Source organism: Mobula birostris, chromosome 14 (assembly GCF_030028105.1).
Source record: "Mobula birostris isolate sMobBir1 chromosome 14, sMobBir1.hap1, whole genome shotgun sequence".
Classification (NCBI taxonomy): Eukaryota; Metazoa; Chordata; class Chondrichthyes; order Myliobatiformes; family Myliobatidae; genus Mobula; species Mobula birostris.
The window spans coordinates 79,080,133-79,224,311 of NC_092383.1; the positions used below are offsets into that span (position 1 = coordinate 79,080,133).

A 144,179-nucleotide genomic window follows, 5' to 3' on the forward strand; every position below is an offset into this window, starting at 1 on the left:
AAAGAGTCCACTGGAAGCTGAAGGCCCGGAGGTGGCCTGTCCTGGGACTGGAGTACTGTCCGTGTGTGTGAAGGAGGAAAAGGGGCTTGTTTTGCTGCTATTGTTGTTTTGTTGTTGTTGTTCTGTTGTTGTCGCTTGTTCTGCTGAATGTTGTGGGCATGCCATGTTGGTGCCAGAATATGTGGCCACACTTGCAAACCGGTCCCAGCCCATCCTTGGGTCATGTTGGTTGTTAACACAAACGATGCATTTCACGGTATGTTTCAAATGTACAGATAAGTGAATCTGGATCTGAACTCCCAGGTGGATCCCTTCCAACATTCCCCACCAACTCTCTACGTAGGTTTACCAGCGTATGCATATTTGAATGTGTCAGTATACGAGTGTGAAACTTTGCCAGTGAATATTCGGTAAAACTCTGATAACTGGAGTTATGGATACCATGGAAGGTAGACAAAGGATGGAGCAGGTTATAGGTAAGTTGGAAATTTCGATGGAGAAATGGCAGGTTGAATTTAACTTGAATAAGTTTAAAGTGATGAACTTTGAGAAGTCAAATTGTAAGCAGAAAATAGATAGTAAAGGACCCTTAGGAGCATTGATTTAAGAAGGATCTTTGATTGTAAGTCTATAGGCCACAGAAAGTAGCAACACAGGTAGATAAATAATAAGGAAAGATGGCTCTCTTGCCTTTGTTGGTTGGAGCACTATATGCATTGGTGTTTTCATGCTGCTGCTCCAGAAAACTTCGGTTTGGCTACATGATGCATTTCTGATCACCGCATTACAGGAAAGATGTGGAATTATTGAAGAGGGTGCAGAAGAGGCTCACCAAAAGTTGCCTGGATCAGAAGGTATTAGCTATAAGGAGAGGTTAGACAAACTTGGATATTTTGAGGTAGATTGCTGGAGACTGATAGAAGTATATAGTGTAAAATCTTGCAGTGAATAGATAGGGTAGATAGTCAGAGTCACTTTCCCAGGTTGGTGATGTTGAATACTGGAGGAGATAAGGTCAATGTCAGAGGGGAAAGTGTAAATGGAGATTTACGAGCAATTTTTCTTTTTACAAAGAGAATGATAAGTGCCAGGAGCACACCTCCTTACTCTGTCTTCTGCCCCTTCCATCCAGTCCTGAAGACAGGTCACGGCCCAAAGTGGCCAACTGTTTATTCCCCTCCAACGCTGCCTGACCTGCTGAGCTCCTCGAACAACCTGTGTGTGACCCCGGAATGCATTGCCAGGGCAAGTGGTTGGAGCCGATACAATAGCCATATTTAAAAGGCATTTTGGTGGCCACACGAACAGGCAGGGAATGGAATGAGATAGGCCAAGTGCGAACGGAAGGGATTGGTTTCATTTGGGATGAATGGCTGAAAGCAAGTATCTGTTTCTGAACCTGCCTGACGGTAGATGCGAGGAGATGGGGAGGCTCGGGTGGTGGGGATCTTTGAACCTGCCTGATGGTAGATGTGAGGAGATGGCGAGGCTCGGGTGGTGGGGATCTTTCAGGATAGATGTTGCTTTCTTGAGGCACTACCTCATCTGAATCAGAATCCGAGTCAGGTTTAATATCACTGGCATATGTCGTGAAATTTCTGTTATGCAGGAATATTGTAATATATTGAATTAACTAAATAGTGCAAATGGATACTATGAATAATAGGAGGGATATGCCCATGGTGTATTGGGCTGAGGCCACTCCCCCCTGTGGTTTCTTGCTTTGCTCTGTGTGGGCACGTGGCCAAGTGGTTAAGGCAATGGACTAGCGACCTGAAGGTCGTGAGTTCGAGCCCCAGCTGAGGGAACGTCTTGTGTCCTTGAGCAAGGCACTTAACCACACGTTGCTCTGCGACGACACTGGTGCCAAGCGGTATGGGTCCGAATGCCCTTCCCTTGGATAACATTGGTGTCGTGGAGAGGGGAGACTTGCAGCATGGGCAACTGGCGGTCTTCCATACAACCTTGCCCAGGCCTGCGGCCTGGAGAGTGAAGACTTTCCAGGCGCAGATCCATGGTCTCGCAAGACTAACGGAGGCCTTAATCTTAATCTGCATTTGAAGTTGCTCACATGCTTGAGGCATTCGTGTGCAGTATGCTTTCATGAGTGAACGCATGTAAGTGTTTACGAGAGTGTGTGTATGTCTGTGACTGATGGAGATGGTCAAGGTCGGCGAGAGTCTGTCTGCTTAGTGTTTGGGCTCCAGAGAGAAGAATGAGTAAGTGCTGGCTGATTGTGTAATTGTCAGATAGTTCGTCTCTCTTGGGAGGCAGGCAAATCAGGAAAACAAGGCAAATGAGCTGATAGATTAACATCAGCAAAGGTCGAATAAGTCCAAAATAATACAGTTGTGCTTGGGAAAATTCCTCCGAAAAATAAAGAAAAATAATGACAACCTACTCTAGCAAATTGGAGCAATGAGACAAATGGCAAAATCAGACCCTAATCTGCTGGAAAATACCAGCCATCTGGTGGTGGATGGTGACAGACAGCAGACAGCTCCCAGAGGCTGCCGTGCTCTCACTACAAGGGCTGCTTCAGATTCCGTCTGCCAAACTTAGCATCTGCTTCTCAGGGGCTTGTGCTCTTTAATTAAGCTTCATTAGAAAGACGCTGCACAATGTTACAAAATATCACCCAGAAATTCAGCTGAAACAGACAGGTGTGAAGTTGCATATCCACTCATGAAACTGTCCTCTCCCTTCTCCACCACTGCCCCAAGTGCTCGCCAATTTTAGGTCCATTTTTGCTCTGGAGCAGAGTTACCAACTCAGAGTTGCAAAGAAATACAGCCCAGAAATTCGGCCCGTCGATACTGCTCTAACCACAAACTCAGAATATAAATATCATCATCAGCATCATTATGTGCCGTGTTGTATGACGTGGGCTATCAGAATCAGATTTATTATCGCCGGTATGTGTCGTGACATTTGTTAACGCAGCAGCACTTCAATGCAAAACATAATATAGAAGAAGAAAAATAAATAAATAAATAATAATAATAATAAATAGATAAGTAAATCAAATTACAGTATGCGTATATTGAATAGATTAAAAATCGTGCAAAAACAGGAAAAATTATATATTAAAAAAGTGAGGTAGTGTTCACGGGCTCAATCTAGGAATTTAGGAATCGGATGGCAGAGGGGAAGAAGCTATTCCTGAATCGCTGAGTGTGTGCCTTCAGGCTTCTGTACCTCCTGCTTGATGGTAACAGTGAGACAAGGGCATGCCCTGGGTGCTGGAGGTCCTTAATAATGGACACTGCCTTTCTGAGACACCGCTCCCTGAAGATGTCCTGGCTACTTTGTAGGCTAGTACCCAAGATAGAGAGGATTAAATTTACAACCCTCTGCAGCTTCTTTCGGTCCTTTGCAGTAGCCCCTCCTCCCATACCAGACAGTGATGCAGCCTGTCAGAATGCTCTCCACGGTACATCTATAGAAGTCTTTGATCATGATTGTTCTTGGCAAATTTTTCTACAGAAGCGGTTTGCCACTGCCTTCTTCTAGCCGGTGTCCTTACAAGATGGACGACTCAAGCCATTATTAACACCCTTCAGAGATTGCCTGCCTGGCGTCAGTGGTCACATAGCCAAGACTTGTGATATGCACCAGCTACTCATACGACCATCCACCACCTGCAAGCATGCTTCACATGACCCTAATCGGGGGGGGGGGGGGGTCACTATGCAGGTGCTTCACCTTGCCCAAGGGTGACCTGCAAGCTGGTGGAGGGAAGAACTACCTTCCAGCTCCTTTGGCAGGGACATAACTCCACCCCACCACCTAAGGTATAAATATACTAATCCTAAATTTATATTCTCGTTAGATCCTTCCTGATTTCTATCAGTCACCTGAACACCAGGGGCAATTTACAGTGACCGATCAACCTACCTACCTACACATCCTTGCAATTTGGGAGGAAACCAGGGCAGCTGAGGGAAACCCATGTGATCACAGGGAGAACATGTGGACACAGCACATTGAGCACCAGAGATCAGGATTGTACTGGGGCCTCCGGCACTCTGAGGCAGCGGCTCTACTAGTTATACCACTATGCTGCTGGCACTGCTGCGGTCTCCAGGAGCTAAAGATTATTGCTCTAGGCAGTAAACTGAAAAACTCTCCAAGAGTCACTTTCAGATAATCAATGGCATAAAATTTCTCATTTAGTTAACAATTCATCTATCTGTGCCCGTCACTCCTGGATTCAGTTCAAGGTAGTGCACAGGGCGCATATGTCAAAAGATAAACTAGCGCATATTTTTTCTAATATAAATCCTACCTGTGATAGATGCAACACTGAGGTGGCTACCTTAATTCATATGTTTTAGTCCTGCATAAAGTTAAATAATTTTTGGAGAGGTGTTTTTAGAACGTTATCAAAAGTCATAGGTTTGTCCTACAATCTAATTCATATGTGGCAATCTTTGGGATTATTCCAACGGAAGCAGGAAACGTTCCTGCTTCCACTCAACACATGATAGCTTTCTCAACTTTATTGGCTAGGAGAGCTATTCTATTGTACTGGAAGGATCCCAATCCATCTACTGTTTTTTTCTGGCTCTCCTCCATTATGTCGTGTTTAGGTTTGGAGAAAGTTAGGAGTCGGACGTTTGATACATCTTTTAAATTTGAGCAAACTTGGCGACCTTTCATTCAATATTTTCATATGATCTAATTCTTTTTACTTTTCCAGTTAATTTTTCTTCCTCCGCGAAGTTTTAGATTTGACCAGAAGGATTTTTCCTTTTTTTTTAAAACTGTGTCCTCAAAATGGACTGCCCGGTCCCCCTTTTTTTGTTTTAGGTTAGTTTAGTGGGGGTTTTTTTCTCAATAACAGAAATTTTGAGTCTTTTTTTCTATGAACTGTTAAGAGGAGAAGTGGTTCTCTTTTTTTATACAGTATTAGCTTAATACTATATATGATTTTGACAGTGTGTATTCCTTTCTTTGTTTGTACTACAATGTTTGTATTATTGAAATATGTATTTGAGATAACCTCTCCTTTGGTTTGTATTTATCCTTATTCATTTAAATCAATAAAAAAAAGATTGAAAGTGAAAATAAACTGAACAACTACAGGACAAAACATTGCAGTTACTATTCTATAGATTTGCTGAGAATGCCTGCAGGAAAATAAATCGCAAGGTTGTATATGCTGATATATATGTACAAAGACCCCCGTTTGTACTTTGATTAGAAAATTTACTTCGAACTTTGAAAGGCATTCCATTATACTTACTTTCAGTGAAGTTGTTTGTTTATAAATGCAAGAGTATCATGAAAAAGGCATCTAAGCTGGTATGTGGGGCAAAGATGATAGGGTGAGATAGGTTATGGTAGATCCCAATTACATGCACAAGCCAAGTTAGTAACCCACGGCAGCACCAACCACTGTGGGATTGGGGTGCAGAATTGCTATTTTTCTTGTAGCTGAACTAGCCTATGTTTGCTTGTATTTTTGTGTAATCGTTTATATACATGAAATTATTCAGTGAATTTTCCAATAATAAAGGCACAGTTGCTTCCTCATTGTTGTCGAAGCTTCTTAGTTTTCAGAAGCAGGTGTCACGCTACTTGAATCTGTTAATCCTATAAGTTAATTGTTATCACTGGATTTTTTGTTTTCTTTAGCCTGAGTATGAGACAACCACGTGTGTGTTTTCCTTCTTCGTTCTCTCAGCTCTCGTTGATTTTCCACTCTTGTAACACTTAATAAAACAATTATCAGCAATAAGTTTTAGGCCTCAATCTTGACTTCAAAAGAACAGGATCCAACCAAATTTAAAGAGCTGGAAAAGGCTGATGAAAATCCAAGCCTGCAAATTAATCATAAAATGATGGGATGATACAGCATAGAACAAAGGCATTCAACCCATTATGTGTCTGCTAGCTCTTTACAGAACTCTCTGATGAGTCACATAACCATTGAAACTCTTTCATGGAGAGCATTCTCATTCACAACAGCTTAGTGGTTGTCTTCCCCCGTCACCTCCGCTTCCTTTGCTACTGGATCCAAATCTTCTTTCATTGGTGGATGACCCTTTCACAGGTGGAAAGAGACTATTGATGATTGGTGAGTTACCTTGGAGAGGTTCCTGAGATTTACTGGAAAACAGCCAGAATGAGAACCATTGGCACATTGGCTTTCATAAATTATTGAGTACAGAGGTTGGGTTGTTATGTTAATCTCTTACTAACTCTTCCTTCAGTTAGTCCTGACGAAGGGTCTCGGCCTGAAACGCCGACTGTACCTCTTCCTAGAGATGCTGCCTGGCCTGTTGCGTTCACCAGCAACTTTGATGTGTGTTGCTTGAATTTCCAGCATCTGCAGAATTCCTGTTGTTGATGAGGCCTAATTTGGACCATTGTTTGCAATTCTGGTCTACAGGAAAGATGTCAAGATTGAAAGAGGGCAGAGAAAAATTACAAGGATGTTTCTGGGACTTGAGGATCTGAGTTATAGACAAAGGTTGAATAGGACTCTATTTTCTAGAGTGTAGGAGAATGAGGGGAAATTTGATATAGGTATACAAAATTATGAGGTGTATAGACAGGGTAAATGCAAGCGGGCTTTTTCCAGAAGTTGGGTGAGACTAGCACTGGAGTCATGGTTTAAGGGTGAAAGGTAAAATGTTTAAGGGGAACACAAGGGGAACTTCTTTGCCCTGAAAGTTGTGGGAGTGTGGAAATGAATTGCCAGTGGATGTGGTAGATGCAGGTTCGACTTCAACATTTAAGAGAAACTTGGATAGGTACGTGGATGGGAGGGGTATGGAGACCTATGGTCCATGTGCAGGTCGATGGGACAAGACAGATTAATAGTTTGACATGGACGAGATGGGACAAAAAGTCTGTTTCTACGCTGTAGTGTTCTACGACTCTGTGACTCTATGAGGGCCTTCACTTAAGTCGCCAATGACTCTTTGGGCCCTTTTTACGTACCTGTCTCTGTAAATGTCCTGAATAGTGGGAAGTTCACATCTACAGATGTGCTGGGCTGTCCGCACCACTCTCTGCAGAGTCCTGCGATTGAGGGAAGTACAGTTCCCATGCCCGGCAGTGATGCCGTCAGTCAGGATGCTCCCAATTGTGCCCCTGTAGAAAGTTCTTAGGATTTGGAGATTCATGCCAAACATCTTCAATCGTCTGGGGTGAAAGAGGTGCTGTTGTGCTTTTTTCACCACACAGCTGGAATGTACTGACCACGTGAGGTCCTTGGTGATGTGTATACCAAGGAACTTAAAGCTGTTCGACCTCTCAACCCCAGGTCCATTGATGGCAATAGGGGTTAGCCTGTGTTCGTTCCTCCTGTAGCCCACAACCAGATCCTTTGTTTTGTGACATTGAGGGAGAAGTTATTTTCTTGACACCACTATGTCAGGGTGATGAGGCTGCCTTGTTATGATTTGAGTTAAGGCCAATGAATGTAGTATCATCTGTAAACTTAATTAGCAGATTGGAGTTGTGGGTGGTGGCACAGATAACCAGATGACTCCGGAAAGGTTGAGTTCAGATGTGGGTGTGAGAAGCTGAAGCACCTTCAATAACTCCAAAAGACTGAGGTTGGGTAAAATACTGAAAGGGTTTTATTCGCTGTACAATACGACCTCCATGCTGAGTGTCTGCCCCTGGACTGAGGGAGAGGGGCAAGGCGAAATCATCTTTATTCAGGGGTCTGTGGGAGAAGCCACAGGGGCAGTCAGCAGAGGGGCATGTCCAGTTAACCCAGTTACAACATATATATGGCTTACCACATTAGCCTTGATTTCAACACAGTGGGGATTGCAGAGAGCCCATCCAAAGGTGCTCTTGTCTAATCCAATCCCATTCAACTGTAATGCGGGGCACTGCTGACCAGATAAGTGCTTTCCCCAAGAGGTCTTCTTCATGTTTAGAATTCTTCATTGCCTCCACCTTCCTCACCTTCAAAACCCTTCCTGTCTTACTTATCATCTTTAGCCCTCAAGATGGGCTAAAATTGAAATGGAGATATGGGAAATTGGGACAGACCTTGGTTTGCTGGTTACCAATATCAAATACATTTAGAAATCTGAAAACTTGGGCACCCAAGGAAGGGTGCGGGAAGTTGGTTGAGGTGAGAGAATAGGAAATGGATCAAAAGCAAGAAAATGAGTTTGAGCGAGAGCTGATCGAATGCTGGGGCAGAGACAGGAACGCTCAGAGGTCTCCTGTTCCTAGCGCTTCAGCAGCAGTGTTATAGCATACTATAGAACCCGGAGCAAGACGACCCAACAGGAATGTGCATCGTGGCTTTAACAGAGCTATACACTTTGCTGGAGCATTATCAAAATCTGAGTAAGTGAGATTAGGGCCAAAAGAGTGGTCAGAGAGGTAAGTTCTACAATGCAACTTAAAGGAAGAGAGTGCAAGGTAGAAAGGTTTAGGGAGGGAATTCCGGGGGTTATTGCTGAGCCAGCTGAAGGTACAGCTGCTTTAGCGGAACAAAGAAAACCAGGCGTCTGCAAAAGGCCAAAACTAGAGGAATGCAGAGAATTTAGAGAGTGGTAGGACTGGAACAGATAACAGAAAGATCATAAATAGACAGATGAAAGGGAAAGTTTATGGAATGAGGCCATGAACAAAGGATATGTTGGTCCTATAATTTCATGCGGGATTTCATCTTCACAAAGGAGGATAAAGCTGCTTCCCGTAATGTCACTGTCACTTAAAGTTGAAGCCAGATACAATTACACAGATCTGCATAATTCATGGAGCTCGAACCAGAAATCAGACAATTGACTATTACTTGGAATAAATGTTGGATTCTGCTGAGGCTGGGCAGCACAGAGTCACGGTCAGCAGAGCTGCTGGCTCACAGTTCTGAGTGCACTCCTGACCTCCACGTATGGTCTGTCTGGACTTTCACCCTGCGACTGTAATGGCTTTCACTGGGTGCACGTTCTCTTCCACATCTGAAAGAATTAATTTGCCACTGTAAATTAACTCCCACATGACTGCTACAATCTGAGAGGTGTTGTGGAGCAAATAAAGTATGCTTCATGTTGGATTTGTGTCGAACAATGCTCGATGGTTAGTACAGACTTAGCGGGCCAGACGGCTCTGTTTGTGTGCTGTAAGAAGCTATGACTTTAACATTTGGACATGTGCTGTGACAATTGTGTTTTATAGGGCACTCCTCCACAAAATGCTGGAGGAACTCAGCAGATCAGGCAGCAGGTATGGAGAGGAGTTAACGGTCAAAGTTTCAGGCCGAGACCCTTCATTAGGAGTGGAAAGGAAGGGAGAAGAAGCCAGAATAAGCAAGTGGGGGTGAGGGGAAGGAACACAAGCTGGCAGGTGAGAGGTGAAGCCAGGTGAGGGGGAAGGTGGGTGGAGGAGTGATGATGAAGTGAGAGGCTGGGAGATGATTTTCTCTCTCGCTACACTATAAAATTCTTTAAATGTTCTAGATAAATTAGTTTATTTAGATTAGCCAGTAATCTTCTATAAAAGGATTACAACTCCAGTCTATAAAGCTTATGTTTGCAGTTTAACCCTTTTAGTACCAGTATGATTTTGGTGAACTTACCAGCACCTCCAGTACGAAATTTACTTCCTGAGGTGGGGAACACAGAACTGAATACTGTTACTCCAGATATATCTTAACCTTTGATTTATAGCATAACATTACAGTGTGTAGAGTTACACAAGCCCAGTGAAAGTGAGGGCTTCTGCTAATCGGTGAAGATTTTCTTTCTGTGATGTTAACATTTTAATCTTGCACTGTAGACAGCATATTTGACCATATTGTTTCTTTCTGTTTTTAACTGGCTTTTTGATCTGTACAGATGCTCTTGGGACAAATGTTTTTTTTTTCTAATCATTAGCTTGTCTGATTTGCTGCTGGGACAATTACTCAGTCTCCTCCCACCTGCTGCAGCCTGTCTAGTTTCCTCTCTACCCCTTGCAGTGACAATCTCCACATTACCTCATTCCCAACCCAACATTTTAGCTGATAAAGCCATTGTCAAGGTCAAAGTCAGGGCTACCGTTATATGCAACACACATAAAAATTGCTGGTGAACGCAGCAGGCCAGGCAGCATCTATGGGAAGAGGGACAGTCGATGTTTCGGGCCGGGACCCTTCGTCCTGACAAAGGGTCTCATCAGTTAGTCCTGACAAAGGGTCTCGGCCCGAAACGTCGACTGTACCTCTTCCTATAGACGCTGTCTGGCCTGCTGCGTTCACCAGCAATTTTAATGTGTGTTGTTTGAAATTCCAGCATCTGCAGATTTCCTTGTGTTATCGTTATATGCACAGTACACATTATTCGAGGCGCTGTGAAAAACTTACTTGCAATAGCATCATAGGCATATTGTGTCGGGTATATGCTCAGTGGCCACTTTATTAATTCAACTCAATACATAAAAGCATGCAAGAATGATCGAGAGGTTCAGTTGTTGTTCAGACCAAACATCAGGGCCAGGAAGAAGTGTGTTGTAAGTGACATCATCCGTGGAATGATAACTGGTGCCAGAAGGGGTGGTTTGAGCATCTCAGAATCTGTTCATCACCTGGGATTTTCACACACAACAGTCTCTAGAGTTTACAGAGAACGGTGTGAAAAACAAAAAAAAAACATCCAGTGAGCAGCCATTCTGTGGGCAAAACCGCCCTGTTAATGAGAGAGGTCAAAGGAGAAGGGTCAGACTGGTTCAAGCTGACCGAAGGGCAACAGTAACTCATATAACCACATGTTACAACAGTGGTGTGCAGTAGAGAATATCTGAATACACAATATGTTGAACCTTGAAGTGGATGGGCTACAGCAGCAGAAGACCGCAGACATACACTCAGTGGCCACTTTATTAGGTACCTTCATGCCTAATAAAATGGTCAGAGTCCACATCATTCAGAAGAAGAAAAAAACATAAATTATACAAAATTATACAAGACAGAACACAATTAGAACAAAAGGTCTTTTGTAGTGTGAAGTGATCAAAATGGTCATTGTGCTGCTGAACTGAGGTAGTGATTAAGGTTGTGCTGGTTGGTGCTGAAACTAAATGGCTGAAGAGTAGTAACTGTTCTTGAACATGATAGTGTGTAACTTCAGGATTCCATATCTCCTGCCCGATTGGACAGAGAGGAGATTGCACGGCATTGGCAGTGGAGATATTTTATGATAGATGTTGCCCTCCTGAGGTAGACCCTCCTGTAGGTACTGCAGACTGTGGAGAGAGATATGCCCATGAGGTACTGGGCTGAGTTCACTGCTCACTGCAGCTTCTGACATTCCTGTGCACTGAGATTGCTCTACCAGACTACGATGCAACCAGTCAGGGTACATCTGTAGAAGACTGGGAGTGTTTGGTGACATGTTGAACCTCCCCATCCTCCTAGGTAAGTAAAGATATTGCCACACCCATGCGCTGGACAGAAGGCAACTCATCCAACATGTCAAGTAGATTGCTGTCCTGTTAAGGATTTGTCTGCTAAATCTGGCAAAGTATGAAAGGGATAGGCATTTCCTATTTCAGAGGGGGCAAGGGAGAAGGATTCTCCCCTTCAGCCCACACTGTGGGCCAAAAATCTCCACCCTGACTCTTGTAGAAGGTTTCAAGGAACTTCTAGCAATAAGGAAGCACTCTATAACAAAATTACGAAGCATGTCTAATGCAGGGAGCACAGCCTCAGAATAGAAGAGCATCCTTTTAGAACAGAGATGAGGAGGATTTCTTTTAGCTAGAGGGTGGTGAATCTGTGGAATTCATTGCACAGACGACTGTGGAGACCAAATTCTTGCACATATTCAGAGTGGAGGTTGATAGGTTCTTGATTAGTCAGGGTATCAAAAGTTATGGGAGACGTCAGGAGAATGAGGTTGAGAGGAACAATATATCAGTCATGGTAGAATGGAGGAGAAGACTTGATGGGCCAAATGGTCATTTGAAATACAGAGTACATTATCACTTCAGTTTGTTGTTGCACTACTTCAGTTTGCACTGTTATCTTTTAACCATTCTGATTTTTTGCTTTTATTATATTTATTGTTGTATTTATTATTGACAAGTATGTTGTTTACTCTCTGAGCTTTTTCTAAATAAGATATTTAATTGCATCATGGTGCATATGGTAATAATCTGATCTAATTAATCTCATTATCAGAGGTCTTTTAGATCTGTTGCCATTAATGTAAAATCCAGCATTGGAATCCAATTCTCCTTGTTCCAAAGCCATTCTAATTTAGATTCTCTGGTAGCCTGGAGTTCCTGACATTCTTGGATGATTCTACATGACTAGGGGCTCTGTCTGTCTAAAGAACTTGAGAATGATGAAGGACCACTTGCCCTCTAGTTACGAACACAAAACCTCCCAAAACAATTTATGAGCGATAAAGTACAATTACTGTTACTAGGTAGGAAATCACTTCGGCCAGTTGTGCACAGACAGCAATGAGACCAATGATTGGATAATGACGGGTGAGGATTAAAGGGTTCAAATACCGAGAAGAGCTCACTGCTCTTCTTTAATTGTGACCCACCATCTTTAGCAGCAAAGCGGGTCTGGGTGATTGTGGGCCAGGCTTCATCCGAAGGATGAATCTGTGAGAAGTTCTGAGACATTTTTGTTTCATTTTTTCCCCTTGTTGTTACACCATTGATCCTTAAATTAGCTGGTCTCTGCTTGTGGCTATGGTTCACGGCCACATACCTGACAAAGGTGGCCTGACATCTATCAACTTATCTTATAACCATCAAAGCTAGTGAATAAGTAGAGGAATATACTCCAGTTGAAGACTTCCTCAAGTGGTGGAGCTTTCTAAATGGTCCCAAACCCAATCAAGTTCATAGGCAATAAGACATTACAGCACAATAGAGGCTCTTTGGCCCACAACATTGTGCCAACCATTTAACCTATTTAACCCTACCCTCCTACATAGCCCTCCATTTATCTATCATCTGTGTGTCTATCCAAGAGTTTCTTTAATGCCCCTAACGTGTCTGCCTCTAACATCACCCCTAACAGGGTGTTCCACACATAGGAGCAGAATTTGCTGCACCATTCCATCATGGCTGATTTATTATCCCTCTCAACCCCAATCTCTTGTCTTTACTCTGTTACCTTTGATACCCTTACTCATCAAGAATCTATCAACCTCCACGTTAAGCGTCCACAGTCGGCTGTGGCAATGAACACTGAAGGTTCACTACCCTCTGGCTGAGGAAATTTCTTCTGTTCTAAGTAGATGTCCTTTTATTCTGAGGCTGTACCCTTGGTCCCAGACTCCCCCACTACAGGAAACATCCTTACTGTCTAAGCCTTTCAATATTCGATAGGTTTCAATGAGTTCCCCCCTCTCATTTCTTCTAAACTCTAATGAGTACAGGCCCAGCACCATCAAATGCTCTTCATACATTAACCCTTTCATTCCTGGGATCACCCTTGTGAACCTCCTCTGGACCGTCTTCAATTCCCGAACATCTGTTTATAGATAAGGGACCCAAAACAGCTCACAATACTCCAAGTGCAATTTGACCAATATTTAATAAAGCCTCAGCATTACATCCTTGCTTTTATTTTCTATTCCTCTCAAAATTAATGTTAACATCGCATTTGTCTTCCTTACCACCAACTCAACTTGCAAAGTTAATCTTTAGGGAATCCTGCAGGAGGACTCCCAAGTCCCTTTGCGCCTCTGATCTTTGAATTCTCTCCACATTTAGAAAATGGTCTGTCTTTACTCCTTCGATCAAAGTGCATGACCATGCACTTCCCTACACTATATTCCATCTGCCACTTCTTAACCCATTCTCCTATTCTGACTAAGTCCTTCCGCACACCCCAACTTCCCCTGCACCCACCAATCTCTGTGTAAAAAAGAACTGCCTCTGACATCCCTTCCCACCAATGCTTTACTCCTTGATTCAATCAGGTCAAATCCAGATGAAAGTTCTCAGCCTGAAATGCCAAATATCCATATCTCTCCTCACCCACTGACTTCCTCTTGATTGTTGCACAAATCCACTTGGATATTTGACTGCTACTCTACAGTCGGGGAGTCAAGCACCTCAGAAATAGTCCCTTCAGTGCACCATGTCTATGCTGGGTATTAAATACCCACCTATACTAATACCACTTTCAAAAATCCCATTTATGAACACTTGTTCAGTGTACTAATCTGCCAGCAAAACTTCTACTCGTTTCTAACATTCTGATGAAAGACATCGGCCTGAAATTTTGACTGAGTTTCTTGCTTCATTGGGTATTTCTTTCTCTTACTTCAGAAGCACTCCATTTCATATAAAATGGAACAATAACCCAAAAACAAAATGGGTCTCTTTTATTTCGGAGCAGATAAAAGGAGTCCAAAGAGTAGGGTGTAGATGATTGGTGTAAGAGCCAAAGGAGACATGAGGGAAGCGTTGTTACCCGGTTTGTATGTAGTGTCTAGGATGTGTTGCCTGAGGTGGCATTGGAGGCAGATTTAAGTGGAGCACTAAATATAAAGCAAGATCTGTCTTGGTGTTAGGGGATTCTGTATGTGCGTGGTTGGGAGGAAGAAACAGGGCTTGCTTTGCTGTTGTTGCCTTGTTGCTTCCCCTGTTCCGTTTTGCTGTGTTCTGTGTTGTTCAACCAAGCACGGTGGGCAGGCTCTACCGGAACATCCGGTGACACTTGCCGGCTGCCCACAGCACATCCTTGGTGGCGTTGCTTGTTAATGCAAACAGTGCATTTCACTGTATGTTTCAATGTAAACATGATAAGTAACCTTGAAAGTTGAGTCAACGGTATGATCTGTAAGCAGAACCTGGACTAATTTAGATTGCTTTCTGTGGAGCATCAGAGGCTGACGGGAGACCTGATCAAAGTTTATAAGATTATGAGGGACATAGGTAAGGAAGACTGTCAGAATCATTTTCCCAGTGTAGAAATGTTAGACTTTAGAGGACATGTACTTAAGTTGAGAGGGAGAAAGTTTAAGGGGGATTTGGGATGGGGTGGGGGGGGTAATTGTTTTTTAGATGCCCAGAATGGATTGCCAGGGTACCGGAGGATGCAAAGTTTAAAGCAAATATTACATCAAAGTACATATATGTCACCATATACAACCCTGAGATTCATGTTCCTGCAGGCATATTCAGCAAATCTATAGAATAGTAACTATAACAGGATCAATGAAAGATCCTGTTTCAGAGTGCAGAAGACACCAAATTGTGTAAACACAAATATAAATAAATAGCAATAAATAATGAGAACATGAGATAATGAGATAAAGATTCCTTTAAGTGAGATCATTGGTTGTGGGAGCATCTCACTGGATGGGCAGGTGAGTGTAGTTATCCCTGTTTGTTCAAGAGCCTGATGGTTGATGGGTGGTAACTTTTCTCGAACCCGGTGGTGAGAGTCCTGATGGCAGCAGTGAGAAAAGAGCATGACCTGAGTGGTGGGGATCTCTGATGATGCATGCTGCTTTCCTATGGCAACGGTTCATGTAAGTGTGCTCTATGGTGGGGAGGGATTTACCTGTGATGTACTAGGCTGAATCCACTACTTTTTGTAGGATTTTCCATTCAAAGGCATTGGTGTTTCCATACCAAGCCGTGATGCAGATGCAATAGTTGGGTTTAAGAGCCTTTTAGACAGTCACATGAACGTACAAGGAATGAAGGGAACTGGATCTGTGCAGGCAAATGAGATTTAGTTCAATTTGGCATTGTGCTTGACATAGACGCCATGGGCCAAAGAGCCTTTCTCTTGCAGTACTGCTCTACAATCTGTGTAAAATTCAGATCAGAAAGGAAAGAATTTGCAGGGCCATGGAGAGCGGGTTGGGCGTGAGTCTGGCAGGATTCCTATAAATAGACGGGTATGGATTCATGAGCTGAATAGACCCCTTTCATGCTGTAAGCATTCCGTAGTTTTGTGAATTCCACATAGATAACTCTAATTAATTCATTCATTAATTGCGAGATAGGGCCCTTTTAGCACAATGAGCCCGTGCTGTCCAATTACAAACATGTGCCCAATTAACCTACTAACCTGTATGTCTTTGCAATGCGGGAGGAGTCTGTACATTCTCCCCGTGACCGTGTGGGTTTCCTTCCACAGTCCAAAGATGTACTGGCTGGTAGGTTAATTGGACTTTGTAAATTGTCCCGTGATTGGGCTCAGATTAAATTGGGGATTGCTGGGCAGTGTGGCTCGAAGGGCTGGGAGGGCCTATTCTGCGCTAAATCCCAATAAATAAAAATTAACTAAAAACCGAAGCACCCACACACTCACAGGGAGAACGTACAAACATAAAGTCCACTGAATGAACAGAAAGTTCACTGAACAAGCGGCATGTTCAGCAAGCATTAGGGATTGATAGGGTTAACAGAGTCGGGAGTGGAGACTGAAGTGAGTGTGATTGTGGGAAACGAGTCATTTTCAGCTCTTGTGTTAATGGACAAATGATTCTTCAGCAGTCTGCACGCAGGAAAAGGCTTGGCACAGCGCCTGGGTGATTTGAAAGTGTCAATTACTTTGCAGCTGCTCTTTCGAAAGGCTGATTCTGCCGGGAAAGCACTCGGTATCAACAGAAGCCAAAGAGGGGCAGCTGCAGCACCCATCCCCTGCGGAGACTTCAAGCACACCCCCTGCTGCTGGCAGCCTGCCTCACCCAAGACACCTTCCTCTCTTACTCCTCAAGGGGTTCCCCTATGTGCTGCTCCCAACTTCCGGCCACTTCAATTTCCTGCACAATTTCTCTCACAGGCCCACCCCCCGCCCCCCATCAGGGGATACCGCCACAAGATGTTAACAGCTCTTCATTCGGGTGCTTTGTTCCTCTTAGGCAGTGAGAGGCATGAAGATATTCCACTGCAGTGGCATCACAGCCAAGTCCTTAATCGGTGCTGCAATTGATACCCAAAACACTGAAGTTGCTGAAAATCTGAAATAAAATCTGAAGGTGCAAAAAACACACAGCAGGTCAGGCAGTGGCTGTAGGAAGATTAAGTTCAGAAGTTCAAAGTAAAAGTTACTATCTGAGTACATACATGTCACCACATACAACCCTGAGATTATTTTTCTGTGGGCATACTTAGCAAATTTATAGAACAGTAACTGTAAACAGGATCTGTAAACTGTAAACATCGGGAACTATAAGCTGGAAACAAGCAAATGCAGATAATAAATAAATAGCAATAATTAATGAGCATGAAATAACAAGATAAAGGAGTCCTTAAATGAGTGTAGTCATCCCTTTTGTTCAAGAACCTGATGGTTGAGGAGTAGTTGCTGACTTGAACCTGAGGTAAAAATGACATAACAATTTGGAGGAGGTGGTTGTGGCAGGTACAAAGTTTAAAGTAATTTATCACTTTCTCACTACAAGATAACAACACTTAAAAGATACTTGGACAGGTGCATGGATAGGAAAGGTTGGGAGGCACTGTAACGTACTGGTTACTGTAATGCTATCACAGCACCAGCTGTAAGGTGGGGGTTCAATCTCCACTGCCGGCTGTAAGGATTTTGTACGTTTCCCCTTGGCCGCGCGGGTCTCTTCCGCGTGCTCAGGCTCCCTCCCACATTCGAAAGTTATGGTTCACAAGTCGTGGATGTGCTATGTGGGGTGCCAGAAGCGCGGTGACACCTGGGCCGCGCAGCAAATGGCACATTCCCCTCTACGCTTGGATGTACGGGTGACAAACAATGCTAATCTCTTTACCTTCGGAGGGATATGGGCCAATAATTGACAGTGGGACGTGTTTCGGTGGGCATCCTGAGGAATTGGGATGAATGGCTTTTAAGACTCTGATTAATTCAAGTTGAGCACACTTGGTCAGATACTGTATGATAAAGGACCGTTGATCAGAAGCATTAACTATTTTTTCTCTTTCTACAGATACTGCTTGTCTTGCAAAATATTTGCAGTTTTTAAAAAAGTCCTTGACTGACAGCATTGCCTAATAACTCTCAGCTCATTGGCAATAAGGACAGAAGCTCCGTTCTGCAGCTCATTGCCACTCCACTGTTGTATTACCCCTGTTGTGTCCCTTGCTGTGTTTCACTACTTTAAAGGAACAACATACACTCAGTGGCCACTTTATTAGGCACAGGAGTGGAACCCGGTCTGGTCTCCTGCTACTGTGGAGCCCATCCACTTCAAGGTTTGACATACTGTGCATTCCGAGACGTTTATCTGCACTCCAATGTTGTAATGCAAGGCTACTTGAGTTACTGGTATCTTCCTGTCAGCTTGAATTGGACTTGATATACTCACAGAAGCATAAAACAAGTAAATTTTTCAATGCATCTGCACATACATATACTTGTGCTTAGGACAATAATCTTAACTTTGAATGTGATGTTGAAGATCTAATCCTGCACTAACATTCATGGATCAAATGAGCAGCTGTGGTTCCTGTCTTCCTGTACACTTCAACTAGAATCAGCATCTCAACGTGCTGGGGAAGTACACTCAACTCTGGCTGCACAAAATCTTCCAAGTCTGCTGCTGGGTGAAGTAAACCGGCTTTTCCAAGACAACATTCCCACCACAGAGAAATCTACTCAGTCTGCTCTAATGGGCGAGCCAAATTGTTCTGACTCTGGATACCAGACTCCTGAAACTGACGCACTGCCATGGCAGGAGAATGTCCAACATTCCCAGCAGCCATTGGGAAATCCCTGGCCAAAGGGCATTCAAAAAGGAAAAAGGAATATTTGAGATGACTGAAAATCCAACGTCTATTCAATTGGATTGCTCAGAAACCCAACAAAAATGGCAGAAGGAACTTACCACTACCCCAACTAGCGAACAGTCAGATCCATCAGCACCCTCTGTCTGACCTGTGGCTGACTGTGGGGAACCCACCTTAACCTCATTGGGGCAGGAAAAAGTCATACAGCCCTCCAAGCCCAAGGTGCCAGTCCTCAAGATCACGGCTTCTACCTATGCTCCATTTTCCTGCATTATTCTATATCCACTGATTCCCTTAATATTTTTGCCTTGAATTTACTTAGTAATTGAGCGTTTTCAGCTCTTTTGAGTACAAAAATTCAAAGTAAATTTTTTATCAAAGTACAATACTTTATACGTCACCATATACTTCCTTGAGGTTCATTTTCTTGCAGGTATTTACAGGAAAAAAGAGAAATACAATAGAATTTACGAAAAAAAACCAAACACTGACGAACAGCCAATGTGCAAAAGAAGACAAATCGTGTAAATAATAAAAGAAATTACAAGAACATGATACGCAGATTCCTTGAAGACACTCACAATGTTAGTCAAAGTGCACGCACAGCAAGCTCCCACATTGTTATAATGCTCTATCGATCTGTTCTTCGTGTTGAAAGTTGAAAGACAAATGTTGGCCAGAACTCCCGTGCTTTGTCTTTTGATGAATGGACTCTGGAGATAGGGCATGGATGTGGGATTAATTGATGGGTCCACCAAAGAGCTGTCACAGGCACATTGAACAAAATTGCCTCCTGCAGTGTGCTGTTTCTTTCGGTAACCCTTTAATCCTCAATGGACATGTTCTGAGGGTATTTGAAAAATAAGTAAGATATTTTTTGTGATGATAATAAAATGCCAATGATGAAGAGTATCATTCCGAAACATCAACTGTTCATTTCCTTCTATAGCTGCCTCCTAACCTATTGAGATCCTCCAGCATTTTGTGCATATTGATGGCAATGAACCTATTTATTGATGAGGGAACTACGTTATATGACATCACTGTTCATATAACCTATGAATAAATCATTGCCTGCTAATGTCTTTTAATACATCATTTTAAAGGATTCATTCAACATGCTATTCTTCACTGTGGTGTAAGATTATCAATCTCCCTTTGATTACGCAAAGGTCAAAGGAACATATTAATTATTTCATATAGTCTGCACTCAAATGTATATACCATTCCACAGAAAGCTTAATGGATCACTGGGAATTGGGGATGTCTTGGGCGCTCTGTGTGGAATAGTCAAGTGCAAGTGGTCTCAGGAATTTACAACACGTTGAGACAATATTGACTTTTAGAAAGAGCTATCCAATTACTCTGGCTCCTTTACTTTCCCCATGGAAATACTAAGCCTGTTGAAGTGTATCTCTAATTCTTTCTTAAATTTACGGCTGAATTTTCTTACACTTCCCTTTCAGAGAGTGCAATCCAGAACTGTATCTTCTGGATTATAAAGACTTGCTACTGAAAAAAAATTCCCCCTGTAACCTCCTGATTCATAAGCCCTTTAACCCATCTATTCAGTGTTGAACTGTTATTCTGCCTAGTCCCATTGACTTACACTTTCACCATAGCCCTCCATGCCCCTCCATCTCTGTATCTACTCAACCTTCTCATAAGTGTTCCAAACAAAGCTGCATCCATTACTTGTGCTGGAAGCTCATGCCACACTCACTACCCTCTGAGTGATGAAGTTCTCCCTCAGGTTCACCTTAAACATTTCAACTTTCACCCTTAACCACCAAATCTTAACCTCAATGGTTTAGTCTCACCCAACCTCAGAGGTAAAAGCCTGTTTGCATTAGCCCTATCTACACGCCTCACAGGCTTGGTCCATGTCAGTTTAACAGAAGCACCTTAAAGGTTGGAGAGGTTGTGGGGTGGAGAGATGCAGGGAGCTGTTTTGTGCAAGTACACCTTTGCCAGGAAACAACCCGTCCCAATCCCCTTTCTGATACCATTAAAGTCGGTCTTTCTCCAATTTAATATTTCAACCTACGGACCAGCTCTATCTTTTTCCATATTTACTTTGAAACTAATGGCATTGTGATCTCTAGATGCAAAGGGTTTCCCTACACAAACTTCTGTCACCCGCCCTGTCCCATTCCCTAATAGCAGATCAAGTATCGCACTCTCCCTCACTGGGACTTCCATGTACTGATTAAGGAAACTTTCCTGAAAGGGCTCTATCCCATCTAGTCCTTTTACAGTATGGGAGTCTCAGTCAGTATGTGGAAGGTTCACTACTGTTCATGGTTGAGATGGAGCAGGAATTCTAATTCCCAAAGAACAGGAATAGATGGGAGCACTAACTGACAATGGGAAAGTAAAGATGTCACCAGAATTTAAGATCACTGGCTGTCCACTGTAGCCCAACTCTATGTTGAAGCAGACAACAAAGGCAACAGGAGCCAGAGAAGTATCTTGCTCACTTTCCAGGCTCAAAACATTATGATGATAATTCATCATATGCCTTTCTTCTGGGAGAGTCGGCTGACCAGATCAGCAGTAATGGCAACCAATTGACTCAATTAGTGTGCATCGACTCACTTGTCCACACAATTAAAAAGTGTTGATATGCTAGCCACCCTCCTGGACAATGAGCTTGTTTAGGCAGCTTTCTTGCCACTGTTGTCGAGATATTAAGCTGTGTCAGCCATGTCCTATTGGTCAGCTCCTAATTTTTAGCTTGGGGGGTTGGGGGTATAAAAGGTTGGGAACATGTATAGAAACTCCACTATGTTTGGTCTCAAGCCCAGCTGCGAAAAGAGAAGGGTTGGACATGACGCTAGCAACCTCATTCCATCAAAACCCAGAGCTACAGAAATGCCAACAGAAGCACCCAACACTCCATCCCTGGGATAGGAAGAATACCAAGACAATGGGCTACATCTGGGACGAACTTCAAAGACTGGCCCAGGACAGGGAACTATGGTGAGCTGCTGTCAGCGGCTTATGCCCTAGAAAGAGTGATGGGTTTAAGTAAATAAGAATGTGTTTAGAACAGGTGTGGGTGGGAAGTAGAGGTGAATGAAAGGGAGAAAGATTCCATAGGAAGCTTCATCACCTCTGAAATGCAAAATAAGTTTTAAAAACAGAGAAATTCCAGAGCAAAGTAGAAAAGCTGACTCCCTGTACAGACCTCGTTTCAACTTAAGTCTTGTAGAGGTGGCTCACTTGTTTTGACTGTCACTGATTTTGGATTCTCGATAAATAACTTAAGCAACAAGCCTTCCATCTTCCTCATTTCCTGTAAGCTGCATTCTCAATAAACTAATCCCGTTCCTCTTTGCCTACCACCCACTGACATCTTCTAAATATTGAATAAATTATTTTGATGAATCAATGGGGAATATACAATTGAAGGTTTCATGCTAAGAGATCATTAATTCTGAGTGTGACAAGGACTTCTTTTTCAATTAATAGTGTCTACTTAACCTGGGGGAGAATGATAAGCTCGCCCAACCACCTAATGCAATCCTCGACATGAAGCATCAAATCAAAGTCTTGCCTGTGTATTCAAGTACATGGCAATCATCCCAAAGAAATCCTGGGAATCTCTCCCTGGGGAGATATTTCATCATTCATCTTTCAATCTACACTTCAGTCCTTTTTTACAACGCTACACTTTGTAACTGCTCCATTGAACTTGGGCACCCTGGCACTACATAAATGCAAGTCTTTAGTCATAGAACACTACAATAGAGAAGCTGGCCCTTCAGCCCATACAGTCTGTGCAGAACTATTATTCGGCCTAGTTCCATCACACAGCACTTAGAACTTAGCCCTCTATGCCTCTCCCATCCATGTACCTATTCAAATTACTCTTAAACATTGAAATCAAACCCACTGGCATCATGTATTTTACTTACTTAGAGATAGAGCGCAGACAGCCTCTTCCAGCCGAACGAGCCACACCACCCAGCAACCCACCTGTTTAACCCTAGCCTAATCACAGGACGGTTTACAATGACCAATTAACCTACCACCTACTACGTCTTTGGACTGTGGGAGGAAACCAGAGCACCTGGAGGAAACCCACATGGAGAACATACAAATTCCTTACAGACGGTGCCGGAATTGAACTCGAACTCTGGAGCACTCTGGGCTGTAATAGTGTCGTGCTAACCGCTAAGCTATCGTGACACTTGTTCCATACATTTGCTTTCTTCCTTTAACACTGACAAAAACAGATGGGAATCACAGAATGATTGCAGATAAGAGGGAAAGCATTTGGCTAATCGAGTTCACAGCAGCTTTAGACAATAGCTGTCACTCTCCAATCCACTCCCCACACGCTTCATATTCTTTTCTTATTGCTCTTCCCACAAATAAATTTGCCTCTGGTGCTACCTCTGTCACTGTGTCCCAGACTTTAACTCTCTTTACATAAGACAGGTTTTCCTTAGTTCACCAGAACAGTCCATGAATCCATGAACGCTGCCTCATTACACTTCCTTTGCACTATTTATTTATTTTGTACTATTTAGTTTGCTCTTTCTCTCTCTTTGATGGAGAGTGACAGCCAGTCCTTGAGGCAGGGGGCTTGGAGAAGTGACATGAAAAATTGTAATGTCGGAGCAGTGAGCTGCTGGTCTCTGCTCTCGCTGTTGCAGGAGCGACCTCTTTCACCCTCGCTGTAGAGCGAGAGAGCATGCCTGAGATACCGACCTGCTGCGTTATAGACTATAGTTTCAATGGACTCTGGATCAAGGTCTCTTTGAGGACTTTTGCTGTTGCTTGCATGGTGGGGAGAGGACGTGGGGGGAGATGTGGAGGGTCGTTGCTTTTGCTGACATGAGCGGTGGGGGAGGGGGATTGAAGCTTTTGCTGCTGCTGCTGCAAATGGTGGGGGGAGGAGGATTTTTCGGGCTTCGATGTTCTATCATTCACTCTATGGGGTCTCCTGGTTAGTGGGTGTCTGTGAAGAGTATGAATTGCAGGTTGTATACCGTATACATTCTCTGATATGAAAGGAACCTAAATCTAAATCAAAATCTATAACTTATCATAATGTGTATGTCTTTGCACTGTACTGCTGCCACCAAACAACAATTGTCATAATGTGTTAGTGATAGCAAATATGATTCTGATCCCTCCTTGAACCCCTTGTCTAAGAGAACTGTTTCTTTCTATTTAGTGTGTCTAAGACTTTCTTACTTGTAAACATCTCTATAATATTCCTTGCAGCCTGCTTTGTTCCAAGAGAAACAAACTTGGCTTCTCCATTTTGTCCATATAACTGAACTCTCTTATGCCTGGAATCACTTTAATAAGTCCCTCAGACACTCAATCTGAAGTCATTACGTCCTCCTATTCCCTTATAAACTATAAGCTATATGCTTATAAAGCACAGGATCTCATATTTTTAAAAATTATTTTCGCAGTCTACATACCTCTGCTCTTTATCTTTCTAGCTTATGTTGCCAATTTTCTTGTCTTCCTACTAAAATGTAACACTCCACAAGTCCCATATTAAAGTTCATCGCCCAGTTATCTGCCCATTCCACCAGCTTATCTATATATAAATGCACTGCATTTGAGAATTTATTCCTCCAGCCTTTTTTGAACAAGAGTGTATATTTTGCAGTATTTAGCCCTCACCGCTCTGACTCTATAAATATTTGAAAGATTATGAATGAGGCCTCGACATTTTCCCCTTTTATATCCAAATCCCATTTATTTTATCGTGGGTGACATGATGTGCAGTGATGGGCCAAGTGCAGAGGGAGAGACACTGAAGCAGAATGAACAATTCTCTGAATATTAATAAGAACAAAATCTGACGCTGACACGGCGGCTCGGAAGCAGTAACCTAATTCTAAGTTAAGACCGCTTCTTTACAGTGTCAATCTAAATTGTAGTCTTCGTTCCCAGAATGTGAACTAAGTTAAGCAGGGAGCCTTCTCGTCGTTGTGCTTCAGTCAGGACTTGACAAGACTGAAATGAAAAGAAGGAAGTTAAATACAACCACAAAGAAACCCTAATTGGCTGGAGTGTGCATTCTCGCAATTGTGATTACCAACCCCTTGCAGCTGTCCGCCTGTAAGGGTGCCCAGACTCTGTGTAACAGAACCTATAATTTTTTTTTTACAGCTGCATGGACCAACCATTGGTCTGAGCAGGAAATTTTTACATGGCCTGAAAACTGCATGGCACATTAAATGTTTTTTTTCGTATAATGTGCATGCCATGAATATTTAGAATGAAAATTGAAAAATCACATAGTTTTGATCTTATTTATTAATTGAAGGGTATAAAGAAATATAGTACAATAAACAAAAATTTTACTTTGCGTAAACTTTTCTCGTCTGGATTTATTCCAGCTGCGTGGCAACAAAGGCTATGTGCACGGGAGCATTTCAGATACTGCGCGGCCACACACCCACGCAGCTCAAAGGGAACAGTGCTCCACGGTGGTTGTGACAATAGGATCTTGTCTGTACAGGTTGGCTGCCTCTTAACACTGACTATGCTTTAAAAGTGCTTTATTGATTAAAGGTATCCAGCAGGCGTAGATGGGTCTACATGAAGGTAGTCTCCTTCTGAGACCATCAATGATAGTGATAATACCGTCGATGTACGGTATGGTGATGGTAGTAGGGAGGTGTCATGGTAGCATGGTGGTTAGCGTAACACTCTACAGGCCGTCGATCAGAGATTCCCGCTGCTGTCTGCAAGAAATTTGTACGTTCTCCCCATGACCATGTGGCTTTCCTCTGGGTTTCCACTCACGTTCCAAAGAAACATACGGGTTAGGGTTAGTAAGTTGTGGTGTACTATGTGGATGCTAGAAACATTTGCAGGCTTTCCCCCAGCGCATCGTTGCACTGGTTTGGTTGCTAGTACAAATGACACATTGCACGGTATTTTTTGATGTACATGTGACAAATGGCTAATCTTTCATCTTTAACAGATCTTTAATCTTTAGTGCTTTTTCCTTCAGAACCAGATTATTGTTCAAGGCCCTCGCTAGAAACTTAAGCACAGAACACCAGGACCATACCATATGTGAACTGGACGCTTCAGAGTGTTGTCTTTTGAAGAGATTAAATCTTGTACTTTCTCACTGATGGAGCTAAAGATCATATTACAATTACCGAGAAGCAGAACAGGGGAACTGTCCAATATGTGTTCTATAACCAATATCACAGAAACGTTCGTCCTTTTTCTTCTTTATCTCAGATTTCCAGCATCAACAAATATATTGGAAATCTGAGACAAGGAAGAAAAAGCTAGAAGCATTCAGCAGTTCACGTAGCGTCAGTGGGGTGAGAACAGATTAAATGTTTCAGGACTTGCAAAGTGCTGGTGGTTCTCAGCGGGTCAGGCAACATCTATGGAAATGAATAAACAGGTGACGTTTCGGGCCAACACCCTCCTTCAGGACTGAAAAGGAAGGGAAAGGACACCAAAATAAGAAAGGTGGGGCATCTGCCCGCTCCCTTTTTCAGTCCTGAAGAAGGGTTTCAGCCCAAAATGTCGATTGCTTAATCATTTCCATAGGTTCTGTCTGACCTACTGAGTTCCTCCAGAATTTAGTGTGTAATGCTTTGGATTTCCAGCACCTGCAGATTTTCTTGTGATTAGGAATACTTCAGGAGCTCGTCGTTAATCTGACGACTTCACATTGACTTGAAATGTTAACTCTGCCCCTCTCTCTGTAGATGCTGCCTGGCCTGCTGAGTGTTTCTGCTTCTTAACTATTTCTCTTTAACAAAAATTCAGCAATCTTCACAGTGCTGCTTGTGGAAGCCTGCTGCTTGCAAAGCAACAGCAGTGCTTCCAGAATGGTCTCAGTAACTAAATGTATGACAAGACTGAAACGAAGGGTATGACATTGTACAAAGATACGGGATTGTGTATGAAGCTCTGCAAACACCATAAGATGAAAATTGCATGGTAACATGCTTCTGTTACTACCTACATCAAACAATCATCTCTGGGTCAGTGACTGCCCAAATTCTTAAAACAGCACTGGCAGATCAATGTCTACTATAGAATATCAATAGCAGTCTATGACAGAATTGACCTCTTGATTTCCCATTGGGTATGGCAGTTGACTAAACCCAATCTTTGTGCTGACATTTGAAAATAGGATATTGGAGATTAGAAACGATTTACAGTGCAGTGGAATAACACAAGCTCGACCAGCTTCTAGTTATCACGGGGTGGGGGGGGGGGGACACAGTAATGGCAACATGTAATTGTTAAATCACTGGTGACATCTCCAGAATCCCAAACAATAAAAAATAGAATTTCACTACAGGTAATTAGGACTGATATTCCAAACTATGCCCTGTGAATATACTTGGGTGGGTGCATCCGAGCGCTAAGAGCTGAGACCATCATGAATGCTTTTGCTTCAATAATTTTGAGAAATACAAGTTCAAAGGTTAGTGCTTTAATAAGGGTTGACATAGCATTATTTTAATCAGCAGCCTTTGTGTCCCCTTGCTTGCCTTCACATTGCCCAGGTTACTGCCCTTTGGGGAAACCCCCTTCTGATTCTGCCACTCATTCCATTAAAAGCCAGTAATTACCATGGTGTCACTGTAATATTAATTGGGTGGTTAATGCCTGGGCTTTGGCAGCTCAGAAATATCAGGCTGCACGATCTAAGGAGCTCTGTCTCTCCTTTGTAACAAATGCACAGTTGATTATATTAACCTCCCGCAGTTACTCAAGCAGAAACTCAGGAGATCTCCCTGAACAGATGACAAAGGCTCACGTTACATTTTTTACTAATAAATACACATCATGTTACATCGAGAGCAAGGGACCCTTCAGAAGAGAGAAACGTCTGCTTACACTAGGTTCAAACGACAGTACCGTGGCTTTTAAACTGTCCTTAGCTTTTGGACAAAGGACCTAAAGCAATGGACGGGCCAAGTCCTGATCATGTCACATTATTTTATATTAGGGATTACCCAGAGCAATGGACACAACCCAACAGGTCAGGCAGCATCTACAGAAATGAATAAACAGTCGACGTTTCGGGCCACGGCCCTTCACCGGGACCGGAAAGGAAAGAGGAAGGTGCTAGAATAAAAAGGTGGTAGGGGGAGGGGAAGGAGGACAAGTAAGAAAGCCCTAAGAGAAACCAGGTGGGTAGGAAAGGTAAAGGGCTGGAGAAAAAAGGAATCTGATAGGAGAGGAGAATGGACCAAGGGAGAAAGGGAAGAAGGAGGGACACCAGAGGAAGTGATAGGCAGGTGAAGGGAAGAGGTAAGAGGCTGGAGTGGGGAATGGAAAAGGTGGGAGAAAGTAAAGAGAGAGAGAAAAAAAACAGAAAAAAGGTTAGTGGAAGGAGAAATCAATGTTCATGCCATCAGGTTGGAGTCTATTTGGACAGAGTATAGGTGTTGCTCCCCCACTCTGAGAGTGGCCTCATCATGGCAAAAGAGGAGGCCATGGACCGACATGTCCGAACAGGAATGGGAATAGGAATTAAAATGGTTGGCTACTGGGAAATTTTGCTCTTGATTGATGGTGAGGTGGTGCTCAACAAAACGGTCCCCAATTTATGTCAGGTCTAACTAATATAGAAGAGGCTGCATCGAAAGCACCGGAAACAGTAGATGACCCCAACAGATTCGTGAAGTGACGTGTTGCCTCACCTGGAAGGACTTCTGGGTGTCTGGTTGGAAGTAAAGGAGGAGGGTGAATGGGCAAGTGTAGCATTTCTGTTGCTTACAGCGCTACGTGCCAAGAGGGAGATTAGTGGGGAGGCACGGATGTGGAAATCAGAGAGTGGGGGGTGAGCAGGGAGGTAAGGATGTGTTTTGTAGTAGCATCTCATTGAAGATGGCAGAAATTGCGGGTAATGACGTGTTGGATGTGGAGGCTCATGGGGTGGTCGATGAGGACAAGAAGAACTCTATCCCTGTTAATGCATGATGGGGTGAGTGTAGATGTCTGGGAAATGGAGGAGATGCGGGTGAGGGTAGCATCAATGGCGGAGGAAAGGAAAACCCATCCTTTGAAGAAGGAAGGCACCTCTGGTGTCCTGGAAAGGAAAGCCTCATCCTTGGAACAGATAAAGGAACTGAGAAAAGGGAATAGCATTTTTACAGGAGACAGAGTGGTAAGAGGTATAGTCAAGATAGGCGTGGGAATCGGTAGGTTTATAAAATCGGTCGACAGTTTGTCTCTGGTGATGGAGGCAGGAAGGTTGAGAAAGGGAAAGAGATGCCAGAAATGGACCAAGTGAATTTAAGGGTAGGGTGGAAATTGGAGGCAAAGTTGATGAAATTTCCAACCTCAGCATGGGTGCATGAAGGGATAATCTAGTCATTGGAACGAAGGAATATAAATAGATTGAGAAGTTATGAATTCTCAGAATTGATGAATGCATTTGTTCTGAACTGAGACCAGATATTGAGCTATTTGTGCTCCCTGCTTTTATACCAGAATATATCAATTTAATTTTAATCAAGTTTTACCGCCTCTTGCCTCACAACAATCTCCAAATTTGTTATAGCCTTACATTTCGATTCCCCTCCCACACTGTGCACCCCCCATGAATGATGGGAGGAGACCCCGCATCAGGCTTTGTCATGGTCTACTGGGTACAGAGCTATTTTGGAGAAGCTTATGGTCCGGATAGTTTCTTCCAGCCTGTTGGTTTTGTAAAGTTTAAAAGTCTGTGTGTTTGTTCACAATCGGATCAGCTCAGGGACTTCTAGAGTCATCAGTTTATTGGATAATGAAGGCCAATTCCCACTGCTGTCTGTAAGGAGTTTGTACACCATCCCCATGTCCGTATAGGTTTCCTCCGGGTGCTCCAGTTTCATTCTAAAGATGTGCCGGTTGCTAGGTTAATTGGTCACATGAACTGAGTGGGCTTGGGTTCAATGGGCCAGAAGAGCCTGTTACCGTGCTGTATCTCCAAATAATAAAAATAAAGTAAAATAAATTCCAGCTGAAGGGCCAGTCTCATGCTTCGTCAATGCTTGTGCACTCACATGCCCCCTTCAGCAGGTCTCTAGGATTGTGAAGGAGACCCTTATAAACATGATTTTTTACATATTTACTTGGAACGTGAGAAAGGAAAACTTTAAGTTATAAAGTTTCTTTGACAACTCAGATACCCTAGAGTGCTTCACAGCCAAACTAGTATTTTTTTTTAGATGTAGTCACTGTTGTAATGCAGGAACTAAGGCTGCCATTTTGTGCGCAGAAAGCTCCCAGGGCCGCAATGTGATCCTGAACAGATAGTCTGGTTCCTGTTGCTGTTAGGTACAGGATAAATATGGGGCTGGGTGTGGGATGGATACTGTGTGAAATGTGGAGCAAAGCAGCGATGTCAGCCAGCTGGTAGCATTCTTACTTCCAAGATTAGGTTTCCAAGGAAAGGACCTGGTTTGTTTCCCAACTCAAGTGTTACTAAAACTGGGAAGTGAGCCATGAGGTGAACAGCTGGGACCTAAAGGATCAGATTGATAAACTCTAAACCTTCGAGTCCGCCAGCCAGTCCATTCAATACACTTACTGTCAAGTATATCATGTGCAGTTGCTTTATAACTTGCCCATCAACATTGAATAGATAATGTTTGCATGTGTGTTATGGTTTATTGTATTGGACTCTTCTCGGAATCCTGCTCCTACATCTTTATGCAAGCAGTGGCAGACGGGAAAGGCTCTTGAATGGACCTGTAGACTGGATGGGAAGAACCTTAAAAGAATTCTCCAGGAATGTGTTAGTCCAGAATTGGCCCCCCTTGGCACAGCCTTCCCACTCTCTGCTGAACAGGTTCAGACTTAGCTGCAAGTTTTCACAGTGTGGTGAAGAGATGAACCAGATGGTGAGTATGTGAAAGACTGGGCTCATCAGAAACTTGAATTATGTTAACAGCTGTGCCCCAGAGACTAACATAGAAACAGACTGCTAGGATCTGAGTTTTACAACTACAATAGGTTTTAATGGCCTATTTTGAACCATGTTTATATTTCTCAATTTATTTCTTCATGAAGGAGAGAGAGGTATTTCGGCCAATGCCAGCTGGCAGAGTATTCCTAAAAGCCCCTACTAATTTCATTATGATCTCACACAAAATGCTGGTGGAATGCAGCAGGCCAGGTAGCATCTACCGGAAGAAGTACAGTTGACGTTTCGGGCCAAGATCCTTCGTCAGGACTAACTGCAAGAAGAGGTAGTAAGAGATTTGAAAGTAGGAGGGGGAAGGGGAGATCCGAAATGATAGGAGAAGACAGGAGGGGGAGGGATGGAGCTAAGAGCTGGAAAGTTGATTGGCAAAAGGGATACTAGGCTGGAGAAAGGAGAGGATCATGGGACAAGAGGCCTAGGGAGAAAGAAAGGGGGAGGGCAGAGGAAGATTTAGGTCTTTATTCTTTGGAGCATAGAAGGTTGAGGGGGAACTTGATAGAGGTATTTAAAATTATGAGGGGGATAGATAGAGTTGACATGGATAGGCTTTTTCCGTTGAGAGTGGGGGAGATTCAAACAAGAGGACATGAGTTGAGAGTTAAAGGGCAAAAGTTTAGGGGTAACACGAGGGGGAGCTTCTTTACTCAGAGAGTGGTAGCTGTGTGGAACGAGCTTCCAGCAAAAGTGTTTGAGCCAGGTTTGATGTTGTCATTTAAAGTAAAATTGGACGGCTATATGGACAGGAAAGGAATGGAGGGTTATGGGCTGAGTGCAGGTCGGTGGAACTAGGTGAGAGTAAGAGTTCGGCACGGACTAGAAGGGCCAAGATGGCCTGTTTCCGTGCTGTAATTGTTATATGGTTATATGGTTGTTAAATATAGTGAGAGGGACAGAGGGAGAAAAAAGAGAGAGAAAGAAAGGGGAATAAATAAATAAATATATAAATAAATAAATAAGGGATGGGGTACGAAGGGGAGGTGGGGCATTAACAGAAGTTAGAGAAGTCAATGTTCATGCCATCAGGTTGGAGGTTGGAATACAAGGTGTTGTTCCTCCAGCCTGAGTGTGGCTTCATCTTGACGGTAGAGGAGGCCATGGATGGACATATCAGAATGGGAATGGGACGTGGGAATAAAATGTGTAGCCACTGGGAGATCCTGCTTTCTCTGGCGGCCAGAGCGTAGGTGTTCAGTGAATTCCAGAATCCTATTCTTACATCTGGTGATTTAAAGCATTGCAGTAACTGCTTGGCTACCGTATCACCCTATCCAAGTATGTGACTAATTCCTTGCAGAAAAATAATTATTAACCTCTCCAAAAACAGTTTATTCCTATCTCTCAATACCCTTCAGTTCTCAGCACCTACGTTATATCTCCACTGTGCTCCAAAAATAATACGAGTTTTTCAATCTTTCCACCATGCACAGATTTGGCTTGTGGGTATACTAAAAATCTCCCACTGCACTGACTCCTGTGTGACCAATAATCCTAGAAATAACTTCAGAATCAAACTCATCTCTTGCTCAATGAGATATATGGATTATTTATTTACAGGCTTTAAGTGAAGTACGAGTGGATTTTCATTTCCTGTCATTTCCAGTGTCGAGTGGGTTAGAACCAGCAGAACAAAAGGATCAGTGAGCACTGTCAGATTTCCAGTATAACTATCTCTTATATTTACTTAATGTCTTCAACACTTCAAAGTGTCTCAAGAGCATTTCCAGCCTAAAACATCAGAGGAATCATTAGGATATGTTAGTAATGCAGTGGCTGGAGATTTTTTAAGAAGCATTGTACATAGGACATAGAACAGTACAGCACAAAACAGGCCCTATGGCTCACATAGTCCCCGTGCTGAACACAATGCCAAATTAGTAAAGAGGGAGAGGCAACATGGTTTAGGAGGGAATTCGAGAAACTAATTCGGGCTTCAATCCCTGCTGCTGTCTGTAAGTTTGTACGTTCTCCCTGTGACCACCTGGGTTCTCTCCGGGTGCTCCAGTTTCTTCCCACAGTCCAAAGGCGTACAGGTTAGGGTTAGCGTTAGTGTGTGGTGGGCATGCTTTTTAGTGCCCGAAGCATGGCGACGTTTGCAGGTTGCGCGCTGCAAAATCCTGTGTTGGTCATTGACGTAAAATGGCACATTTAACTGTATCCATTACAAATGCACGTGTTACAAATAAAGCTGATTTTTTAAAAGCTGCAGATAATCTTTAAGCTAGGGTTGAGGCTGTCAGTGGGGAGATCTGGATGAAAGTGTCCTGGTAGCGTAGGGATGGCACGGTAGTTTAGAAGTTAGCGTAACACTATTACCGTGCCAGCAGCACACGTTCATTTCCCTCTGCTCTCTATAAGGAGTTGTATGTTTTACCCACAACTGCGTGGGTTTCCTCCAACTTCTCCCGTTTCCTCCCACATTCCAAAGAAATATGGGTTAGAAGGTTAATTGCTCACATGGGTGAAATTGGGCGGTGTGGGCTTGTTGGACTGGAAGGGCCTATTACCCTGCTGTATCTCTAAATAAAGTAAAACTAAATGTGTGTAAGAATTAGGGGAGTGCAAGTTGAAGGGGGTTTCAGAGGAAGGGATTGAGAAGGCCATGGAGGCATTCCAACATGAGAAATGCATTTTTATAGTCAGAGAATACTGAATCAGAGGCCAGAGGGATTCATTGACTGATGGCCCTCTGTAGGTTAGGGTTGACCATGGGCGTCGTGTCATAGTTGTCAAAATTGAAACGCAATACAGTAACGTAAGCCATGGCAGTACGAGATGGAGAGTGAGCTATTGCCCATGCAGTGGTGGGGGGGACCTTACGCAGCTGATGAATCCAAAGGAACGGCAGAGACCATTACAGTTTGGCATCAGAGGTGCCACAGGAATTGCCAGACAGCTTTGAACTCAATGTGGGATTGCCTTAGGGACTCTAGCTCTGGATTTTTCCTTGGGGTTTACTACCAAAGTTGGTATAGCTGCAAGACAGATCAGAGATTTCCTTCTCCTGGATGAGCTGTCAACTATAGCTGATGAGCCTGATTTTAAGATGCAAGTAACCCACCTTTGCCCATTCTCCGTTCCGTAGTATGGTTCCACTGGGCTTAGTGGCTGAGCCATACGTGAAGGCCAGGAGATGGACTTGGTTGTCAGAGGCTATGCGAGACACACACCACTGTGAACATTTAATAGGTAGTAGGAGCTTATCTTCAGTACCCCCAGCCCCACCAGCTATAACAGCCTTAAGGAACAAGAGTGAATAAGCTCCAAAAAAAAGAACAAGAATAGGCAAGGCATATTACCCTCTGTAACTGATTCTCAATAGCACTGAAAAGATCAATCAGCCTTGTTTAAACATGGGGGCACAATCAACATTTATTAGATCATCTAGCTCTGTGTCCCCATGGAGAACACACTCAACCAAAAGCCAAGATATTACTTGGCATAACACCTCACATTACACACTACATCCAGATATAAACAGTCAAATCAGTTCTAAGTAAAAGCCAAAATCTAATGCTTCATCTCACTCGTTCACGGGCTACAGAATACTCACACTCGTCGGATGAAGCAGTCACACCACCATGTGACATTGAGAACGTGTCCACTGGTTTTGTTAAACAGGACTAAGCCGTCAAATGGGAATTGGCAGGAATAGCAAGAGGAGAGCCTCAAAGTCACCACGCAGGTTGAGAGGATTGTTAAGAAGGTGTATGGTGTGTTGACATTCATTAGTAAGGAGACTCGCTTCGAGAACTGCGAGGTAGTGTAGCAGAACACACTTAAGTTCAGTTCTGGTTGCCTCATTATAGGGAGGAAATGGAAGCTTTAGAGAGAGCAGAAATTTACCAGGATGTTGCCTCCACTAAAGAGCATATCTTATAAAGATAGGCTGAGCGAGCTAGGGCTTTTTTCTTTCTACCGAAGGAGGAAGAGAGGTGACTTGATAGAGGTATATGAGACGATAAGAGACATAGATCAAGGGAATAGCCCGAGACTTTTCCCAGGGTGGAAATGGCTGATGGAAGGGGGCATAATTTTAAGGTGATTAGAGGAAAGTCAGAGGTAAGTTCTTTACACAGAGAGTGGTGGGTTCTTGGTACGCTCTACCAGGGGTGCTGATAGAGGCAGATACATTAGGAATATTTAAGAAACTCTTAGATAGGCACATGGATGATAGAAAAATGGAGCACTATGTAGGAGGGAAGGGTTAGATTGATCTTACAGTAGGATAAAAGGTTGTCACAATATCATGGGCCGAAGGGCCTGAACTGTGCTGTAATGTTCCATGAAAGCTTTGTTGCAGACAAAGTGTGGCGGTCGAAAATCCCATGTGTTACTGGGTTATTCCCTCATTGGCACCATAGAGATTTTGTGGTCCCATTTCTGCTCTGGATTCAGCAACCCTGAGATGGGCGACTAAGGGAGGACTCAAGTTCAACCCAATGCTGCAAGCTCAGGGCCTCTCATCAGATGGAATGGATCAAAACATGGGACACTCATAAGCCCTTGGGTCTCTGTGAGCCCAATTAGCCTGTGCACCTGTCTGCTGCTAACTGGTGAATAGTATCTGACTCAGAAGGACATAAAGGTTGCAGAGGTGGGCTGAGAAGTGGCAGATGGAGTTCAACCTGGAGAAGTGTGAGGTGGTACACTTTGGAAGGACAAACTCCAAGGTAGAGTACAAAGTAAATGGCAGGATACTTGGTAACGTGGAGGAGCAGAGGGATCTGGGGGTACATGTTCACAGATCCCTGAAAGTTGCCTCACAGGTCGATAGGGTAGTTAAGAAAGCTTATGGGGTGTTAGCCTTCATAAGTCGAGGGATAGAATTTAAGAGTTGTGAGGTAATAAGGCAGCTCTATAAAACTCTGGTTAGGCCACAATTGGAGTACTGTGTCCAGTTCTGGTCGCCTCACTATAGGAAGGATGTGGAAGCATTGGAAAGGGTACAGAGGAAATTTACTAGGATGCTGCCTGGTTTAGAGAGTATGGATTATGATCAGAGATTAAGGGAGCTAGGGCTTTACTCTTTGGAGAGAAGGAGGATGAGAGGAGACATGATAGAGGTATACAAGATATTAAGAGGAATAGATAGAGTGGACAGCCAGCGCCTCTTCCGCAAGGCACCACTGCTCAATACAAAGGGACATGTCTTTAAGGTTAGGGGTGGTAAGTTCAAGGGGGATATTAGAGGAAAGTTTTTTACTCGGAGAGTAGTTGGTGCGTGGAATACAATGCCTGAGTCAGTGGTGGAGGCAGATACACTAGTGAAATTTAAGAGACTACTAGACAGGTATGTGGAGGAATTTAAGGTGGGGGGTTAAATGGGAGGCAGGGTTTGAGGGTCGGCACAACAATGTGGGCCGAAGGGCCTGTAATGTGCTGTACTACTCTATGTTCTATGTTCTAAAGGACCTATTACATGATAGTGCACCCGATGTCCCTGTGGATGATGTGATGGAAGGTTCCATAACCTTAAGGCTGAGTTACCAGATGAGATATCACAGTTCAGGTATAAATCTTCCAACAAACGTAAAAAGTATCAAGTGTGAACACATTTCATCCACCAATGACCTATTAAATAGTCTTGATACAATTCAATCTGGACACTCAACCATTCAAACAACAAAAAAAATTTTGATAAAAATGTACTGTAAACAGTTGGGAGAGGGAGCTGTGAAACGTGGCAGAGAAATTAAGTGCAAATTCGTTCATTTGTGTCGCCAGGAACTGGATTCAGACCCAAACCACTGTGTTGTAGTCAAATTGAGAGTGTTTGCCCGTCACAGGCTGGACCAGCTTCCTGGTGCAAGTGTGGGCGCGGTGATTGTGTTCCTCTGGTATGATGGTGCCACTCCCAGCGCCGTCCAGGGGCCGACTGGCTGGCGTGCCATTGCCTCGCAATGCAAAGTAAAATGTCACCTTTTGCTTAGACGCCTTGCTGGATCGCTTAGTGATGGATTCCGATGGGTTCGCGGCCATCGCCTGGGCTCGTTTGCCCTTGTCTGGCCGCACGCTCCTCAGCAGCTTCTTGAAGATATTGGCCGTGAGCGTTAACTTCTTCTGGAATTCCTGAGACTTGCTGATAATGGGGACGTGGTCTTGTCGACCCCTACCCTCCACAGGGGCGGCCTGCGATATCTTCTCCAGCTCGGGCAAGTCCAACCAGTTGCCCACCAAGTCTGCGAAGACATTGTCCCCTAGAATGAGGGGCTGCCTGTTCCTGCTCTGAGAGAGCAGAGATGAGGTCCAATCGTTGGAGCCCTCGCTGGCTTGGGTTGTCTCACCGACCGTCTTGCTGGCCGCTGAAAGCCGGCGTTTCTCTGTTGATGGAACCGCTTGTTGACCGAGGTCAACTCTGGGCGATGCCGGTCCGTCCCTCAAACAGTCTAAAGCCACGGAGGACGTCGCCGACCTCGGCACCTCTCGACGAGATGCCTCCTTCAGGTAACCCCCTGACCAGCTGCTCACAGGCTTATCGGCCGGCCTGGATAAGGAGACGTCGCTCGCTGGCGGGACGGCACCACTGCCGCCGGGGTTGCCAGGTTTCTCCTCCAGCCTGGTGCCCTGCAGGCACTGCCTGATCTTGGCGTCCTCTCTCCCATTCCTCGGCCGTGGCTGGCGGGGGATGATGGATGGCGGTTGGCTCCGCAGTCCCGAAATCTCCAGCTGTTCCAGAGCTGTCTGCACTTGGAGAATTTTCAGTTCCTGAAGAGCGCCCATCATACAATTCATCTGATCCTGGAGCCCATCTCCGGCCTCCTTCATGGACTGCTGTCAAAGCACATTCACACCATTAGCACCGCACTGTTATATCATCAGACACACCAAGAGCATCAATATCATCAATATCATCATCCCCATTAACTCATGAACCGTAAGAGGAATCCACTTCCTTACGCCCTAACTCCCAGTTTATTTCCCCTTCTCACGCGCTTACAGGAAGAACGTGCTCATTTTCTGTTCAACCTACGCAAGGCTCTCTCAAACATTGTGTGCTTACCATTTGCAATGCAGGGCAAAACTGTTCCCCGGCCAGGCGCAATTTCCCAAAAGCAAAAGGAAACGAATAGAGAGATCGCACTTTTAGGATTTTTTTTGTGTGAGGGAGAAGTGGGCTCGTGTTCTGTTTTGACCACAGCAGCAGACCTCACGCGAGTTCCCTACAGTATGAGTGTCACCAAACTCGTTTCAATAAATTGCTTTGAAACGTAATTCGGAGTTGATGGGTGTAATCTGCCCTCCGGACCTGTAAACAAAGCATTTCGGTACAACCCCTCCATCGTTAGAAATACAAATGCACCCTCCCCCCCCCCCCAATTGAGAGCTATATAAAAAAGTACTGTCGAGACCCTTCCCCCAAAGGGGGAATATTTCAAATGACCCTCTCGCTGAAACACATGCCCGTCTATATATAACGTATTACAGCACTTGCCCTCCATTTGACTGTCACTAATACATTCTTACATACAACGCACAGCACTGGGAACGGTATTATCTTGCACATAGACTCATTCTGTCTATTGAACAGGCTTAAACAGCCCCAGAACAAAGCCGCACTCTTTCATTACCCTGCCCCTTATTTAATTGAATATAGGGTGTCCAGTTTAATACACTACCTTTCCCCGCACAGGCACAGACCCGCTACTCAGTGGGACGAGCAAAGACCCTTTCAAAAGAACCGTGTTTTATTAATAAGAGAATGTTGATTGACAAGGAGCCCGGCCACAAAGACAAGCCCATCAAAGGGAGGGCCATGTGTTGGATGGGTGTCGCTTGGTTAATCCAGCTATTCAGCACCTCAAGGCGTGATCGCTTTTTAAGAAGGAACTTAACATGTCTACTAACAAAGCATTATCCAACGTTCATATTCCACAGAGACTCGCTCGCCTCCATCTCAAATAAACTATATATTTTTGTTTTGTTTATTGAATTCCCCGTAAAAGACTGTGCCTCCACGTTAAACTTGAGGGAGCTGCTGATGTGCCATAGTCATAGAGTACTACAGCACAGAAACAAGTTCTTCGGCCCATCTAGTCCGTACCGAAATATTAATCTATCTAGTCTCATCGACCTGCACCCGATCCATAGCCTTCCTTACCTCTCCCATCCATGGACCTATCCAAATTCTCTTAAATGCTGAAATCGAACCAGCATCCACCACTTCTTCCGGCAACTCAATCCACACTATCAACACTCTGTGAAGGAAGAATTTCCCCCCTCGGGTTCCCTTTAAACATTCCACCTTTCGCTCTTAGCCCATGACTTCTAGTCTCACCCAACTTCAGTGGAAGAAGACTGCGTGCACTTTACCCCTCATAATCTTGTATCATTCGTTCTGTACGTTGTCGTGGTCATGTTATCTCCACGGCCATGATTGTTCTTGGCATTTTTTTCCTACCGAAGTGGTTTGCCATTGCTTTCTTCTAGGCAGTGTCTTTATAAGGCGGGTGACCGCTGCTCTTCAGAGATTGTCTGTCAGGCGCCAATGGTCGCATAACCAGGACCACGACAATTCACCACCTGCCCCCATGGCTTCACGTGACCCTGATCACGGTGGGGGGGGGGAGGTGAGGGCGTAAGCAGGTGCTACACCTTGCCCAGGGGTGAGCTACAGGCCTTATTACTTCCTTTGGTAGGGACGTATCTCCACCCCATCATCCAATACCTCCATCAAATCTTCCCTCATTCTCCTACGCTCCAAGGAATAACAACCCAACGTATTGAACCTTGCACTATAAATCCTGGGATACATTGACCGAACACTTTATTTAGACCACAAGACCGTAAGTCATAGGAGCAGAATTTGACTATTCGGCCCATCGAGTCTGTTCTTTCATTTCATCATATTATCCCTCTCAACCCCAATCTCCCGCCTTCTCCCCGTAAACTGACGCCCTTACTAATCAAGAACCTATTAATCTCCGCTTTGAGAGGCCTCCACAGCCCAATGACTTAGCCTCCACAGACATCCGTGGCAATGAATTCCACAGTTTCCCCACCCTCTTGTTGAAGAAATTTCTCCTCATCTCTGTTCTAAATGGATGCCCCTCTATTCTGAAGCCGTGCCTTCTGGTCCTAGACTCCACCCACTATTAGAAACATACTCTCCACATCCACTCTAAGCTTTTCAAATTTCGATAGGTTTCAGTGAGAAAGTTTGAAAGTTTTCTACATTGTCTAAACAGCTGAAATTTCTCCGCACTGTCAAATTAAAACGGGATCAATATTGGGAGGATTAGAAATGAATCTTCTTTAAAAAATTGAGTCGGGATGAGTTTCTATGCGTGCCTATGTAAGTGTGATTTGAACGTAGTAATAATCACAAAAGACAATGCAAACAGAGCAAAGACGGGGTGGTGGGGGGAGGTGTCGGAATATTGAAATGTTCACACACTCTCGTTGCCAGTGCACATTCCGTTGAAAGTGAGCCACGGAAAGTGAAAATTAGAATCTGTTTTAAATGGGACTGCATCTTTTTTTTTGAAGAATACCATGTTTTTTTTCAAAGGAGCCCGTTGGTGAGTACGCGGAATCCCGGACAACAGAGAGGAAATTGGATTTCTCGCTTGAAGCTGTTCCGAGGAGTTTGATCAATGTCCAGTCTCCCAAATTTGCAAAGAGGTTCGCTTAGAATTCAACTGCAGCCACCCCGCGCCCCGGCCCTTCCACATCTCCCCACTCAGAAAGGTTAATTATTGTCGCTTGGGTCCCTAACATTCAGCTCCTGCTTTTTGGATGGTCTTTTAGCTGCCGACACGTCACCTCCTTTGACCTTGTAAATGTGGACACCGGCGAGAGTGGGCAGACGTGGAGGGAGAGGGGGGCACAGCTGGGGGGGGGGGAGTCTTGCTTTAGTAGAGGGGTGGGGAGTTTACCGTAAATCCCACCCTTCAAACTAATAAAGCACAACGCACACAACAAAATTAACACGGAATCCTATAGTGTTAGTTTATACATGATAGAAATCACGCCTTCTCTCAAAAAGGACAAGTGTTAACGAGCTAAGTGCATTGATTTCCATTTTAACTCAATAATTCTGAAAATGACTTACGCTTGCAGAGCCGCATTAGAATTCATGTTCATTTGCAGTTTAATCCGGGGACAGATGGAATGGTTTTAACACCTCTCCTCACAATCTATTATCCCGAAAGTAATTAACTGAAGGAGACGGGGAGTCAATGTTTGATTATAAATAGGCACTCATTTTATTCTCGCCACTGCACACGATGAATAACTTCACAGCAACCATCCACGTTACAAAACAAAAACAAAACTCTTTTAAAGACAGTAATCCACCTTACCAATTCTTGCTTCAAACGATGTAGACTGTTGTCCATATTCCCCTTTACGGTAGGAGGCTGACGGTTAACAGTGAGGGAAAGGAAGTTTTTTTTAAAAAAACTGTTAAAAATCAGCGCCCGAAAGAATTTAATATGCTCCACGTGTCCATTAGGAAGAGAGTGCAGTCTGTACTGTACTGTCTGCCAGCGAGGCTGGGTAAGACAAAATAGGAGGGACGGCTGCTGTGGAACTGAGAGGTTGTCTTGTGTATGTTCCGTCGAATCTGTACACTGTAAGTGTTTGGTGTCACATTACAGTAACCTACTCTCAGCACTGACCTATTGATCACTTCCTTAGCTTTTCCCTCTATTATTTTCTCCCTCTGACTTGGCAAGCATTTTAGTTTCTAATTATTTAGTTATGCAGAATCAGTCCCCAGTTGAACCCCCATAAAAACCCCCGCCCCCATTCAACCCACCTCTTGTCCCAATAGAAGCTCTACTACGTTCTCGTCCTGTTTCTCCCCTCCCTAGCTAAAAGTCACTCAGTCACACAAAGAATATTTGTACATCTATAACACAGTGAGAAAAAAAGATGTTGATGCTATGGGAGACAATGTTAAGCTAAGACTGGTACATGTTTGTCGTTTGCCAGAACATTAATACTCAAGGTACAGATTACGCAGGGTCTGATAGACTAACAAAATAAGCCTGAAGGGAAATTGTCTTCTTTCTGTTCCGACAGCTATCGCAGCATCACAGGTGAATCCTTGTCAGCCAAGTGAAGCCTAGGCAACACACATAGACAATGCTGGAGGAACTCAGCAGGCTTTTCAGCAGCTCTGGAGCGGGATGAAAGAGCAGGCAGTTCTGGCCGAAACATCGGCTCTTAAATTCCTCTCCATCATTGCTCCCTGACCTGCTGTGTTCCTCCAGCATTTTGTGTGTGTTACTCTGGATTTCCAGCACCTGCAGATTCTCTTGTGTTTATGAAGCCGAGGCAATGAGGTTTACAAATTAATTGATGCGAGGTTCCCCTTAGAGTGGGTGTTCCCAGCTTTTTTTTTATGCCATTAAAGGAGGTGGTTGGAAACCTCTGCCTTAGAGGCATGAACCAAGTGCGTAAATGCTCAAAATATTATGTGGCAGAGACGTACCATGGTGGTGAAAGTGGAAAAAGAGGCCAGTACCTCTGCCGTCGTCTATTGCTGGCGAATTCTCAACGTGTGCAGCGTCATTTGTGGGCAGCACCTTGCGTGTCAAGTGGGCAGCTTCATACTGACAGGAGCTAGACATTTTTTTTGACTCATCCTTGTATTTCTGGTTCACATTGGGAAACATGCAGTATTCTGAGCAGAAGATTTTTCCTCATCCATTAACCCCCTAAACCTCTTCGCTATGGAATTCCAAGCATCTGCGTCAAACATAGCTAAAACTGGGTTGGGTTCACTCAAGTATCATCACCATTAATTTTATTATTCATTTATTCAGAGATACAGCTTGGAATGGACTATTCTGGCCTGATGAGCCACACTGCCATCAACCCACCCATTTAACATTAGCTTAATCACAGGACAATTTACAGTGGGCAGCTAACCTACGAACTAGTGTGTCTTTGGACTGTGGGAGGGAATCAGAGCATTAGGTGGAAACCTATGTGAAGAACGTCAAACTCCTTATGGGATGGCATTGGAAATGAATCCCGAACTCTGGAATGCCCCAAGTTGTTATTGCGATAACCACCACACTACTGTAACAGTGGAAGGGCCCTTTCTCACAATATCACAAGGGACTTCTCAGTCTCTGGCATGACAGCAGTCACTCATCATTATTGTGCAAGTGCCCGTTTAGATATTGCCCACATCAATGTGCTGAGACTTGAAGCCACAAGTTACCCTCAGCACTGACCTATTGATCATTTCCTCAGCCTTTTCAGCTATTATTTTCTCCTTCTGACTTGGCAAGCATTTTAGTTTCTAATTATTTCATAATGCAGAATCAGTCCCCCGTTTCACCTCCATAACAACCTCCTGCCACCCCATTCAACCCACCTCTTGTTCCAGAGGAAGTTCTAATCTTTTGGTAGTCCTGTTTCACCTTTCCTTTGCTGAAGAACACTCAGTCACCCAAAGGTTATTGTATATTTATCAACCAGGGAAAAAAAAATGTTGCTACTGTGGAAGCCAATGTTAAGCTAAGACTTGTAGATAGCTGTTGTGAGACTGAACATTAATAACTCACCCACCAACAGAGTTGCAATTCACACCAGGGTGGGTTACCAGAGGGTGATATTCCAACTTAGCTTGGGGACTAAAATGGATGTTTGTTGTTTACACTGTCATCACTCTATAATCCAGGCATCTTTGATGACCTGATTTTGGCATCAGATTTGAGTTATACTGGTTCCTTCCTGAGTTCCTACTCAGAAAGATTGAAGGTCACCAGATCCATCCTTCTCCCAGTGCTCATGTGCCTGCTATCTTTGTTCCTTCAGATATCATGTGTTTAGTGTAGTTGTCAAATATATAATGAGAAGTTATTGTAGCGCATCTTCTGGGACACACTATAGTCAAAGGTTAGGGGTGTGGTTAAGGTTAGGATGACAATTAAGAGGATGTTATGGTCCGGTCTGTGAAGTCTGCATTCCGGTTCACAGTCCGGTCCGTGGACTCAGGACTCCGGGTCTTCCAGCTGTCCCTCGTTTGGTTGAGTTAATCATAGGCACCTGATTCCCATCTTGAGGCTTGGAATATAAGTAGCCTTGGGGTTGAGTGTGGGCTGCTGGTTTGTATTGTCAGTTCCCTTTGGAGCAACCTGCTGATGGAAGACTAGGGAAACCATTTGTGATCTCTAGGCCTGGTTGGAGGACACTGCTTCATGGAGCCTTGTTGCCACTTGTTGGAGCAGTCATTGTGGTATGGATTTGGCTGTTTCTGTAGCCAGCCAAGGTTGCAGGCTGCCCTGAGACTCAGAGCCACCCTGGATTGAGCTTCTTTCCTGTCCTTGCCTCTGTTGGGTAAGTCAGGCTGATTGCTGTTACTCTGTGGTTGGTTCTGTCCCTTCCTGCCCCTTGCCTCTGTTGGGTAAGCAGGCTGTTTGCTGTTACCCTGTGGTTGGGTCTGTCCCTCCCTGTCCTTGCTTCTGTGGGGTGGAGTTCTGCATCCTGCCCAGGAGTTCCTGCAAGAACACAAGCCTTGAAGATCCTGTAGCCAAGCCCTAAGAACCCACACCTTGAAGATCCTGCAGCCAAGCTCAGGTCTCTAGACCCCAGCCATGTCCTGTCCTGAAGCCATGTCATGTCCTTGCCTGGTTCTGGGGTCCAAGCCTGAGGCAAGACCCAGGTTCTGGGTCCTTGTCTAGTCACGGGCTCAGAGTCAAAGTCTTGTCTCCTAGTCCATGGTTTCTAGTCCTGGTCCTGCTTTCCCTAGCCCATATCTGTGTTCTTGTCCCTGCTCTTTGCCTGAATCCTGTCATATCCTTACTCTAGTCAAGTCCTGTTCCTTGTACTTCAGTGTCTGTGTCCTGCATTTGGGTCTGTTCCCAGCACCCCACTGTGACAGAGGATCATTTTGTTCCGAATGCTATTAACCTTCATGTGTGCGGTTACAATATTTCACAGATAGGCATGGGAAGAAAACTTCATTACAATCCAAATGCATCTCTTAGATGGTGAAATGGTCTTGGGGAGTCTGAATATGAAGTCCATAAGCCTATAAGCCATTCAGCCTGCCCAGTCTGCTCCATTTCATCATGGCAGATCCATTTCCCCCTCAACCCCATTCTCCTGTTTTCTCCCTGTAATCTTTCACTCCTTGACCAATCAAGAACCTATCTCCTTCTGCCTTAAGTACACTCAATGACTAGACCTCCACAGTCACCTGTGGCAATGAATTCCACAGATCCACCAACCTCTGGTTAAAGAAATTCCTCCTAACCTTCATCTCAAATGGATGTCCTTCCATTCTGAGGCTGTGCCCTCTAGTACTAGACTCCCCAACAATAGGAAGCATCCTCTCCACATCCACTCTATGCAGGCCTTTCAACAGTTGATAGGTTTTGATGAGATTCCCCCCCCTTCATTCTTCTAAATTCCACTGAGTAAAGGCCCAGAGTTGTTCTTGATAAGATAGTTTTTCATTCCTGGAATCATTTTTGTGAACCCCCTTTGAACCCTCTCCAATGTCAGCTTGTTCTTTCTCATGTAAGGGCTCCAAATCTGCACACAGGCCTCCAAGTGAGGCCTTACTAGTGCCTTATGAAGCCTCAGCATTACATCCTTGCTTTTGTATTCAAGTCTCTCAGAGCAGGATAGTCCATCAGTTCTTTAGTAATGATATGTCTGATCAACTAAATCTCTGATCAGCAGTAACCCCCTTGCCTGACCCCACTCCACCAAGCCCCCAAGGTATTGATGGTGGATACCTTTTTGGGGATTTCATTAAATATAAAAATACTGTGGGAAAGTTGAGTCCCAGACTAGCCATCAGTTACGGCAGGGCTTGCATGCTGTAACAGACTACAAAACAAAGTCAGGCATCATCAACAATAATTTGCTAAGGAATTTAATCCATTCTATGCAAGGTTTGAACAGAAGAGGATTGCTATGTCAACATCCACCACTCAACCTCCAATGCACTGGAACCCACTGTCACTGTTGCAGAATCGTCCCGAGGGTGAGCCTCTGGAAAGGAGCTGGTCCAGATGCTGTGTCTGACTGTGCTCTTAGATTCTGCACAAATCTGCTAGTGGCAGAATTTTCAGGCAATTTTAACCTCTCCCTGCTTTAAGCTGTGGTTCCCACTTGCTTTAAGAAGGCCACTGTCAACCCAGTACTGCCAATTGCTCTGACATTCACCATAACCAAGTGCTTCGAGAAGCACTCATAGGCTGCATCAACTCCAGCTTCCCAGATACAATGCATGACTGCAGTTCACCTACTGCTGGAGTAGGTCTATGGGAGACACATTGCCCTGTCACTACACTGATCTCTGGAACATCTGGACATTATTAAGCACTATTGCTTATTGACTACAGCTCTGCCTTCAAAGCGGGAGGAGAGGGAAGCAGCATGCCGTGTGTGCGCAGCCCTCCGGTGAAAAATGATATTGTATCTGTTAAATAGGGGCCGTGGACAATTCTGATTTGATGGAGATGGACATGAAAGCACAGAGGAACATCTGGAGAAATTTCTGAAACGCCATTTTGCTGCTGTTGTTACTGCGCGGTCGAGGATCTTCTGGAGAGAAGGCCTCAAAATTCCTGGCTTTGCCCGCTGCTGGCGACCGAGATTGAGGTCGAATCGTTTGGACAGAGATGGTGCTCAGTACTCAGTGTTGGAGAGCTGATTGGAGGCTCGAAGCTTTCAGGTGACTCAGAGTCGGACCGTGGTCGGCATAGCAGGGAGAGTTTTTCTTCCTTCTCCTGTCTGCGTGAGATGTGGGAGATTTGAGAGACTTTGAACTTTTACTGTGCTCATGGACTTCTTCATCAAGTAATGGTATTGTTGCATTGTTGTAACTATATGTTATAATTATGTGGTTTTGTTGTTTCAGTCTTGGTCTGTCCTGTGTTTTGTGATATCACACCGGAGGAAATATTGTATCATTTCTTAATGCATGCATTACTAATTGACAATAAAAGAGGACTGTGTGTCTTCATAATCTAATCTAAATTATAATTCAAAGTAAACTCATCACCAGACTCTGTTGGAAATCAACAGCTCCCTTTGTAACTGGATCCTCAACATCCTGACCAATAGACCATAATTAGTAAGGATAGGCATTAAAACCTCCACCACCATTATTCTGAAATTGGATGCTTCATGAAGTTGCATCCTCAATCCTCTACTTTGCTCCCTGTATACTTATAACTGTATGGCCAAATTCTGCTCCAACTCCTTCTGTAAGTTTAAAGATGATACCACCATAGCGGTCAATAACGATGTGTTGGAGTACAGGAAAAAGGTAGGGTGCATAGTCACATGGTGCCATGACAACAACCTTTCCCTCAATGTCAACAAAATGGAAGTGCTGGTCATTACCTTCAGGAAAAAGGGTGATACACACACCCCTGATTTAACCAATGGTGCTGAGGTTGAGAGGATTGAGAGCTTTGCGTTCCTCGGAGTGAACATCACCAATAGCATCCTGGTCCAAACATGCAGATGCCACAGCTACAACAGTTCACCAACACCTCAACTTCCCCAGGAGGTAAAGAAATTTGGCACATTCCTGTCAATGCTTAACAACTTTTGTTGATGCATGATAGGAAACATCTTTTCCAGGTGCATCACAGCTTGGTATGCTGACTGCTCTGCTCATGACTGACAAACTTCAGAGAGTTGTGGACATTGCTCAGCATATCATGGAATCCAGCCTTCCCTCCATGGATCCTGCCTATATTTCCCATTGCCTCAGTAAAACAGCCAGCATAATCAAAGACTCCACCTACTCTTCCATTGTGAAAGCACGTACTGACAGCCTCAACTTCTCCATTGGATTAAGACTATTGAATGGTTCCCTAGCATGATAAGATGGATTCTTGACCTCACAGTCTACCTCATTATAATCTTGCACTTTATCATCTATCTACACTGCACTTCCTTCTGCAGCATGCACAAAATGTTGGAGGAACTCAACAGACAGTATCTATGGAAAAGAGTAAACAGTTGATGCCTTAGGCCAAGACTCTTCATCAGGACTGGGGAAAAAAAGAGATGAGAAGTCAGAGTAAGAAGATGGGGGCAGGGAAGGAGGAAGTACAAGGTGGTAGGTGAGATCGGGAGCAGGGGAGGGGGTGAAGGAAAATGCTGGGAAATTGATTGGTGAAAAGAGATAAAGGGCTGGAGATGGAAGCTACTTCACTTCTATTTCCCATTCCCATTCTGACATGTCATTCCATGGCCGCCTCTTCTGCCGCAGTGAAGCCACACTCAGGTTGGAGGAGCAACATCTTATATTCGGTTTGGGTTGCATCCAATCTGATGGCATGAACATTGATTTCTAAATCTTCTGGTAGTTGCCCAACCCTTCATCATTCCCCATTCCCATCTCCCTCTCTCACATGCCCATCACCTCCCTCTGGTGCTCCTCCCCTTTCCCTTTCTTCCATAGTCTTCTATCCTCTCCAATCAGATTCCCACTTCTTCAGCCCAATCAATGTCCCAGCTCTTTACTTCACCCCATCCCCTGCTCCCAGTTTCACTTTTCACCTACCACTTTGTACTTCTTCCTCCCCTCCCCCCACCTTCTTATTCTGACATCCTCTTTTTCTTTCCAGTCCTAATGAAGGGGTTGGGCCAAAACTTTGACTGTTTGCTCTTTTCCATAAATACCACCTGGCCTGCTGAGTTCCTCCAGCATTTTGTGTGTGTCACTTGTATTTCCAGTATCTGCAGATTTTCTTGTGTTTGTGCATTTTATTATGCATTCTGTTATTGTTTTAACTTCTGCTACCTCAATGCACTGTAGTGATTTGATCTGTATGAAGAGTACGCAAGACAAGATTTTCACTGTACTTTGGTACATGTGACAATAATAAACTTAACAAGAAACTAAATTCCACAGGGAAGTATTTTGCCCATCTCTTGTTGGAAATGGTCATTCCCTGTGTGTGGCATGAACAGTTTTCATCACGTCATCCTAACTTGGAAAGCTGTCCAGGACTTGCTGTTTACAGGAATAGGATCTTTCTTTATCTGAAGAGCTGCAAAGGGATTAGATAATGAATATGGTTGAGGAGCCGGATGGTCATTCTGCTCCTTTGTAGTCAGGGACAAAATTATCTGGAGTAAAGAGATACTATACTCCTTACTCAGCAATTATGGGAAACTGTGTCACTAGGATCAGAGGTGATACAATCATTATTTTGCTTCAAACCATCCTTGCAAATTGCATGGGGGCTGTACATTTCACATTTCATTTCACAGTGAATGGAACATTAATTTTTGACAACTGCTGTCAGTGTAACTGAACGTATTTTAATAATGAATGAGCCCTGTTAGCACAGTGACTTCTTATGATCTCTTCGCAAGCAGCTCCTCTTGTCTGTAAGTCCGAACCACAGCTTTGCAAGTCCAGACTTTCTGATCTGAGGCAGTATTAAGGCCATCGCCCATGGCTTCATATTAAATCAGGAACTGGACATGTCTTCAAATAACATTGGTGCCCAACGGCTATCAGCTACAATAATCTCTGAATGTGCCTGAAATTAAACACCTCCCCTTGACCCTTGCTGAACTCCAATCAATATTTTGCCAGTCACACTTGAGCAAGTACTTAGCCAGACTGTAACAGAAGCACTGCAGTTGCTGGAGCAGGTATTTTGTGACAGGTAGCTCAGCTCCTGTCTCTTGCTGTGCCCTCTTAACATGGCATGGGCCAGGGTGTCAATGCCTCAAGATCTATCCTCAGCTCAACATATAGATGCAATTATGAAGAAGAAACTCCAGTGGCTAATTTCATTAGGAGTTTGAGGAGATTTAATATGTCACCAAAGATTCTAGCAAATTTCTACAAATGTACCCCGCAGAGCATTCTGACTGGTTGCATCATTATCTGGTATGGAAGTGCCAATGCACGGGATCGGAAAAAGCTGCAGAGGGTTGCAAACTCAAGCGGCTCGATCATGGGTACTAGCGGGACGTCAAAAGGAGATGCCTCAGAAAGGCAGTATCTACTGCTAAGGACCCCTACTACCCAGGGACATGCCCTCTTCTCATTGCTATCAGGGGGAGGAGGTACAGGAGCCTGAAGGCACACAATGTTTCAGGAACAGCTTCTTCCGCTCTGCCATCAGATTTCTGAACAGACCATGAACCCATGGACACTTGCTCCCTATTCTTATTGTAATTTATAGGCTCTTTCACGTATTGCACTGGAGAGGAATAAACAGTCGATGTTTCAGGCTGAGACTCAAGATGCTACCTGACCTGCTGAGTTCCTCCAGCATTTTGTGTGTGTTTTTCTGGATTTTCAGCATCTGCAGAATCCCTTGTGATTGCTAATTTAATTTGTTTGACACAACATTGTGGGCCGAAGTGCTTGTTCCTATACTGGTCTATCATATTCTATGCTGGTGGGAGCTTACTGTGCACAGATTGTGTGCTGCTCTCCTTGCATTATAACAGTAATTGCTCATTTAGATATTAGACCATAAGAGATAGAAGCAGAATTAGGCCATTCGGCCCATTGTGTCTACACTATTCAATCATAACTGATTTAGTATCTCTCTCAACCCAGTTCTCCTGCCTTCTCCCTATAACCTTTAACACCCTAAATAATCAAGAACCTATCAACCTCTCTTTTAAATGTACGCAATGACTTGACCTCCGCAGCCATCCGTGGCAATGAATTCCACAGATTCATCACCCTCTGGCTAAATAAATTCCTCTCTCCTCTGGTGTAAAGGGACGTCTTTCATTGATGAGTTCGTGCCCTCTGGTCCTAGGCTCCCCCATTATTGGAAACATCCTCTCCACGTCCAATTTAATATCCTGAGATTGAAAGGCAAACCATTTTTGTATTTATCACTCTAGTTCTGTAAGGGTTAAGCTTTTTACTTGTGCATTAAGTTTAAACAATCTGGCCACTGGGCAGGAGCAACATTAGCCTATATTTTCTGTTTACATTACAGTCTTCATACTTTTACAAAATACTGCCTGATAATCCTTAAGCGGACTGTGCATGCATCAGAAACAAGTTATGAATTCCAACAATTTAATGAATGGTTTTGCTTCAACTTGCATCTGGTTTTTGACTTTCATTCTAACATCTTTTTGTGTTTTGCTGCCATCAGTTCATTGAGAGAGGCATTGATTGTTTTGGTGCTAAATATTAATCTTGGCCTAGCACTTTTCCAGTCAAAACTTTGCCTGTGTGTGAATAAGTTGCCAGCTCTCTATGATGCCCTTGAGCAATTAAAAAGAAACAAACTTCTAACAAACAACCTATGGGAAAAAAAAATTGCTTTAAAAAATAGATAATAGTTTTTTGTTTTCATTTTAAGCAGTAAGAAGATTCACACTAGACAGAATGAGGCCATTTGGCTTATTTTTGTGCTGCCATTCAAGTGCATCCCAGTTATTCCCTCTCTCCCATTCAATGCCCACAGCCATATATAAAAAAAATCTCCTTCATCCATTTATCCATCATCTTATGAAAGGAACCATTGAATGTGCTTCCACCAGCTCCTCAGGCTGTGACTTCCAATCATTGGTAAAAATGATGTGCCAGATTTCTCCCTGGCATTTTTGTCCATTAAATTATATTTCTGTCTTCTGATTACTGACCCACCAGTGGAAACCATTTCACCTGTCACAATTTTGATCAATTCTAGTGAATCTCCACTTAACCTTTTCTGCTATTAGGACAACAATCCAGGTTACTCCAGTCTCTTTTACACAATTGCATAACTGAAAATTTGCTTTTATTTCCTGTCATGCTGTCGCAAAAAGCCAATTTTCATGCCATTTATAACCTGCGTGTCTATGCCTATGATGCCAATAAAATTGGAATTGTCCATTTGAATAAATATTGGAGAAAGAGGCATTTTTTTAGATGGAGAACAGAGTTTATCGGCTTACATACAAGCGAGGGAATGCAGTGCTCCGGGTGGGCAGACCAGCTTGATGCCCCATGGATGGAGTGAAGAGAATGGATGGAGTGAGGAGAATGCAGAACTTGGTGAGGACAAACCTGCCTGATACCTAGTAGTTGGAGTGAGGAGAAAAGCTCAGGGGGTGTAGTGCCAGGTGATGAAGCCTCCTGAAATTCAGCTAGCCTCAGTTAACACCTCCTGTTGTCAACACAACATGAGACAGAGCTTCGAAGATCCCTGTGGTGAATATACAGCTGACACTTGCAGGGCAGATTCAAGGAGGTAGTGACCTTATGATATCCTGCTGAGATGCAATTACCATTAGGAAATAGGGAAGGACATGAAAAACTGATTCTCCTCTGGATAATAAATGTCTGTAGACTGTTCTATTATGTTAAGTGTTTTTATAATAAAGTACACAATTATTATAAAGATTTGTGTGTACAGCGTCACAGATAACCACAGAATGAGGATATTCAACCCCAATCAGTTCCAGTTCTTTCAAAGGTCAATGCAATTAGTCCTATTCTCCCTTCCCTCCTTTTCTCATGTCCCTGCAATTATTTCATTTTCAAGCATGGTAGCAGAGTGGTTAGCACAACGCTTTACAGCACCAACGACTGGGGTTCAATTCTTTACACTGCCTGTAAGGAGTTTGTGTGCTTTCCCCGTGACCGCGTGAGTTTCCTCCGGGTGCTCTGGTTTCCTCGCACAGTCCAAAGATGTACTGGTTGGTAGGTTAATTAGTCATTGTAAATTGACCTGTGATTAGGCTAGGGTTAAATTGGGGGACTACTGGGCTGCGTGGCTCAAAGGGCTGATTCTGTGCGGTATCCCAATACATAAAAAATATAACTTATTCCATTGAATACACATCTTTGACCTATCAGCCAGTATGTGACGAACCATAATAATAAAAAACATTGTTTAGGCATACAAGTCTTTTGTCAATCACTTTGAATCTGTTACCACCAAATAAATTGCATCGCTTAATGCAGTGAAGTATCAGATCAACACCTCCCACACTAACCCACCCCTCGACCACCACTTCATTATTTCCTGCTGGTCACCTTATGTACAGACACTCCTGTGCCCAGCAGCACCTAATGGACACACAATCAATCTAAGTATATAAGCTATTCTGATGAAGGGTCTTGGTCCAAAACATCGACTGTTTATCCATTTCCATGATTTCAGCTGCCTGATTTGCTGAATTCCTCCAGCATTTTGTATGTGTTGCTTTGAATTTCCAGCATCTACAGAATTTCACATGTTTATGTAAGCTATTTATTGTTTTGTTAAAATTATTGTGTTCTTTATCTCATATTTCTTATTTGTGCTGCATTGGATCTGGAGTGACATTAATTTGTTCTCTTTTACACTTTTGTGCTGGTAAAGACGTTAGGCAATTTTGAAGCTGTGGGAATGGGATAATGTTAGTTCTGTCAGTGAGCTGGCACAGGAAGGATGGGATGAATAGTTGTCTTGTGTTGTATGAAAGGAGTGAATTTTGTATGAAAGGAGAGGAGGTTCGCACTCCCCTTGATAAGTATGGAAGGGTCCCTAGTGGTCTTATGATACTCAGTGTTTAAAACTTCATCTACATAGTGGCATCTAACTATGTTTTTTGAGGGGCAGCACAGTAGCATAGAGGTTAGTGCCATCACTTTGCAGAGCTGGCAATCACCATCCGGATTTGATTCTTGCCGCTGTTTGTAAGGAGTTTGGATGTTCTCCCCATGACCACAGGGGGGTTTCTCAGGGTGCTCTGGTTTCCCCACACATGCCGCAAGTACGGTTAGAGTTAGGGCTGGTGAGTTATGGGCGTGCTACGTTGGTGCCAGAAATGTGGCTGTGCTTGTGGGCTGTCCCCACACAATCCTCATACTGAAGTACTTTGCTGTATTGTGCAATGTACGTGTGACAAAGTGAATCTTTTACCTTTATCTTGTTGCTGTATAATTTTGTGAGGAAAAGTGGAGTGAGTTCGGGCTTTTCCCTTTGGAGTGTGAGAGGTTTGTTAGATGTGTACAGGAATATGTGAGGCATAGATACAGTGGGCAGCCAGCACCTTGTTCCCAGGATGGCAATTGCCAATACTAGGGATCATCTGTTTAAACTCAGTGGAAGTTTAGGGAATGAGGTTTAATATCACTGGCATATGTGGTGAAATTTGTTGTTATGCAGCAGCAGTACAATGCAATACATAATAATAATGATGGTAAGTTACTGTGTGTGTATGTGTGTGTATATGTGTGTGTGTATGTATATATATATATATATATATATATATATATATAATATATATATATATATATTTTGATATGATGAAGTTAAATTAAAGGAGTAGTGCAAAAAGATTGAGGACACTCAATCCTCATTTAGATTGAGGACACACAGTCCTTGTTTATTGTCATTTAGTAATGCATGCATTAAGAAATGATACAATGTTCCTCCAGTATGATATTACAGAAACACAAAACAGACCAAGACTAAAACTGACAAAAACCACAATTATAAGAGGGAACAAAAACTAGTGAATTGGTGCTCATGGGTTCAATTTCCATTCAGAAATCAGATGGTGGAGAGGAAGAAGCTGTTCCTGAATCGTTGAGTGTGTGCCTTCAGACTTCTGTACCTCCTTCCTGATGGTAGCAATGGGGGCAAGGCATGACCTGGGTTACGGGGGTGTGGCCTTTTTGAGGCATCACTCCCGGAAGATGTCCTGGATGTTGTGCGAACTGATGCCTGTAATGGAGTTGACTGAGTTCATAACTTTCTGCAGCTTATTTCAAACCCGTGCAGAGTTCCACCTCCCATACCAAAGAGTGGGGAAGATGTCAGAGGCAGATTTTTAACAAAGGGTGTGGTAGGTGGCTGGAATGCACTTCTAGGGGTGGTGGTAGAGGCTGATACAATAGGGACATTTAAGAAAATCTTTACCGGGCACACGGATGTAAAAAAGATGGAGGGTTATGGGCTGTGTAGGAGAGGAGGGGTAGATTGATGGTGGAGTAGGTTTTTATAGGTCAATATAACATCATAGGCAAAAGAGCCCATACAGTGTTGTACTGTTCTACGTCTATGCACTGTGACGAGAATACAAATTAAGATGTTTGCTGGCCTGGGCTAGCATCAGTGGCATCAGCAGTTGTTCTGCCACCTGTCCTCAGGGGAAGGAGAGATAAGGAACAATGAAGCAGCATCTGGAGATGTGTAATGAAGGGACGGGAGAGAGAGCTGTCTAGAGCGGCTCCCCCTTTGAACCCTGAACTGTTTGAAGTGATGGACAGGCGATACCCCAGCAGGGGGATAAAAAGGGACAGGTTCGCTAAGGCAGGACACACACGACACTCGAGGTAACGAGACCCTGGAAGCGGTGCGCCCCTCACGAGTCGGTGGGAAGCTCTTGGACAGCTGATCGGGGGATCAACCTTAAACGCACAGGGTGGAAAGGTACGATCAGCGGGAACCCGATGTGTGTCCACCCTTGCTTGGGTGCCGGGTTCACTGCAGAGGATCAACCGCATCTGGAGGAGGGGTCACAGTTGGTGACCTCAGGTGACATCACAAAGGACCCGCCCGAAAGCTGCTTATGAGCAATATCACAGGTCTGTGAGTGGAAGCTGTTCTGAATGATCAGTCATTCTCGTTCTCTCTCTCCCTCCCCCCACGTTGTCCATCGCCATGGCAACGATCACTGTGAACTGAACTAAATTGGACTGAACTTTGTGTCACTTTGAAATTGGTCATTTACCTCTAGACAACGATAGAGCTTGATTGATGCTGTTATCTTAATTCTGTGCACATGTGTGTTTATCATTGCTGAACTGTTGCATTTATTATCCTTTCGATTACTGTGTTGCTTGTTTCTTTAATAAAACTTTCTTAGTTCTAGTAATCCAGACTTCAACTGAGTGATCCATTTCTGCTGGTTTGGCAACCTGGTTACGGGGTACGTAACAGTACTGGCATACAAAAAATTATAGAACAGAGTTAAAGAACTTAGAACGTAGAACATAGAACAATACAATATAGGAACAAGCTCATGATGCTTGAGATAAACATAATGCTGAATTAAACAAATTTTCTTCTGCCTGTACACGATCCATATCCCTCTGTTCCCTGTGTATTCATATCCTCATAGTGAATGCCACTCATATCTGCTTCCACCAATCCCCCCCACACTCCCCCCACCCCCCAGCTCATTCTGCTGGTTATCACCCTCAAAGAGTTAATATTGTAAAAATATTAGAAAGTCAAAAGCAAAAAGGATTAAGTTACATAATTCCATTAACAACATCTAAACGTCACCAAAAGACTTTTCAGCCAATGATGTATAGTCACTGCTGTCATAAACCTGGCACCATAGTTACACAAGGCAGGACACTGAACAACAAAGTGATTGAGGAGAGCATACTGCAGCAACCCTGCTCTTCGGTGTAATATCTCACACTCATGGACATCTGCTTCAGAGGGAGACATGAGGGGCTCATCAAAGAGACGGTACCTCTGACCTTGCAGCACAGTGTATCACTGTCTGGTAAGGGGGGGGCACTGCACAGGGACGAGGTAAGCTGCAGAAAGTTGTAAAATTAGTCAGCTCCATCATGGGTACTAGCCTCCGTAGTATCCATGAAATCTTCAAGGAGCAGTGCCTCAGAAAAGCTACTTCCACCATCAAGGATCCCCACTACCCAAGACATTGCCCTTCTCATTGTTACCATCAGGAAGGAAATACAGAAGCTAGAAGGCACACACTCAGTGATTCAGGAACAGCTTCTTCCCCTCTGCCATCCGATTCCTATATAGACATTGAACCCATGAACGCTACCTCACTACTTTTTAAAAAAATTTCTGTTTTTGCACTACTTATCTTTATTAACTATTTAATATACATATATATTTATTGTAATTCATTTTTTCTATATTTATGTATTATATTGTACTGCTGCCACAAAGTTAACAAATTTCATGACATATGCCGGAGATAGTAAACCTGATTCTGATTCTGCAAGCAGAATTTTGTAAGAAGTCCTTGAACTGGGACTAGAACCCAGAAATGACTGCCACAGAGGTGAGAATGCTGTCCAGTAATCATGAGACATGAATTTGAGACTTAAAGCTCTGAAGGTGTGTTTGAAGTAGAAAATCAGTGAGAACTCAGCAGGATGCAGATAACAGCCAAGCACAATTTGATTCCTCATAAAGACATAGTGAGCCCTGTCTTTAATTTACATGATTAAAATGCCATCTAATTCTATCATTAATAAATTAGAAAAAAACCTATGCCACAGAAAGACTATTTAGTAATGAACTGTATGTCAGATAGGATGGTAATTGATTGTGGTGTTTGCATAATAACAGACAAGTTGCCAGCTTATGGATGAATTCTTTGTTCAAAGATGAAGTGATGTGAACCGGAAAATTGTACAATAAATCATCCCAATCATGAGCTAATGATATTGTGGCATCGCTTAGGCACCCTGTTATTTCACTCATCACCTCTCATTGACCTTTGACCTGCATTGTAATCGATGTTGAGCACACGAGAGGGTTTGACAAGACGAACTGCCTGGAATTCCTGTGTTCTGTAACCAGAAATACTGGGCAGTGTCTTGGTATGTTTAACACTTCAGTTCCTTACAATGTTATGAGGTGGATGAGACAGAAAGAAGTTGGTGGTGAAAAAGAGATTTGTGTGTGTGAGGGAGAGTAAATGTGCAGGAGAAAATAAGAACACAAAGAAAAGGGGAATGAAAAGGCCTTTAGGCCTTTCAAGCCTGCCTCACGAGTATGATCATGGCTGATCGATGCTGGCCTTGGCTCCACAATGTCAATTCCCCACAGTCTTCAATTCCTAGATACTTGAGATGTATATCTACCTCATTGAAGATCAGAATCAGGTTTAATACCTCTGGCATATTTTGGGAAATTCATTGTCTTTACGGCAGCAGTACAATGCAATTATATAATTTGACTGACACACACACACACACACACACACACACACACACACACACACACACACACACACACACACACACACACACACACACACACACTGATAAGTTCGTGGCCTAAGGCAGAAGGAGTCAATTTTAGAATACCTAGCACATTTATTTTTCAACATAGTCGCCTCCTACATTTACACACTTAGTCCAGCGGTCATGGAGCATACGGATCTTGGACCTTCAGAAAGTGCCCACAGCAGGGGTGACTGATAAGTTTGTGGCCTAAGGTAGAAGGAGATGAGCTATTAACTATGAAGCAGCGTGTTGTGTCCTTGAGCAAGGTACTTAACCACACATTGCCCTGCGACGACACTGGTGCCAAGCTGTATTGGCCCTTGCCCTTCCCTTGGACAACATCGGTGTTGTGGAGAGGGGAGACTTGCAGCATGGGTAACTGCCAGTCTTCCATACAACCTCGCCCAGGCCTGCGCCCTGGAGAGTGAAGACTTTCCAGGCGCAGATCCATGGTCTCGCAAGACTAACGGATATATATATATATATTAGTTAAATCAAATAAGTTGTGCAAAAACAGAAATAATAAGGTAATGAGGTAGTGTTCATGGGTTCAATAACCAGTCTGAAATCAGATGGTAGAGGAGAAAAAGCAGTTTGTGAATCATTGAGTGTGTGCCTTCAGGGTTCTGTACCCCCTTCCTAATGGTAGCAATGAGAATAAGGCACGACCTGGGTGATAGGTGATTATTTCTAACAATCCAGCCTCCAACACTCTTAGGCGCAGAGAATTTCAGAGATTCACTACCATCTGAGGGTAGAAATTGCTATGCACCTTAGGTTTTAATGACCACTCTCTTTTTTTGTATCAAAGTCTCCTTGTCTGTGATTTTTCCATTGGTGAGAATATCTTGAGTTCTACCCCATTAAGGCCCCTTAGGATTTTATATGTTTGAATAAAGTCTCTCTTCATTCTTCTGAAGCTCAGGGAAAGCAGACCTAAAGTGTCACGCTTCTCCTGAGAGGTTAACCCTTCCATCCCAGGAATTAGCCTGGCAAATGTCCTTTGGACTACTTCCAATGTACAGTCACAGAAAGTGGGATGGGGTGGGAGAGATGTAAACAATTGGAGAGAGAGAAATGAGACTGGAAAGAGCAGTGGAGGGATGGAAAGAGAAAAGAGTGGAGGGGATTAGCAGAAGGAGGAAAAGGAAGAGGATAGAGAGTTCCTGAAATAATGGGTAGTAATGTTGAGAATGCGATGAAGTTGTTACTGGCCAATCGCATTACAGAGCTGGAGCTGTGGGCTGAACTACTGTGAAGCAACCATGATGCTGAAATATACATGGACAACACATTTTTTGAGGGGTTTTGCACTGTGGGTAATGAATGGACAGACATGAGGGAATGAACGACTGCCTAGGAGAGAAGATAAGTGGTGTTATTACTGCTTTCTGACTGATGTTCAACCCTAGATTCCAAAGGGGAGAAACTTCCCAGCAGAAGACAACAAGAGCCAAGTTTACGGTGACTCGCAGTGGAGGAGAAGAGGAATTGGAGATAGTTTTGGTTTATTATTACCACATGTACCAAGGTACAATGAAAAGCTTGTCTTGCATATTGTTCATATGGACCAGATCATTACACGGTGCATTGAGGTAGGACAAGGTAAAACATTAACAATGCAGAATAAAGTGTAACAGCTGCAGAGAAATTGCATGCGGGTAGGTGCAAGATCATAATGCGATAGAGTTTGAGGTCTAGAGTCCAATTTATCACACTAGGGAATTATTTAATAATGAGTAGAGGCTGTCTTTGAGTCTGGTGATAAATGTTTTCAGACTTTTGTACCTTCAGCCTGATGGGAGAGGAGAGAAGAGAGAATGACCATGGTGGGGTGGGGGGGTCTTTGATTATTCTGGCTGCTTTACTGATGCAATGAGAAGTATAGTCAATGAAGGGGAGAAGGGCTGGGCAGTTTGTAGTAGTAGGGCATTCAATTTATGGTGCTACCAATGAGACTACAGGATGGGGGGGGGGGTTGCCTCTTTGGGCGCCGGGTCAGACATGTCAAGAGTTGCTGCAGGGCAGCACAAGGACAAGGCCTTTGGCTAACCATATTGGAGAGAGAAAGCCACGGGCGATCAGAATTATTATCACTGACCTATGTCATGAAATTTGTTGCTTTGTGACAGTAGTACAGCGCAGTACAGAAAATAGACTATAAATTACAATGGGCTCATAGTCCGTTCAGAAAGCTGATGTCGGAGGGGAAGATGCTGTTTCGAAAACACCGAATGTGCGTCTGAAGACATTAATGGTGGATTCTGTGCTTTTCTTCACTCTGTTTTCCACGTTAGTTTTCCCGTCACAAACCAGAGGCAATGAAATGTTTGTTGTTCGTCTTTCATAGACCTGTTAAGTCTTTCCAGCATTTTCTGTTTTTTATTTTTAAGCTCAAGCTGAATATTAGAATGGAATCTTCACTGAGTACGTTTGACCTGACATCGTTATGATCTTGTGTCTTATTGTCTACCTACACTGCATTTTCTCTGCAGCTGTCACACTTTATTCCGCATTCTTGTTAGTTTTACCTTGTGTAAATCTGATCTGTATGAACAGTACGCAAGACACGCTTTTTACTGTACACGTGACAATTCCCAAAACACCAGCCCTGTTAAATGCATTGCTTTTTATTGTGAACTACATCAATATCAAACACAACACCATCCACCCAGCATTTTCCTAAATTCTGAATGAATGGGGACGAGGTGATTGATACTTGGAGCAGGCGGGCCTTGAGACTATCGTGAGATTTCTCGTGATTTCAGCTCCGGGAGGGCGAGGATCTCGCGAGATTTAGCTGTGAGCGCGGCGTTTGTGCTGCAGCGGTGCCCGGTTCTGAGCTGACATGGCGCTGGCCGGGGGCCGTGCGGCTCATCGCATCGATCAGCGGTCGCGCACCGGGGACGTCTTGTTGGCCGAGGGCGAGCGGGTGGACTTTGAAGCTCTGCTCTTGACCCAGCCCGTGCTGGAGGGGCTGAAGGAAGCCGGCTTCGAGCGGCCTTCTCCCATCCAGCTGAAAGCCATCCCGCTGGGGCGATGTGGGCTCGGTGAGAGAGATGGGAGGGGAACCGGGTGAAGGTGGGCTGGGGGAGGGAGAGAAGGTGCATAGGGGAACTGGGGTTGGGGAAGATAAAGGGGGGTTAGGGGAACCAGGGTGGTGGGAGGAACTGGAATCGGGAGAGAGAAATAATTGGGGGAGGGTGGGGTTGAGAAGAAGGGTTGTGTGTGTGGGGGGGGGAGGAAAGGAAGGAGGAGATATAGGATGGAAGAGGCAGACTGGGAACTGGATCGTGGGCTGAGGGGGGGGGTTGGATTGAGGACTGTCATGTGGGACGGGGAGGTGGGGACTGTGATCTTAGGGGGTATGTTCAGTGGTGGAGTTAAGAGGTTGGCTTGCTGTGGTTGAAGAGTTGATGTGGTGGGGGTGGGGTTTAGTTGAGAGAATGGATGCTCTGGGAGTGGATGTTTGAAGAAAAGGTTGTTGGTGGGAGGGAGGAAATAATGCCTGGGGTGGTTGTGCGAAGGGACTGGGTGGTGAGGTTATGATTAGGGAGAGAAAGCAGGAAGAGAGAGAGTACAGACGATTTGGGTTTATGCTGCAGCAAGATTGGTAAAGGTGTTTATTTGCAAAGTAGATTACAAATATGGACGTAATTAGCATTTTTAAACTGGTGTAGCAGCATGGAGGGAGTATTGATTAAAGGAAATCAGTAGTTTTGAAGGGTTTTTCTGACTGTAGAAAAGAGGAATGGCTTTTATGAGTGGCCCATGTTTCATCTTATGACTTAGAAGGAGCCCATTTGTCTGTATTTGTGCTGGTTCACAGGACAGTCCCATCTCCCCACTAAATTTCCCTGCAAAGTACTCTTCCCACAATACTACCACCAATACTACTACATCATGAGACAAGGAACCAGAGCATGAAGGGGAGATCCAAGGTGTCACGGGGAGAATGCACAAACTGCACAGACACTGCTGGAGGTCAGGATCAAGCATTGGTCGCTGGTACTGTGGCTCGCAGCTTGGGTGATGTGGGTTTGATCCTCTCCTCTAAATCTACCTGTATGGAGTTTGTGCATTCTCTGTGACTCTGTGCTCCATTTGCTTTAAGATGTGTGTGTTGATCGGCTACAGTTGTATAGGTTACACTGTAATTTACCCTGGGTGTGCAGAGAACCCTTGGGCCCGTGGGGGGAGAAGAGTTGATGGGAAATGGGGGAGAATAAAATAGGCTAGAGGTTAATTGGTATTAAAATTCTGTACTGGCTGATCAGCAAGGACTCAATGCTGAGGACCTGTGTTCAGACTATCTGAATAACTGACTAAAAGTGAATAGCATGGATGGTACATCCTCACTTGGGTGGGGGGGGGGGTTAAATTTGCACAGGATAATTTTTGTCATTTTCTGGCTTGTGAAAGGAGTCCTTGGGATGTTATGTTGAAATTGTATAAGATGTTCCTTTTTTCATGCATTGGGCGACATTTTTTGCCGCTTCCTTAGCATTTGGCTTTTTTAAACGGAGGCCGAGTTGCTAGCTCAACGCTCAACCTAGCACGGATGGAAAGCGTGCAGGGGCCTGCCGGATTCTAACCCGGGCCTATTTGCCTCAAAGTCCGGTGCTGATGCCATTACACCGCTGATAAGCTACGTGTAAGACATTGCTGAGGCCTCATTTGGAGTACTGTGTACAGTTTTGGTCACCTACCCACAGAAAAGATGTAAATAAGGTTGAAGTAGTACAGAAAAAATTTACAAGGATATTGTTGGGTCTGGAGGACCTGACTTGTAAGGAAAGATTAAATAGATTAGGACTTTATTCTTTGGGACATAGAAGACTGAGGTAAAATTTGATAAAGATATACAAAATTATGAGGGGTATGATAGGGTAAATGTAAGTGGGCTTTTTCCACTGAGGTTAGGTGGGACTACAACTAGAGGTCATAGGTTAACAGTGAAAGGTGAAAAGTTTACAGGGAACATGAGGAGAAACTTTTTCACCCAGAGTAGTGAGTGTGTGGAATGAGCTGCCAGTGCAAGTAGTGCATGCGAGCTTGATTTCAACGTTTAACAGAAGTTTTGATAGGTACGTGGATGGTGGGGGTATGGTTCGGGTGCATGGGAATATGAAGTTTAAATGGTTTGGCATGGACTAGATGGGCTGAAGGGCTTATTTCTGTGCTGTACTTTTCTATGACTCTAACGATGATGTCCTGGATATTGCTGGTTTGGGCTTGTTGACAGTAGTGGGAGCAATAGGATATTGAGTATTATAGAGCATTCAGTCATATTGCAATCAATGAAATTTGATTTGATACCGATATTTTGAAAGGGTTGTGAGATCAAATGTACCTGCTGTTGAACTTTTTGAGTGAGTGTGTAGTGGTTTATACTTTGGGGCAATTCTGTGCAAGGCAGTTCTGTTATTTGTGCTTTATCTCTTTCAGATCTGATTGTGCAAGCCAAGTCTGGAACAGGGAAAACCTGTGTATTTTCCACTATTGCACTGGACTCCCTAATCCTGGAGAATCCAGCAACACAGGTTGGTGTTTGCCAAAAATGTGCAGAGACTAACATTTGTATATTTCAGACAATGGTGAGAATAATAAGGATTGTGTGACTACAAAATTACCACAAAAGTAACTGCAATATTGCCTCAAAGGTTTGCTTGGTATTGGGAGTTGGGCAGTAGGCAAAACCATTTTCTATGGAGTAACATGATAATCATAGATAGAAATTTACAGTTAGAAGGTATCTTGCCCAGAAAGAGCTATTTTGATTATTCCCAGCTTCCTATACAGAACATTTCAGCTTATGACTCTTCAAATGGGTCTTGGGTAACTTTTAAGTGTTTTCGCCTTCATTACCTTCTCACGTAGCCTCAGGGTGAAAACATTTTTCCTCTTTCTGGTCCTCAATCAGTTAACTCAAGTCTCTACTTTCTGATTATTGACCTGTCTGTACAAATTCTATTAGGCCTTTTTATTCTGGCTTCTTCCCCTCTCCTTTGCAATCCTGATGAAGGGTCTTGGCGCAAAATGTTGACTGTTTATTAATTTCCATAGATGCTTCTGGACCAGCTGAGTTCCTTCAGCATTTTGTGTGTGTTGCTCTGGATCTCCAGCATCTGTAGAATCTCTTGTGCTTGTATTAGGTTTAAAAATAATTATATCTCTTTTTGGATATCTTTTAGTTCACCTAAGAGTGATGGAGGTCATGGGTTTAAGGAGTCATCTAAATGCTGGAAGCTTTAATAAGCAAGGCGTGAATTGCTTTCCTGCTTTTCTGGATTCTGGATCTACATATTTGTATTTACTTTCTTTTAGCCTTTTTGATTCTTGGTAGTTTAATTTCTTTCCCATTTTCTGTTGCTTGCAGGTCCTTGTTCTGGCACCCACAAGGGAAATTGCTGTGCAGATCCATTCAGTCATTACAGCTATTGGCATTAAAATGGAGGGTCTAGAATGCCACGTTTTCATCGGAGGGACTCCACTGAACCTAGACAAAGTTCGTCTTAAAAAATGCCACATTGCAGTTGGATCTCCAGGTGAGCGGAATCTTGCAGAACTGAGAACAGATCAGCAAGGATACTTTAAAATGAGGAAAAGTAAAAGTTTCACACATAAAAATGCTGGTGAACGCAGTAGGCCAGGCAGCATCTCTGGAAGAGGTACAGTCGGCGTTTCAGGCTGAGACCCTTCGTCAGGACTAACTGAAAAAAGAGCAAGTAAGAGATTTGAGAGAGGGAGGGGGAGATCCAAAATGGTAGGAGAAGACAGGAGTGGGAGGGACGGAGCCAAGAGCTGGACAGGTGATTGGCAAAAGGGATATGAGAGGATCATGGGACGGGAGGCCTAGGGAGAAAGAAAGGGGGAGCAGAGAAGCCCAGAGGATGGGCAAGGAGTATAGTGAGAGGGACAGAGGGAGGAAAAAGGAGAGAAAGAGAGAGAGAGAGAGAAATATATATATAATAAATAAATAACGGATGGGGTACGAGGGGGGAGGTGGGGCATTAACGGAAGTTAGAGAAGTCAATGTTCATGCCATCAGGTTGGAGGCTACCCGGATGGAATATAAAATGTTGTTCCTCCAACCTGAGTGTGGCTTCATCTTGACAGTAGAGGAGGCCGTGGATAGACATATCAGAATGGGAATTGACTTCTCTAACCTCCAACCTGATGGCATGAACATTGACTTCTCTGACTTCCGTTAATGCCCCACCTCCCCCTTGTACCCCATCCGTTATTTATTTATTATATATATATTTCTCTCTCTCTCCTTTTTCTCCCTCTGTCCCTCTCACTATACTCCTTGCCCATCCTCTGGGCTTCTCCCCTCCCCCTTTCTCCCTAGGCCTCCTGTCCCATGATCCTCTCATATCCCTTTTGCCAATCAACTGTCCAGCTCTTGGCTCTATCCCTCCCCCTCCTGTCTTCTCCTATCATTTTGGATCTCCCCCTCCCACTTCCAAATCTCTTACTAACTCTTCCTTCAGTTAGTCCAGACGAAGGGTCTCGGCCCGAAGCGTCAACTGTACCTCTTCCTAGAGATGCTGCCTGGCCTGCTGCATCCACCAGCAACTTTTGTGTTGCTTGAAATTCCAGCATCTGCAGATTTCCTCGTGTTTGCGTTTTTAAAAAGCTTATTTAAAAATCAAGTAAAAGCTTATTTGATTTTTCCACAAAGTGTGGATTCTGAGCCTTGTAGGCCAAGTCAAGTCATTGTGCAATATTAGAGTAATAGTGCCCTTTATGAACTCATGACTCATTACCTTTTTTAAAAGAAAGCTTTGTGACATTGAAAAATTTTATTGTCACTTTTTGTGTTGCCTGTTTATATATCATTTTGCATTCAACAGAGTATGATGGTTGCAATATTATTGAAGCATTGTGTTCATGACCGTAGGAAAAGTCGCTCATCTTAGAGGGTAGTTCTGGCCTCAGTTTAACATTTTTATCCCCAAAGGTGGCACTCTGACAGTACCCTCAGTACTGCACTGGGAGTGTCAGCCTGTGATGCTAAAATCTTTACAGTGGAATGTGCACTGTGCCCTTGAAGATAATTGGAACAGCTGATGTGTGATAGCAGCTCAGTCTGAATATTTGGATGCTCTAGTGTCTAAGGGAGTAGCAGCAGAAGGTTACTTGAACTACCTCATCGATTCACTCAGATTATGAATGCTCTGTTTTCACTACTTTTACTTGACTCAGTTATTTCCTAATGGGAAGGTGGGAAGTGGGTTTTGTTTCTAACATGTTATAACACTTGCAAGCAGCTTCCAATTTGGAGTGATCCCCATATTTACAGGTGAATTACTTTCCTTGATGCAGGTCGCATTAAGCAGCTGATTGAGATTGGCTTTCTGCCAACAGCCAGTATACGCCTGTTTGTGCTGGATGAAGCAGATAAGTTGTTAGAGGAGGGCAGCTTCCAGGAACAAATCAAGTGAGTTGGTACTGCCTCTCTGAGGTTACAAATATTCTTAAAGTTTTTGCTTTTGAAGTCAGTGGTTTAATTGATACTGATGAAGTTGGCAATTCATCCTGTAGATGATTGGTCACCTTTGGTCACAACACCAAAAACAACCTTACACCACCTTTGATGCTGCCTTTGCCTGTATCTCCATTTCCTGGACAGCGTTCCTCTTGTCCTCATCTACCACCCCAAGAGCCTTCACATCCAATGCATCATTCTCTACAGCTTCTGTTGTCTTCAGTGGGATCCTACCACCAAAAACATCTTTCCACCCCTCCCCACTCTCCACTTTCCACAGGGATCTCTCCCTCCATGATTCCCTTTCCATTTGTCCCTCCCCACTGACCTCCCTCTTAGTACGTATCCCTGCAAGCGACAGAAATGCTACACCTGCCCATTCACCTCCATTCAGGACCACAAACAAGCCTTCCAGGTGAGGCAACACTTTACCCGTGAATCTTTTGGGCTTGTCTGTTGTATCCAGTGCTCCTGTGCAGTGTCCTCTGTATTGGAGAAACCCATTATAAATTGAGAGATCACTTTGTTGAGAACGTCCGCTTTGTCCCCCAAAAGCCAAATTGCAGCATTTCCCGGGGGCCAACTATTTTAATTCCTATCCCTGTTCCCAGCTGTCATTCTATGGCCTTCTCTGCTATGATGACGCCACTCTCAGGTCGGAGGAGCATCACCTTATATACCGTATAGGTAACCTCTAACCTGATGGCATGGATATTGATTTCTTTTGATGAGTTTTATTCCCTCACCTTTCCTCCTTCTATTCCCCACTCTGGCCTCTTACTTCCCACTTTTCTCCTTGCCTGCTATCACCTCCCTCAGGTGCCGCTCTTTTCCTTTCTCCACTTTCCTTTCCTATCAGATTCCTTCTTATCTTTCTTTCCTACCCACCAGGCTTCATCTATCACTCTCTAGCTTGTCCTCCTTACCCTCTCCCCAACTCCCCCTCCCCGCCCATCTTTTATTCTGGCATCTTTCCCCTTCCTTTCCGGTCCTGATGGAGGGTTTCCACCCGAAACGTCGTGTTTATTCATTTCCGTAAATGCTGCCTGATCTGCTGAGTTCCTCCAGCATTTTGTGTTCATCTGAACTTCCAGCATCTGCAGAATCTTGTGTTTTTGAGAAGTGTTTTGCTTTTAAGCATACATAACTGAATAAAAATGGTGCAAAAGAACTCTTCTTAGTAGCAAATGGAACGTATGTCCATTGCTTTAAAAAAAAAATGGAAGAGGAAAATAAGGACATGGCGTGAATCGGGTAGAGTCATTGACAGAAGGGAATAATTCAACACATTGTGTTTCAAAAAGATGCTAATTCCACCTTTCAGCTTGTAGACCTGCAGCAAATCACAATTCTTACTGCACACATTGGACAATTTAAAATGCTACCAATTTAACATTGCTTAGGTTCTGTCTCCTCAGGGACTTCCGGTCACCTTCTATCTTCGAGGTAATTCTCCCCCTTTAAGTTTGTCATGTTGCATTGTGGTATACAAAATTGAGGGGTGTAGATAGGGTTAATACAGGCTTTTTCCACTGAGATTGAGTGTGACTATGATCAGAGGTCATGCGTTAAGGGTGAAAGGTCAGAAGTTTAAGGGGAACATGAGGGGAAACTTGTTCACTCAGAGGCTGTGAGAGTGTGGAATGAGCTGTCAGCACAAGTAGTGCATGCAAGCTCGGTTTCAACATTTAAGAGAAGTTTGGATAGGTACATGGATAGTAGGGATATGGAGGGCTCTGGTTCCTGTGCGATTCGATGGGACTAGGTGGTTTAAGGTTTCAGCATGAACTCGAAGGGTCTGTTTCTGTGCTGTGCTATTCTGACTCTAAACAGACCCTTTTGGCCCATTTTGTCCACAAGTACATATTTGTACCGGTCCCATTTATCAGCATTCAGTCCATAGCTTCTGTACCTTAGTGATTCAGCTACTCATCATGGTACTTGAATGTTGCGAGTGGGTCTACTTTTCCACTCTTTCAGGTGGGAGAGGTGTCTTAGGGGAGACTTCATCTTCCCTCCAATTTACCTAAATCAACTGCATTGTTTTCGGCAAGTAAATTGGGAATTTATCAAAAATAAAGTCAGAATCGAGGGACAAACATTGAAATCACAATGTAGAACACCGTTCAGAAAGTTAGCATGGCAGCTGAGCATTCTTCTGCTGAATCAGATGACCAGTTCCCACAAACTAGCAATCCTCTTCATAAACAAGAGGGATTCTGCAGATGCTGGAAATCTAAAGCAATACACAAAATGCTGGAGGAGCTCAGCAGATCAGGCAGCATCTATGGAAATGAAATGAACAAGCAGTCGACATTTTGGGCTGGTTAGGACTGGAAAGGAAGAAGATGATGACGGAATAAAAAGATGTGGGAAGGGGTAGGAGGATATCTAGAAGGTGATGGATAGAAGGGTAAGAAGAGATGAGGCCAGAGTGGGGAATAGAGGGGGGGGGGGAGATTTTTTTTAACTGGAACAGGATTGTAAATCGGAATTAAAGTGTTTGGCCACTGGGAAGTTCTGCTTTTGGCAGATGGAGTGGAGACGTTCAATGTAGCATCCCCCAATTTATGATGGCTCTCACCAATGTAGAGGAGGCCCCATCGTGAGCACTGGACACAGCCTTCTTCAAATGTGTGCCATGGCATCTTGTACCCATCCCAGTGGCTAACAGCTTGCAACCCATTTAAGCGGCATTGCAGACAAATTCAACTACCACTAGCTGATTGTTGTGCAGAGTTTTGTACTGGTATCTTTTTAGTGGGATTCAAACCCAGAAGCTCTACCTTTGAGGCAAGAATGCTACAAACAAGGCACCACAAACCTCCCGTGAAAGATTTTCTCCTCCAGCAATTCACCATTTGACCAGTTCTGTTCTATGAGCATCAGCCCAGGCTCTTGTGCTTATTTTCCTGGGATGGGAATTGTACCCCTGGTCTTGTAATTCAGGAGTAAGAACTCTGCAGAAATTATTTCTCCCCCTTGTGCCTTGACCAAATGACCATGGTGATTGTGGACTTCATATGCAGGATGTACAACAGTGATACCTATGCACTAGGTCTGGCCATCCAATCTGTTGTACCTATACTACTGTTGACAGAGCAACACACACAAAATGTTGGAGGAACTCCACAGGCCAGACAGCATCTGTGGAAGAGAGTAAACAGTCGATGTTTCTGACCGAAACCCTTCATCAGGACTATTGACAGACCAGTGTTTTGTAGCTTGCCTCCATTTTTCTATTGTATCCTTCAATGCCATTATCCAACAGAAATCCTTTGACCTCTTAATTAAAATATTTGTTTCTAGCCTTGAGAGAAGGGGTCCTAACCCAGGAACCATGGACACCTTGTTTAATGGTATTGGTCCAGGGCATAAAAAAAGGTTGGGAACCTCTGCTCTAAAGTATCCTGGAGGTCCAGGTTCTAATTTTTTTTATGTGGTGGGAAGGGGAAGAAAAGTTAACCTGTTTTCCTAACTCCAAAGTAATTTTTCTGATTTTCTACTGATGTTCTTTTTATGTGACAGAAAATGCCATGTGTGTTACTCTTTCAAATCTTTTCTAAGATACTTTAAATTTTTTTACCTGCTGGAATGCTGCACTGATTTTTAAACACTTGTACTGTACCAATGAATGTCAGGTCTGCTTGGATTTCACAAACAATTCCTGTGTGACTATTTCTTCGTCTTGCACTATCATTGTGTTTATGATGCTCTGTCCTAAAGATTTATTCAAAAATAATTTTCAAAAGATCTCATGAGCACGTGAAACATAGCATGGGTAGAGAGGAATGTGGAAGGACTAACTGGACAACTCTTTCATGGTTCAGTTCAGGAATTGGCCATGGACCTGTTGGGTTCTGTGCCAGCCATCAGTGAGTACATTCTCTTGTGTCTCCAAGACTTGGTTTCTGTCCTCTTATAGAAGCTAATGCCTTTAGTTTGAGCGCCAATACATTTGTCAGTTCTTAGCTAGAAAGTAGTCTGAATTAATTGGATTAAAATCTAGCAGATTTTCACATTCAACTAGTCAGAGCAGCTGTTCTGTTTCAGTCATGCCCTGGTGCTCCATCAAATCCATTAATTACAGTTCTCCAGACTATTCCCAGCTTCTGCCTCCAGCATTGGTTTATTGGGGTTGCTACTGTTATCAGCTGTGTTGTCTCGAAGCCACGGAAACTACACGTCTCTTTTTACACACACATACTTGTTTACACAGGTTGGTTGCTGCTTGATTAGACTTAAGTGAATGTTTGAGAAAAAGCTGTTTAACTTCAACAGTGGAGATTCTCTACAAATGAAGCCAAATGTCCTAAGCACACATGCTTTACTTTACTGAAGAGTGACAGTGCTGGTGATGACATTTCTGAAGGCTTATAACCTGAATAAGTGGTTCTACATCAACTGCCACTGGAGCATTCCTGTGTTTTTAGCTCTAATATTAATTCAAATATTTGAGCATGCATGCTGATGAACAGCCTGGGATTTATACAGGTGACAGTTGTATTTGTCTACTGGATGTGTAAAGTCTGGTCTTTGTCCCAGGCATTCCTACATTATGGTTTCCTGATCACCACTGCCACTTCAGGAAGCTAGTTTTAGACGTGCTTCAAAATTACCAGCCAGAGGCCAACTCTAGGACTGCTGATAGAAGCCTCGGGATCATCCACTTGCCTGGGCAATTAGGGCCGATGAAGAGAATGGTGGGAACAGGTTGGGAGAGGGAGGAGGCATGCATATCAGGGCAAGTTTGACTAAGCTAAATTTTTATCTTGTTCATTGGTGAGGCATATTGCTGCATACTTCCCTCACCTTGGGATTTAGATCACCTGCCAGGTATGCACTTGCAATGTCTGCAGGTTTCATGATGAAGGGTCTTGGCCTGAAATGTCGACTGTTTACTCTTTTTCATAGATGCTGCCTGGCCTGCTGAGCTCCTCTAGCATTTTGTGTGTTGCTTAGATTCTACCTTCTGCAGATTTTCTTGATAAAATAATATTAAACTCCTTTTAATATGCATAATGAAATATAATTTGAATTACTTCTTGACTGCCAGTACACTCCTACAGCATAAGTTTAAATGTTATTCACTTCTCAGTTAAGGTTTAATTTTATTGAGATAACTGTCAATGTGCCTAAGTTGCAAGCCATACCCATCATAGTATTATTCTGGGCTGGGGGTGGAGGATGGAGTGCATTGAGTTATGGCTCTACGTCAGAAAGGTCGTTGAGCATTTTGTTTCTGTTTCTGTTTCTGTGCAGTTGGATTTATTCCTCACTGCCACCAAACAAACAGATGTTGGCATTGTCTGCAACTTACCCAGAGTCACTGGCCAAACACTTGATGAGGTACATGAGGGATCCCAGTTTCGTCAGACTGAATCCCACAGATCCAGCTCTCATCGGTGAGTTTTCTTTGTTTTTTTAAATGGCTTGAGGTGTAATGAATTCAGTAGAAAGCAACCGGTGTGAAGTTTGGAATTCCAAGCTTAATACAAGGGAAAATAGCTCAGTGATGGATCAGCATCCTGCTGTGGCATTTCTTCTCGTTCTCTCCAGCTCCCTGTTGTTGGAATGAATACAGCACTTCTGCCTTTTACTTACTCCAGTCCTGGGTGGCAGTTTAGATTCAACTCAACAGTTTCTGAAATGGCAAATTCATGCCAGCAAATTTTCTTGGCTACAGAATGAATTGAGACATCATACAAATATTAAAATGTTTAAAGGGTGTTGAACCAGTGTAACTTTACTCAGCATCTTTCGCGCTGATTGCCCTTAGCATTAATTCTTGGGGTGGGAGGATATTGATGCACAAGCTGAGCAGCAGAGAAATCACTGCTCATCTGAAGTGTGTATATGCTCAGACTGTTAACCTTTGAGCTAGTTCCATCGAATCATTTCATCTGTTTTTTCAAAATTCCATTTATCTGGTTTGGTTTCATCAGGGACCATGAATGGAGAGAAGCCATAACTGCAGGGGAGTATCCAAAGACTTTCATTGGCTATCTGTCATGATGTATTAGGTCTGAAAGCCAGAGTGGTAGGGTGCTTAAAGGACCTAACAGATTCTTAGCATTTGACATATGGGGTGATGATTTTTAAGTCCCATGTTACTGAGTTGGTGGAAAATGAACCTTTCCAAATTGAATTTATTCATCACATTACCATATCGCTGAATTGACATTTCGCTGCCTAATGAATTATTTTGTGAATTTCGTGAATGCCTCTAATTTAGTGTATATAACAGACTTTCCACAAAAGGAATGCAGTGTTAATTGCCGTTCCTATTTTAGTTGTCGTGGTGGAATGTAGGCTGTGATAGGGAACAAACTCCCACCTCTGCTCTGATTAATGCCATGAGATTATTAGCAGCAACTGCAGCAGATAAGAAGGACATGTCTTTAATGTCTCTCTTCTGAGAATGCAGTAATCAGTCCAACACCGCACCAAAATATCAGCCCACTTGAAAGTGATGGAAAAGTTACATTTTTCATTTTCATATTCTTTAGCCTTGTACTCTTGCCTATGTTACCGGAAGCTGCCTACTTTGAGTGTAGTTTTTGTGGAAGGGGATAGGAGACCAGATGAAGCAGATTAAAGAGCCTTTTGCAGAACAGTCCCTCATTTCATGGGTAACATTTAAATGTAATTTGTCACAAGTCAAATTGTTGGACTTTCCACTTGTATGACAAAAGCATTGCAAGTGTGTTTCTTAATCTCTTACCCATTGTTTTCCTATAGTCTGATGACAGGTTTGTGTCCTGAAGTAGTTCTATGAGTCCCTCTAGTTGCCAATAGTTAATTCACAAAATTGTTTTTCTCAACTTTAGTTACCCTTTGGCAGGGTTTCTGGAAGGTGTCGCGTGCTGCTAAATTCCAAAACTGAAATAATTGATCCACTTCTTTCTGCAAGTGCCAATTACCCAACACCAAGGTCTCCTGCAGTGTTTGTATCTGATGCTATTAAATTATTATTCCAGCCATTAAATAATTACTCCATTTATAATGCCATGTTATTTCATTCATAGGTTAACTAAGTGATACCTACGTTGGGCACGATGTTAAAGGAGTGGCTCTAAGCATTTGTCATTTCTTTTGTATTTCACTCTAACTCAAGAGCACACTGGAAGAAAATTACTTGCGTACTGATGTAGTTTAGTCTTATCTGAAGTCTTTTTCAGTCTCTTAATATTTTGCCCTTCTGAGATTGGGTTTTGGCAGAGCAAAGCATTTGGAGCTGTAAAACACTGGGGTCAGTGCTGGTGCTTAGAGATAAGTGAGCAGAGCACATTGAAGCGATGAATTAAGAATACTTCAGACAATTGTACATCAATCATTCTTGTTTATTTAAGTTTAACTTGTATTTTTGCTAATGCTCTGGATCCAGTCACTTTTTTTATGTGGCCACATTGAAGTAAGATGGCATTTGCTTTAATCCTGAATAATATTTCTATCCCAACAGGGTTGAAGCAGTTTTATAAGGTTGTAAACTTCTACCCGCTTCCACACAAGATATTTGAGGAAAAAGTACAACATTTGCTAGATTTGTTCAGCAAGGTTCCCTTCAATCAGGCCCTTGTCTTCTCGAATCTTCACAGTAGGTAAGTGAATGTGTTTGATCATCCTCTTTGTGTGGTACTGTCATGTATATAAATGGACTATTCCTTCATTATTCATTCTTCTGTGTGATCCTACTGAATGGCGGAGCAGACTCTATAACCCTTTTTTCTCCTCCCACATTACTGAGTGGGAGATACAAATTTGTGTCAGGTTGTTTAAGTAAGTCAGATGTTCTTTGATAATTTTTTTTTACTTAAGTTTGAATTAAAATAACTTTTGGTATAGTAAAACCTCAGTAATCCAAAATTTAACACTTTATTAATGCTGAACTAGGAGATTTTCTAGACTATTCTAGACTCCACACATTTTTAAATTTGTTTAAATTTCACATTGGATTAGGTAAGTTTTAAAGGTATCACAAGATACAGAGCTCTTACCGTTTTACAAGGTGCGTGAGGAAGTGGGGTTTGCTGTGTTGCAAGTAAACATGGAAGCTGTAGTCTGAGTGATTGAAGCTGTAGTCTGAGTGATTGAAAGAGAAAAAACACGAAACCAGAGACCCTGATGAAAGGGAACAGCAGTATGGGAGCAGGTGCTGAGGTGAGTGAAAGGGGGAAGGGAGTGTTAGAGCCAAGGCCCTGCTGAGTAGGACTACAGCAAACATTACTTCATGAGCTTGGTGTAGAACCAACAGATTTATGAATTGTTGGATTGCAGATCATTGGAGTTTTGCTGTGGCCAGATTTGGATGTTTGGCTAACATTCAAGGCTTGGTATGTAGCTGAGAAGTAGGTTATATGAAAGGATATTGCAGATTGTGCTTTAAGGGAGAATGTTTTGTGGGAGAGGAATCTGTAACCATATTTGAATGGGAACATCCATGCTCTGTGGGATCTACATTAAGTTTTATTCTGTCCTGTTGCTTTTCATACCCCATCCAATGTGTTTATATATATTTTTTTTGATGTAATTCGCAGTTTTGCCTTAGTTTTCATTGTGCTTTCAGAATTAAAACTATTTGTACAATCAGTCTTATAGTACTTCTGTGCCTTAATTCAGATATTACTACAAGATCTTTTTAAACATGTTAATGATTTTTTTTTTTGTTTTCATGTTTGAATAGAGCCCAGCGTCTTGCAGACATTCTCACCTTAAGAGGGCTTCCTGCAGTCTGTATTTCAGGTGGGTGAGCTGTGGTGTAAGTATATGTAATTAGTTTATTCCAAAATTTGCCAGTTGGAAAATGAATCAAAATTCAAAGCCCCCATCTGATTTGCTGTTCCTGAAATTTTGGCAACTTCAAGAGGAAAGGAGGGAGTATTCTGGTACAATGGAAAATTATGTTAAGGATCATTAACCGTTTAAAGCTATGTTCATTGGTGGGTAAAATCATAGTTTGAATTGGAGCACGTCCTTGCCCTGTGCCCATGTGTTTTTCACCAGGGAGTTAATATCCAGGATGGGATATTCCTCATTGATACTGAAATATGATGTCACCTGCTCTGTATGTGCTGTTCAGACTAATGTAAGTTAATACTGTGTATAGCTTGGTCGAATTATTGAATTTTAGTTAATCTGATTGACATGCATTTATTGGAAGGGCATAATAAGAATGCAGGTAAGTTGTAATGCTGTAAATGTATTGATAAATACAATTCATTGATCCACAGCTCAATGCTACTTTGCATTCATCCAGTTTTTATTTTGCTTTTATTAGGTAGTATGAACCAGAACCAGCGCCTTGAAGCAATGTCCAAACTAAAGCAGTTTAAATGTCGGGTCCTCATTTCAACTGACCTGGTGAGTTTTCTAGATTATCAAGAAGCTAGGCTTGTGACAGGGACACGTCCTACTACCAGTGACTGAGTCTCACTAAATTAGCACTTATTATTCTAAAGGCTATTAGATTAATTTAACTGATTAAACTATGAGCAGCTCGGCTGTGGTCTGCTTAGTAGCTGCTGTGTTCACTCTGTTACAGTCCCAAGGTATTGGGGAGTTAGGTTGAATGTGGAAGTTCGAACCAGAGTGAACAAGTAGTGTTTCTCATAATCCTCTCTAGAGTAATATAGCACAAAAATGGGCCTTCTGCCCAACTTGACCTAGATGTCAATCTGAACTATTGCATTTGCTTTTCATCCATATCCCTTATCCCACGTACCTGTTGAAGTGTCTTTTAAATGCTATCATTGTACCTGCTTCTGGTAACCTGTTCCATATATACACCACTTTCAGCATCAAACTTGTTCCTTTGGTTCTTTTTAAATCTGCTCTCACCTTAAACCAATGCCCTCTCATTTTTGGTTCCCTTTTCTTGGGAAAAAAAACTGCCTTCATACTATCTATGCCCCTTATGATTTTAAAAACCTCTGAGGTGACCCATCAGTCTCCTATTCTCCAAGAAGTCCTAGCCTGCCTGAATTCTCAGGAGCTTTTTCTGCTATTTCTTTCAGGAAATAGTGCACACTTGCAAAGCCAAAACTAGTATAAAGTTCTCACTGGCATAGATATAATTAAGAATAAACCTCTTTGTGCCTGTTTTTGCACTGAGGCATATTCTGAATCTGATATCCATTTACATATCATTGTTGGTCATTCTGCTTTCTTTAGGTATTAATCCTACAAATGCATTGTCTTGGCTACCTGTTGGAATGTTAACCAGAACTTTGTTAACTTGTATTAGAAGTATTATTCTTTCCCTGCATGTATCAAGTATTACTCCTAGATTTATCACTTGTTGCCACACAACTTAGGACTGAAAATGCTCTCTGTATTGTGCATTTTACTGTCTTGGGGAGTTCTTTTATGATGTATAGTCAGTTCTCTATTAAGAAATATGGCAGTCAATTTCTGTTCAGAGAGGTCTCAAATTTTTGTAGTGGCCATATTATTGTTGACTGAGGGACAGGTATTGGTGATTTCCCAGTTCCTCTGGAATTAATGTAATTAATTTTTTTTAAATGTCCATCTTGGCACAGAATTCTTTACATTGTTTTATGTTGAACATCAGAAAATGATTTGCACTCCAAACAAAAACAATACGCTGATTGTTGAGGCCTGCAGGTATTTTGGTCAAGGGTGAACTTTGAATATGAACTTGGTAGCAGGACTCAGCAGGTCAAACTGTTTATTAGTTGTGGAACACAAACTGGCTTCTCTCATTGAACCATGTTTACAAAGCTCATGAACATCCTCTAGTGGTGGCTAGTGGTTACACTAGTATTTATTGCACTAAAAATCATTTTATTCTTTTCGGCTGTTTCGGCAGAAGAATTTTGTGGGTGGAAGGGAAGAAGCTTATGTGAGAGAACTGCTCCATGAAACTTATGACATTTTGGGCACAGCTGGCTTCAAATAAACTACTATTTCAGAAAGTTGACCTTGTCTAACTCTCCTCCCTGCCCCCGGATCCTAGTACTACCATCTTTAAATGCTCATTTGTTCCAGCACTGGTACAACAAAGCCTTCAAGATCAGGGTCAGGGGGTGTATGTGAACAGCACTACCAAGATGCATCTGATCTTTGTTAGATGTTTGTTCATTTATTGTTGGTGGGTTAAAATCCTGGAAGTTCCTACCCATAGTAATCCTTGAAAGAGTGCCTTCATATCCTGGATACCAGAGATTAAAATGCATAAGGAACAAAAATGACCTCCTCTATTTTGTAAAGTTTTTTATCTAATTCTGAAATTCACTCTCCTACTTGATCCTAATGTCCCTTGATTTTTTTTCTCTCCAAAAGTCTGCCTTTAAAGTACTCAGTCCTTTCTCAGAAGTTGCACAAAATGCTGCAGAAGGTTCAGAACTGGTATGTGCATAGGAGACAGGGTAGTGGTTGAAGGGATTATTCATGCTTGAGGTCTGTAATTAGTGGTGTTCGACAGGAATCTGTGCTGGGACCTCTACTGTTTGGGTAGTATATAAGTGACTTGGATGAAAATGTAGATGGGTGGGTTAGTAAATTTGTGGATGATACCAAGATTGGTAGAGTTGTGAATAGTGTAGAAGACTGACAGAGAATACAGAACGATATAGATCAGTTTCAGATATGGGCAGACAAATGGCAAGTGGAGTTTAATCCAGATAAATGTGAGGTGTTGCACCTTGCTAGAGCAAATACAAGGAGTAAGTACACTGTTAAGGGTAAGACCCTTAACAATGTTGCTGAGCAGACAGATCTTGGGATCTAAGTTCATAGCTCCATTAAAGTAGCTACACAGGTCAATAGGGTGGTTAAGGAGGCCTGTGGAATGCTTGCTTTTAGTTGAGGCATTGAGTTTAAAAGTCAAGAGGTTATGTTGCAAAACTCTGGTTAGGTCACATTTGGAGTATTTCATACTGGCTATAGGAAGGATGTTAAGGCTTTGGAGAGGGTGCAGAAGAGGTTTACCAGGATGCTGCTTGATTTTTGAGGGCATGTGCTATCCTGAGAGGCTGGACAAACTTTGGCTGTTTTCTTTGGAGCGGCAGAGGCTGAGGGGAGATCTGATAGTTGTTTATATGTGAGGCATAGGTAAAGTAGACAGGGAGTATCTTTTTCCCAGGGTTGAAATGCCTGATACCAGAGGGCATGCACTGAAGGTAAGAGGGGGTAGGTTCAAAGGAGATGTGAAGAGGAAGTTTTTTACTCGAGTGGTGGATGCCTGAAATATGCTGTGGTAGAGGCAAATACATTAAGCGAGTTTTAGATAGGACCATGAATGTGAGGAAGATTTTTCTATGTTGCTCCAGATTTCCAGCATTTGCATGCTGTTTCTTGTCTTTTTTAGAGGCTGTAAGGTTCTTAATAATGTAAGTTTTATTATCAAAGTACATGTATGTTATCACATAGATCATTAAGGTTCACTTTCTTGCAGGCATTTCGAGGAAAATAAAGAAATAGAACAGAATTTACAATAAATCTATACATAGACTAATAACCAATGTGCAAAAAAACTCCAAATTGTTCAATTAAGTAAAAAAAGATAATACTGAACATGAACTGTAAGGATGCTGGGGGGGGGGGGGGGAGGTTATTAACACCATCCTTTCTGGAAATGCCCTTGTCATATGAATGTCATCTGACTTACTGAGTATGGGTTTTTTAATTTTATAGCACCAAACAGTATTTTACAAATGTATTAATGTTTCCTTATTGTACTTTTTCCAGACATCCAGAGGAATTGATGCAGAAAAAGTAAATTTAGTTGTTAACCTTGATATTCCTCAAGACTGGGAGACATATATGCATCGAATTGGAAGAGCTGGCCGGTTTGGTATGATTTACCCCAGCTGGGTTATACACTAGTTTTAACGCAAGTAGTAGAACTGTCTGCATGCCTTTCTATTGATGTTTGTTTGTATTTTTCACTTTTTCACGTAGATGAGCTGTAACTTTCTGAAATTGCAAAATTGGGGTGGATCATGAAAATCTAGCTGTAAACTGGCTTAGGGTCTTCTGAAATGATGAATTAAGGGGACATTCTGATTACTAGTTTTAAAGCCAAAAAAAAAAGTCTGCAAACACAATGCTGGTGGAGCTCAGTAGGCCAGGCAACATCTATGGAAGGGTCACCTGCTGAAGGGTCTTGGTCCAAAATGTTGACTGTGCTCTTTTTTTTGTAGATGCTGCCTGGTTTGCTGAGTTCTTCCAGCATTTTGTGTATGTGTTGCTTGGATTTCCAGCATTTATAGATTTTCTCTTGTTTGAAAAAAGTCTGTGCTCCTGGTATCTCCCTTGCTGTAGTTTATACTCAAAGGTGTCTAGTACAGATAGCAAGCAAAAAAGTTGAAAACATTTTATTTAAAATAAAGAAAATAGGGTTTGGGGAATGGGCAGCATGATTAGTGCATTGCCCCTTCTACTGTATGCTTTTCAAGTTCCTCCCATATATAAAGGTGTGTTAATAGATGAATTGCCTACTGTCCAGTATAGCTTAGTTATAGAAGTTTATGGCACAGAAATGGACCCTTTGTCTTGTATCCCTTCCGAACCGTTCCTCATGATTTTATATATCTATAAAATCACCCCTTAAATTCCTACCCTTGAGGTGGAAAACAAAATCCCAACCCATCGAACCTCTTCTAACTCAAGCCCTCTGGTGACACACTTGTGAATCTTTTTTGCACCCTTTTCACTTTAATGACATCCTCCCAATAGCTGTACAACCACAACTGCACACTGTGAAGATATGTGGCAAAAGAACCAAAGGGGTTAATATATATGTGATAATTGCAGGATTGCAGAGAAATGAGGAAGGAGGAATGCGAGTGCGATGACTTTGCTGGAAGCTGGCGTGGGGTTAGTCAAGTAGTCATAAATATTGAGTAAATTGTAGTCATTAAAATACTGCTGACTTGGGGGCATGTTGGGAAGTAACATTTTAAGCTATCTCAATAGCTATCTTGCTCAAATATCACAGGTGGTGTTGGATTATGGTTTCCCTGTATGTAAAAGAACAGTAACCCGAGGAGAGAACCTGAGGCAAATCCCTAAATAGAAAATGGAGCTTTAGGTTTTTTACCTGACTTTCTGCACCTGGAGATTGGTTTTCATCATAAAAACTTACTACATTTTATGATATGCAGGTGCTAACTTACTGTACTTCAGGTATATGAATCATGCCTGTGAAAATACTGTATGGAACCAGTCTGACTTGCGCACAAAAGATATGCATTTTCTTCATACCTGAACTGAACCTGTCACATAGTTGAGTCCTCTCAGACTTGAGTCAGGTAACCATGCTCTGCAGGGAAGTGCCTGGTGGGGAATGTGTGCTGTAGGTATTGAACTAAAATTTGAAGCCTTTCCATTTGCATGATCTTGTACTTCACGTTTACAAATGGCGCTATGATTACAAACAGGCTACTCGACACCAGTTAATTTTATCATGTATCCTTATCTATTCCTTTTGGAAAAATGGAAGCAAAAATTATGAGGCGAAATTGCATTTAATGAAAACACCAGGAGAAACTCTTCAATTTTAATTTTTTCTTTTGATGTTTATTCAGGCACTCAGGGTATAGCTGTGACATACTGTTGTCGTGGTGAAGAGGAGAATGAGTTGGGATTGATAGCACAGCGTTGTAATCTTCAGCTTTTGCCTCTTCCTGGTAAGTGAAGATCCTGTTTTGATGTCCATTTGATTATTCATGTCTGTACAGGTTTCCCCCGCCATCCGAAGGTAGAGCGTTCCTGTGAAATGGTTCCTAAGCCGGAATGTCGTAAAGTGAAGAAGCAATTACCATTTATTTATATGGGAAAAATTTGTGAGCGTTCGCAACCCAAAAAATAACCTACCAAATCATGCCAAATAACACATAAAACCTAAAATAACAGTAACATATAGTAAAAGCAGTAATGATATGATAAATACACAGTCTGTATAAAGTAGAAATACTTTTCTACAATCATTGCTGCACTGTCCACTGTATTGAAAATCTCATGCAAACGCTCTCGGCAGAAACACTCTCTCCAGTAACCTTTAAGCTATGAAGCTGCCAAACCATACCAAATAACGCATAAAAATACACAGCCTGTATAAAGTGGAAATAATGTATGTACAGTGTAGTATCACTTTCCGGAATCGGGAAGACAGCGCCGAGCACACTGATGATGGTGTGTTAGGCTGAGTTGTCGGAGGTTGGGGTAGTGCAGTGGTCCCTGACCTCCGGGCCGTGGACCGATACCGATCCGCGAAGCATACAGTGGTGCAGCGGTAGCCGGGACGCACCCAGCACACCTTTAAGAAAAAAGCGGAAATAAACAAGCTAATTAATTAGGTGCTGCCCGGCACGTAAATGGCGGCCCAGGTCAGAGGTGATGCAATCTGTTGGTGAAAACAGGTAACTAATGTAGGTCTTTCGTAACAGCGAGGTGTCGTAAAGCAAACGTTCGAAAAGCGGGGGACACCTGTACTAACATTTTCTGTTAAGCAGACTGTGCTTCTGATTTCAGTTGCATGAGAATTCCTCAAAAAAACTACTGTACGTTCACACACTATTAATCTATACATGAACCTTAAATTGTGAATTTTTGTCATCTTGCCACTTTAAATAACGTTTTACATCGCAATGCTTTAGTACTGTTTCACCTTAAAATAATATAAAATGCTGCAAAAACTATAGCACCAAATCTTCAGAGAATTTTGCTGCAAATCAGACAACTTCACTACGCTTGTATATAAATGTAAATGAGCATCTTTCAGTTACTTTGCGGAATTGAAATAAGATCTACAGAATATTTTATGACAGTGTGGATTGATGGAAAAATACAGTACACCTTATGGAATACATTTGGACCCAGTCATTGCTTAAAAACACAAGGGACTGAGGGGGGGGCTGCCTTGCTGAAGGCTGATGGGAGACAACCTATGAATAAAATTGCATTGGACTCCACCACAGCAAATACATTTGAGTTTGAAAAATTCTTATGAAATTGCATAATATTCTTAGAAATGCTTGCCAGTTGCATGAGATTTCTGGATGCATAAATAAGGGATAAACCAAAGTTTATAAACTGATCTCTTGGAATATTACTCAGAGTAACTTAATTTTGTTTTACAAATACCAAGAATTGATACCTTGTGCGGTTCTGAAAGCTACTTTTAAGTAATAACTTCTATCTATTAATTAGATGTTAATATACTAATGTAGGTGAAATCCATTTATGGTCCCTTGCGCACACCTGAATTTGTGGCTCCTCGTGACCAGTATCACTTAGTTATGCTTCCAGTCCTTTTGAGTAGCCTGGAAGCCTTCTCTGGAAATGTGTAGATAAGGCTACCACCTTCTACCGTCAATACTTTAAAACCCCTTTCATTATATAAAGGGCTCTGTCTGATCACTCTTGGGTTTCTAGGTGAGGGCCCTAGAATATGAATTTTTCCATAATTTATGGCACAGAAGTAGTCCATTCAACTCAGACTATGCAAATCTCATTCTCCCACTGAATTTTTTTTTTCCCTATAATCTATTCTCCACATTCCCATTGCACACCTTCTACAGTCCACACTACCACCCTAGTTGTGCGAGTTTCTGGCATTCTGATTCAATCGCAATTTTCTACAAATTTAACATCTGCTTTTCAGTTGTACTTTACAGATGGGGACAATGCACTTTACCTTGACTAATTGGTCTGCTCCCTTCGCCCCATTTCATCACCCCCCACCACCACCATCCTCTCGTGTGCTGTGAGGCTTCCTTTCCCAAAGAAAACATTGCATTGCTTCCCCAGTTTTCTTCTATTTGTACCGTACCTTGATACCTTGTATGGGTATTTGTTACCTTTTTTATTTTATCACCATTGGGTTGCATCGTCCAACTCCCTACCAATATATGTGAATAGAATTTATCCCAAAGTTAACCTTATGTAAATAGAATTCCATCCCATGTTAATTGGTGGAATTGAGTTAACTGAAATTAATCCGTTTCCACCAGTTCACCTGGGATATCATGCATATTAACATTCTACTGAAATTCAGCATTATTTCCTTTTGATGATTGTGTGGACGTTGTATAATTGGACTCCACTACTATATTTGCTGAGCACTCTGCTCCCCATGATGAAGCTTCCGGAACACAAGCCTTGGGTATTTACCAGGGCAATGCAAAATCTTGACAATTTTTTGGTTTTTTTAAAACAGATCCGATTCCATCAGGATTACTGGAAGAGCCGATTGACTGGGACATGAATGATAAGGCGCAAGAGGCTGAGAATTCAACCCTTGAAACCACAACACCATCTTTAAAAGTAGAGCCTTCAGTCACTGCAGAGCATCAGGCCATGGACCCAGATCCCTCGCCACTGTCCACAGTTGAACTTACTGGAAAGAAGCTCGCAAGCAGAAAGGTTCAGAAATCAAAAAAGATTCCAACTGAGAAAGAACATCAGCATCTACTCAGGACTCCAGAAGTCAGCAGTGGTTATGTACCTGACAAGGACATCAAAGCGAAAGTGCAGTCAAATCTCTGTGACACTCTGTCCTGTGAGGGGCTCCAGTCATTAACTAAAACGCCCAGCATCACACTTCAAGAAAAGAAGGTTTTACAAGAATCACTTCCAAAAATCGCACCCTTAACGTTGTTTAAAAGAAGAGTGAAGCGTGAGAAGAGGTTGTTGAGTTTCTTAGAAATTGTGAAAGGCTATGAGAGCTTTCTCACTGAGCGGAATGAGAACCCAGTAGAAATAGTACGACAGTGGATGGGTTTCCCTGGTGTTCTGAAGGAGAAATCGCTCAACGAAGGTGAAGAGTTGGAAGGCCCTGAGCTGTTGTCCACGGTACAGATGTCTCGTGAGCAGAACAGTAAGCTGTTTTTAAGTAAGAAGGATATGTTAAATTTGCATAACTCTCAAAAGTGGACTGAGTCATCTGTGTTGGATAGGCACGAGCTCAGTGATTCCAATTCCAGTCGAAGCCCCTCCACAAGAAGCAGGACCAGCAGCAGGGAATCGTCCACTGAGGCTGAGGTGCCTGTGGTTGCACAAGTCTCACAGGAAGACCGGAGCCCCATGACACTGAAGTCTCTCCACCCAAACCAGAAGAGCGTTCCATCTTTCCAACCATATGGTGGGCAAGATGGGTTTCCAGATCGTGTATGTTCTGATTCATTCTCCAACATACCTTCCAAGAAGCAGCTTAAATGTGATAGAGGATTGGGACATAAAGGCACCAGCCCTGGAGGTTGGTCCCTGAAGGGTGATATGAAAAAATCGAAAGGTGAATCCGAGTTTGGACCAACCAGAACAGCCAAAGTGCCTAATGTCACAGAGGCGAGTACCAAGGACACATCATTCCCTTACAGTGAAAGTGGACACTTGTGGTCTGCTGATTCTGAACATTCATATGATTACTGGAAGGCTTATTACCATTCCTGGCAGAGCTACTATGCTGCAATTGGCTATCCTTACTATGGAAGCTCGGACAGAAATTCTGATTGGCTGAAAGCTTACCAGATGAACTCTGTGTATCTTAAGGAACTGTTCAAACCATAAATTTTAAGTTTTGTTTGCAAAACTTTTTTTGTACTGCAGCTGAACTACTACAATAAAGGTTTTGCCTTCATCTGTTTTGGTATCTGCCTTACCTGAGACAACACTGGTTTTCAGTAAGAAAATATAAAGTTGGTGGGCAGTTTTTGGAAAAAAACAAACAAACTTCTAGGGTTCAACAAACCTCAGCATTTGGAGAAAGTAGAATTTCTACATGACGTGTGGTACCAGAGAATTGGAAGATAAGTCAATGTTGTTCCACTGTTTAAGAAAAGCTCTTAAAAATAAACCAGACCGATGAGCCTGACATCAGTAGAGCGAAAGTTGTTGGAAGGTATTCTAAGGGATTGGATATATATTTAGATAGACATGGACTGATTAAGGCTAGTCAGCATGGTTTCATGCCTGGTAGGTCATGTTTAATCAATTTTTTTGAGGAAGTTAACAGGAAAGTGGATGAAGACAAGGCAGTGGATGTTGTCTACGTGCACTTTTGCAAGGCATTTGACAAGGTCTCGCATGGGAGATTGTTCAGGAAGGTTCAGTCACTTGGCTTTCAAGATGAGGTAGTAAATTGGATTAGACATTGACTTTGTGGGTGAAGCCAGAAAGTAGCAGTAGATGGTTGCCTGTCTGACTGGAGGCCTGTGACTAGTGGAATGCCGCAGGGATTGGTGCTGGGTCCATTGTTTGTCATCTACATCCTCCAGATGATACATGTGATTAACTAGTTCAGAAAATTTGTAGATGACACCAAGTTGGGGGTGTAGTGGACAGGGAGGAAGCCTATCATGGCTTGCAGCAGGATCTGGACCAGCTGGAAAATGAGCTGATAAATGGCAGATTGAATTTAGTGCAGACAAGCGAAGTAGGACCAACCGTGGTAGGTCTTGCACAGTGAACGGTAGGGCACTGAGGAGTAAGGTAGAACGAAGGCATCTGGGAATACAGGTGCATAATTCATTGAAAGTGATGTCATAAGTAGATAGGATCATAAATAAAGCTTTTGTCACTTATTTAAATCCCTATACAGAAGATGGGATGTTATGTTGAGTTTGTATAAGACTTGCCTCAAGTCTAATTTGGAGTACAGTGAACAGTTTTGGTCACCTACCTGCAGGAAAGATGTAAATAAGGTTGAAAGAGTACAGAGAAAATTTATAAGAATTTTATTCCTTGGAACATAGAAGATTGAGAGGAGATTTTACAGAGGTATACAAAATTGAGGAGTAGAGAGAGCGGGGTAAATGCAAGCAGTCATTTTTCCACTGAGGTTGGGTGGGACTACAACCAGAAGTCATGGATTATAGGTGAAAGGTGAAAAGTTCAAGGGGAACCTGACTGGAACTTTTTTCACTCCAGAGGGTCTGAGAGTTCAAGGTTTAAGAAGTTTGGATAGGTAACTGGATGGTAGGGGTATGGAGGGCAATGGTTCCAGTGCAGGTTGATGGCAGAAGGCAGTTTAAATGATATGTCATGGATGAGATGGGCCAAAGAGCCTGTTTTTGTGCTGTACTTTTCTATAACTCTATGATCCTATCAGATAAGTTGAACTTGTTCAGGTAATCGTTATCCAGAAAATGTACCATGGATTAGTCAAATATAGGAAGTTTAAATCTTTCATGAAATGGTTTGTGTCAGGATCATAATATCAATTTGAGGGGCATGAGAGCTACTACAATTCTGACCACACCAATGAATTAACATCTAGGCCGTGTTCATGTTGAAAATCTGCTTCTTGCAAAATACTGGAAGTATATTGATCAAGTCCTATTAGTGTGTAACCATTGTGTGGCATGGTTATGTGGATGGTTAGGGGTGTGTGTTCTCTGGGTTAACAATGGGTTCTCATGTTGTCTTGAAGCATATTTTGAGAGATTTCCTCACTGTGATTGTTTGCAGTGAGAGGGTTTGTTAGCACTGCCACCACAGGCCACATTAATCGTGAAGGCACTTAATATTTACAACACAGGCTGTTTGCCTATTGAATCCACATCAGCTTTATCTAAAAATTATCTGACTGCATTAGTAGTAATCGTTCAAGAATCACTGGATTCTGGCATGGTTCTGGAGAACAGGAAAATTTCTAATGTCATTCCAATCCACAAGAAGCAAAGGAAGGAAATTGTAGGCTAGTTAGTCTGTCCTCAGTGGTAGGAAAGGTGTTGGAGTCGATTGTTACAGATATGGTTTCAGGGTACTTGGAGCACATCATAAAATAGGCCATGGTCAGCATGGTTTCCTTGAGGGGAAAATCTTGCCTGACAAATCTATTGGAATTCTTTGAAGAAATAATAAGCAGGAGAGACAAAGGAGAATTGGTGGATGTTGGGTACTTTGATTTTCAGAAGGCCTTTGACAAGGTGCCACACAAGGTGGTTTAACAAGTTAAAAGACCATGTTATTACAGTAAAGGTGCTAGGATAGAGCATTGGCTAATTGGTAGGAGGCAAAAAGCCATCTCGTAGGCATTCTACAAATTCTTGGGATTCAGTATCAACATGATTTTCCCAATCTACCTCCACATTGAAATCCTCCGTAACTATCATAACATGTTCTTATGAATTTAATGTATTTAAAATCTCCCATTGTAGTTTGTAGACCTCATATTTACCACTGTTTGGAGGTCTGTTTATTACTCCCATCAGGGTCTTTATACCCTCGCAGTTTCCTAGCTCTACCTAAAACAATTTTACACCTTCTGATCCTATGTCATCTAATGATTTGATTTCATTTTTTTTACCAACAGAGCTACCCCATCCCCTTGGCCTACCTGTGTGTCCTTTTGATACAATGTGTATCCTTAGATGTTAAGCTCCCAGCTGTAATCTTTCAGCCATGTTTCAGTGATGCTCACAACATCACACATGCCACTCTACCAAATGCTACAAATTCATGTTTTATTCCTGATACTGCATGCATTCAAGTATAACACCTTCTGTCTTGTATTCACCCATGTTGACTTTGTCCCCCTTTTTACATTGTAACTCACCCTGTTGACTGCAATTTTGCCCTGTCATCAGCCTCTCCTTGCTAGCAGTCTCACTACACATTGCTTCTGTTTGTAAAGCAGCTATGCCATCCTCAGCCCTATCACTCTGGTTCCCATCTCCCTGTCACATTAAATGCTCCTGAACAACTCAAGCCAATCTGCTTGCAAGGATATTGGTCCCACCCAGGTTCAGATGCAACCCGACCCTTTCGTACAAGTAGTACCTTCCTCAGAGGAGGTTCCAATTATCCAGAATTCTGAAGCCCTGCACCAGTTCCTCAGCCACATATACATCTGAAAAATCATCCTGTTCTTGCCCTCATTGACATGGGGACACAGGCAGCAATCCAGAGATTACTGCCCTGGAGGTCCTGCTTTTCAGCTTTCTACCAAGCTCCCTAAAATTGAATCTTCCTCTAATTTCCATCTCTGATAGTGAATACCATTCTGGATCTATTTGCCGAAAAAAAAAAAAAAATTCTTTCTTGTGGTTTCTGTGCCTACTACCTTTGTTCTATGTATTTCTCGTTCTTGACCCCCTCCAATGGGACCAGCTTCTTTGTGTTTAAATGCTTGTGATAGAGACTTCTATCAGATCTCCACAACCTCCTCGAAGTAGGGAACCAACTTTTTAACTTGGCTATTTTAAGGGCAAACAAAAATTCCAATCGAGGCTAGAGATGGAATCCAATGCATGATGGCTCTGGCAGGGTTTGTAGGCCATTACTTCCTACAAAGCGAAACCAAACATGAATGGCTCCAAACTGTCCTTCCAGGTGAGGTGACACTTCACCTAGAGTCTGTTGGGGTCATACACTGTGTCCAGTGCTCCCAGTGTGGCCTCCTGAATATCAGTGAGACCTGATGTAGATTAGGAGACCATTTCGCTGAGCACGTACGCCCCATCCACCAGAAAAAGTGGGATCTCCCAGTGGCCACCCGTTTTAATTCCACTTCCCATTCCCATTCCAATATGTCCATCCATGGCCTTCTCCACTGTCATTGATGAGGCCACACTCAGGTTAGAGGACCAACACCTGGGTAGCCTCCAACCTGATGGCACGAACATCGATTTCTCGAAATTCCAGTAATGTCTGCGGCTCCCCTCCCCTTTTCCTTCTCTCACCTTAAATCCTTGCCTGCCCATTGCCACCCTCTGGTGCTCCTCCCCCTCTTTCTTTCATGGCCTTCTGTCCTCTCCTATTAGACTCTCCCTCTCCAGCCCTGTATCTCTTTCACAGTCAACTTTCCAGCTGCTTACTTCACCCCTCCCGCTCCCAGTTTCACCTATCACCTTGTGTTTCTCCCTCCCCCTTCCTTTTAACTCTGCTCCTCACCCTTTTCTCTTCAGTCCTGCTGAAGGGGTTTGACTCGAAACATTGACTGTACTCTTTTCCATAGGTGCTGCCTGGCCTGCTGAATTCCTCCAGCATTTTGTTGTGTATTGTTTGGATTTCCAGCATCTGCAGATGTCCTCTTGTTTCTGAATGAATGAATGGCTGTGATGCTTCAGTCCCAGATGAGCTCAATTCTGATGCACACTGTGAACGGGAGAATATAACTATATCTGTGCGAATCTCCGTGAAATATCTTGAAGGCTGACATCAGACCATCTTTCATGAGGGTGAACCCTCGCAAGGGGCCAGGCCTTATGGTGTACCTGTGCTAACCAACTAGTGACAGTTTGGTAGGAATTACCACTCAGTGTTGAAGTCAATATTGGATTTCTGTAAGGGACTCCAGTTCTAGAAATGTCCTCAAGGATTCAAGAGTTCATTTTGTTGTCAAAGTATGCATGTATAATACAACATTTGTCTACTCCAGATAGCCATTAAATACAGAAAGACCATGGGTGTTGATGAAAGAAAAGACATCAACTCTCCTTCAACTGGCATGAAAAAAAGAAACAAAATTTAGACACCAAATTCCCCCACCCACAGCAGAAAAAATCCACAAAAACAATCAAAGATCTTCTACATGTAACAATCCCCGACCCCCTCACTGATAGAAAAGAACAGTGACAGTTTCTCGAGGTTTACTCCTTAAGTCTTCCCCAGGAGGCAGTGGAAGTTTGAGATCAGTTTTCCTCCTAGATGAGCTGCCAACCATGGAAGGTGATTTCGCTGGGTTTGGTACAGAGCTAAGCCACACATGAGGGCCAGGAGCTGGACACGGTTGTCAATGCTATTTGAGACATACAGCAGTGGGAGCATTTAGTAGGGAGTGGGAGCTTATCCCCATTTCCTGAGGTTATGACAACCTTTAAATATTATGGTAATTTATAGTTTTATTATTGCAATGTACTGTTGCTGCAAAACAAAAAAATTCATGACATGGCAGTGATGTTAAAGCTGATGCTGCCGTCTATCCACAAAACCAAATTCCTTTGTCCCTAAAATTAGAAAATCTTTCTGCTCCTCTGCACCAAAACCTTCACAACTTTTCTAAAGTGTGATGCTGAGCACTTGACACATTACTCCAGTTGTTTTAATGAAGTGTTAATCTTCATATTTCACACTATAAAGACTGGCATAATATTTGCACTGTTTAACTACATTCTCAACCTGTCCTACCACTGTATATGAACTATGTGTTTATAGCCTCAGATCTGTTTTCTGTTTTCTTTTTGCATTGTGCCTGCTATCTTGTGTTATCTTTTTCTGCCAAAATGTAATTTGTTAATTGTAATTAACATTTTTTTTTAGAATTCGGAATCACCTGCCAGCTATCCACCAATTCCACCATTTATTACTATTCTCACAGTTCAAAGTTTTAGCTGAAGATTGGCAGGCGACAGAGCGTTGGAATAAAGGACCTAATTCTGCTCCCATGTCTTATGACCGTATTTGGAAATATGAAAATTGTGGCTTGTACGCACCAGTCAAAATAATCATTATTTATTTTAAAAAATCAATGGTCCTTCTACCAACTCTTGAAGAATTCCACTTTAAATTACTCTAGAGAAACAATGTTTCACTACTATTGATTCCTCATCCACGGCGTATATTCTAACTATACAGAGAGAGATCCTTGTATATACCATGGGCGTCAGGCCTGATGGCAAACATATCATGTGGCACCTATATAATATGTTTTGGAAGTCGAAATATACATAAAATAAATTTTCCTCATTAACTCTTAGTTACTACAAAAATATCTACAAAGAGTTGCATTTAGCCAGGGAAAACTCTGATTTTAAACCTCCGCTGCCTTGCGGCCAGACCCACCCGCGGGAAAGGCTTCGGAAGTAAACCCCGAGGAAGAAATCCGGAGCCGGGTTCCCTAAGGCAGTTTGATGTCTGCAACTTCACTCTGGCAGCCTCTGCGACGACATTGCTGTCAAGCTCTATCAGCGCTTGCCCTTCCCTTGGACTACATCAGTGACGCGGAGAGGGGCGACCCACTGCATAGGCAACAGCCGGTTCTTCAAACCTTCCCGCCCAGGCTTGTGCCCTGGATAGGACGTAGTCCACCAGAGGCGCAAACCCATGATCCCCCCAGGATCGACGGCAGCCTACTACAGCTGCAACATTTGTTCAAGTGACTGGCCATGCTGGTTCTGATACTGTTTACGGGAATGTGTCCATCTTTTTTGAACAATGGTGCAAATTTTCTACTGGACAGCCAACATTCCCGAATCTATGGATGCCCGGAAGATTACTGCCGGGTTTAACGTAATTTCCTCCTTTCTGCAGCAACCTAGGATACATCCCATCAGAACAAGTGCAGCTTGTTATGTATAGTATATATGTTTATATGTATAGTACCTCAATTTTCAAGGCACATTCTGAATCACCGCCATCCAGCACAGTACTTTATTTAACGGAAAAGTAAATGCAAATGTTTGTGGTGTATTTTGACCTTCTCCTTGCCAGCTTTCACATCCAGTCTTTGCTTTTCCTGGAAGTGCAGAGAAGTAAAACCATCTATTGTTCTCAATTTTGTTTACTACCTAACGTGTGGTTTGCTTTGTTTTAATGTTGTATTTTACTCTATTCACTCTTCCTTAGAATTCTGGCTATAATTTCCCAGTGGAAGTGAACACATATTCCACCCGGTCGACACAAGAGATGGCCGGGATGAAATCTGGTTCAACAATCTGCTGAAGAAATCGATGGATCGAGCAGCATCTGTGGGGGGGGGGGGGGGGAGGCAAAGGAATTGGCAACCCTGCATCAATGAACTATTCCTTCCCCCTTGAAGATGCTGAGCCCCTGCAGCAGATCGTTCGTTGCACGTGAATCAATACATCCACCTTAACGTGCAGCGGGAGACTAATTTAGAACAACTCCCTGAAATCTGGCTCTCCCCTCAGTGCAGTGTGCACCGCTTCGGAATGTCGACCCAGTTTGTTCTCAGGCTCTGCAGAGGGTCATGCACAACGATAACTGTTCAGTCAAAGCCAGGGTCTTAGCTTTTGCACTAGTTTTAGGAAGAAAGCGAGAAGAACAACTTCTGATTAGCTGAAGGGACATATAATATGTACTTGCACGGTGGGAGGGAAAAGGGACTGATTGTGCAGCTCACAGAACAGGCTCAGTCCTTATGCTGTCATTCTGGTCGTCTCGGTACGATTACCGACGAACTAACGCTACTGCGATGATTTTAGACTGCTCGCAAAAAAACACACGGGATCTAACCGCTTTTGGAGAAAAGTTAGTTTGGGAGATGAAAACTGGGCTATCTCGAGTAAGAACATCTCACTCTCCGCCACTCGTCTAAAAGACTTCGACTTCTAACTACTGCTGGAGAATCCCAGCGGCCCTTCTTGCTTGGGTTATTGTAAAATAAAGGGCAGGTGTTGGCGTGGGCTCGGACAGGAGCGAATTGGAGATTATCGGGAAAGATATAACGATAACGAATTGGAGTTGATCCCGAAAGATACTATTATAATAATTGCCGTCCGTCAGAATCGAAGAGAAACTGCGGCGTGATGAGGCGATGGTTGGCTTCTTGCAGCGCGGGAGTGAGTGTTTAGTTTACGTATAGCCATTAGTGGGTAATATCTGGACACTGGCTTTCAAAGCAAACTCGTCAGGAAGTTGTAGACTTTATAGAAGGAGTGATGCCGGTTGCTCTGTCTGCAAGATGCAACGAGACCAGCTGTGGCGTTTATATTCCACTCCACTCCGTTCCCCTGGCGGCCAGCTCTTTCATCCTGGGCTGTACGTGCCTTATCGGGGTGCTGGGGAACGGGCTAGCCTGCCGCCTGGTTTACACCGACAGGTCTCAGCGCACACCGACCAACGCGCTTCTGTTCAATTTAGCGGCCAACGACTTCGTTAAGTGCGTGCTGGACATCCCCGCGCTCCTGGCGGTCACTGTCTGGGGCAACAGCCGCGCCGACCTGGGCGAGACGCCGTGTCTCCTGCAGCCTTTCACCTACTCTCTGAGCGGCTGTGTGCAGCTGGCTACTCTCGTGGTCATCAGCGTTGAACGCTACCGGGCCATCGCCAATCCATTGCAGATAGCCAAGAGGAAGGTTAGGATCCAGCTGTGGGTCCCAATCATTTGGTCCATGGGCCTTATTGTATCAGTTTTCACCATCACCTTGTTCAAGGACACCCCTGTGTATGTGAGATGCAGGCATCAACTTATAGACCCCCAGAAATACTTGGACCCTTTTGGTACCTATATCCTGGTTCCTTGGTGGACTGTCAGCTTGTCCGTGATAATCAGCCACTACTTGAGAATATTTGTGCTGGTGAGGCAGCACAATAAAAGGGTCTTTGACAGGGGGTTGATGCCCACCTCTTCAAAAGGGCATGACCAACACCTGCCAGGACTAGAAGGGCAGAGCATGCAACGGAAGACAACCATCAAGGTGCCAACAACAGTGGAAGCCCCATGTTCACAAGCTAAGCTCAGCCCCGGTCTTCAGTTGGCGACGGCGTCCTGTGCCATTCAGTGCCAAGCTATTTCGATGAATGATTGTGTATCCTCATCCCTCAACGCTGATGCCCCCAACATAATGGGAGCGGTGTGCCTCTTCACCGGCAAATCCAGGGAGCCTGCCAAGAAAAAGATGGAAGGCAAACTTGCCAAGCGCTTTGGTTATATCATGTTAACCTTTCTGGTGTGCTGGATGCCTTTAGTTACTGTTTTGCTGCTGAGCATGTTTTTGCGAAGTTCGGTAAGTGATTATGGACTTTAAACAATGGCAAAGGCATGGGGAAAAGGTAGGGAGGTGGGATGATTGGGCAAGGTCTTTCAGAGAGCTTGTGTGTGTGTATTGGGTCAATGATGCCCTTCAGTCATGTATGATCAGAACATTATAGTACAGAACTGGTGCAGGCCCTTCAACCCATCATGTCTGTGCCAACCATGATGCCAATCTAACTAGTCCCATCTGCCTGACCATGGTCTACAGTACTGTGTAAAAGTCTTAGGCACACATATATAAACTGAGCTTTTGCACATGACTGTATTCGACAATGTGGAACGAGAGCGAGTTTGTAAATCTGGTGGGAGCAAAAGATGGGAATGGCATGGGTGGAGCGCTGTGGGACAGGTGGCAGAGAAGGAGTGCCTGGGACATGCGGGGAGGGGGTGGTCGTGGGGAGGAGACACTGGTGCAGAGTCACCAAGCAAGGTCATTTGATTCCAAACAGTTGGTTTATTGATCATTACAGAATGTCTCGCTGATGCTTCCCGCTCCCTCTCCTCTCCCTTCCCCTTGTCCCAACCATGATTCCCCTCTCCCTGCCCCCTTCCCACTCTCAGTCCAAATAGAGACCCATATCAGAATCGAGGTTATCATCAATCACATATGTTATGAAAATTGTCTTTTTTTGCAGCAGCAGCAGTAAAATGCAATACACAAAACTACAGCAGTACTGTGCAAAAGTCTTAGGCACCCTAGCTATATACACCTAAGACTTTTGCACTGTATTGTAACTCCCTTCTTTCCCTGTCTGGGGTGGCATAGTAGCATAGAGGCTGCAAGTTTGGGGTTCAATTCCCGCCACTGCCTGTAAGGAGTTTATACGTTCTCCCATGACCGTGCAGGTTTCTCTCAGGCCCTCCCACATTCCTGGTTAAGTTTAGTGAATTGTTGGTGCCAGAAACATGGTGACACTTGCTGGGCTGCCCAGCACAATCCTCACTGATTTGATTTGATACAAAATGATGTATTACACTGAATGATTCAATGTATATGTGACAAATCAATAATATTTGCATGTTTCTAAATGCCTGAAACGTTGGTATCAATTCTGCTTTCACCACCTCTCCTGGAAACGCACATCACCCTCTGTGTAAAATAAAAAAAATCCCCCTCTCACATTAAGCCCATGCCCTCTTGTTTTTGACAACCTTTATCACAGGGGAAAAAATCTGTCTGCCCTGCTTATGCTTCCCATAATTTTCTATACAGTACTTATATCAAGTTGCTCCTCAACTTCTGACACTTCAGTAGAAATGATCTAAGTTTGTCCAACTGGAATCTTTTCCATAGGTGCTGCCTGGCCTGCCGAGTTCCTCCAGCATTTTGCTTGTGTTGCTTGGATTTCCAGCGTCTGCAGATTTTCTCTTGTCTTTAAGTTTGTCCAGCCTCTCCTTACGGTCAATACTCTCCAATCCTGGCAATATCCTGGTCAACCTTCCCTGGACCCTCCCCAGGGCCTTCCTGCAGTGTGATGACCAGAACTCTGAAGTCATTAGCTCAGGTGTAAAGAAATGCAGCTAACAGCTACGATAATAAAGACATTATTTGTAAAATCTGGCTCTGCCCCCTCTACAGTGGTATGTGATTGCTGTTTTTGTTTGGCTTGCTTTGGTAATCATGTGAAATTTCTGGTGTTAAAATGGAGTTAATGCAGTTGATTTTTGGGAAGATTGAACTGCTATATTGGGGTTAAACAGTATCTACTCAACAGGCTCCAATTACGTTCTTTCCTTCAATATCTAGGCTGTCAAATTTATTACATCCAGACATTTCACACCATACATAATTTAAATAAATAGCAGATACATATTTGTTCACACTTCAATTAATTAGCTTAACCAACTCAATACCTGAGTTCCAGTTTCCACCAAAATCATTGTGGTTTGATTGTAAACACATACCTAGACATTTTATGCAATTTAAATTCATATCAATTAAGGATGAAGACTCATAATTTAAGACTGCAAATAATGAAGCATACAAGCACATACTGAGTCTTAGTGCTTAGTTGAACCAAGCTACACTTATTAAAAGCATACTGGAAATCTGAAATAAAAACAAAATCAGCTGCTAGAAGCATCAGCAAGTTAGGCAATGAAAGGTAATTATAATTAAAGGTTATTATAATCAGAGTTAATATTTCAAGTCCAAGATTCCTTGTCAATAGCAGGCAAGTGAGGAAGCAATTTAGTTTTAAGTTGCTGAGAGTTGGGATCAGAGGGAATGAGGATCCTGAAATGTCAACTGTTTACTCTTTTCCGCAGATGCTGCCTGGCCTGTTGAGTTCCTGTAGCATTCTGCGTATGTGTGTTGCTCTAATATTAACTCAGTTTCTTCTCACTACAGTCACTGCCTAATGCACCGGCTATTTTCAACCACGTGCCGCCTTCCCTAATCTCAGCCTATTAATGCATCAAATTCGTTTTCCACCATGTTACTCTAACTTTTATCTTAAATGGTCCAAACTTGATTTTAAGTTCCACAATCTCTAAATACAATCTAACTAAAGTTATTACTCCTAATTTCTTAGCGTGTTTAATGATTGTTTTCAAATCCCCACTCCCTCCCTCCCTTTTTCCTTTACTTATAGCCACCTTACTTGTTACACTTGTGACCAGAATTTGCTTACCCATAACTTCAAAGATACTAACTGACCTCGTGGTTAGTTTCATGTATTACTTTGAAACTGACTTTAGATTTTGGGGAAATGTAGAATCCATAATAAAGGAAGTGATATCAAGACATTTAGAAAATAATGATATGATTGAGCAGAACCAACGTGGACTTATGAAAGATAAATCATCTTTGATTAACCCATTGGGGTCTTTCTGAGGATTTATGAGTGTGCTCCAGTAGACGTGATGGATTTAGATTTTCAGAAGATCTTCAATGAGGTCTCTCATAGAAATTTCTGAACAAGTTAGAGAAAATGAACTGAGCTTTATACATAGTGTAAGTTGGGAGATGGTTAACAGATAAAAATTGAAGTATAAATAAATAGCTGTTTGGTTATCAGACAGTGACCAATGGGTTACCATAGGGGTTAATGCTTGGGCTACATTTATTCATAATCTCTAACGATTATTTGTCTAGCACACTGAATATAATATTTTCAAGTTTGACCATGAGGCCATAGACATAGGAGCAGAATTAGGCCATTTGGCCCATCAAGTCTAGTCTGCGATTCCATAATGCCTGATTTATCAACCTTCTCACCCCTATTCTTCTGTTTTCTCCCAGTAACGTTTGACATCCTTACTAATCAAGAACCTAGGGCAGATCGTGTCTAACAAGCCTGATAGAATTCTTTGAGGAGGTGACCAGGCATATACATGAGGGTATTGCAGTGGATGTGATCTATATGGATTTTAGTAAGGCATTTGACAAGGTTCCACACGGTAGGCTTATTCAGAAAGTCAGAAGGCATGGGATCCAGGGAAGTCTGGCCAGGTGGATTCAGAATTGGCTCGCCTGCAGAAGGCAGAGGGTGGTGGTGGAGGGAGTACATTCAGATTGGAGGATTGTGACTAGTGGTGTCCCACAAGGATCTGTTCTGGGACCTCTACTTTTTGTGATTTTTATTAACGACCTGGATGTGGGGGTAGAAGGGTGGGTTGGCAAGTTTGCAGACGACACAAAGGTTGGTGGTGCTGTAGATAGTGTAGAGGATTGTCAAAGATTGGAGAGAGACATTGATAGGATGCTGAAGTGGGCTGAGAAGTGGCAGATGGAGTTCAACCCGGAGAAGTATGAGGTGGTACACTTTGGAAGGACAAACTCCAAGGCAGAGTACAAAGTAAATGGCAGGATACTTGGTAGTGTGGAGGAGCAGAGGGATCTGGGGGTACACGTCCACAGATCCCTGAAAGTTGCCTCACAGGTGGATAGGGTAGTTAAGAAAGCTTATGGGGTGTTAGCTTTCATAAGTTGAGGGATAGAGTTTAAGAGTTGCGATGTAATGATGCAGCTCTACAAAACTCTGGTTAGGCCACACTTGGAGTACTGTGTCCAGTTCTGGTCGTCTCACTATAGGAAGGATGTGGAAGCATTGGAAAGGGTACAGAGGAGATTTACCAGGATGCTGCCTGGTTTAGAGAGTATGCATTATGATCAGAGATTAAGGGAGCTAGGGCTTTACTCTTTGGAGAGAAGGAGAATGAGAGGAGACACGATAGAGGTGTACAAGATAATAAGAGGAATAGATAGAGTGGATAGCCAGCACCTCTTTCCCAGGGCACCACTGCTCAATACAAGAGGACATGGCTTTAAGGTAAGGGGTGGGAAGTTCAAGGGGGATATTAGAGGAAGGTTTTTTACTCAGAGAGTGGTTGGTGCGTGGAATGCACTGCCTGAATCAGTGGTGGAGGCAGATACACTAGTGAAGTTTAAGAGACTACTAGACAGGTATATGGAGGAATTTAAGGCAGGGGCTTATGTGGGAGGCAGGGTTTGAGGGTCGGCACAACATTGTGGGCCGAAGGGCCTGTACTGTGCTGTACTATTCTATGTTCTATGTTCTATCAACCTTCACTTTACAAATACCCAATGACTTATCCTCCATAGCTGCCTGTGACAATGAATTCCACAGGTTCACCACCCTCTGGATAAAGAAATTCCTCCTCCTCTTCTCTGTTTTAAAGGGATGTCCCTCTATTCAGAGGTTATGCCCTCTGGTCCCAGACTCCCCCCACTACAGGAAATATCCTTTTTCCATCCACTCTTCATTATTCAATAGGTTTCAATGAGATCTCTCCTCATACTTCTAAGCTCCAGCGAGTACAGGCACAGAGCCATCAAATGCTCCTCGTACGTTAACCCTTTGATTTCTGGAATTATTCTCGTGAACCTCTTCTGGAGCCTCTCCAATGCCAGCATATATTTTCATAGATAAGGGGACTCAAAACTGCTCACAATAGTCCAAGTGTGGTCTGACCAATGCTTTATAAAGCCTCAGCATCACATCATTGCTTTTATGTGTAGTCCTCTGATAATACAGAACAATGTGAGAACGCGAGTTGGTATGAGGATGCAAAGAAACTTCAGGAAGGTATATGGAAGCTGAATGAAGGGATGATCACCTGGAGAATGGAGGAAAACATAGAATAATGTGACATCATCGACTTTGCTGGGAACAGAAGTATTCACTATTTTTGAAGTGGTGAGTCAAAAGGACAAGCAACACACACAAAATGCTGGTGGAACGCAGCAGGCCAGGCAGCATCTATAGGAAGAAGTACAGTTGACGTTTCGGGCAGAGACCCTTCGTCAGCACTAACTGAAAGAAGAAATGGTAAGAGATTTGAAAGTGGGAGGGGGAAGGGGAGATCGGAAATGATAGGAGAAGACAGGGGGGTGGGGGTGGTGGGTGATGAAGCTAAGAGCTGGAAAGTTGATTGGCAAAAGGGATACGAGGCTGGAGAAGAGAGAGGATCATGGAACGGGAGGCCTAGGGAGAAAGAAAGGGGGAGGGGAGCAGTGTGGCTTCATCTTGACTGTGGAGGAGGCATGGATAGACATATCAGAATGGGAATGAGATGTGGAATTAAAATGTATGGCCACTGGGAGATCTTGCTTTCTCTGGTGGACAGAGCGTAGGTGTTCAGCGAAACAGTTTTCCAGTCTGCGTCGAAAGGACATTGGTGCCGCTAAAAGCCAACATACAGATGATGCAAATGGTAGCATATTTCCATAAAATATGTATATGATTCATCTTAGTCATGAGGCTTGATTGACTGGAGGATTGTCCAATTATCCCCACTCTGGCTGGCGGTAGCATCCGTCACCACATGTGGTCTTTGAATAGAGGCAAATGCTTCCAGAAGCTGGTATGGGGGAAAGCAATAACAAGTAGCTGTGAATCTAACCACGTTCGCTCTACTATTTCTTTACAGATGCCATTGCTGCTGGAGATCCAGACACCTGCCATGGCTTTGTCCTGCATTCCTGCTGCTGTGAACCCCTTCATTTACACCAAGTTGAATCAACATTTTCACTCTGAAATCCTGCGAGCAGTCACCAGATTTAGGGGTAGACGCAAGTGTCTGGCTGTTAGAACATAAAAACATCCCTCCCACCCCCTCCCCTCTTTCTCCTTCCTCACCCTCCACTCTTTTTCCATTCCCCATTCCCCTTCTGGTTTCCTTCTTACCTCTTCTCTTCTCCTCACCTGCCATCACCTTGCTGTGGCACCTCTCCTCCTTCTCTTTCTCCTCTCCTATCAGATTCCTCCTTCTTCATCCCTTTACCTTTCCCACCTATCACCTCCCGGCTTCTCACTTCATTCGCCACCCCTCCCCCCTCACTTCTCCTATCAGCTGACAGCCTGTATTCCTTCCCCTATTCCCACCATCTTATTCTGGCTTCTTTCTCCTCCCTTTCCAGTCCTAATGAAGGGGCTCGACCTGAGACGTCGACTGCTAATTCCCCTCCATAGATGCTGCCCAACCTGCAGAGTTCCTCCAGCATTTTGTGTGTGTGTTTGTGTGTGTGTGTGTTGTCCCAGAACTTAACAGCCTGCGCTTTCCCCTTCATCTGAGTTTCTCTGTAATTTGTCTAAGCAGGACAAGCCATTTCTGTATTCCTTTTATTAATCTGTTTTTTAAAAAAAAGTGTCTGAAAGGGAACCACACCAATCTGAGCAATGTTGGTCTGGCCTCCTTCATGTTCAACAAGACATTGGTCAGTCTTTGGGTTGTGGACTCTGATCTGGTCCATTGCTAAACATCTACAGAGTAAATAAAAAAAAAAGTACTTTTAAGGTAAATAACTTAAAAGCTCGATTTTCTATTTTCTTGAATGTTCGGTGGAAAAGAAAGGGAAGCATTGATGTTTACTATAAATCCTAAATAATATGTTATTATTAAGGAAATGCTTTAACTTCAAAGACAGCCCTCTATGTTGTTAACTAGCTTGAAGGATGTGTCACTGGTGACATTTTACGTCCGTGTTGAAATGGACTCAAACTGAATGGCAATCTCAACCTTTAGCACTTCTAACAGTGCCACAGCCGCTCAGATCTGGCACCAGGTATGCTGGTCTGACTCAGGTCTAGTTCCCTGGGATGAGAACTTTGCCCGTTAGTACTCTTCAATGCATAAAGACAGATACTCCTGCCACAGCAAGGACCTGGACCCATTGCAATTTGCCCATCACCACAATAGGTCAATGGCAGATGCAATCTCAATGGTTCTCCACACGGCTTTAGACCACCTAGACCACACAAAAGGCTACGTCAGGATGCTGTTCATCGACATGAGCTCAGCATTTAATACCATTATTCTCACAATCCTGATTGAGAAGTTGCAGAACTTGGGCCCCTGTACCTCCCTATGCAATTGGAACCTCGACTTCCTAACCGGACAACCACAGTCTGTGCGGATTGGTGATAGCATATCCTCCTCGCTGACAATCAACACTGGTGCACCTCAGGGGTGTGTGCTTAGCCCACTGCTCTACTTTCTATATACATGACTGTGTGGCTAGGTATAGCTCAAGTACCATCTATAAATTTACTGACGATTTAACCACTGTTGGTAGAGCCTCAGGTGGTGATGAGAGGGCGTACAGGAGTCTGGCATTTAACGTCAGTAAGACGAAAGAGCTGATTGTGGACTTCAGGAAGGGTAAGACAAAGGAACACATACCAATCCTCATAGAGGGATCAGAAGTGGAGAGAGTGAGCAGCTTCAAGTTCCTGAATGTCAAGATCTCTGAGAATCTAACCTGGTCCTAACATATCAATGTAGTTATATAGAAGGCAAGACACCGGCTACACCTTATTAGGAGTTTGAAGAGAATTGGCACATCAACAAATACACTCGTGGAGAGCATTCTGACAGGCTGCATCACTGTCTGGTATGGAGGGGCTACTGCACAGGACTGAAAGAAGCTGCAGAGGGTTGTAAATCTAGTCAGCTCCATCTTGGGCACTAGCTTACAAAGTACCCAGGACAGCTTTAGGGAGCAGTGTCTCAGAAAGGCAGCGTCCATTAATAAGGACCTCCAGCACCCAAGGCATGTCCTTTTTTCACTGTTACCATCAGGTAGGAGGTACAGAAGCCTGAAGGCACACACTCAGTGATTCAGGAACAGCTTCTTCCCCTCTGCCATCCGATTTGTAAATGGACGTTGAAGTTTTGGACACTACCTCACTTTTTTTTTAATATACAGTATTTCTGTTTTTGCAGGTTTTAAAAAAAATCTTTTCAATATATGTAATTGATATACTTGTTTATTTATTATTCTTATGTTTTATTTGATTTATTATTATTTTTATTCTCTCTCCTAGATTATGTATTGCATTGAACTGCCACTGCTAAGTTAACACATTTCACATCACATGCCGGTGATAATAAACCTGATTTTGATTCTGATATCAGCAAGTGTATCATGCCATCTTTAAAGACACATAAACATTGGTAAAATAAGACAAATGTTTAAAACTTATGCAGTAGATAGTGTATATACTGTTTCTATGATGGATCAAGGTAGTATTTTACAGAATATCAGGGCACCTTAACATACTTTACAACCAATTACCTTTTGAAGTGCGATCTCTGTTGTAAGCTAGGAAATGCCCCAGCAAATTAGCGTACAGAAAACATGCAGAAGTAAGGAGGTAAAAGATCAGTCCAGGCACATTATTTTTCTGACCTTGGTGGAGTCATACAGCATAGGAAGAGGTTCTTTGGCCCACGGTGTCTGTACTGACTACAACGCCTGTCTATACTAATGCCTCCTGCCTGTATTAATTCCATATCCATTTCTATCTCCCTCATGCTGGTACCTGCCTAGACCAAGTGACAATAAAGAAACGAAAGTTGGTCAAAGGCCAAATATGGTGACAGTGCTACAGCCAGCCAGATTGAGGATGATTGGACAACTATCCTGTCAATAGACAATAGACAATAGGTGCAGGAGTAGGCCACTTGGCTCTTCGAGCCAGCGTCGCCATTCACTGTGATCATAGCTGATCATCCACAATCAGTATCCAGTTCCTGCCTTATTCCCATAACCTTTGATTCCGCTATCTTTAAAAGCTCTATCCATCTCTTTCCTGAAGGCATCCAGAGACTTGGCCTCCACAGCCTTCTGGGGCAGAGCATTCCACACATCTACCACTCTCTGGGTGAAAAAGTTTTTCCTCGACTCCGTTCTAAATGGCCTACCCCTTATTCTTAAACTGTGGCTTCTGGTTCTGGACTCACCCATCAGTGGGAGCATGCTTCCTGCCTCCAGCGTGTCCAATCCCTTAATAATCTTATACGTTTCATTCTGAAATTCGTGAAATTCTGACCACTGACCCTATCTGTACTCTGTGAAATTCTGAATGCAGACCCTATCTGTACCCGGTGAAACTCTGACCACTGACCCTATCTGTACCCTGTGAAATTATGACCACTGACCCTATCAGTACCCTGTGAAATTCTGACAACTGACCCTATCTGCACCATGTGAAATTCTGACCACTGACCCTATCTGTACCTTGTGAAATTATGACCACTGACCCTATCAGTACCCTGTGAAATTCTGAATGCAGACCCTATCTGTACCCTGTGAAACTCTGAATGCTGACAATATCTGTACCCTGTGAAATTATGACCACTGACCCTATCTGTACCCTGTGGAATTCTGACCACTGACCCTATCTGTACCCTGTGAAATTCTGACAACTGACCCTATCTGTACCCTGTGGAATTCTGACCACTGACCCTATCCATACCCTGTGAAATTCTGACAACTGACCCTATCTGCACCATGTGAAATTCTGACCACTGACCCTATCTGTACCCTGTGAAACTCTGAATGCTGACAATATCTGTACCCTGTGAAATTCTGATCAATTGACAGAAATTCAGAGTTTCACAGGGTACAGATAGGGTCAGTGGTCCGAATTTCACAGGGTACAGATAGGGTCAATATCAATATTACTGATATTGTCAATCAACTGTCAATCAAGCTTCACGACACACTGCTGTAAGAGCAACTGCAATTCGTCTCATTTACCTTCAGAAATTGCCATGGGATTTTTAGCGTAGCACGCACAAAGTGCTGGAGGAACTTGGCATGTTGGGTAGTTCCATTAGGTTCTCAGCCTGAAACATCAGCTGTTTATTCCTCTCCATAGATGCTGCCTGACCTGCTAAGCTCCTCCAGCGTTTCATCAGTGTTACTCTGGACTTGCAGTATATGTAGAATATCTTGTGTTGATGAGATTTCTTAGTTTCACCCTAGAGGTCCACTGGTGTCCATCAAAACAGTTAGATACCTGAAAGGGAAAAGGTATTAATGGACTGTGAAGGTCTGGCTTGGGAACAACAGGGTTGTTCTTTGAAAGAATTGGTGTATTTGCAGTGGACCAAACAGCTTTCTCATCTTAAACACAAAATAATCTGCAGATGCTGTGATCAAAGCAACACTTTCAGTACGCTGGATGAACTCAGCAGGTCGGGCAGCAACAGTTAGAAACGTTGACTGATCGTTTCTAACTGATGCTGCCCGACCTGCTGAGTTCATCCAGCATACTGAAAGTGTAGCTTTCTTATCTCCTGTACTATTTCATGATTGTATGATTCTAAGCAAATTTAAGTTACTGATAATACACGGAGACACATTCCCCCCCTCCCCAATATAATTTACAACAGTGGAAATGATGTGATTGTGAGGTGCCATATAGAATGGGCGGTCTGTATGAACCCTGAATACTGTCTAGCCATGTTCAGTGATAGTTATAATAATTCTTGTCAAAATGTGTCAGATTTGCCATTTTGGATGGAGATTAAAAGGGCACTTTAAATATCGGAGTGTTTTGTGACTAAATTACCTCTTTTCTTCAAGGAATATTCAGCATTGTGTTGAATTATACATTAATGCCATCTTGGGAGGACTGACGTGACTGTCATCTGCAGACCCTGCATAGCAGCAGGGGGCCATTTGAGTGACAATGCAGGAAGTATCAGAATAAATTGGTATCAATAAACAGTTCAAGTCTCTAGTGAGCCCACATGCCTCTCATCACCATCTGTTTTTGGTCTGAACACAGACAGTGGATTCAGGATTCTGAGGTGTACCTCGCCTTGCTTATGTTTCCAAAATGTGGTTAACCATGTAGGTAATCTGGGTCACATCTACCATGTAGATTTGGGTCAAACCATCGGTCTACTTATAGTCAAGTTTGGGACCTGCCACATTCATCGCTCCTCTCTAATTACCCTTGAGACGATGGCAAATTGCCTTCTTGAACCACTAAATTCCTTATGGTGGGGGTACTCCCACAATGTTCTTTGGCACTTAGACTCAGTAATGAAGAACTAGCAATGCACTTCTAAGTCAGGATAGTCGATGATTTGTAGGGGAGCCTGTAGAAGGTGGTGTTCCTATGCAGCTGCCGACCTTGTTCTTCTTGGAGGAGGAGAGGCTGGTCTGGAAGTGCTTCTTTAGTTGCCTGAGTTAATATGGAACTGTTCCTGCAGTGTTTGGATCATGGGTGACCTCATCGTAAGAAGGAGTACTTTTATCTTAGTCACCCTTCAAGCACACTTAATTTTTGGTATCAGGGATCACCAGCAAGGAAGGGATTTGATTCAGATTCAGATTTACTTATCCCATGTACATCGAAACAAACAGTGAAATGTGTTGCTGGTGGTGCCTAATCTCTGTAGTCCTTCTAATGAAGGTGCTATTACAATATGATTGGGGAGAGTATTTCAAGATTTAAGTCCAATGAGAATGAGGGAATGAATGGGGGTTTATGTATATGAATGATCTGTCTGGATGCCACACAAAGAAAAAAATTTCACTGTGTCTCAATACATGTAAAAGATAATAAACCAATTACCAGTGCTCCCAAGTCAGGACTTCATGATTTCTCAAACATAGACTAGGTCATCACCTAGTCCATATATGAGAACATCACCTGGTCTTGAACATCACCAAGTCTGTGTATGAGAACGTCACCTAGTCCAAGTATGAGAACATCACCTAGTCTTGAACATCACCTAGTCCGTGTATGAGAGCGTCACCTAGTCTTGAACATCACCTAGTCTGTGTATGAAAACATCATCTAGTCCATGTATGAGAACATCACCTAATCTTAAACATCACCTAGTCTCATACACAGACTAGGTGACATTCTCATACATGGAGTAAGTGATGTTCAAGACTAGGTGATGTTCTCATACATGGACTAGATGATGTTCAAGACTAGGTGATGTTCTCACACATGGACTAGGTGATGTTCAAGACTAGATGATGTTCTCATACTTGGACTAGGTGATGTTCAAGACTAGATGATGTTCTCATACTTGGACTAGGTGATGATCAAGACTAGGTGACGTTCTCATACATGGACTAGGTGATGTTCTCATACATGGACTAGGTGATATTCTCATTTGTGGACTAGGTGATATTCAAGACCAAGTGATGTTCTCATGCATGGACTAGGTGATGTTCAAGACTAAGTGATGTTCTCATACATGGACTAGGTGATGTCCTCATACATGGACTAGATGATGATCTCATACGTGGACTAGGTGATGATCAGGACTAGGTGATGTTCTCATACACAGACTAGGTGACATTCTCATCCATGGACTAGGTGATGTTCCCACACATGATTCACACGTTGACAATGCAGAGAATATTAAAGATTATTTTCTGTTCAGCTGAAATAATTGATGTTAATAGTGACAAAAAATTTGTAGAAAGGGCCCCCACAGACAATGTGATAATAACCAGAAGATCTCTTTAATATGTGAATGAGAAATTAATGTCAGTCAGTTGGACTCTTGTCAAACTCTGGTCTTTTTCAAATATTACCTATGGGTTATATTACATTCAGCCGGAAGACAAATTCGGTTCAATTTTGCATTCAAAGTCAATGCCACATCCCTTAAGCCCTACATTGGAGTGTCATCCTGGCTTTTGCCACCAAGTCTGTGGCATCAGATCTGAACCCAGAACCTTCAGAGAAAGAAATCGACATGGGACAGATGCACTAAGAATACCTGAGGACATGCCTCTGTGCTGTAGCGTAACAGAGCTGTTGCTTGGCAACCACTGACACCATTTAACCAACAGGTTGCTGCTTAGATAGAAGATGGGCATCCACCCAATAGAGTGGAAAATTGTCCAGGAATGTCCTGGTCATAAAAGCAAGATCATTCTAACTCAGCCAATTTCCATTCTGTCAAACTACAGCTAGTGACATTGTTAACCATGTCAGTGTACTTTACTTACCAGTCCTCTGACTTGGAGATCTGCTTGGGTTCAAATTAAAATGTGACCAGAATTAATCAGGTCAGAGTCATTCAAGTTGGATTTTTTTGTCATTCAACCATACACAAGTATTCACTCACATTTCAGATATGTCAGTCTGTGGCCTCCTCTACTGCTGCAATGACACCACACTCAGGTTGGAGGAGAAAAACCTTCTATTCCGTCTGGGTAGCCTCCAACCAGATGGCATGAACATCGATTTCTTGAACATCTGGTAATTGCCCCATCACCTATCCTTCACTATTCCCATTCCCGTTTCCCTCTCTCCTTACCTGCCCATCACCTCCCTCTGGTGCTCCTCCCCCTTTCCTTTCTTCCATGGCTTTTTGACCTCTATCAGTTTCCCCTTTCTCCAGCCCTTTATCTCCTTCACCAGTTGACTTCCCAGCTCCTTACTTCACCTCTCTCGCCCTCCTCCCGGTTTCACCCACCACCTACCACCTTGTACTTCTTCCACGTGACCCGTGGACCAGTGCTGCTGGGACACAAGCCAGGGCCTGAATGACCCTGGCCGGGTCACCTGAGCGAGGGTGAAAGGCCTGAAACACCTGACGACCCCAGGTGATATCACTGATGATGCGTCCCAGCGCATCCTAGGATGAATCTCTGCATCAGTATCACATGTAGTGATATACGTCAGGAAAACTGTCTTGCAGGGCATTCATACTGATCACTTCCTTGCATCAGTACAGGTATTGTTCACGGTGGCCACGGTGCACAAGAAAGATTTTAAAGTGCCACAGGGGGTGCACCATCCCCCGTAGCACTATCTTCACCATGATGAGGTAAATCCCGGTGACAAGGGTGATCCCAGGACAACCGGTCCCACATCTTGGCTGCAGGAGGCTGCCGGGTCCTTAGTCTATTAAGGTCTGCCTATTGCGCGCCGCCAGCGCGTTGCTTTTCTGTCAGGGTGTGCTCCTTTAGCCTTGTCTCAACAGACTTACCACAAGGCAGTGGGGCTATTTGCCCAAAGCTGGGACAGTGGTAGACGGGCGCCAGGGCGTGTCCACACAGTGGTGGGCCTGCACGCCACGTCTCTGGGGCCCACTGCTACTCCGAGATCCCCTGTAGTTTAGCCTGGGACCGTAAGGTACCCAGTTTCCGTGTGTAGCCCCGAGGAGACACTGCAGGAGTTTTGGTGGTGGAGAGGCTCTGTACTGGCAGGAGGAGGCTTACACACTCGGCTCCTCTTTTCAAACTCTATTAAGAAGGCTAGCCCGCGGCAATAGCTGTAAGCAGGAAATAGCAAGCAGAGAGCATTATGCGGCATACGGCATGCAGCATGCACTAACTACAAGCACTACTACACTACTGCGCTAGATGCTTCACACATCCTGTGAGCAAATACCCCCACCCACACATCAGTACAACGAGATAGTACAAGGGACAAGCAGTGACAGAATACAGAAAAGTGTTACAGTGGAAGTTCGGTGAGCGCTGGCAATAAAGTTACTGCGTAAAAAGGAGAGTGGAGAGCGAGATGTGGAACACAGGTTGCAGGAATGTTTTACTCTTTGATGAGGCCCCTCACACAAGAACGTGGTATCAGCACTCAATGAAGCTCAGAAGTGCTTAGCCCTGGATGAGATGTTACAGTATAGATCAGTTCCTGTGGTTCACAGATACTGGCGAGAATTAGCAATGTCCATGGAAAAAGATGGTAGAAATTTTTAAACAGAAGTGGGATTTATTTAATTATTAACTTACAGTGTGGAATAGATCCTTCCGGCCCTTTGAGTCGCACGGTTCAGTAACCCCCAATTTAATCCTAGCCTAATCACGGGACAATTTACATTGACTATTTAACCTGCCAACCGGTACGCCTTTGGACTTTGGGAGGAAACCGGAGCACCTGGAGGAAACCCACATGGTCACGGGGAGAACATACAAACTCCTTACAGGCAGCAGTTGGAACTGTAATGCATTGTGCTAACCACTACGCTACAGTGTTTCCCCACTCTGTTACCGTGCTGCCCCAACATGGGGTAAATTCTCCAAAATGTACAGAAAATGGGAAAGAAATGAGGATCTTTATTAAAGTGAGGAACCGCTTGAATCTGTCAACTTTAGTCAAGTCAAGTCACTTTTTAATTGTCATTTCGACTATAACTGCCAGTACAGTACACAGTAAAAATGAGATAACGTTTTTCAGGACCATGGTGGGTGCTACATGAACAATACAAAAACTACATTGAACTACGTAAAACAGCACAAAACTACACTAGACTACAGACCTACCCAGGACTACATAAAGTGCACAAAACAGTGCAGGCATTACAATAAATAATAAACAATGCGATATGCACAGTAGAGGGAGGTAGGTTGGTGTCAGTCCAGGCTCCGGGTATTGAGGAGTCTGATGACTTGGGGGTAGAAACTGTTACATAGTCTGGTTGTGAGAGCCCGAATACTTCGGTGCCTTTTGCCAGATGGCAGGAGGGAGAAGAGTTTATATGAGAGGTGCGTGGGGTCCTTCATAATGCTGTTTGCTTTGCGGATGCAGTGTGTGGAGGGTGTGAGAGGGTCATGTCAGAGGGTGTGAGGAGCATTTAGGACTGTAGGTGAATGGTAAATTTTTCAGCATTCTTTACTGCTAATTGTGTTGTTTGTTAAAGCCCACATGGCAGATTCCTCTCTATTTCCAATCTCTTCACATCTCCACACTCTGTGTTTTAATGAAAAAGTGGGGAGGTTTGTCAGTTCAAGGGTCTGAAATTAAGCAGAAAATTCACTGCCTCTCACTCCTTGAGTGGGAGTTTAGAGTTTAAACTTGCTGGAGTCTAGAAAAATGAGGGGTGTGGGGTGCGGATCGCATTGAAATATTGAATATTGAAAGGCCCAGATAGAGTGGATGCGGAAAAGAAGTTTCCATTTAGCGGTGGAATCTAGGACCAGAGGGCACAGCCTCAGAGCTGAAGGGCAACCATTTAGAACAGAGATGAGGAAGAATCTCTTTAGCTAGAGAGAGGTGCATCTGCGGAATTCATTGCTATAGATAGTTGTGGAGACCAGGTCATTGGGTATATTTAAAGAGGAAGTTGATAGGTTCTTGATTAGTCAGGGAAACAAAGGTTATGGTGAGAAGGCAGGAGAACGGGGTTGAGAGGGATCATAATTTAGCCGTGATGAAATGTCAGAGCAGACCCGATGTACCGAGCAAAGAGGGGAGTTGGCATGCTCCCCCCCACCGAAAAACACCCTGGAACAGGTAGGAATTCAGAACCAATCAGACTGGCCCAGGGTCCAGATAAAGCAATAAACCCCAAAGGCAACAACTACTACACAAGACATTGAAAATCCCGAGCTAATTTAATTATCCCAAATCGAATAAAAGTGATAAATACAAAGAGAGCTTAATAATCCCCATAATACCGAATGAGACACCTGCAAAACAAAGTGAGAAACCAGAGTGAGTCCAAAGACAAACAATTAGACATTATAGGTAAACAATCCAAGAAATGCTGCATATCAGGGAAAATACGATCCGCATGCTAACTGAAAAAAAAATCTTTTTTTCAAAAGGGCCCCTGGTTGTGACATGAAGTCACACAATAACCAGGTTCAGGAACAGCCACTTTCCTACCACCATCACGTTCTTCAGCTGCCTGCACAAACCTAACCATATCTCATCAATGGAGTGCCATGGGCCACCACTTGCATGAGACCAGGCCGTCCAGCTCACCAAATCCACACCGACAGCAAACACCCATTTTCGTTTTGCTCTAATCTGACACTAACCCATTTTATTCTCCCCACATTCCCATCAACTACCGTCTTGATCAGGGGTTCCCAACATTTTTTATGCCATGGACCGAAGGGGTCTGTGGACTGCAGGTTGGGATTCCCTGATCTAGAAGCTACCTCTCACTTACAGTCATAGAGCTGGACACCAGGGAAACAGGCTTTTTGGCCCAGCTCATCTGAAATGACTAAGGTGCTTGAGCTTGGCCCACTTGCCTGTGTACGGCCCATATCCACACTGTGGACAATTTTCAATGGTCAATTAAATGCTTTTAGATGCGGGAAGAAACCTATTAGATCATAGGAGATACCTTACCATCTCCATACAGATAGCACAAAGGTCAGGATTGACTCCAGGCTTCTGATGCTACGAGGCAGCAGCTCTACTTGTCGTATTGGGACTTCTGTGATAAACTTTCCAATATGACCTAGCTTTTGGCAACACGTCTTAGTATTTTCTTTTGTGACTGTGCATAAAATGATGATAGTAACTCCTTGGGATTTTAATGTTGAGATGTAAATACATGTTGTTGTTTAGGTATTTGAATTAAATACGCGTCATAGGTGTGCAAAGGCAGGGCAGGTCAAACTAAGGAATAGTTTGGGATGAGAGTTGGAGGGGGAATGGATTAGGGTGATGGGTATGAGCGAGATGATGGTGGAAGGGCAGGTGAAAGGCATAGGATGGAAGGAGCGATGCCTCCAAAAAGTGGCATCCATCATTAGGACCCTGCCACCCAAAGGAATGCCCTCTTCTCATAGCTGCCATTAAGAAAGGGGGTACAGAAGTCTGAAGGCACACACTCAGTGATTCTGGAACAGCTTCTTCCCCTCTGTCATCTGACTTCTAAATGGACATTAAACCCATGAACATTAACTCACCACTTTTTTCTCTGTTTTTGCACTACTTATTTAATTTAAATATTATATATATATATATTTACCGTAATTCAGTTTTTTCTCTCTATTTTTCATGTATTATATTGTTGCTGCAAGGTTATCAAATTTCATGACCTATGCCGGAGATATTAAACCTGATTCTGATGTGAGGAAAGCCTGGAGAAGCAGATGGAGGTGGAAAGGGAAGAAGAAGTAGGTGAAGGGGGTCACGATAACACGAGGTGCAGTGCGAAGGGGAGCGGGGCAAGGAAGCTGAGAGGGATAGGGTGAGGAGAGCCATAGTGAGAGAGAACAAACTGGACAGAAGAGGAGGTTTTGTGGGAGAAGCCATATTGGAGAAGAAGGAGCAGACTGGAGACAGTGTGAGGGAGGACTGGGAACAGATGGAAGAGAAGCGCATGTGGATAGGCAATGCTACTCTTGAGATGCTGGAGTTTCATTGTCAAATCCCTTCATCCCTACACCACTTTTTAACCGGCTCGAGGATCTTTTGTTCTGCTTTCCCTCAGCACTTCAAAGGAGACGTCAAAAGTGCAGCAGTGTTGCTTAGTTATTGCTGTTCTGAAACATTAATCTACTGAATAGAGATATATATTTATTATATACACATAATACATTGTATTATTAATTTAACATGTTCTTAATTAGTTCATTAAATTTCCAAGTTAATAAATCATTTTATTAATTCATTACATTTAAATGAGCGTTCAGTCAGTGGAAGTCATATCTGTATTCTTTAAGCTTTGACCCAGGAACTGAGCACATTATCTGGGTCATGTTGTCCATTATCTTAGCTGCAAGCTGCATCTGCCAAATAGTGAATCTACACTCAGAGCCACTTTATTAAGTACACCTGTATGTCTGTATATCTGCTCGCTAATGCAAACATCTAATCAGCCAATCGTGTGGCAACAGCTCAGTGCGTAAATACATGCAGACCTGTTCAAGGGTGCAGTCGTTGTTCAGACCAAACATCTGAATGGGGAAGAAATCTAAGTGACTTTGATCATGGAATGATAGTTGGTGCCAGACAGGGTGGTTTGAGTATCTCAGAAACTGTGGATCTCCTGTTTTTTTTTCCACACGCAACAGTTACTAGAGTTTACAGAGAATGGTGTGAGAAACAAAAAAAAAAGGAACATCCAGTGAGGGTCAGTTCTGTGGACGAAAATGCCGTGTTAATGACAGAAGCCGGGGGAGAATGGTGGGCCTAGTTCAAGCTGACAGGAAGGTGACAGCAACTCAAATAACCACACATTGCAGCAGTGGTGTGCAGGAGAGCACATCTGAACACACAATGCTTTGAACCTGGAAGTGGATGGGCTACAGCAGCAAGAAAACCACAATCATATACCCAGTGGCCGCTTTATTAGGTACAGGAGGTACAAATGGCCACTGAGGCTAGATGTGGCTAATTGCATATCATAGAATCAAAGCCATTTGATCTTAGCATGTCCCTGTCTGCCAAAAAAAGAGGAGAGATGAATTAGCTTCACTCAATGGGAGTTAAATTGGTTAATTATTGTCACATGTACTGAGGTATAATGGAAGACTACATTTTGTGTGCAATTCATACAGATCACTTCAATGGTGAATTTAGATAATACAGGAGAAAACTAATACATAGCAATATTGAGGATAACAATAATAGAATACTCTTAGGATCAGAGAATTTAGATTTAAAAGAGTAGAATTATTACGATAGAAGTCATGAGTAGATCAGCAAAGAACAGTTTGCAATAAATCGTCATGTATGTGTGGGTTTGTTGCCTTGATTTTGACCCTAGCTGCGTGAGCTAGATTTGATAATGTGTTACCCCTCGTCCCATGGCTTGACATGTCTTCAGCTGCAGAGGATGCACTTTACTGGCAAATAATCAGACTGGAGAGGTCAATCAGCTGCACAATGCTTTTAAGATTACATCAGCACCGATGTGATTAGGATTGTCTGTACATCTGCATTAAGGATCACAAGAGTTACTAATCAGGAATTAATGGATTGAAGTGCATCTTCAACCAGAAAGGTTTGCTTAAATGTCATTATTTGCATAATTTACCAAACACATGCAGCGGTGACAGAGGTGCTATCGTACACGTTTTGTTAACCCTTGCTAAACATGATTCTTTTGTTCATATTGATTGAAGGCTGTCATGAATCAGAAGGAGGGTCCTTCTATCTAGGCAGGAGGAGAAGATGGCGGTGCGATGGCAGCGCGCGCGGCCTCTCTGGTGAATGAATGATATCTGTTATCTGTCAAGTAGAGGACCGTGTACAATTCTGATTTGACAGAGCCAGACGTGAGAGTACGTAGGAATATTTGGAAAACTTCTGAAATGTCTGCTTCGCTGCCGCTGCTACTGTGTGGTAACCGGAATCTCCAGAGCAGGAGGCCCCGAAATCCTCGGCTTTGCGTGTTTCAGCGGCTGGGGTGAGGTCGAACGTGCTCAGCAGATGATGGCGCTCGGGAGGCTGTATCGGAGCGGCTGGTCGGAGGGTCGAAGTTTTTGGACGGACGGACTCAGTGTCGGCTGGGGTCGGCTGCTTCCAAGGCATCGGCAAGATGACGGTGTCTGGAGGTTTAAAGCAGGGAACTTCTCCCTTTTGCCCCCTGCTATCGGGGACTCGGGGACTTTGAGACTATTTTTACCGTGCCCGTGGTTTGTTCTTCATCAAATTATGGTATTGTTTTGCACTGCTGTAACTATATGTTATAATTATGTGGTTCTGTCAGTGTTAGTCTTTGGTTTGTCCTGTTTTCTGTGATATCACTCTGGAGAAACATTGTATCATTTCTTAATGCATGTATGCATTTCTAAATGACAATAAAAGAGGACTGAGTGTTCTCATAATCTAATCTACTTAGCTTCCAATATATTGGAGCTCTCTTCATAATAATACAGCATTAGTGGAGACCACTTGACCATTCAGACCATCCTGCATCTTTGAAAGAACCATCCAATTGGTCCTAACCTGATCCAATGCGACTATCCTGTTTCTTTACAGAAACGATTAGTTTATTTGTTTCTATTATCTTTCCAAACGAGTAATTCTGGACTGTAACAGGACTCTTCCTCCTCACCCTGCCCCCACAGGGACACTTGCAAACTTCACAATTCGCTGCAGGCTGCCAGTTTTCATGTATGAATGGGCTGTTAACTTAAAACTACGGTTCAGAATCAGAATCAGGTTTAATATCACAGGCATGTCATGAAATTCTGTTGTTATGTGGCTGCAGTACCTTGCAATACATAATAATATAAACTGTAAATTACAGTAAGTATATATACATTTAAAAAGTTATATTAAGTAAGTAGACCAAAAAGAGAAAAAAATGGTAGTATTTATGAGTTCAATATTCATTCAGAAATCTGCTGGCTGAGGGGAAGATGCTATTAATGAATTACTGTGTGTGTGCTTTCAGGCTCCTGTACCTCCTCCCTGATGGTAGCAATGAGAAGAGGGCATGTCCTGGGTGATGGAGGTCTTTAATGATGGATGCCACCTTCTTAAGGCATCACTCCTTGATGATCCATTATATCCTGACCTAACCTTCAAACTAATTTCATACAGCTGGAAAACTATCAGTGAAAGTAAATCTATAAAGGTTGTGCACGTACTCATAACACTGACCATTGCTGATTTTCATTCTCATTAGCTAAAGGACAAATTAAATTACCCCACCATATTTGTCCCAGTTAACATTAGCCATAAATAATCCAGGTTATGTGAAATACCAATGTCGTGTGCTGTTTGACTCCCCACAGTGTGTACTCTTTAATGTAGCTTCAGTGACTCAAAAGCCCATTGGAGCATCCCATGTTCTGAATTCACTTTAATAAACATTTTTTTTTCATCCATTTGGGAGCAGCTAACTTGACAGGGAACAGGCTTTGAACCTTAAACATCTGAGCTAATTGCACTATTCAACCTCTGCCATTCAATAAATGTTCTCTACTAGATGTGGGAAGAGCTAAGGGATTGAATCTTCTCTCACTTGCATACAAGAGTAATTAGAATTCCTTTGAAATTATATCAACTTGTATTATACAATTCTCTAGTTCTGACAAAGGTTTTCAGACTTGTTGGATCTCCGCTTAATTTCTGATCCTTAAGTTCTTCCCTAAGGATCAGTTTATTAATAAATTTCAGTTTATTTTAGTGTGCGAACGAACATACAAATACCAAGCAAACTAAATAAAGAACTGAGAAGTGATGCTCAGAGGGAATTAATTTTAAAGGGTGTAAGACAAAGGAATAAAAAAGAAAGTCATGATGGCGCTTCTGAAAAATCTCTCACTTTTATAGATTAGATAAAAGAAATTCCTGAGAGAAGAATTAATTAATTAATAGGCTACGTAATTAAAGCAATTACACCATGTGGGTAATGTGCTGATACTTAACCAATGAAAAATGAGAAAGGTGATAAACCGTTAGTTTAGATGCTATACCACTTTCTGCCAATGAGTGAAAAATACATGAGTTTGTTAAAAAGTACAAATCTTATAAAAAATATTATTAAAAAAGGACAATGGTTTCCAACACACCTGAAAACTCTTTTCACCTGCTCAGTTTTTCCAACATTTTCTGTTTTTGTTTCAGATTTCAGGCATCTGCAGTTTTTCTGATTTCTGTTACCTGATGTAATCTGTGAATCATTCATTGTTTCTTCATCAACGTTCCACATTACAGCTAACTCAGTGGCCAGTTTATTGGGTACACCTGTACATCAGCTCATTAATGCAAATATCTAATCAGCTAATCGTGTGGCAGTGCATGAACGCATGCAGACATGGTCAAGACATTCAGTTGTTCAGACCAAACCTCAGAATGGGGAAGAGATGTGATTGAAGTGACTTGGACTGTGGAATGATTATTGATGCCAATCAGGGTAGTTTAGGTATCTCAGAAACTGCTGATGCAGCTCGCAGCGGCCACTCTAGTGAATGAGTCTGTTATCTGTCAAGTAGGGTGCTCTGCACAATCCTGATTTAATGGAGACAGACATGAGAGCACGGAGGAGCATCTGGTGAAACTTCTGAAATGCTTGCTTCGCTACCGCTGTTACTGTGTGATCCAGAATCTCCGGAGGGGAAGGTCCCGAGTCCTCGGCTTTGCTTGTTGCTCGGTGTCCGGGGCAGGGCCAAAGCGCTTGGCAGAGGATGGTGCTTGGTGTCAGAGGGCTGGTTGGTGGCTCGAAGTTTTCGGATGGACTCAGGGTCCGCTACGGTCGGGTGCTTCCAATGGTGCTGCATCGGCAAGTTTGCGGAACTTGGAGGTTCATGGCAGGAAGAGTTTATCCCGTCTACCGTCTGTGTGAGATGATGGAGCTATCGGGACTTGAGACTTTTTTTTTACCGTACCCATGGTCTGCTCTTTATCAAATTACGGTATTGCTTTGCACTGTTGTAACTATATGTTATAATTATGTGGTTTTGTCAGTTTTAGTCTTGGTTTGTCCTGTGTTTCTGTGATATCTTTCTGGAGGAAAATTGTATCATTTTTTAATGCATGCATTTCTAAATGACAATAAATGAGGACTGAGTGTCCTCATAATCTAATCTAATCTAGTCTTCTGGGGTTTTCACAACAATCTCTAGAGTTTACAGAGAATGGTGCAAAAAACAAACAAAGAAATCTAGTGAGTGGCAGTTTTATGGGTGAAAATGGGTTGTAAAAGACGGAGGCCAGAGGAAAATGGCTAGACAAGTTCAAGTTACAACAGAGGCATGCTGAAGAGAATCTATGAATGGACAACATCTTGAGTCTTGAAGTGGATGGGCTACAGCAGCAGAAAACCAAGAATTTACACTCAATGGCCACTTTATAAGGTACAGGAGATACCTAATAGGGTGGCCGCTGAGCGTATGATACAAAGCCTTGGCGTTGACATGAAAATGATACACTGGTGCTAACTAGGTCTAGAAAATTGGTTACAAGCAGTAAGTAATACAGGGTAGAGTCTCTCTGAGCCAAAATGGAAGCTCAATGTTAGGCTGTCATACTCATCCATAATTTTCATATGATTTTTTGCTTATCACAGATTTGCAATTATCTCTTAATGCCTTCAATTTGGTACAAAACGTCAATAGAAGCTATAAAAAGGATTGTGATATGGAAGTGTTCAATATATCAGAATCAGCTTTACTATCACAGACGTGTCAGGAAATTTATTGTTTTGCAGCAGCAGTACATTGCAATATATTTAAAAATACTGTGTCACAATAAGAAAATTAAAAAAAACCAAATTAGTACAAAAACAGAGCAAAATATTGACTAGTGTTTGGTAAAGGGGAAGAAGCTATTCCTAAAGTGTTGAGAGTGTATATTCAGACTCCTGTAACCTATCCCTGGTGGTAGTAATGAGAAGAAGGCATATCCTAGATAGTGAGGATCCTTAATGATGGGCGCTGCCTTCTTGAGGCATCACCACCTTTTGAAGATGTCCTTGATGCTGGGGAGGTTAGCGCCCATGATGGAGCTGGCTGAGTTTACAAACTTCTAAAGCATTCTCCAATCCTATGCATTGGTCCCTCTGTACCAGATGGTACATCTGTGGAAATTTGTTATCGTCCCTGTATTTGATGTTACTCGGAATTGAGACTGTGAGGTTTGAGCAGAATGGAAAGTTTATCCAGTTAGCTCGGTATCCATGAATTGGTTGGAAAGGTGTGATAAACACAGAGGGTCAAAGAAGTACATAACTAGCCAAGCTCCAAATACAGGACTCTTTATAAAGGAATTGCTCGTTGAATTTGTCAGCAGTTACTCTAGGAAATGTGCCAAATGAACGTGGTTGGGTTAGACCCAGCAAATGAGCAATAATTCCTTTCTTTTGAATGTATGTGAACAGTCACAAGGGTGAATTATAAATTATCATTGTGAAATATATTTGTTTCCTTACATGGTTTAGAAGTAATTTAAAGTGATTTTTTATTACTAAACCATACATTGTAACTTCTAAAAATTGTTTGAATGATTTTTAATAGTTTTTGAGTGCTTATGAATTTCAGGAGTATTCCAAGTTGTAACTAATGTTAACAGCTGGCAAAGCATATTGTGGTGGCGTATCCAGCTGTCAATATGTTACTTGGCTCTTTCATGTTTCTACTCTTCTCAAGTGTAGGAATTATAACATGGAATTACCTTGTCATTTTGGATCAAGTTCAGCATGTAACAACTAGTCATGAGGGAATGTGGAGAAAGATTAAGTTTGTACTTTCTCTATATTACCAAAACTAGGATTCATAATTTGCCCATGGTAGCAAACCTCTGGCTGGAAGATACAAACCAGAAACAGCTATTTCTGCAAAATCTGTTCTATACTATCTTGTTCATTAGAAAATGTCACCATATAATCATTTAATTTCCATGTCCCTTTGTCCAGTTCCAGCTTTAATCTGGGCAATGAATTCTATTATCTAAAGCACTGAGAAGAAATCACTTCTTTGTTTTGGTCCAACTTTCTTAGTCCATTCGTATCTATCCTGTCCTACTCTTCCACCACTTTAAATAGCCCTGTTGTTTAGCCACAAAACCAATGTTGTTTGAACAAATAAATGACTTGCTTACATTTCCCTTTCCTTGTTCTGGGCAGCATGCTTGTCAGTCTGTGATGAATTCATTCTTCCAAGGAATTTTTAAATCAAACCATGCCATTACATTTGCCTGTAATTGCTCCTGCCTGTGAGATGAGCTAGTACACTAGTTCAACATTCTGAGGATCTGTAGCCATAAAATTATTTGCTTTTCCAAAAAAGATACTCAACATACTCAGTGTGGAATTATGCTCCTATTTTATATGTTTTATTTTATTTTATTTAGAAATACAAAACGGTAACAGTCCACACTGCCCAATTACATCTATCTGCCAAATTAACTTACACCTTTGAAATGTGTGAGGAAACCCATGCGGTCTTGGGGAGGATGTACAAAGCCCTTACGGACAGCGGTGGAGTTGAACCCTGGTCACACACATTGTAATTGTGTTGTGCTAATCACCACACTCAAATCAATCACACCTTACTGACCAATATTGCCCACTTTTTAAACAAATTCTTAACTCCCCTCAATACATTTTTACAGGCCTATTAGCCTAAATGGACAAAAAATACATTTTCAGCTTGGATATGATCTTCAAATTTTGGCACTATTTTATGGTGGCCTGTATCCAGATTGACTCTACTCAGCTGTTCTCTCAGGAAAATGTTTTAGAAATGGTCAAATTGACCCAAGTTAACAGAAGAGGCCTCCACTTAACACATGCACATAGATGCAATCACAAGGAAGACATACCAGTCTCTTAACTTTCTTAGGAGGTTAATGAGATTTGATTCGTCCCTAAACTTCTACCAATGTTCTGCTGAAAAGTTGCACGATGTTCTGGTATGACAATTCAAATGATCAGAAACACGAGGCTGCAGAGAAAACCAGATGCAGCCTAATTACGGGCTCATCCCTCTTAACCATTGGTAGTATCTACAGGAGGCACGGCTCCAAGCAGGCCACATCTATCATCATCAAAGATCCCCACCATCTGGACCATACTGTCTTTTCCTAGCTGCCATTGGGCAGGAGATACAGAAACTTGAAGTTCCACACCACCGGGTTCAAGAACAGCTACTTCCCTTCAAACGCCTGGTTCTTAAACCAACCAGCACAACCTAATCACAGTATAGCAACTTTGCACTGAACTTGACTTATTTTTGTTTTACTTGTGTTCTTTCTTGTAAAAGTTGTATATAATTATTTATTTTTAATTTTTTCTTGTGAATGCTGCTTACATGATCTTAAATGCCTGGGATGCTTCTGCAAATACGTTTGCTCAAACATGCACTTACACATATGACAATAAAAATCAATTTTGACTTTGAGAGAACAGTTCCCACAGCACAGAACTGTAATAACTAGGATGCAGGAAATCTGAAATACTCTGTGGGACATCAGTCACTCATGAAGACCATTAAACCATAAGACTATAAGATGCAGAAGCAGAATTAGGCCATTCAGCCCATTGAGTCTGCTCCGCCATTCCATCATGGCTGCCTTATTATCCCTCTCAACCTCATTCTCCTACCTTCTTCCTCCAACCTTTGATGTCCTGATCAATCAAGAACCTATCAACCTCTGCCTTAAATATATCAAGTGACTTGGGCTGCATAGCCGCCTGTGGTAATGAACTCCTCAAATTCACCACTGCTTGGCTAAAGAAATTTCCCTTCATGCCATTTCTAAATAGATGTCCCTCTATTCTGAGGTAGTTCCCTCTGGTCCTAAATTCCCCCATAGTAGGAACCACCCTCTCGATATCCACTCTGTCTGGGCGTTTCAATGAGCTTCCCCCCCACCTCCTTCTTTTAAACTTCAGGGTGTACAGAGCCATCAAAAATGTCTGAAAAAATTAACCCTTTCATTCCTGGGATCGTTCTCATTAACCTCCTCTGGGCTCTCCAAGGCCAGCACATTTTTTTTTAGGTAGGGGGCAAAAACTGCTTCCAACACTCCAAGTGCTGTCTGACCAATGCCTTATAAAGGTTCAGCATTACATCCTTACTTTTGCATTCTGGTCCTCTCGAAATGAATGCTAACGTCGCATTTCTCTTTCTGACCACCGACTCAACCTGCAAGTTAACCCTTTAGGGAATCCTGCAACGAGGGGTCCCAAGCTCCTGTGCACCTCCAATTTTTGAATGTTCTCCCCATTCAGAAATTAGTCCATGCCTATATTCCTTCTACCAAAGTGCATGATCATGTAATTCCCTGCACTATATTCCATCTACCACTTCTTTGCCCACTCTCCTAATCTGTTTAAGCCCTTCTGCTTACACTCTGCTTCCTCAACACTACCTGCCCCTCCACCCGACTTTGTATCATCCGCAAACTTGGCCACAAAGCCATCAATTGCTGCAGCCAAATCATTGACATATGACATGAAAAGAAGCAGTCCCAACACCAACCCCTGTCACCGGCAGCCAGTCAGAAAAGGCTCCCTTTATTCCCACCCTTTGCCTCATTTCAGTCAGCCAATCTTCTATCCATGCTCGTTTCTTTCCTGTAATACCGTGGGCTCCTAACCTGTTCAGCAGCTTCATGTGCGGCAAAACAGGATGAACGTTTCAGGTTGATGAATTTACACCTGACTCGGAACCTTATTTTGAGAATACAGTGCACCATTCGCACTCAGCTAGGATCACCACCTGGAATTTGTGCTTAATTCTCTGGAGGGGAGCTGAAATCCCTCCCCACCCTCCCCCACCGCCCAAGCATACTGTGTTGGTCGTTGATGCAAATGATACATTTCACTGTACGGTTTGATGTTTTAATGTACATATAGAGTTAATCTTTAGGAACTATCACTAAAGCATGCACAAGGGGCAAGTTTCAGTGGCTGATTAGTAACCTGCACGTCAGGGAGATCGTGCAAACACCAGTCTGCACTGACACCACACCTCGGCTGCTGCAAGGCAGGGGCTCTATTTGCTCTGCTGTTGTGCCGCCCATCCAGTACCTGATCCCGTTGACCCTCCATAGTCTCCATCTTCCTACCCACTGATTTGCGCCTCCTTTGTCTACCAAAGTAAATTTTCAACTCCCCCTTTGTGTCAGGGAAAGGATTAGCTCCTTTCAGGACAATGTTCAAACATAGGGATTATATGCAAATGGCAACAGGCAATCAGGTTTAGCCTTTGTTGGATTGTACTGTATAATTGTGATTTTCCTTGTATTTAACTTTCTTATGCTTGCTTGTGTTCTTATACAATCACCTACATAAATGTAATTGTTCAATGTGTTTTCTCTCTCCCCCCTCGCTCTCTCCCCCTTCTTTCCCTCTCTCTCCCCCTCTATCTCCTTTTCTCTCTCTCTCCCTCCCTCCCCCTCTCTCTCTTCTCCCTCTCTCTCTATCTCCCTTCCCCCTCTCTCTCTCCTCCCTCTCTCTCTATCTCCCTTCCCCCCCTCTCCCTTTCTCTCTCTCCTCCCCCTCTCTATCTCTATCTCTCCTCTCTCTCTCTCTGTCTGTCTCTCCCCCATGCTTCTTCTCTCTTCGTCTCCTTTGTTCTTGCAACGATGGCAAGCAACAAGGTCCATGCCTCATTCTCGCCTTCCGAAGAACCTTGGATCAAAAGCGCTAGGATCCGACACCTTCAAGTTCATTAAAAGTAGCTACCTTGAAAGACACGGGATTCACAGTTACATTTCATCTTGAGCGTCCCTGAATGCAGCCGCAGGAGGTAGCTTAGGCATCGCATTTTCCCAGGGATTGTGTTTGATGATAGTGTCATATTTCTCTAGGTGGAGAGGCATGGGTGGGAAAGCGTCATCAGGAGTGAGACGCTGCTTCCTGGTCAAAGGCATGATTTGACGAGCTGAGTGTTTGTTAAGTTCCATCTTCACAAGGCATTTCTGATCAAAGGGAAGGATCCGAAGGGTATTTCTTGCATGTGTTTCTATCATATTACCAAGCAAAGTCAGTGAAAAGAGAGAAATTAAAGAGAGCGACAGTTGCCCGACATTCTTTCTGAAAGGACTCCTATCCTTTGACTATTCACGTTTTCTGTTGAATATTGGATGGTTACAATTTTTGCGACCTTCTGTCTCTCTTGCTTCCTGCCTTTGCATAATGCACACGCCCAGGTTTAACTGCCGATGTCCCAGCATTATACTGGGTGCAACCTTGCCAGTATACTTGCCGTGGTCTTTGCACTGACTGGAAGCGTTAGGAAGTATTCAAAGTTTCAGCAGCTTAAGATAATGTGTTGTATTTCATTTGCAGAAAATAAGACAAAGGACAGCAGCTTAGACTGATACATAAACAGTTATTTATGAAATATTTTACATTACTAATTCATGTCAACATCTGAAACTGCCCCAAAAATAAACCCCAAAATGGAAGTACTACAGATACTGGAAAACTGAAGCCAGAAACACTCAGCAGGTCAGGCAGCATCTGTGGAGCTGCTGCTTTCAATTTGATGGGGCAGCAATTTCTTTTTGCATTTATACGCCATGATATTTGAGTGTTCAGCCTAATTCTTTCAGCAAGAAGAACTTGACCATGCAGCTGTCTAACGCACAGGGGTTCCGAATGGTGTTGACAAGAGGGGGGATAGATTCTATTCCAGGGAGGGTAGATTAAGCTCCTGATCAATAATTTTTTTTCCCTCTCTTCCTATCAGCAAGCAAATAGCTGCCTTTTCATTGGATTTCTGTTTGTGGGATAACACCTTGTGGAAATTGTGCTTCTGCGCTTACCAGCAGTGATGGCACCTCACACTTAATTCATTGGCTGTGAAGTACATTGGGACATTCTGCATAATGTGTAAGTTGTTATATAAATACAAAGTGTTCTTTTCTCCATTTGGAAAATTGCTGCTTTTTAAACTACTGAGGCGCATGTTTCACAATCTGTTATCAGTTGTCAAAACTCTGATTTGGGGCACTTTACATTCACTGGGTAACCTAACTCTTTGAGAAAAATTGAAAAGGAATATCATGTGTTCACCACAAGGGGGCTCATTGTTCCGCGGGAATGAAGAGCAGCTTTCACCCGAGGAAGGTGATCTACCTTCCGATCATTGTTATAGTTTTTAAGAGACCGGTCACTCCATTATAGGAAGGATGTGGAGGTTTTGGAGAGAGTGCAGGAGAGGCTTGCAAGGATACTGCTCGGATTAGAGCGCAGATACCAAAGATGAAGTTGGACAGACTGTTTTATTTTTTTGCGATACAGCACGGTGGCAGGCTTTTCTGGCCCAATGAACTCTGCCATCCAATATGACCAATTAACCTACCGACCCATACAACTCTGGAATGTGTGAGGAAACTAGAACGCCCAGAGGCAGCCCACTCGGTCACGGGGAGAATGTACAAACTCCTTACAGATAGTGAAAGAATCGAAACTGGGTCAATGGCGTTACGTGAGAATCGAATGGAATAGAATAGGTGGCACTATCGTACTCTTGAGTGGCAGATGCTGAGGGAAGGCCTGAAGTGTTTTTGTTAAATTATGAGAAGCATAGATAAAGTACACAACTGATATTTCTTCCCCCTCTAATTCTAGAGGGCACACATTTAAGGTGAGGGAGGGTAAATTCAAAGGAGATGTGTGGGGCATTTTTTTTATACAGAAAATGGTGGGTGCCTGGAATGCAGTGACAGGGGTGGTGGAGGAGACAGGTATGACAGAGTTGTTTAAGAGGCTCTTAGATAGGGACATGATTATGCAAAGGGAAAAAGGGTATGGGCCAAGTATTGTAAGAGGGATCCAGTGTAATTAGGCCACATGAGCTTAAATAATTCAGCACAGCATTATGGGCCGAAGGGCTGTTCCTGTGCTGTACTGTTTGATGTTCTATCTTTTATATCATTCATTTTGTAATTTATCCATCTATTTATTTATTTATCTATCTATCTATTTATCTATCTTCTTCTTTGTATATTATGTATTGTATTGAGCTGCTAAGTTAACAAATTTCATGACACATGCCAGGGATAATAAACCTGATTGTTCTAGGCATTTGGTTGGTGGTACATTTCATCCTCTTTGGAAGCCGAACTTTCTTCAGTAGGAACTTTCTTCCCTGTTTCTTCCCTGGGTGCCAATGAAGCACTGATGTCTGCAGAGCTATAACTTTCTGTGCCAGTGCCCTGGTGGCAGAGTGTCCCACAATAAATAAATGTTTTTGGCTAAAGATCCCACTGGGAAATTGTTTGGAGTTGCCAATGCTTTAGCTTCATGGCTCTGCTGAAAGACATTTATCTGCCAATTACTAAGCTGGCAACTCAGTGATAAAATTCATTGCTATGCAAGCAGCCTGTTCTTGTTTCATGGCAAGTACAGAGCATCTGCTTTTTTTTTGTGCCTGACCCATGCTTTTTTGTACCTTTTGAGCTTGAGGATTGCAGATTGAAGGCTCCTGAGACCAGAGTACAAACGTTGACTGTGGGATTGCAACTTTATGGTAGGAGCTGTCCTTTGGATGAGATATTAAACAAAGGCTCTTGTCTCTCATATAAAAATTCCTGTTTGAAGGAAGAGCAGGGAAGTTTATCCTGGTTAACATTTGTCTCTCAAACAACACCACTAAGAGTGATTATCTTCCCAATATCGTAATGTTATCCTTGGAGTTTTCTGTGGGTGAATTGGCTGCAACAGTTCCTACATTAGCATAGTGGTTAGTGCTTTATAGTGCCAGCAATCAGGTTCAATTCCCATCACTGCCTGTAAGAAGCTTGCATCTTCTCCCCACAGTCATGTGGGTTTCCTCTGGGTGATTGTTTGCTCCCATTCCCCAAAGATGTATAGATTAGGGTTGGTATGTTTTGGGCATTAGTACGTCACTGTAAATGTATATGTGACAAATAAAGCTAATTCTACAAAAAGAGATGCGAAGTTCTTTATTGGCTGAAATTCCAGTAGGATATTCCGAGGATGTGTAGGGATTAGGGTAAATGCAAGTCCTTGTACAATCATAAGTTTAAGCTTTTCCGTGAAGGTGGGGGTCCTACAAGGTGATAACACGTTAAAAATCATTCCTTTTGTGTATTTATCTGTGGTAATCTGGCACTGTTTTATTATCCATCCATCAATGCATTGAAAATAAAACATTTTACCAAGGGTTTCTAATCCTCCATCTGTGCAAAACATGGTTTATTAATCAACAAAAATCTAGGACATTGTTTTGACATACCTTGCAAAATATATTTAATTGCTTCATTGGTGTCCTTGTACCAGATTCTTCGGTATATTTAATAAGATTTTGATCTGAATACATGAAAAGCAATGGAACTTCGATTCTAGTCTGAGCTGTGGAGTCCTAATTTCTTGAGGAGATCTGATAGAAATTCTTTAAGATCATGAAACTGGTCAATAGGGATGATCTGAATAAGCAATTCCACTTAAGTAGATGAGCCCAGGGTTTTATGAAAGACAATAGGGAGCGGATCACATCACGGGAATATTATTAAAAGTCCTGACGATTAGGACATTTTGGAATTGGCAAAGGAGGAGAAAGCATTGATAAGGAAAGGGAAAGTCGGATTTGGGACATTAAGACATGAAAACATCCTAGAAGTAGCGAAGAACAACAAGTTCTGGAGTGAATGTAGATGTGAATGAAATTTTGAAGATATTAATGGGACTGAAAACTAATAAATCGCCAAGATTTGATGAACTGCATCCCAGGGTAAAGTAGATGAAGGGGAGCACCTTCGCTCTGTTCTCCACAAAAGGAAGAATCTCCCAGTGACTACCCATTTCAATTCAACTTCCCATTCCCGTTCTTACATGTTGGTCCATGGCCTCCTCTCAGGCTGGAGGAGCCACACATCATATTCCGTCTGGGCAGCCTCCAAGCCGACGGCATAGACATTGATTTCTACGACAAGCAAGAGAAAATCTGCCGATGCTGGAAATCCGAGCAACACACACAAAATGCTGGAGGAGCTCAGCAGGCTGGGCAGCAGCAATGGAAAAGAGCACAGTCGGCGTTTCGGACCGAGACCCTTCAGCAGGACTGGAGAAGAAATGATGAGGAGGTAGAAGGTGGGGGCTGGTCAGGGGTGGGGAAGAAACACAACGTGGTGGGTGACACCTCCCTCCCCTTTCTCAATCTGTCTCTATCTCTGGGGGAAGTTTATTCACTGATGTCTATTACAAACCCACTAACTCTCGCAGCTACCTGGACTAAACCTCTTCCCACCCTGTTACTTGTAAAAATGCCATCCCCTTCTCTCAATTCCTCCATCTCTGCCTCATCTGCTCTTAGGATAAGGCTTTTCACTCCAGAACAAAGGAGATGTCCTCTTTCCACAAAGAAAGGGGATTCCCTTCCTCCACCATCAACGCTGCCCTCAACTGCATCTCTTCCATTTCACGCACATCTTTCTTCACCCTATCCTCCCACCACCCCACCAGGGATAGGGTTCCCCTTGTCCTCACCTGCCACCCTACCCACCCCACCAGGGATAGGGTTCCCCTTGTCCTCACCTGTCACCCTACCCACCCCACCAGGGATAGGGTTCCCCTTGTCCCCACCTGCCACCCTACCCACCCCACCAGGGATAGGGTTCCCCTTGTCCTCACCTACCACCCTACCAGTCTCCGTGTTCGGCACGTAATTCTCCGTAACTTCCACTATCTCCAACGGGATCCCACCACCAAGCATATCTTTCCCTCCACCCCCCCCTCCACTTTCTGCTTTGCGCAGGGATCGCTCCCTATGCGACTCCCTGGTCCACTTGTCCCTCCCCACTGATCTCCGTCCTGGCACTTATTCTTATAAGTGGAACAAGTGCTACACCTGCTCCTACACCTCCTCCCTCAGTGCCATTCAGGGCCCCAGAAAATCCTTCCAGGTGAGGTGATACTTCACCTGTGAGTTTGTTCGGGTCATACACTGTGTCTGGTTCTCCTGGTGTGGCTTCCTGCATATCGGCGAGACTCGACAGGGATTTGGAGACTGCTTCATCGAGCACCTACACTCCGTACGCCAGAAAAAGTGGGATCTTCCGGTGGCCACCCGATTTAATTCCACTTCCCGTTCCCATTCAGATATGTCCACCCATGACCTCCTCTACTACTGTGATGAGGCCACACACTAGTTGGAGGAACAACACCTTATATTCTGTCTGGGTAGCCTCCAACCTGATGGCACGAACATTGATTTCTTGAACTTCGGGTAATGTCTGCCCCCACCCCCTTTCTCTATTCCCCATCCCTTTTTCCCTCTCTCATCTTATCTCCTTGCTTGCCCATTGCCTCCGTCTGGTGCTCCTCCCCCTTTTTCTTTCTTCCATGGCCTTCTGTCCTCTCCTATCAGATTCCCCCATCTCCAGCCCTGTATCTCTTTCACGAATCAACTTCCCAGCTCCTTACTTTACCCCTCCCCCACTTCCTGATTTCACCTTTCACCTTGTGTTTCTTCCTCCCCTCCCCCTCACCTTCTAACCCTGACTCCTCATCTTTTTCCCTCCAGTCCTGATGAAGGGTCTCGGCCAGAAACATCGACTGTACTCTTTTCTGTGGATGCTTCCTGGCCTGCTGAGTTCCTCCAGCATTTTGTGTGTGTTACATTGATTTCTACAAATCTCCTGTAACTAATAAAGTGGCCTCTAAATGTATATTCATAGTCTTTGCTGCTGTAGCCCATTTACTTCAAGGTTCAATGTGCTGTGCATTCAGAGATGCTCTTCTGCACACCACTGTTGTCACACGTGGTTATTTGAGTTACTGTCGCCTTCCTGTCAGCTTGAACCCGTCTGGCCATTCTCCCCTGACCTCTCTCATTAACAAGGTGTTTTCACCCACAGATCTGCTGCTCACTGGATTTTTTTTGTTTTTTTGCACCACTCTCTGTAAACTCTGGAGAGTGCTGTGCATGAAAATCCCAGCTGATCAGCAATTTCTGAGATACTCAAACCACCCTATCTGGCACCAACATCATTCCACAGTCAACACCACTTAGATCACATTTATTCTCCATTCTGATGTTTGGTCTGAGCAACAACTGAACCTCTTGACCATGTCTGCATGCTTTTATGCATTGAGTTGCTGCCACGTGATCGGCTGTTTAGATATTTACATTGGCGAGCTGTCGTACAGACGTACCTAATAAAGTGGCCACTGAGTGTGTGCTGGTGTGGCTCAATAATTGGTTAACAGGCAGATAACAGAGAGCAGGAATAAGCAGGTCAGATTCAGCTGGGGATTGATGGTGGGGCCTCAGCTGTTCAAAGTCTATATCAGGCACTTGGGTGAAGGTGGCAGGTGAAATTTCTGCATTTCTTTGCTGTTAGATTTGAGACCTATCCAAGTCTGCTAATGATGCACAGTTCGACCGTGTCTTGAGTAGTGAGGAGGATGCAGAAAGGGGACTGTAGACATGATAAATGCTTGAACAAAGTCGAGGCAGATTGAATATAACCTGAGGCCATCCATTTTGAGAGAAAAGTAAAATATTTTTAAAATGGTGAGGGGCTGAAAAGTGCTGATGTTCAGAGGAAACTGAGTATCATTGTACACAGGTCATAGAACGCAGAACAGTTACAGTACAGGCCTTTTGGCCCACAAGGTGGTGTCACTCTACATAAACTTACCCCATGATCAATCTAAGCCCTCCCTCCTACACAGCTCATAACCCTCCCTTTTCATATATCCGCAAGCTTATCTAAGAATCTCTAATGTGTTAGCCTCAACTACTAATCCCAACAGTGCTTTCTAGTTACTTACTGTTCTCTGTTTAAAAAAAAACGACCTCAGTCATGTCACAATCAGAATCAGAATCAGCTTTATTATCACTGACACGTGACGTGAGATTTGTTAACTTAGCAGCAGCAGTTCAATGCAGTACATAATCTAGAAGAAAAATATAAAAATAATAAGTAAATAAGAAATCAATTACAGTATATTTATATATTGAATAGATTAAAAATTATGCAAAAACAGAAATAATACACATTAAAAAAGAGAGTTAGTGTTCATGGATTCATGTCCATTTACGAATCAGATAGCAGAGGGGAAGAGGCAGTTCCTGAATCGCTGAGTGTGTGCCTTTAGGCTTCTGAATCTCCTACCTGATGGTAACAGTGAGAAAAGGGCATGCCCTGGGTGCTGGAGGTCCTTAATAATGGACACTACCTTTCTGAGACATCGCTCCTTGAAGATGTCCTGGGTACTTTACAGGCTAGTACCCAAGATGGAGCCGACTAAATTTACAACCTTCTGCAGCTTCTTTCGGTCCTGAACAGTAGCTGCACCCCCCACCCCCATTCCAGACAGTGATGCAGCCTGTCAGAATGCTCTCCATGGTACATCTTTAGAAGTTTTCCAAATCTCTTTAAACTCCTAATGAAGTATAGTTGCTGTCTTACCTTCTTTAGAACTGCATCGATATATTGGGACCAGGTTAGGTCCTCAGAGATCTTGACATCCAGGAACTTGAAGCTGCTCACTCTTTCCACTTCTGATCTCTCTATGAGGATTGGTATGTGTTCCCTTGTCTTACCCTTCCTGAAGTCCACAATCAGCTCTTTCATCTTACTGACGTTGAGTGCCAGGTTGTTGCTGCGATACCGTTCCACGAGTTGGCATATCTCGCTCCTGTACGCCCTCTCATCTCCATCTGAGATTCTACCAACAATGGTTGTATCATCAGCAAATTTATAGATAATATTTGAGCTACGACTAGCCACACAGTCATGGGTGTAGGAAGAGTAGAGCAGTGGGATAAGCACACACCCCTGAGGTGCAACAGTGTTGATCGTCAGCGAGGAGGAGATGTCACCAATCCACACAGGTTGTGGTCTTCTGGTTAGGATCCAATTGCAGAGGGAGGCCCTGGTTCTGTAACTTCTCAATCAGGGTTGTGGGAAAGATGGTGTTAAATGCTGAGCTATGGTCGATGAACAGCATCCTGACATAGGTGTTTGCATTGTCCAGGTGGTCTAAAGCCGTGTGAAGATGCCATTGAGATTGCGTCTGCCGTTGATCTATGTGGCAATAGGCAAATTGCAGTGGGTCCAGGTCCTTGCTGCTAAACTTTCCCTAAGTCACCTTAAAACGATATCTTCTGGTATTAACCATGATCACCCTGGTAAAAAGATGCCATCTATCCACTCGATCTATGCCTCTACCTCTGTCAAGTCACCTCTCATTCTCCTTCACTCCAAAGGGAAAAGCCCTAGCTCGTTCAACCTTTCCACATAAAACATATTCTGTAATCCAGGAAGTATCCTGCTAGATGTCTTCTGCATGCTCTCCAAAGCTTCCACTTCTTTCCTATGATGAGGCGACCGGAACTGAACACAATAGATGGAAAATTTATGGGCAAGTACAACTTGTAATTAGGAATAATGATAATAATAATAATAATAATAACTGGGCTTTTATTTCCAAGCATTTGCATGCAAGGGTAGAGATGTTTTCCAGTAAATATCTAAGGTCGTTATAAGACCAAATGCAGAATGTTATGTATACATTGAGCTTCCCTGCCTGAGAAAGAATAGACTTATAGTAGACAGTTCAAGAATGGTTCATCAGACATTGTAATTCTAACTCTCATTCCTGCTCCAACACGTCGATCCATGGCCTCCGCTTTTGCCAAGATGAGGCCACCCTCAAGGTGGAGGAGTAACACCTTATGTTCTGTATAGGCAGCCTCCAACCTGACGGCATGAATATTGATTTCTCCTTCCTTTCACTCCATCTCCCCTCTTCTTTTATTCCCCTCTCTGGCCTCTTACCTCTTCTCACCTGCCTATCATCTTCCCCTGGGTCCCCTCCTCCTCTCCTCCTTCCCTTTCTCCTGTGGTCCACTCTGCTCTCCTATCAGATTCCTTCTTCTCCAACCCTTTACCTTTCCCACCCACTTGGCTTCACCTATCACCTTTCCAGCTTGTCCTCCTTCCCCTCCTCCCCACATTTTTATTCTGGCATCTTCTCCCTTCCTTTCCAGTCCTGGAAGAAAGGTATCAGCTCAGAACGATGACTGTCAATTCATTTCTATAGATGTTGCCTGACCTGCTGAGTTCCTCCAGCATTTTGTGGGTGTCACTACATTGATTGCTGGGGCAGGGTAGATTGTCATATGAGGATATAAGCAGACCGTGCTGAGTTTAGAAGAGTAAAAGCCGGACTCATTCAAAGGTGTCAGGTTCATAAAGGGACCGACACGGTGTGGTTGAAGGCTGTACCCACTAACTGGACTGATTAGAACCAGGGATCTCAAACTTGGGAATCAGTCATTGAGGTGAGAGTTGAGAAATTTCTTCACTAAGGGAATCTTGGAAACTCCCTAACCAAGAAGGCCGTGGAAGTCCAATCACTGAGTACACTCAAGTTGTCAGGGTGTTAAAGCAATGACAGGACATGGGGTACTGAGGTCAGAGGTCAGAGGTCAGCCACAACCTTACTGAATGGCTGAGCAGGTGTGAGGGGTTCAAGAGCCTGCTTCTATTTCTTAAAAATATATGAGATTTGTAAAAAAACATCGAAAATACAGAAATTAAGAGGAACAGGGACTGTTTGAAATATGTAACATTCATGAACACAGTTCATGAAGACAGGGTGAGAATTCTGGGGCAGGCTGATAGCATTTAGGATATATCTAGATAAAGAGTTGAATCATCAAAACATTAAAGTTATAGTCCAAATACGGGTAATTGGGATTAGTATAGGCGTGTAGACTGGCCAGAACATGATCAAAGTACCCATTTGTTCTGAATGTGTACAGCCGACTGTGTGTAATGACACAGAATTGCCACATGATGGCAGCCCAGTCTACCAATTGCGAGAAAGTGTCGGCAACTTCACTGACGAAGGTTCATTTCAGGGTGATCGGCACACAGTTTAACTGGCAATGTAGCTGAGAAACTACAATCTCAGCAATGCCTCATGTGAGAGAGGGGAAAAACAATTAATTAAAGTGTAAATGGGAATGTGTGATAAATGCCGTGCATACTGGACATTCAAAATATAAATGGCTGGATCTTTGATGAGTGCAACGTTTCAGGTCAGTGAACCATCAGTAAGGGTTGGGCTCAGTGGGATCCACATGTCCAAATGAAGATGAATATTCTTAGCTGGCTTGTCATCCTCTGAATTTATGATATCTCCCCAAACCCTGCAGCCTGCAACTCGCCTCTCCTTGAAACCACTGAGGTCCCTGCCATTTCTTCTCTATACATTCGACCAGAATTTATTTTCCCAGAGTGCATTAACTCACAGTTTTCTGGATTAAATTCCATCTGCCACCTCTCTGACCAACCTTCCATTTCATTTATCCTTACATTGATATCCTTGGAGGGATATAGTTCAAACACAGGAAAGTGAGACTAGCTCAGGTAGATATCCTGGTCAGTATGGATGAGTTGGGCCGAAGGGTCTGTTTCTGTGCTGTATAACTCTCTGTCTCTACATGCTCTTCATCCACATCTAGGACTTCACCCATTTTCTTGGAAGTTTATTAATCAGACCACTTATCTTCTCATCCACATCATTGTGGAAAACACAGGATATAGCCCTGAATTCTGTGGTACACCACTTCTTATCAGAAAAAAACACCCACATCTCTACCCTCTGCCTCTTATTACTAAGCCAATTTTGGATCCAGTTTGTCTATGTGCCTTGGATTCCTTGGACGTTCTGCACTGGGACATTGTCAAAGGTTTTACCGAAGTTCATGTAAACTCAATTAGATTTGTGAGGCTTGATCTCCCCTGCACAAACCTATGCTGATTTGTCCTAATCCATTCCTGCCTGTCTAAATGAACATAAGTCTTCTGCCACAGTACCTTCGCCAACAATTTCCCTACCACTGTAAAGATCGCTGTTCTATAGTTTCCTGGCTTATTCCTACCCTCTTTCAAATAGGAGGATGTTCATCAGCTATCTTCAGTCCTTTGCTATCTCACTCATGATGCAGAAAGATGCACAAACTTCTGTCAGTCCCCCAGCAAATGTCTTCCTTGTTTCCCTCAGCATGAGGTGGATCCCGCAGGGTCCTGGGGATTTATCCATCCAGCCTAATATGCTCCCATTTATCAAATGTTTCAGAATATCAGTCTACCTCTCCCTTAGCTCTCTACCCTCCACATCCTTTTCCCAGAAGAGAGAAAAGGAATTACTTCAGGAAATAGAGACACTGCTTTGTCCTCTTGTCCCATTCTCTCATTGTTCCCTTGCCCCATTGTCCTCTTGCCCCATTCTCCCATTCTCCTCGCCTCATTATTCCATTGTCCTCTTGCCTCATTCTTCTATTGTCCCCTTGTCCCATTCTCTTATTGTCCCCTTGCCCATTCTCCCATTGTCCCCTTGCCCCATTCTTCCATTGTCCTCCTGCCTCATTCTTCCATTGTCCCCTTGTCCCATTCTCCCATTGTCCCCTTGCCCCATTCTCCCTTTGTCCTCTTGCCCCATTCTCCCATTGTCCCCTTGTCCCATTCTCTCATTGTTCCCTTGCTCCATTCTCCCTTTGTCCTCCTGCCCCATTCTCCCATTCTCCCATTGTCCTCTTGCCCCATTCTCCCATTGTCCTCTTGCCTCATTCTTCCATTGTCCCCTTGCCCCATTCTCCCAATGTCCCCTTGCCCAATTCCCTCATTGTCCCCTTGTCCATTTCTCCCATTGTTCCCTTGCCCCATTCTCCCTTTGTCCTCTTGTCCCATTCTCCCTTTGTCCCATTCTCCCATTGTCCCCTTGTCCCATTCTCCCATTGTCCACTTGTCCTATTCTCCCATTGTCCCCTTGCCCCATTCTCCCATTGTCCCCTTGTCCCATTCTCCCATTGTCCACTTGTCCTATTCTCCCATTGTCCCCTTGCCCCATTCTTCCATTGTCCTCTTGCCTCATTCTTCCATTGTCCCCTTGTCCCATTCTCTCATTGTCCCCTTGCCCCATTCTCCCATTGTCCCCTTGCCCCATTCTTCCATTGTCCTCTTGCCTCATTCTCCCATTGTCCCCTTGCCTCATTCTCCCATTGTCCCCTTGCCCCATTCTCCCATTGTCCTCTTATCCAATTTTCCCATTTTCCCATTGTCCTCTTGCCTCATTCTTCCATTGTCCTCTTGTCCCATTCTCCCATTGTCCCCTTGCCCCATTCCCTCATTGTCCGCTTGTCCATTTCTCCCATTGTTCCCTTGCCTCATTCTCCCATTGTCCCCTTGCCCCATTCTCGCATTGTCCCCTTGTCCCATTCTCCCATTGTCCCCTTGTCCCATTCTCTCATTGTCCCCTTGCCCCATTCTCCCTTTGTCCCCTTGCCCCATTCTCCCATTGTCCCCTTGCCCCATTCTCCCTTTGTCCTCTTGCCCCATTCTCCCATTGTCCTCTTATCCAATTTTCCCATTTTCCCATTGTCCCCTTGTCCCATTCTCCCATTGCCCTATTCTCCCTTTGTCTCCTTGCCCCATTCTCCCATTGTCCTCTTGCCCCATTCTCCCATTGTCCTCTTGCCTCATTTTCCCATTGTCCACTTGTCCCATTCTCCCATTGACCCCTTGTCCCATTCTCCCATTGACCATTCGTCCCATTCTCCCATTGTCCCCTTGCCCCATTCTCCCATTGTCCTCTTGTCCCATTCTCCCTTTGTCCTCTTGTCCCATTCTCCCATTGTCCCCTTCATTGTCACTGAGTTGGACTTTGACAAATGTGTCATTACATGTGCATCCCAGCAATCAGAACTCACTATCCACTCCTGAGCTCAAACTTTGTCGCTGACAATGTATCAGAAAGCAATATTTATTTATTCTATTTGCTTAGAGGACCCACACCACCCAATTGCACCCATTTGCCCAATTAACCTCCTAACCTGTACTAACTGGTACATCTTTGGAATGTGGGAAGAAATGGGAGCATTGGGAGAATGTACAAACTCCTTACAGGGTACAGTGGAACTGAACCTGGGTCACTGGCGCTGTTATAGTGTTACGGGATCTGCTATGGAATGGGACAGAAAAGACAGAGGGGGAAGTTAGAGGCAACTCCAAGGCAGAAAGAGAAATAGAATGAATGAAAGAAAGATTGGATTAAGAAAAAGTAAAAGGAAAAGAGAAAAGTAAAAAATAAAAGCTTGATGTTTTAAAAATCTCCAACAACAAGTCACTACATGCAGGATTGAGTCTCCACAATTTAAATCGTTCCTTTCTATGCCAGAGAGGTTAATTAACAGCCCTTAACAATCACCATGCTGATTAAAAAGGTTCATATGATATTAATTATCAGACAAGGTTTCTGTGATTAGATTTAACAATTTGCAAAGAGAATGGGGGAGGAAGGGAATGGGTGGGACACTGCCTGTGTGAGTAGCAGTAAAGATTCTGGTGATGAGCAATTTATAATGCATGTCCAACCAGCTGAATATACTGTCCAATTTGTCCTTGCATAGCGAACATGTTCAGACATTCTCTGTTCTCTCCTCTCCCACTGGGTGGAAGAAAGCCTGAAAGTTCTCACTATGAGGCTCAAGGACAGCTTCTATCCCACTGTTGTCAGAGTCCTGAATGGACCTCTTGTATGATAAGATGAGCTCTTGGTCTCACAGTCTACCTTGTTATAATCTTCCATTTATCATTTACCTGGACTGTGCTTTCCCTCCAGCTTTTACACTTTATTCAGCATTGCTGTTATTTCACCTTGTTCTTCCTCCATGCACTTTGATCTGTATGAACAGTTTGCAAGACAAGCGTTTCACTCTATCTTGGTACATGAGACAATAATGAACCAATACAAACCTCAATACTAAGTGAGAATTTTAAAATGTCTATTATTCTGGCCTTTCGCAAATTTGCCTCGCTCACCGGTTTGCAATATTGTTACACCCATCTTGTACACACCCCATTGCTGCTGGGGCTGGAGCATTGACTAGTACTGTGAGGTGCTTCAAGCACGTTCTTCTTCGAGCAACACAATGCGTGGCAAATTTCTTTGCTTCTATGATCCCTCCTCTGAATCTGAAAACTAATTCTCAGAATTGAGATGTGATAAAAGTACAGTCTCCAGTAATTCTGTTAATGGCCCATTCAGTGCGAGAGAGTCATGGTCATGTCTTGCCATTAAAACATAACTTTGAATGTGGAAGTGCCTGATAAATTAATTGATCAAGTTGCTCTTTCATGTTCAAAGACTGGAAATGGTGGTTAATGATAATAATGGAATGATTTAGTACTTTCAATATTCCCTTGATTGTGATTTATTGGAGCACAAACTTTGGACTGGTTTGGGAGCATCTAATTTTGGGTATGGAGTGGAGGCTTGGAGTCGTGAATCTCAGAAGAACACTCTTCAGTCCACCATGTCCGACTGTTGTGTCTGTCTACATTAAGCCCATTTACCTGCGTTAAGTCTGCATACTTCCATACCTTGCCTGATCAAGAGTCTATCCAAATACCTCTGAATGATAGTGAGTGCATCTGCCTCAACAGCCTTCCCTGGCAGTGAGTTCCAGATCCCAGAGACTGGATTCTCTGTCGAAAACTTTCCCTTCAGATCCCTGTTAAATCTCTTACCCTCTCACATATTAAACCCAGGTCCTGTTGTTTCTGACACCCTTACCATAGGGATAAAATAGATTCCGACTATCTGCCCCATCTATGCCTCTCATAGTTTTAATCATCCCTTAGCCTCCTCGGCTCCACAGTCATAGTCAGGCTCTTCATCCCACTGTCTTTATGTTGACCATGAACCTAATTCCATTTGCACTCACTAAATGCATATACCTCCATGCCTTGCTCATTCAAGTACATGAATAGATGTACTTGACAGTTCCTGCCTGGTCTGGTCTGCCTCCTCTGACATCAAGTGCTGGAAAGAGAAAATTACCCCTGTGATCCCCATTTAAATCTCCTCTCTGTCACTTTGAATCGTTGCCCTCTTGTTTTTTTTTAATCCCTACTGTAGGGAATAAAAGATTCTAGCTATTTACCCTATCTAAGCCTCCCAAATTTTATATACCTCTATCAGGTCTCCTGTGCTTCCTTCGCTCCAGGTTAGACATCTACTCATCTCTGTGTTAAGGATGCACTGGTTGTGAGTTTCCAGATTCCTTTGATTCTAGAAATTCTTTCATTAGCGTGTCTTGTACACGGAGCAGTGTGCTTGGAGTCACCGGTTATCATGTTCATCCTCTGTAAACTTTGAGTGATTTTAGGAATCTTGTGCATCCACTGAAATTAATCAGTGCTCACGAATGTTAAGTACGTGCTTCTTAAAGGGGAAAAGACCTCGGCCTCAAACTGCTGCTGGATCTCATTGTACAGGTTGGGGACTACCCACACAATTCGGAGATTCAGCACTAAATACTTCCACCATCACCCTGGGGACCCCGTCCCTTCACATGACCATTGAAACTTGATTCTGCTTTGAGTTTCTCCTGCTTTTCAAGTGTGGGGTGTTACGTCCACTTCAGCTGTTCTGGGCAGCATGGCCATGTCCACTTTGCAGAAATCTCACGGTCGGTGGGCTAAAGCAGGTAATGAGTTCAGTAGATGGGATAAGTGACAACACACTGTTGGATTGCGGTGTAGAATTGTTATTTTTTCATAGTTTAACTTTTCCTATGCATGATTGTATTTTTAAATAATCACCCATATATGTGTAATTGTTCAGTGAATTTTTGTCCTTCTAGCATAACTGTTTCTATATTGTCTCATTTTTCTGCAGCAGGTGTCATGCCACTTGAATCTGGCCATTTCACAAGTTATACGTAATCATGGATAGTCTTGTTATCTTTCTAGTTTAAGTTAGTTTTTGTATAAGACCACCATGACTTCTTTGTTCTTTGTTTTTTCTTTCTTTCATTCTTCATTCTACTTAATAAACAGCCACAATCAACAGTCTTATCCCTCATTCTTGACTTCTGAAGATCCTTTGGATCTCAAAGTCATCAGGATCCAACAGCACTTAAAAAAAGTTATTGTACATTTTGAATGTGCATGATGTTTGAATTCCTCTTTTCCGTTGGGGGAGAGAATAGATACAGGCTTTAGAGGATTGAAATGGTGCAACTTACCCAGATATTTGTTACTGACTGTTCAAATAATTTTGTCAATGGCAAAAAAAGCCATGCTGTTCCTGGGAGGTGAAATCTGAGAAAAAGACAGTATACACAATAATAAAACCTTCAGCAAGACAATGAACCAAGCTTCTGGGATAGAGTTTGAGGCTAAGGCAGTTAGAATTGATGTAAAGACATCTACGACTGGTAGCAGTAGAGAATGATATTTTCACCATAGAGGCCAAAGCCTTGGTCTCTCCAATAGCTTGGATGATCATTCACCATACTAGTATCCCAGAGGGCCAGAAATAATCACAAGTTCAAAGGAAGCAGGCTGTTTTTATTCGGCATGACATCTAAAATTTCAAAAAACTTCTATCGATATGTGGTAGAGAGTATATTGACTGGCTGCATCACAGCCTGGTATGGAAACACCAATGCCCTTGGATGGAAAATTCTACAAAAAGTAGTGGATATGGCCCATTCCATCACAGGTAAAGCCCTCCCACCATTGACCACATCTACATGAAACGTCACAGAGAAACAGCATCCATAATCAGGTATCTCCACCACTCAGGACTTGCTCTCTTCTTACTGTTGTCATCAAGAAGAAGGTACAGGAGCCTCAGGACTCACACCACCAGCTTCAGGATTATTTATTACCCCTCAATCATCAGGCTCTGGGATAACTTCACTTAACTTCACTTCATCATTAAGATGTTCCCACAACCTAGGGGTCATAGGCGGCCTTAAGCATCTGGGGGCCCGTTGCCCATTTCAAGAGTTAATGTGGGGCCCTACCCCCACTTCCCAAAAAAAAGAAAGAAAAAAAGTGAATATTCAAGTTGGTTTGCATGCTGCCTGGTTTAGAGAGTATGCATTATGATCAGAGATTAAGGGAGATAGGGCTTTACTCTTTGGAGAGAAGGAGGATGAGAAGAGACATGATAGAGGTGTACAAGATAATAAGAGGAATAGATAGAGTGGATAGCCAGCGCCTCTTCCCCAGGGCACCACTGTTCAATACAAGAGGACATGGCTTTAAGGTAAGGGGTGGGAAGTTCAAGGGGGATATTAGAGGAAGGTTTTTTACTCAGGGAGTGGTTGGTGCGTGGAATGCACTGCCTGAGTTAGTGATGGAGGCAGATACACTAGTGAAGTTTAAGAGACTACTAGACAGGTATATAGAGGAACTTAAAGTGGGGGCTTATATGGGAGGCAGGGTTTAAGGGTCGGCACAACTTTGTGGGCCAAAGGGCCTGTACTGTGCTGTACTATTCTATGTTCTATGTTCTAATAATGGTATAATTTCGGACTTAAACGTTGATGCATTATATGCACTTTCAGCATAATGGGCAGACAGCTCAACATAATCCAAACAATTCTCTTAATTAAAAACTGAAACAATGACATTTTTTGCTTTGGAGTGAGAAGCCTCGCCCTTTTCAGCAACTAGTCTGTATTAAATGGCACTATATGTTAGGTATCAGCTAACATAAGAACAGCTTAAACAATTTCCCTCTAATTAAATTAATAACGAAAGGAATGTCATATTAAATGAAAATTCACACTTTATTTATTCAATGAACAGTGTCTGAAAGTTAACTACTGGAAGTTTACAACAAACTGCGTCGCGCGCTCTTTCAGCACCACGGACAGCTCCGTAAGGCCTGGAGAGCGAACAGGAGGAGAGTGAGAGAGAGAGAGGACGCAAGCGGGAGAGAGAAATTACGATTTGTGGAAATGCCGCCGAATCGCCTATACACATTTTGAGTGAAATACGTGGTTTATTTTATTATTTTAATTATAATCTTTATTTCTGCTAAAAATGTATTAAAAGCCTTCCCACTAGAACTTCACCACCCTCCTGTGCTTGAGTGCTGAGAATGCTTTAATGAGCTCATCTTTGTCCAGTGATCTTGTTATTTCATGCTCAATTGATATCTGAGCAAGAGCTGACAGACGCTCCTGGAGCATGGTTGTCCTCAGATGCATTTTGATGAGCTTTAACCTCGAAAAACTTCTCTCTCCACTCGCTACAGTCCCAGGCACTGTCAGCATGAGTCTTAGAGCAATGGTGAGGTTAGGATACAGTTCAACCAGATTGTTGCTGTACATGTAGCTCAGAATCTGCAGGCCAGTGGTTTCTTTTACAGGCATGGCACTGACAGCAGCTGACACCTCGCGCAGAAGGTCCTCAGCATCCACATCACCAAGTGCCCTCTCCATGTTTACGCAGCTGTCTTTCAGTGTGTGACTTTGAGGGGCTTTTTTCATTTCCTCTCTGCCATAAATGAAGCCAAACAGACTGTAAAATGACTCCATCAGCTTGAAGTGCTCACTAATGCCTGTGACGGCAGAGTCGACTAGTGGAAGGAAAACTTCTCTCTTGTACCGTTCCTCGGGTGCCACTGTCAGGAAAGGATCTGCACTTTGGGACTCGCACTGGAACTGGCGTTTTGGTTTTCCGATTTGTGCAGTAAGAAAGACCATTGGCGTCCCTATCGCTTCAGCTATGTCTCTGGCATCTGTTTGGGTGGATGAAAGGCCATTCTTTCTGTATTCCTTGAGAAATTTCAGAACGTATTCCACCTCGCGCTGTAGCACATCGATTCCCACTTGTGGGCTCTGGGGCAGCTTGCTGACACAATTCACCTCATGTAAAACGTTGTACCAGATGATAACAGTCAGCAGGAATTACCATGTCATGATCTCCTGTTCTAGGCCTCTGGCTGCAGATGTGGTTTCACTGTCACCTTTCTGTGTGGTATGTTCAATCAGTGACAGGAGCGCATTGCCAACATCGGGAAGCTGGTAGCTCAGGACTTTCACACTTTCCATGTGGCACTCCCATCGCGTGTTGGATATGGCCTTGAGGGTCATCTGTGGCACGTTGTCCTTGAAAAGCTCCCATCTCTGTGACGATGAGCTGAATAGTGTGTATAGACGTGGCAGCACCCCAAAGAAGCTCACAGACTCCACTGTTGATTTTGCAGCATCGACAATGACTAGGTTTAGGCTGTGGCTGGCGCATTGCATGAGCAGTGCTTTTTAGTTAATATCTAGCACCCCCTTCTGCACTCTGCTATTTTTCCCCCGTATATTGCTCCTGTTATCATATACCTGCCCCATGCATTTTGTTTTATCTAATCCTAACTTCTCCATATGCGTTAAGAAAATGTCGGTTAGACCTGCACCTGTTGTGTCAAGCCCTGGTAGGAAACCGACAAAATGCTCACTAACAATAGCTCCGACATTTACTTGGCAGGTGACAATGTGCAGTGTCACAGAGAGCTGCTCTATGTGTGCAGCGTCAGGGGTGCAGTCCATTATCACCGAGTAGTAACGTGATTGTTTTACTCTCTCTGTTATCACTTCCAGTGTCTTGTCTCCAATAAGTGTGATTAACTCATTTTGTATGGTTTTCCCCATGTAGTGGTCAGCAACCTCTTTTTACTCTGCTCGTCTGACATGTTCGCTTGTCATTGGGTCGAACTCGGCAAGCAGCTCCACCAGACCTAGAAAGTTCCCATTATTTGGTTCATGTAGGTTGGAATTGTGGCCACGAAAAGCAAGGTTTCGTTCTGCAAGGTGACAGACTATGGCAATGAACCTCTTCATGACATCATTCCAGTGTTTTTTTCCAGCATTTGCATTTCTTGGTACGTGTTGTCAATGGCACTGTGCGTTCTTAAGTGCATTTCCAGCTCGCGCCATCTATCCATGTTGGCACGGTGTGCATTTGACTTCTCATGATCCTGGAGTGTGAGAGTGAGTCGCTCCCACACTCTGAAACCTCCGCAAGTGAGACTGTGATTTCGCTTGCCAAATAGGGTACAGTAGAGACAGAAGATTGAATCAGATGACTCTGAGTACACTAACCATGACCTACGAATGGTTTCTCCATTTTTCATCTTCATAAGATATCTGTCTTTGGTAAAACGATGGCGTGATTGGCTCTGTGGAAAGTTAATGTCCTCTAACCGAACAGGACCTCTCCAAACAATGTCGATCCGTTGGTCACTGGTAATATGCGTTGGCCAACATGCCGGATCGGTCTCTGTGAATGTTAGTGGGGCTTTCTCTCTGTCTGGTGTGCTGGTGGTGGCATCTCCCTCACCTGTCTCAGTTGTAGGACTGTCATCATGCTGTGGTGCTTGTTCATCAAACAAAGTTTGGTCATCATTATCACCATCTGTCTGAGTAGAATTGTTCTTCTCATTTTCATTGCTCTGATCCTCAACATCTCCTGTACCGCTTACACTGTCACTTGGCACTGCAGCCCCATGCTGTGACGATGGTGCAGCAGCAACTGCAGTCGGCGGGCCTTTTACAGATGCTGGACCAAAGAAAGATGTAACTTTTGGGAGATATTTAGATGTTTTGTTTTGTTGTCTAATATTTTCCGTTTTTCAGCACCACTAGGATAGGAGCGTTTCATTTTCCTCTCATTGAAAAGTAGCCTTCTTTGCTAGGAGCAATGTTTACAAGTGAAGTAAATATTTTAATGTATTTTCTCAGTTGTTAGTCAGCAAGCACCCACTGGTGGTTCGGCTGGCAATAGCAGGAGAATATTGTGGCGTCTGGGAGCTGGGCATTAAATTTTTGCATGTCAGTCGGGGGCCCCTGGGAGGGCGGGGCCTGTTTCAGTTGAAACGAGTGAAGCATAGCTAAGGCTGTCTATGCTAGGGGTACACTTTGAAGAGTCTTCATCTAATGTTCTCAATAGTTATTGCTTATTTATTATTATTTCTTTCTTTTTGTATTTGTACAGTTTGTGACTTTGCACATTGGTTGAACACCCAGGCTGCTGCAGTCTTTCATTGACTTGATTATGGCTATTATTCTATTATGGATTTATTGAGTATGTCCTCAAGAAAATGAATCTCAGGGTTGCATATGGTGACATATATGTACTTTGATAATAAATTTACTTGGAATTTTGAACTGTATGATGTAATCTAGAGAACAATTGTGTAAAGCCACTAAGTATTTTTTTGTTTAATATCAAGTGGAAGTTGTTTCAGGACCAATAATTTTTAATGCAGTCACCAAGTACACACATACTTACCGCCAGAGATTCAATCC

General features: G+C 43.2%; 3 protein-coding genes and 1 non-coding gene across 4 annotated transcripts; 3 read left to right on the top strand and 1 right to left on the bottom strand.

Annotated features, from left to right (window-relative positions):
- Positions 1–33,965: 33,965 nt before the first annotated feature.
- On the bottom strand, positions 33,966–41,057 carry inka2 (inka box actin regulator 2). The gene is made up of 2 exons (XM_072277789.1): positions 40,906–41,057; positions 33,966–37,375 (listed from the first exon to the last, which is right to left on the bottom strand). The coding sequence occupies exons 1-2, from the start codon at positions 40,939–40,941 to the stop codon at positions 36,338–36,340; spliced, it is 1,074 nt and encodes a 357-aa protein (XP_072133890.1). The 5' UTR covers positions 40,942–41,057; the 3' UTR covers positions 33,966–36,337.
- Positions 41,058–52,987: 11,930 nt separating this feature from the next.
- LOC140210171 (U6atac minor spliceosomal RNA) lies at positions 52,988–53,109 on the top strand. The gene has a single exon (XR_011889175.1). It is a non-coding gene; the product is annotated as a U6atac minor spliceosomal RNA (small nuclear RNA).
- Positions 53,110–60,302: 7,193 nt separating this feature from the next.
- ddx20 (DEAD (Asp-Glu-Ala-Asp) box polypeptide 20) lies at positions 60,303–84,604 on the top strand. The gene is made up of 11 exons (XM_072278735.1): positions 60,303–60,559; positions 62,958–63,052; positions 63,889–64,057; positions 65,841–65,955; positions 71,266–71,408; positions 73,466–73,604; positions 74,687–74,745; positions 75,281–75,363; positions 78,712–78,817; positions 80,553–80,654; positions 83,186–84,604. Exons 1-11 carry the CDS (start codon positions 60,358–60,360, stop codon positions 84,532–84,534), a joined length of 2,562 nt encoding a protein of 853 aa, XP_072134836.1. The 5' UTR covers positions 60,303–60,357; the 3' UTR covers positions 84,535–84,604.
- Positions 84,605–92,588: 7,984 nt separating this feature from the next.
- On the top strand, positions 92,589–99,748 carry LOC140209528 (5-hydroxytryptamine receptor 1A-beta-like). The gene is made up of 2 exons (XM_072277790.1): positions 92,589–93,656; positions 99,581–99,748. The coding sequence occupies exons 1-2, from the start codon at positions 92,589–92,591 to the stop codon at positions 99,746–99,748; spliced, it is 1,236 nt and encodes a 411-aa protein (XP_072133891.1).
- Positions 99,749–144,179: the final 44,431 nt, after the last annotated feature.

Coding starts and splice junctions, on each gene's coding strand:
- inka2 (XM_072277789.1), bottom strand. CDS start 40,941: ATGGACAACAGTCTACATCGTTTGAAGCAAGAATTG. Junction 37,376..40,905: donor ATCGTTTGAAGCAAGAATTG/GTAAGGTGGATT, acceptor GTGCTTTGACAG/CAGTCCATGAAGGAGGCCGG.
- ddx20 (XM_072278735.1), top strand. CDS start 60,358: ATGGCGCTGGCCGGGGGCCGTGCGGCTCATCGCATCGATCAGCGGTCG. Junction 73,605..74,686: donor TTCTCGAATCTTCACAGTAG/GTAAGTGAATGT, acceptor ATGTTTGAATAG/AGCCCAGCGTCTTGCAGACA. Junction 74,746..75,280: donor TCCTGCAGTCTGTATTTCAG/GTGGGTGAGCTG, acceptor TGCTTTTATTAG/GTAGTATGAACCAGAACCAG.
- LOC140209528 (XM_072277790.1), top strand. CDS start 92,589: ATGCCGGTTGCTCTGTCTGCAAGATGCAACGAGACCAGCTGTGGCGTT. Junction 93,657..99,580: donor GCATGTTTTTGCGAAGTTCG/GTAAGTGATTAT, acceptor ATTTCTTTACAG/ATGCCATTGCTGCTGGAGAT.